General features: G+C 36.9%; 1 protein-coding gene across 1 annotated transcript; it reads left to right on the top strand.

The window, feature by feature from the left end:
- Positions 1–24322: 24322 nt before the first annotated feature.
- Positions 24323–88894, top strand: GNAT3 (G protein subunit alpha transducin 3). The gene is made up of 8 exons (XM_003921142.3): positions 24323–24572; positions 45246–45288; positions 51358–51499; positions 67893–68050; positions 72538–72666; positions 85016–85145; positions 85328–85481; positions 88668–88894. The coding sequence occupies exons 1-8, from the start codon at positions 24455–24457 to the stop codon at positions 88856–88858; spliced, it is 1065 nt and encodes a 354-aa protein (XP_003921191.1). The 5' UTR covers positions 24323–24454; the 3' UTR covers positions 88859–88894.
- Positions 88895–144179: the final 55285 nt, after the last annotated feature.

Here is a 144179-nt window from a genome sequence, read left to right as displayed (position 1 = left end):
ACATGATTATTATCATGTAATTACATTAAATACAGATAATTTTTAATTCACTTTTTAAATATTCCCCAAACTCTATCATCAGCATTCTGTGCTCCTCATTCTATGAATACTCTCCATGTAATTGTATTCATGTATAATGTGTCTTAATCCACTCTAGTTGCTATAACAAACACCCAAAACTGGTAGATTCATAAATAACAAACATTTAATCCTCACAGTTCTGAAAGCTGGGAACCCCAAGATCAAGGCACTGGTGGATTTGGTGTCTGGTAAGGTCAATTCCTCTTAAAAGATCCCTCTTGCTGTGTCTTCATCTGGTAATAAGGGCAAAGAATCACCCCGAGCCTCTTTTGTAAGGGTACTAAGGCCATTCATGAAGACTCCACCCTCATGACCTAAATACCTCCCAGGTTTCCAACTCTAAATACTCTTGACTTTGGGGATTAGGTTTCAACATATAAATTTGGGGGTAAATAAATATTTAGACTATACCAGTGAGCAAGAACTAAATCATTATTTCAAGTCACTGAGTTTTGGCATTGTTTGTTAATGCAAGTATGGCTTGTTTTAGTTTAACAGATGCAGCACCATACAATTTTATTAAATCCATAACTTCAAGAGGAAAACATTCCAAAAACATAATATTCCTATCTTAGAACTATGCTTAACCACATTCAAAGCAACAATTTTATTTTTTCAAGGGAGCAAAAAGAATTCTCAGTTCAACACAGAAAACATTCATTCATTAACAAATTTTGAATTTCCTCTGATATGTCAGGGATTATGTCAAGACTCACCACTACAATGGTGAATAATATTTAACATTCCAGTCCTTTTGGAGCCTAAGTTTGAAGAGCTGAAAATTAAATTACTCAGTTTTATGTATTAATGAATGTTATTAGCAAGGTAAGCCAAGAGTTTTAGGGGAAAACCTAAGAGAATATTTGAAATAGTCTAGGGTAGTAGAGAGGGTTTTAAGTTTTTATTTTAAGAGAGTAAAATGTCAAAGTTGCCACTTGAAAGATTAGAAAGAGCTGTCCAAACAGGGGGAATTTAAGGCAGCAAGGAAGTACAAGGCATAGGAACAGTTTGTGAAGTATCCCAGAGCACAGAGAAAAGTGTCTGTCTGTGAGGTGAAGACGCGTAGTGTGACTACAGAGGGAGTGCGGTATTAGAATTTCCTCCTAGCGTCACAACCGCACACTTACGGAGAATTCTAACAAGTTCTCAGTCAACCCTACAAGAAGCTCAGGGACAGAGCCCTGAAAAGAGACTAGAAGTTATGCAAGAATAGGATAATGCAATACGTAATATGAGGCCAATAGCCACCCTGCTGGTTGAATTGAATAGCCAAGTCAAGCAAGCTTTCAATCTGGCAGGCTGAGTGAATGACTGTATATGTGTATGTTTGTGTGTGTCTCCCCCAGGGCATATGTCTGAACATGGGCAGTTAACTCATGTTGTTCTTTACTTGGGAGTTACTTGGAAAACTCTCAATGCAAGCAAAACCATAGATGTATTTTTCTCCAAGGACACTCAAGGAGTATCATAGTGAAGGAAGATGATAAGAATGTAACAATAAACAAGATCAATTAGTTTCAGAAGAAAATGAGTGGTAGTAAGGCAACTTCTCAGTAAAGTGGACATTCACTGTTGTCAGTTGTGACACCAGTTTATTCTTCTTCCCAATTGCTCCAATTTGGTGTCCTCCTTTCCATATCCTTTACATGCAACTAAGTCCTCATGGTCTTCTGCTCTAGTTTTTAATAAGACCTGCTTTCAGAAAGTGATCTTCAACCCATTCACTGCAAAGTGGAAAGAATAATAACAACACAAATGACTGGTTTCTGGGAGTACAGCATTCATTGGGAAACTTCTCTAAGGTCATTTAAAAGTTTGTATTTCTCAATATCTTAATTTGTGTGTGTGTGGAGGAAATGGTGATCCTTTGAATAGACAATCTAATAATCTTCTGTCCTCAGAATGATTGTAAATCACAAGTGTGTTCATGTGAGCCTCAGTGAAATCTCTGAGTGCTAAATAATCTATGTGAATCTGTAGTAATATATTTGAAACATATTGAACAGGAACTATAAGAAAAATATGAAACCAGTTAATATGTTACTATAGTAAGTCAGGGATGAACTAAGTGTCTGAACAAAAGCAGTAGAAATATGAATGAGAATGAGCCACAGGTTAGAGAGAAATTGTAGAGTTCAAAATCGCAAGACTGTTTTCGTGAATGTGGGAATGAAGTGAGAGTGAATAGGATACACCAGACAATTGAGTCAAAGCTAGTACTATTTAACTCATAAATGAAGTGTGAACAGGTTTGCTGGAGGTGGTAGTGGTGATGGTGGTGGTTGTCTGTTTTGGACATACTTGGCTTAATGTATGTTTCTGATATGGTTCTCTGGGAAGCTGCCTGTAAAATAGGCTAACAGGTCAACACCTATTGGGAAAATGACAGTAGCAGAATTATGCACAGAGAAGCTACAAATGGGCTACAGTACAGTAGTAACAAAGTCTCAGCCAACGCTACAGGAGCTCTGAAATTTGGATAAATCTGAAGGCCCATCCCTGGACCTTCAGGTTTATCCAAATTTGAGACACCAGTCATTGGACGTAGGCTCTTTCTCATAGAAGTGTGTGACCATGGGTAAGGTAGATACTTTTGACTCAGATAAATTTCTGGAGAGAAACGACAGCCCTCTGCTATCAGCATTCTAGCAACTAGGGGAGTAAGTCCAGTCTTGGGTGGCTGGGCACAGCATCCGTAACAGGATACTGATGGGAAAGTCTAATAAACCTGTCATTAGGCTACTCAAAATAAAGAACTGTGTTGGAGATGTAATCATTATTAATTATTTAGGCAGATGTTATCAGAACAAGTCTTTTTGAAACAGGACAAGGAAGAATACAATTCTGATCAACTGCCATGAGTCAGTTCACTCACTTGTGACAACAGATTTTGAAATCGTCATGTGAAGATAAGAAAACCTAAGCCCAGCAAGTTCTGTTTGACTTTCTATCACCTCATGTTGCTTACTAAGAAAGCTTTGAGAACTTCCGTCTTCTATGGGTAGAATAGGTCTGAATTATGGTGTCATGTTTAGTGGAAGAGTTTGGATGAAATGTATTTTGAAAATGGGAAGTTCTGCCAGGTGCAGTGGTTCACATCTGTAATCCCAGCAATTTCAGAGGCTGGGGCAGGTGGATCACCTGAGGTCAGGAGTTCAAGAACAGCCTGGCCAACATGATGAAACCCTGTCTCTACTAAAAATATTAAAAAATTAGGTGGGTGTGGTGGCGGGCACCTGTAATCCCAGTTGCTACATAGGCTGAGGCAAGAGAATGGCTCAAACCCAGGAGGTGGAGGTTGCAGTGAGCCAAGATTGCACCATTACACTCCAGCCTGGGTGACAGGAGTGAAACTCTCTCAGGAAAAAAAGAAAAAAAGGAAGTTCTGGGAGGCCTCTGAGTTTTAAGAAAGAATGTGTCAAGAGAGAGGAGAAGAAACAAATTCTTAAAAGGAAGCATGGTGCAAATAATGATTTTGCTCACTTCACATTAGGGTAACTCTCTCTTAAAAGGGATTAGATTTAGGTAAAATAAAAGTAAGTCAATTATGATGTAGCAATGTCCTAAGCAAACACCATGGAGGATAACAAAGACTTTCTCTACATTCTCCCAACGGTTCATTATTGCCCATCATAGGAAAAGATTGGGTTTGCACTACTTCTTGAAACTAAAACAAAGGAAGGTCAATCTGATTCTTACCTATTTTGCATCTGACTCAAATTGTTTGAATCAACACATAGCACAATATAAATTTAATTGACTGCTAGATCTGTGTACACCTAGAAGGAACGTTCTATTGACTCAACTTGTTTGAGTCATCAAATCATACAATATAAACTTAACTGACTGCTAGATCCCTGTACACCTAGAAGGAATGTTCTGTTTTACCCAGCACAAATTTTCAATTTTAAAATAAATACACTCTGAAATCCTGGAAATGCATGAGATTTATGATGGCATTGCACATTTTAGGACAAAGAATATGTTTCGATAAATAATTCAAAAGTCCTGGGAGATTTTGCCTGGAACAGAAAAGAACATAATGGAAATGAGATAAGACATAGGATGAGAAGGGTCTATTAGATTCATATAGCAGAGAGATGAGAATGTCAACCTCAAAAACCATGGAGGTTTTTAACTGGGACATAGGAAAACATCCTTAGCCATATTATAGAGACTGAATGGGAAAAGTGACAGCCGCTGGCTAGAAAAACTATTACCATGATCTAAATAGAGTTCATCATAGTCTGAACTTGAAGATAAAGCATTACATATTCAAATGCCTCGCAATTTGGTGTCATTCCAGCCCCAAATCCTCTCCCCATACTTCTAAAACATCCTTTGTTTTTAAAATAAAATAATGGCCTCTCCCTTGAGTATTAGTCATAAATTTTTAAATGCCTATTATAAGTTTTCTTATGGAGATCCTGCCATCACATCAAGTCAAACAAATAAACTAGTCTTATTATTTTGTATTTCAAGTGTTTTCCTTTACCCCAATCTTACTCATTTATATTAACACTATCCCAAATTAGAACAAAAAAAACGCCCTACTATTTTATTATATTACAATACTATAGCAAAGTCACTGGCATGATTACTTTTGTTTTACAGATGAGCTGAGTGTATCATTAAAGCCACAAAACTAGGGAAGACAGAATTTGAGCCCAAGATTCTCTGACTTTAAAAATAGTGTTCCTTTCACAGCACCAAATTTTCATTCCATGTTGTTTTCCCATCAAGCATATATTATTATCTTTTTCTTGATAATATTTATGCTATTTACGTATTTTTAAATTACTTTCCCATGTTCAGTTCAGTACCCTAATTCTCATCTTTATTTTCTAATGTTTTAAATATTGTCATCGGATTTTTTTTTTAAGAGGGAGTCTCACTCTGTCACCCAGGCTGGAGTGCAGTGGCACAATCTCAGCTCACTGCAACATCTGCCTCCTGGGTTCAAGCAATTCCCCTGCCTCAGCCTCCCAAGTAGCTGGGACTAAGGGCATGAGCCACCAGGCCTGGTTAATTTTTGTCTTTTAGTAGAGATGGGGTTTCACAATGTTGGCCAGGATGGTCTTGATTTCCTGACCTCGTGATCTGCCCACCTCAGCCTCCCAAAGTACTGGGATTACATGTGTGAGCCACCGCACCTGACCTGTAATAGGATCCTTGCTTAGTTCTTTACTTCTATTTTCTTTTCCGTCAACCTATGTAGTATGGCACTGGTATATTTCTATTCTTAAAATGCTGCTTCCACTTGGCCACTCCCTTACTCAAAAATATCTATTAGCTCCTTCCAACCTATACCATAATCCCTTACCTTGGAATTAGATGCCAACAAAACTCCTATTTGAATCCATTGTTTAAATACATATTTATCTTACATTGCTCTTCTACACACACAATTCTCAAACCAAACTGGTCTGTTCATGGTAATTCACTACACTGTCTCTCAGTCTCACCTGTGTCTGTGGAAATTCCTGCCTCCAGATCTCAGAACATGCAGTTTTCTTCAATTAGAAAAATCATAAATGCTGCTCTATATTGGTTTTCCAGGAACCATATTAGGAGTTTCTAATTTTCAAAAGAGCTTTGTAACTCTCTCATTTTATAATGAAGGAAAATAAAAATCTTGTGAAAAAAAATTTTTTCACAAGATTACAGCTGGGACACAGGACACCAAGTCCCTAGGCTGTCCCCAGAATGGAGACCCTGAGTGCGGCTCCCAAAGCCACAGTTTTTTCCTAGGCCTCCAGATCTATGACAGGAGGGGCTAAGGAGAAGACCTCTGACATGCCCTGAAGACCTTTTCCCTATTGTCTTGGGGATTAACATTTGGCTCTTTGTTCTGTATGCAAATTTCTGCAGTCAGCTTGGATTTCTCCTCAGAAAATGAAATTTTCTTTTCTACTGAATTATCAAGCTACATTTTCCAAACATTAAAGCTATGCTTCCCTTATAGAACTGAATGCCTTTAACAGCACCCAAATCACCTCTTGAGTGCATTGCTGCTTAGAAACTTCTTCTATCAGATACTCTAAATCATTCCTCTCAAGTTCAAAGTTCCACAAGTTTCTAGGGCAATGGCAAAATGCCACTAGTCTCTTTGCTAAGACAAAACAAGAGTTACCTTTGCTCCAGTTCCCAACAAACTTCTCACCTCCATCTGAGACTACCTCAGCCTGGACTTTGTTGTCCATATCACTATTAGCATTTTGGGTAAGCCATTCAACAAGTCTCTAGGAAATTCCAAACTTTCCTAGATTTTCCTGTCTTTTCCTGAGCCCTACAAACTCTTCCAACCTCTGCCTGTTACCAAGTTTCAAAGCTGCTTCCACATTTTTGGGTATGTTTTCAGCAACACCCATTCTACTTGTACCAATTTACTATATTAGTCCATTTTCATACTGCTGATAAAGACATACCTGAGACTTGGCAATTTACAAAAGAAAGAAGTTTGACTGGACTCACAGCGCTACATGGCTTGGAAGGCCTCACAATCATGGTGGAAGACAAGGAAGAACAAGTCACATCTTATGTGGATGACGACAAGCAAAGAAAGAGCTCATTCAGGGAGACTCCCGTTTTTAAAACCATCCAACCTCGTGAGACCCATCAACAATCACAAGAACAGCATGAGAAAGACCCACCCCCATGATTCAGTTATCTCCCACCAGGTCCCTCCCACAACATGGGGAAATTATGGGAGCTACAAGATGAGATTTGGGTGGGGACACTGAGTCAAACCATACCAACTTCATAAAGGGCCTGACTCTTAATACTATCCCGTTGGCCAAACCTGAATTCAGGCAGGAACACATTTGAACTATAGCATGGTGCAAGTATTCACTAGCCACTTATAACTAATGATGTAACCAGGAGTACAATTCAGATTTTTCTGGTTCCAAACTTTATAGTTTATCAATTAGTATGGGTGCTAAATGGATACATACATAATTTAAATAAATTGCAATAAACTGTTACACAGATTTATTGTTGGGTATTGAGTCACTCCATTCTGGAGACTAAGAAGGCCTACAATCTGTTGCCTGCACAGTGGAAACCCAGAAAAGCCAGTGATGTGGTTTGTAGGCATGAGAGCCAAAAAGCTAATGGTGTAGATTCTAGACCGAGTCTGAAGGTCCAAGAACCAGGATTCCTGAGAGCGGGAAAAGATTGCTGTTCCATCTCAAATAGTAGGCCAAGAGCCCCCTTCTCTCATCAATGCTGTGCTTTGCCATGGTGGAACTCTTACACAAGCAAGTTAGCAAACAGCTGCTGTTGGCCATTCCTATAAGGGAAGAATGGGCCAGGATCTTCACAGTTTCACACTTCAGTATAGAACTCTAAAAGCCAAAGAGTGCTAAATTTCAACATGGCTTTTCACAGCATAATGAAATTACTTTTTCTAAATAAGAGGAAAAAATATATTTCATTAATAGCTTGTTTGCTTAATAAATATTTAGGTATGTAGTACATGTTCCTCAAATGATACTCTAGCTGAAAATGTTAGTTATAGGCCTGGTTGGATTCAAAAATTAATTTTCAATACATTTTTTAATTGACCAATCACTAGTATTTGACAGAGTGAATCACTCCCTTCTCTTAAAACCTTTTTGTCACTTGGCTTCTAGAAGACCCATATATTCTCCTGGACTTTTAATTTTCATATTAGCTAGAACTTCTTAAGCTCCTTTAAGTTAACTTGGACAGAGTCTTTGGAATTCTTTTATTTTCTGGGTTAAATAATCTCTTGAGGATCTCAGCTACTTTTGTAGCTTCAAAGGCCATCAACTGCTGATGCCTCCCAAATTATATCCTAGCCATGATTCTGAATTCTAGTCTCATATGTGAAATGGCCTGCTTGAACACTTAATTTGGCTAATAATTTTGTCAAACAAATTAAATTTAAAATTAAGGTCTTGATTTTCTGTCTTAGTCCATTTTCTCTTGCTATAACTGAATACCACAAACCAAGCAATTTATAAAGAAAATACGTTTATTTAGTTCATGATTCTCCAACTGGAAATTCCAAGAGCTTGGCATCAACATCTGCTGCATCATAACATGGCAGTGGGCATCACGTGAAAGAATAAGAGCAAGGGAGCCAGAGAGAGCTCATTTGAAGGCAGAAGGATTAAGTTTCCAGGACATAAACTTTTGGAGGACACACTCAAACCACAGCAAATTTTCTCCTCCAAATCTGCTTGCTACACCCAGTCTTTACCATCTCAATTGTTTTGAATTTCTTTAAGGCAGTTCATAAATATCCACGTGTTTAGGGATAGTTACTGGTGATTTCTTTTGTTCCTTTGTGCCATGTTTTCCTGATTTTTCTTGATCCTTGTGGCTGTGCATTGGTATCTGCACATTTGAAGAAGGAGAGCCTTTTAGTCTTTGCAGACTGGCTTTGTCTGGGAAAATCCTTCACCAGTGAAGCCATCCAGAGATTCTGAGCAAGTCATGTAGTATAGTCTGTGGTCAGGCTTGCTGCTGGAATGCTTAGGCAGACTGGCCTATTGATTGGTTCGGCAGGTGAGTGGGCCTGCCAGGTTCTATGGGGATTGGCCTGAAGCCTGGATTACAGGGGCTGACCTGGCATCAGGATGAGATATGAGCCTGAATCCACAGGGGCTGCCTTGGAGCCTGGCTCCGTAGGGGTGGTCATGGAGGCTCAGTCCATGGGGGCTGGCCTGACCCTAGAATCTAGTGGTGTGGGCCAGATCCTTGGTCTACTGGAGCAGGCCTGGACATTGGATCCAATGGAGCCTGAGGCCAGCCTGGTGCTAAGGCAGGTACACCGTCTGAGTTCCTAGGGGCCAGTCTGGGGCCTGAGATCATGAGTGCCAGCCTGGAGTCCAGGGCCTCGGGGACGTGTCTGGAGCCAGATCTGTGAGGGCCAGATTGGAAGGTGGCTGTGTGGGCACTGGCTTGGAGGCTAGGTTTGTGATAGCTTGCCTGGGTCTGGGGTTGTCAGGGTGGCCTGAAACCTGGGTCCACAGGGATAGTCCTAGAGTCTGACTTCCTGGGAGCCAGTTCAGTGCTAATACCTACAGGAACAGGCCTAAACTCTAGGTTTGCTGGGATGTGGGGCCACAGGGGCTAGCCTAGACAGTGGGGATACAGAAGCTGGTCTGGCACTGGGCAGGTCTGGAGCCTATGTCTGTGAGTGCCAGCCTGGTGACTGAGACCAGAGGTGCCAACTTGGCCCTGAAGTGCGCCTGAAACCTGGAGCTATGTGAGCTGACTTTATCCTGGGTTGGTGTGGAGGCTAAGGTGGGCCCGGAGCTTGAGGTTACAGGGACTGACCTGATGGTAGGGAGGCCTGGAGACTGTGTAGCAGGCTGACTAGGACTGCCAGTACCGGCCTGGTACTGGGGCTAATGGGATCAGCCTGGTGACCAGATGGGCCTGGAGGCTTGCTCTGTGGGTAACAGCCTGGATGGCGGTGGGGAACTGGCCAGTGCTGAATTTTACTGAGGCGAGCCTGATTTAGGGGTCCAAAGCAAAACCTTTTTGCTTTCTTTCCTCATGCAGAAGGTATCTCTCTCTACTCTGTGCAGCCTACGGTTAGGGGAGGGGTGGTGATGGGTAATGTAAAACTGCTTCCTACTCTCTTTGATGCGCCTTTTCTTGTTTCTGTGTTAAACCCAGGTGCTGTCATCTTCCTGGTTTCTCTAGCTTTTGCAAAGGCATTTTCCTCCATGGATAGTTACTGAAATTGATGATTCTGCAGAGGGATGAGCACTGGAAGTCCCACTCCACCATCCTGCTGCTATCCAGCCTCCTTCCACCCCGATATATAGCACATTCTTTCTTACAGTTACTCAGGTTCTTCCCTTTTGCTCAAACCCCGTATTAGATCTTTTAGCAAATCCCGCCAGTTCTACCTGTCAAATGTATCAAAGATCTCACTGTTTCTTAACATTGTGATCATCTATCCTGTATCCTGTTGCCTTCACCTGGATAATTGCAAAATTCTTCTAATTAATTTTTCTACTTCTGCCCAAACCACTTCAGTATATCTTCAACACATTCATATCAGTTTGCTCCCCTCCTTAAGACTCTGCAATGTTTTTCACTCTCTCACAGAGAAAAGCCACAGTCCTAACCTAATCTAAGAGGCTCTCAGCAATCTGGACAGCCCATCCTGTGCCCAGTGCTCCACTTGCCTCACTTTCTCTTTTCTTTTCTTTTTTTTTTCTTTTCTTTTCCTTGAGATGGAGTCTTGCTCTGTTGCCCAGGCTGGAGTGCAGTGGCATGATCTCAGCTCACTGCAACCTCCACCTCTCGGGTTCAAGAGATTCTCCTGCCTCAGCCTTCCAAACGTCTGGGATTATAGGTGCCTACCACCACACCCAGCTAATTTTTTTTTTTTTTAATTTTTAGTAGAAATGAGGTTTCACCATGTTGGCCAAGTTGATCTCAAACTCCTGACCAAGAGATCCGCCCACATCAGCCTCCCAAAGTGATGGAATTCCAGGTGTGAGCCACTGCAGCCAGCCTTCACCCTGCTCATGTACTACACTTCCTACACCCGCCCCACCCCAGCCACCCAGATTCCCTTGCAGTTCACCAAACACACTAGGCAAGTGCCTGCCTCACAGACTTTGCACTTATTATTTTCTTGGCTCAGATTTGTCTTTCTCCTGATGTCTGTGTTCTTTATTTCCTAATTTGTTTAATGTCTTTGCCCAAATGTTACTGGAGTTAATATTCTGCTTTATCACCAGTACTCCTTTCATGACGAAGACACTTATTCTTATAGCTACTAGAAGTTCTGGCAGCTGAGTTCCTCTCCAGAAATTGTCCCTAACCGAAAGGACTTCCCTGGCCAAGGCTACAACTCCTACCTAAGGGCAGCCACATCCAGTGACTCAGATAATGAGAGCATGAGGGTTCACGCTCCTTGCAGTTTCAACTTTGAAGAGTCTTTCCAGCTACAGACTTTCTTTAGACTCAGCAGAGGCCTCTCTTGCACCTCCACTGTAGTTCAACTGTTTCTGCTGCTCACCTTTTTCATTCCATACAGGGTATATCTGCTGATGATGCATCTTAGCCCTCTCCCTCTTCATGCAAATATCTGTCTCAGACTCTGTTTCCAGGAAACCTAATATAAGAGAGTTGGGACCAGTTGCGATCCTAGGATGTGGACCCTAAAAGGAGATAATGAAACCAGATTATCCAGCCCCAACCCCACCCTTCAGATAGCTGGGCAAGTAGGACCCCATTACTACATGTAGGTGTTATTACTTGTAGTTCCTGATTTGGAGCCACAGAGCAAATTTTTTAAACTTTCATTGATAGTGACCTAAAATGGGATCTAAGTAAGAGGCAATGATGGGGCAGATTTCAGAGTTTGAGAGGTACAGGGAAAGTGGAAATGATACGAACTATAGCACCGATGGCTGTTGTGGAGAACTATCAATTCACTAGCGAAAGACAACGGAAGGCCAAGGGTGGTTGATCGCTAATTTAATGCAAAGTATAAAAGCCAGAGGGCCTTTTTGGCTGCATTAAAAACAAACATTTATCTCCTGCCCTGGAGAAGAGGCTTGAAAATATGGTGATCAGGTGCAGGACTTAACAAGAAAGATTGGCAAGTTCCAGAGAGGACTGAATTTTCAAGCTTGTTATATCTACTACAAGATCAAAGTCTTCATTGGGAAGAAGTAGGACCTTGAGATTTCGAATAAGGACGCCTGGGTTGAGGCATCAAAACATCTTGAATTCTTAAATTTCCCTGGTTCCTTTGGGCTGGAAGAAGTGGCATTCTTCCTTTTTAAAGGCTGGCAATCTCTCTTGCATGAAGCCAATGTCAAGGCCCTTCTCTAATAAGATAATATGCACCTTAAACCTTAGTGGGGATCTATGTTTTCTCCTCCTTCTGGAGAACAGGTTAATAATAAGCTACTTATACCATACCTAGCCAGGGAAGCTCTGGGCCTGCGAACAGAAGAAAGAGACCATGCACCACCATATACCAAAAGAGCTGCAGAAGGTAGACAATGCGAAATTTTGGAAAGGGAGGGAAAGGCTGGATTCTAAGAGTGCTGAATTAAAGGAAGGTAGCACATAAAGCTGCATAAAGAAGATATATGAGAGGGAAGCCCTTTCTTGTATCAGACTCAACACCCTGAGAGATAGCATCAATGTTTTCTAGGATGACTCTCGGAAGCCTAAATATATTGTTGTCCTATGACAAATGGCAGAAGAAGGCAGCAAAAGCCTTGGAGTTGACATGTTAGAAAGAATAATATTAATACATAAGGCTGGAAAATCAATCAGACTTCAGCAAGTTGCCAGAAAGCTTTACGTGTACTAAAATTTAAAAGGAATCCATTAGTGAGAGGGATTTCAGCCAGGGCTGGTAATAGAAAAAACAGTAACAGATCTCGTCTCGTAACTGAATGCAGCTTCCACTGCCTGCCACTTGCAAAGCTAAGGAACAAGAAGGAAGCGCAGTGGAAGGAAAGTGATTTTATTCTTGAGCTAGTAGTGGGAAAACGGTGAAGGCTCCTATCTTAAAGAAACCATTCCAAAAGTTTGGGCTGAGGACAGGGATTACGAAAGGGGAAGCTTGATATGGGAGGTGTGCAGGAGTTGTATAGGGTGTAGGTGCTGTCTGTCTTGTTTCAATGCCTGTTTTGGGTTATTGCCCACCTGGAGTGTGGCCTGGCATCATCTCGACAGCAGCCGAGCTGTAGATTATCTAACGTGAGGCAATCTTTACATGGAGGAGAATTCTGCAGCCAGGCCTTCATGCCTGGTTAGTTTTAAATTAGTCCCGGGAATTTCTTAAATATATTGTTAGATGTGTGCATTGAGTAAGTTTAACATACATGCAGTTAGATAAATGTGCATGGGATAAAGGAGCATACATGGAAAAGGGAAGGGAGTGCAGTTTCATGGTACATTTCAAGGCTATATTTTAAGACTAAGGAAGCCTATTTTTTAAACTTTGTTTCAAGGTTACATCTTAAGACTGGGGGAAAGAGGAAAAAGAATTTTAAAAGTGTGCTTGAAGCTATATTGCTTGGTGAGTGTTTCTCAACACCTAAGCATCCTTTCAAAGCATGGTGATAATAAGATCCCCAAACAATAGAGGCCAGGAGCTAGCATTTAATTATGAGAACTGAAGTAAATAATAATGTGGTAATGAGAGTCAAGGTCAGAGCAGCAGCCAGGGGATCCTGACATGTAGAGACCTATGGAAATGATCAGTAGAATTGATCAGTGTTCTTAGAACCAAAATAAATGAGCAGCTTCTATGTGTATTGCTAAATTTAAACCATCAGAAGAGTAATCATTAGAAGGCTAAGGGTGGCCAGTCTATAAAGTGGAAGCCATCTACACATCAGGAAGATAAGTACCCCACCAGTACCTTTGTCTCTGGCTTTTGGTTTCCAGACCTGTGAGAAAACGAACTTTCTGCTCTTTAAGTTACTCAGTGTGTGGTATTTTGTTATGGGAACTTGAGCAGACTGATATGCCATCCAGTAAAATAAATGAAACCTGTGTTGCACCCTAGAGGAAATGGCACACATTGTTGTCAGCATAAATATATGAAGGACTCAGGAATAGCGGACCCCATCGTATCTTATTTAATTTAGGACAATAGTCATACAAGCCAAATGGATCCTGCCAGATGACAAAATTCTGCTACAAGTGGAGCTAAGTGTAACTTTAATTGTGGTTGCTTTGCCCATTGTGGTATCTTTGCTAGACCAAATTAACAAAACTTCAAGTACATAGTATGTGGCCACTGATTTAGTGAAAATCTTTCTTTTCCATTTTGATCTGGAACTAGAAACAGAAATAGTTTGTATTCATGTGAGATAAATGACTGTAAGCATTTATGAACTTGTCCTGACTTGTATTAACGTTCTCATACCCTGTCATAAATATTCCAAAGAGTCCTGAACTGCCTTAACATTCCTCAGCACATTGTATGGATCCACTGTATCGATAACATTATGTTAGACAAGATGAGCAAGAAGTGACAAGTATATTTGTAAGCCTTGGTAAGACCCGTGAACTCTCGAAGATGATCAAAAGCCCTGCAGATATTCAAGACCTTGTCAGATTAGCAGAGTTTCTAGGAGTCCAGTAGTCTGAAACATGCCAAGAATGTTCTCTGACATAAACAACAAATTATTAACTTTTTACCTAATTATGTAACATTGGTAAGTTTCCTTGGGTTATAAAGACAGCCTATTCCAGCTCTGCCTTATTGATAGTGATACAAAGGGCTTCCAGAACAAGAAAGGGATTTCAGCAAGTTTAGGAAGTCGTATGAGAAGTTCTGCTACATGAGCATCTATGTCCCAATAGACTTACAGTACTAGAGCTGGGTTTCTTAACCTCAGTACTATTGATATTTCAGGTCAGATAATTCTTTGCTGTATGTGGCACAGGGGCAAGGGGGTGGAGTAGAGTATCCTGTGCATTGTAGGATACTGAGCAGATGTCACTAGATGCTGATAGCAACCCCTTTTTCCGCTTGTGCCAACCAAAACAGTCTCTAGACGTTCATAAATAAGCTCTGGAAGGAAAAATCACCTGCAGTTGAAAACCATTGTATTATTGTTATCTACAGTGAGAAAAGGTACCTTGTAGAATTAATTGAAAACTCTACTGGAGAATCATAAAACAGACCCATAGAAAGCAAAGTAATGCCACCTATAGCAGAAATATATAGCATTTGAAAGCAGCTATTTTCATACTACTGAGCTTTGGTAGAATTAAACTATTGAAAAATAGGACATCAGGTGACCATGTGATCAGAGCTACTCATCATGAGGTGGGTTTCATAAGACGCACCAAATCACAAACTTGGCTGTGCTTAATAGAAATCCATTGTTCAGTGCCAGTAGTATACCTGGGATTTGGCCCAGGCATGGCCAGATGGCACAAGCAATCTGAACAATCAAGTGGCAAAGTCATCAATGCTTTTCCCTTAGCCGACATTTATAGCCAGGTAATGAAGGAGGAAAAAGGCCAAGCTAAGCTCACAAGTGGCTCAGCTGGATAGACAAGTATAAACCATAAAGAAACAGCTGCTGTGTCATTTGTCTTCTTTGGGTGTAAATGAAAGTCACCTGTGAAAAAGAAATCCTTCCAATGAGTGGAGCTGTGGTAAATACATCTGGTTATCCACTTTGTGTGAAAAGATCAATTACGCTTAAAACAAAATAGGCCTGGGTGCCGGCTCACGCCTGTAATTCCAGCACTTTGGGAAGCCAAGGCAGGAGGATCACTGTGGCCAAGAATTCAAGACCAGCCTGAGTAACAGAGCAAGACACCATCTCTAACAAAAAATTTACAAATTAGCTGAGTGTGATAACGCACACCTTTAGTCCTAGCTCCTTGGGAGGCCAAGGCAGGCAGGTTAACTTGAGCCCGGGAGTTTGAGGCTGCAATAGCTGTGATTGTGCCACTGCAGTCTAGGCCAGGCAACACAGCAAGACCTTGTCTTAAAAAAAAAAAAAAAAAAAAGAATTAAAAAAAGAATACACTATAAAAATGTCTGTATGGATAGCTGCAAATGAATTGTCTGGATGTTCTGGGTCCTAGAAATGAAATGACTAGAAGGCAAGGGACAAAGAGGTCTGAGGAAGAGAGTGAACGAACCTGCTGAAGGTTCGTATGGCATGTTAACACCCAGTCATGAGCATCCAGCATGGAAGAGGCTCAGGGTAACCGGTAGGCAGACACAAAGATCCCCAGTGCTAGACTAATGGGCTTAGGAATGGAGTAGCCATGGTGGCGGGGTGGAGGCTTTGCATGAACCTGACAGCATGACCTCCCACTCACCAAGGCTGACTTAATTACTGCCTCTGCCAGTGTTCTACCTCCCAGCAACAAAAATTAACTGACTTCCGTATGCAGCACAATCCCTTCAGAAGACCAACCATGTGTCAGCCAGTTGCCTGCATTGAACAGACCCTGGAAGGACAGACACCCACTTTGACTGGTTTTAACACTCTCCTGGGGTTTACAGACTATTTGATATACTAAGCCAGAATGCCATATAACATTGCATTGGACCAATGGACTCATTTATAGAAAAGGAGACATAACAGTGAACCTATAACCACGGAATCTACTTGTCCTGCTTCGTGTGGCACCACCCAGAATCTGTCAGCTTGGAAATGAGAGCCATCCTCAGAATACAATATACGTTCTCGATGTATTTTTAAAAAATGATACAGTGCTTGTGTCCCTAAGATCAGAAGGGACACACCTGAGAATTATGGAATGAAAGTAGAAGTGACCTCACTTACCATCTTTCCGAGTGTCCCATGTGGGGAATCTGTGCTTCCTGTGTGTACAAAATTAGACTTTGTGGGGTCTAGTTTTGGTTTCCAGAAGGGCAATCCTTCCATCAGGTACACAATAAGGGTCCTATTAGACTGTAAATTACAGCAGTCTTTTTTTTCCTTCTCTCTTTTTTTAAGTTGTACTTTAGGTTCTGGGGAACATGTGCAGATCATGCAGGATTGTTGCATAGGTACGTACGTGGCAAGGTGGTTTGCTGCCTCCACCCCCCGGTCACCTGTGTCTGGTATTTCTCCCCATGTTAACTCTCCCCAACCTCCCCACCCCCCACTATCCTTCCCCTAGCCACCCCCCTAACAGACCCCAGAAATAACTCTCCTGGTTAACAGGTCACAGTTTAGGCCTTGCTCAGAAATGACCCTTAGAGAAAAGGATCAGTCTTACCCTCTCTCCAGGGCAAATACACATTCAATTTCTGTTTCTTGAAAGAGATACAACAGTCTAGTCTTCTTGTCTCTTTTTGGTATGAATCTGTACCACTATCAGCTTCAGAGCTCCCCACAAGATTGGCTGAGTTATCCGTTGCAACTGCTGTGTATCCAACTTCTCCCTCTTCCGGTATTGCTCCCCTCACTCACTTCTAAGGGTGGTTTCGAAGAACTCTTTCTAATAAAATTCCTGTATGCATTTTTAATCTTACAGTCGATTTTCAGAGAATGTACCCTAATTATTTTTTAGTGAGCTTTTTTTCTGAACACGTTATATGATATTCTAATCTTTCATCTTCCCCTCCATCCCTATGCTCTTTTCCTCTGTTCTCTGCTGGTTTGGTTTTTCATGGCAATTGTCACCATCTTACTGTCTGTGTAAACTCTAACCACACAGACATGTACATACATAGGTACACAAATACCAGAAACTAAGCTCTATGAAAGCATGTGTCTATTTTGTTTACTGACGAAACTCTCATTCCTGACAAATAATAGGAGATTATTATTAGGTAAACAGATGCCTAAAATTCCAGGGCTAAAATTTCCTTCTTGAAATCATTTAGGAAGGAGAATTATGCCATTTTAATACAGAGCAGAGTTCTTTAATATTATATATCTATTAATCTCCCATCATACACCAACGATTTCAATAAACAAAATCTTATTTTATGTACTACCAGCTTAAAGCCCACAAACCAAAGAGAAAAGCTGGAGAGCATGGTCACTGGAAAGCGTACTGTCTGGTTAATGAGGAAGGACAAACTGACTGCAGCAGATTCCTCTATAAATTTGAAAAGTGAAGAATCGCCCAGGCTGGGCCCAGTGGCTCACACCTATAATACCAGCATTTTGGGAGGCCAAGACAGTAGGATCCCAGGAGTTTAAGACCAGCCTAGGCAATACAGTGAGACCATGTCTCTACAAAAAAATTTTAAAATTAGGTAGAGTGTGGTGGCTTATGCCTATAATCCCAGCACTTTGGGAGGCTGAGGTGGGTGGGTTGCTTGAGCTCAGGAGTTTGAGAACAGACTGGGCGGTATGGCAAAACCCCATCTCTACCAAACACACACAAAAAGTAGCCAGGCACTGTGGTACACACCTGTGGTTCCACCTACTTGGGAGGCTGAGGTGGGAGGATCACTGGAGCCTGGGAAGTCAAGGCTGCAGTGAGCTGTGACTGTGCCACTGTACTCCAGTCTGGGTGACAGAGCAGTACCTTGTCTCACAAAAAGATAATAAAAAATTTAAAAATTAGCCAAGTGTGGTGGAATATGCCTGTAGTCCCAGCTACTTGGGAGGTTGGGGTAGGAGGTTCACTTGAGTCTAGGAGGTCAAGGCTATAAATGAGCTGTGACTGTGCCAGCACTATCGCCTGGGTGACAGAGCAAGACCCCGTCTAAAAAAGAAAAGAAAACAAAACAAAACATAAAAGATCACTCAATGGAAGTTAGTAGATGTGAAGTATAACAGTAGGTTCATTCTTAATGAATGAGCACTATGCAGAAAAAAGTCATCTGTGGAAAAGCAAGATATTCCTAGTGAGGAAAAGAAGAATGAGTGAAAACTAAAATGGGACTGCTAGTTAGGAACGAGTAAAAACCCACCTATCATAGAGAATGTTATGAGAAGTACAGGTGTAACTCATCTTATTGTGCTTCACTTATTGCGCTTTGCAAATGTGACTTTTTTAAAAAACCAATTAAAGGTTTTTGGCAGACCTGCTTTGAGCAAGTCTATCACACCATTTTTTCAACAGCATGTACTTATTTTGTGTCTGTGTATCACATTTTGGTAACTCTCTCAACATTTCAAACCTACAATTATTTTTATATCCATTATAGTGCTCTGTGATCGGTGCTCTTTGATATTACTCTAGTCATGGTTTGGGGGCACCACGAACTGTGTCCATATAAGACAACAAATGTAATAAATGTGTGTGTTCTGACTGCTCCACCAACTGGCCGTTCCCCTCTCTCTCCCTCTCCTTCCACACTGACACAAAGCAATGTTGAAATTAGGTCATTTACAATGGCCTGTAGGTGCTCAAGTGAAAGGAAGACTCACGTGTTTCTCACTTTAAATCAAAATCTGGAAATGATTAAGCTTAGTGAAGAAGGCATGTCGAAAGGTGAGATGATAAGCTGAAAGCTAGGCCTCTTGGAACAGTTAGTCAAGTTGTAAATATAAAGGAAAAGTTCTTGAAAGAAATTAAAGGTGCCACTCCAGTGAACGCACAAATGATAAGAAAGTGAAACAGGCTTATTGCTGATATGGAGAAAGTTTGAGTGGCTATGGATAAAAGATCAAAGCGACCGCAACATTCCCTTAAGACAAAGCCTAATCCAGAGTAAGGCTCTAACTCTCTTCAATTCTATGAAGGCTGAAAGGGTGAGGAAGCAGCAGAAGAAAAGTTAGAAGCTAGCAGAGGTTGGTTCATGCTATTGAAGAAAAGAAGCCGTTTCCATAACATAAAAGTGCAAAGTGCAACAAGTGCTGATATAATAATTGTGGCAAATTTCCAGAAGATCTAGCTAAGATCATTGATGAAGGTGGCTACACTAAACACAGATTTTCAAGGTCCTTAAGTAGTCCTATTACAAGAAGATGCCACCTAGGACTTTCAAAGCTAGAGAGGGAAGTTAATGTCTGGCTTCAGAGCTTTGAAGGACAGGCCAACACTCTTGTTTGGGGCTAATGGAGCTGGTGATTTTAAGTTGAAGCCAATGCTAATTCCAAAAATCCTAGGGTCCTTAAAACTGAAACTGCTCTGTGTTCTATAAATGGAAAAACAAAGCTTGGATGACAGCACATTTATTTACAGCCTGATTTATTGAATATACTAAGACTAGTATTGAGACTTACTGCTCAAAAGAGAAGATTCTTCTTGAAATACTGAAATTGACAATGCACCTGGTCACCCAGAGCTCTGATGAAGCTGTACAAAGAGATTACTATTTATATACTACTATATAAATACTCCTAAGAAGTTACAGAACAAGGACAACAAAAAGTAGTAACTATTTTCTTGAAGTCATTAGGTTTCACATAAAAATCACGGTTGTGTTGTTTTCCAAGTAATCGATATTCCTATACTTTAATTTTAAAAAGTATTGAAACCATATTCAATAGCCAATGAAATTATACCTCTTGATGTTTAATATATTATGTTTATCTGTAAACATTTATTGCTTTTTTACAGTGATTTATAAAAGATTATAAATTGCTAAAGGCTCAGATGATTATCAGCATTTTTAACAATAAAGTATTTTTTTGTTAAGGTATGCATATTGCTTTTTAGACACAGGGCTATTGCATACTTAATAGACCACAGTGTAATATAAACATAATTTCTGTATGCCCTGGGAAACTAAAACATTTGCGTGACTCACTTTACTGTGATATTCACTTTATTGCGGTGATCTGAAACAGAATCTGCAGTATCCTTGAGGTCAGCCTGTGCTTGGGAAATACATTTGGATAGTTAGATAGTGCTAACTATATTATTGAGTACAAGGCATCAGGCATCAGGAGTAAAACAGGAGGAAGTAGCAAATACAGAAACATTTGTTTTTTCTAGCCAGAAAAGAATAATTAAACTTGCCTTTGACGGAATTTAGCCTGGCACAATCAGACAGATTGGACTGGGTTAGAGTGGAGCCCAGAAAAAGAAACCTAAGTGAGAGGCTATTGCAATAATCAGGGCTGAAATTGCTGAGAAATATGATTATGAGAGTTAGTAACGGAAATGTGTTAAAGAGCAATATTTTAAAAGTCTTAAAAGAGACAGAATTTGACACAGGAAAAAGCACCCTGGAAACAATTGTGATTCTCATCCAATAATCATATATAAGATTCTGTCCTAATTCATAAAAACATGTGGAAAGGTAGAAATCAACTTCAATGAATAAAAATACACATTTGTGTTACCTATTAATACATAAAAGCTGTTTAATTTGGCAATGTAAACTTACTGCACCATCTGAATGTACTAACTTGAAAGAGTAAGGTTTGCTTTATTCCCTCCAGGTCAAAAGATTGCTCTTAGGAAGCCCCAAAAGGCATGAACTCTGGAAGAAATACTATGCTTGGAGCTCCCTGAAGTGCCCATTTGAGTACCATTAGCAAAGGAGAGATGGTTTGCCTCAACTTTCATGGGAATATACAAGGATAAAGGTCATTGCTAAGGCAGCCATGACTCAAACCACCTAGGGATATAATGCCTGAAATCAACACCTCCTATAAGATTTTAAACAAAATAAAGAGTAACACAGATCACAGCCTGTTTTGGCAATTTCCAGCAGGAGCTGAGCCAATGAGAAATCCCTAAGCTGTAACATCCCCAACTCATTGAAGTGAGCCACATGTAACATCTCCACGAGAAATTCAGCGTGATGATTGTAGAAACATAGGTAATACCGGCAAAAGAGTCATCTCCGAAAACATAGATTAAAATCTGGTTATTAAAAGCAGGTAGCAAATAATTGCATGTCACCTCAAGCTATATGTTTAATCATCAATGTAAAATAGTGATTACTCAAACTTTTTAAAGGCTGCTGTTCCTTCCTGAAGATTCCAGAGATCCTAACCAAAAATAGCAAGAGAAAATTTATTCTCATCGTCCATGCTTGTGGTATTTCATGACTTTTGGAGCTTAATTGTGGTTCACTCTATTTGTTCTCAAATCAATTTTACAGTGATGCAATAAAGAAGCAATGTTCTTGAACACTGTTTATAAACATTATACAAACATTTTTCTAAAAGACCACAGCACTCCAACACAATCTCTTGCTCTTTGTGTGTGTGCATGGGCTTCTGCATGCACATTTTCATGTGTGTCTGTGTGTGCAAGCATGTGTATACAGGACAATTCTCTCTCCTAGCTGGAACATATATTAAGTTAGTGCAAAAGTAATTGCAGTCTTCGTAATTACTTTTAAAATGGCAGGAACCACAATTCCTTTTGTACCGACCTTATATATGTGTGTGTGTGTGTGTGTGTGTGTGTGTATGTGTGTACGTATATGTGCATAAAACTCTAACACGATGTTGGTGTTTTGGCTAGCTTCACGTTTCTTGTTTTCAAGAACAAACAAAATTTATGGTAACAGCACGAAATTTAGTTCTTTTTTTTCTGTTGCCCTCTTCTATTCATTTTCTGTCACCATGGAACAGGGTTTAATGATTGGAAAGAAGCACGCTGCTATTATTTTTAAGACTCGGGAAACAAATGTGATACTGTTGGACTAATAGCTACAACTGTACATCCTGACACTATTTAAAACTAAAATAGGGCTTTTTACTGATTTTTTTTTTAGTGACTCTAAAATTTTAGAAAAGAAATCCTAACCATACTGCCACTAAGCACTAGAAAGAAAAGGCCTCCAGGCCTCTATCAATTTGTTGGAAAGAAATAATTTTGGATTACTACTGTGCCATATATCATGTAGACCATTCAAGCTAGTAAGATATTATCACCATTCTAGTGGAATTCACTATTTTGATTTTCCTCATTTCTTTACATACAGAAAGCTACATGCCTAAGTGAAGCAATATGAACTAATAGCTGTATTAAGCCCAACTCATTAATGATGCTGTGTCCCAGGCACCCAGGGGAGAAGGCTGAGAAAGGAGTCTTTTCTCTCTAGCTCTCCCTCTCTGTAACACAGACATACCTAGAATTTCATGTCAAGAATACTTTAATCACTGATGAAAAAAAATAACATGACAATTTCATAAAGTTGATGAACATTACTGGTTACAACAGAAAAGTAGAAGTTCATCATTTTATACAGGGCAGAAAATACACACTTCTACTCCTGAAAGAGTTTGCCAGTTTTAGTTAGTGATCCAATGAGGAAGCCTTAGTAAAACACATATGTTCTTAAAACCAGGGTACATCTCTGCCAAAAAGCTACGAGGTATATTTATACTTGAATGCAAATTATATGATGTAGCCTGTCAGTTCATTGCTGCTATGGAACATGCAAGAATTCTGTTTATTATTATATTCAATTTCTATATAAAAGCAATAGACAAAAGGAGATTAAATGTGCTAAACACTGCTTTCAGCTTCACAGGTGAGCAGTAGGCAGTGCAAATCTCCTTCCTTTGGGACAGGCCCTTTGCATTGTAAAAGCAATACCACATCATTTGCACAAATCCTTGCCTACCTACCATTGCACAGCTTTATACTATCATAGTATGGCTTTGGAGGAATGGAACTCAGGTGGTTTTGACTATGTTTATGTATCTTTAGCCTAATACTTTTAATGTGGAAAAAGTAAACAAAGCAGGGATATGTATTTAATCTGACAGCCTATTTTCTTGTTGTATGAATATGCAAAAATCCACCTGTTCAAACTTTGCACATGATCCCACAAGAAGAGCAGCACTGACAGGTGGATGGATGGACTGTATTTGAGCATTTTCTTGTTAAACACATTCACAAATCCCAAAATGCACATTAAAAGACTTATCTGCTGCCACAGGCAACCAACTCGATTTATAAGGAAAATATTGATTGACTACCTAACAAGCGCTTTATGCTTCGTATAAATAAAAAATTGTGCCACATCATCTCTGCCCTCAATCCTGAAGATTTTCAAGAAGTACATGGTATCTGTTGGAGTAGTTGAAAGATATGGAACATATTTGGGTGTTATTACTGTTTTTAGTTTGTAGGAAAAATCAAATTGCCTGCTGTTTCAAAGAACATTGGTTTTTATTCCCTTGGTACAAAATCAATAAAAGTCCCTCCAGCACAGCAGCTGTTGCTTAATGGCCCTAAAGAGTTAATGTGCTGCCTAAATTGAACACAGTTCAGTGTCTACACCAAGTGGGCCCTCAATTAGTGTTGATGGATTGACTTTCTCACAGGTGGTAAAAGCTCAATTTATAGAGATGGATCCTATGAGACTAAAATCAATAATTTAAGAAAATTGTGTTGTATTCTTTATTTGTAGCAATATATTATGTACAGATACAAAAACTATATGTATTTGTATCCATTGTTGAAAACAATATTTTTTGTTCACTGACAGATGCTAATAGATGCTCAGTAGCCTTAAATAATAATCTAGGCGATCATAAAAGTTAGATAACTTAATGTATATATTCTGATTGTGATATAGGACTATAAAGAAATCAAAGAGCCAAATATCTGAAGATGAGAAGTAAGCATCGCTGATTAGTAATAACTTTTAATCACAGTAATAAAAATTGCCCTGTAGTGAGAAACATTCTATTTGAATTGCTTATTGTAAATTATCTCTAGTGTATAGACTCTGACAATTTTCTACACTATTTTATACTATTCTTTAAGGCAGATAAGCATGTTTTCGAAGATGTGCCCAAATCACTCATTTAATTTGAAAGTATAATGAACTTCCTCTTTAGCCTCCATGAAGGCGGTATGGTTTTACCACTTGATCAGCTGACAGATGAGAAAGCATCTTCTTAGTCAAAGCAGAATCTTAGAGCCCTAGGGAATGGACTGCTGGGTACTTCAGGAGAGCATTGCTCTTGCATCCTATGTCCAAACCACAGCTGTGCTCAACATCTGAAGTTTGAACAAACTGACAGGTATCTACTACCACAAGATGGGAAGTGGAATTAGTTCAGAGAGCAAGGAGTCAGCCAAAAGATCAAAAGAACTGGAGAAAAAGCTTCAGGAGGATGCTGAGCGAGATGCAAGAACTGTAAAGCTGCTCCTGTTAGGTAATTTATTTTCCCTTTTGCTCTCAAAAACCTGACTTTTTTTCAATTGGGATACATCTACTTTTCTCAAAGCTTAATTTTAAGTGTATAATCATGTGGCAAATTTATTATGAAAATGTATTTGGAAACTTAAGCAGACTTTATTTGCACTTTATCAATATTTAATAATTTTTCTGTTCAGTGTATTATTACATGTTTTTTTGTTAGCAAAGAGGTAAATATTTATCAGCTAATTTCTCTGTCAATAATATGATTTACCATTAAAAGAAAAATCAGATATATTTATCATTTTATTACATTCTAATTATATTCTGAATGTCAGCTTTTTAATACCAAAAGCAATCCTTTAATTAAAAGTTATAAAGAGTTATTTTGTTTAAACAGAAATATGTTGAGCTGTTTGACATTGAAGTTAATGTTAGTTATTTACTTGTGCTGTTAAAATCAATTAGTCAAGTTATTTAGAGAGTAATGAAAAGGTACTTTAAATTATATTGATACTATTACTTAGGCTCCTTAATACTGCCTGTGACATTGCTTGTAGGCTTGAAAAATACTCTATCTAAATCCTTTTAGTGCAATTATATATTCATTGAGGTCAGGATTTATGTCTCTTTTATTTTTTTTCCTTTCCTCAAAACTCAACACAGTGTTTTACCTTAATTCAATGTTCAATTAATTGAAAAAATAACCTGTATGCATATTTTTTCTATAAAGCATAAAACATTTTTTTTTTTAATTTTTTTTGAGACGGAGTTTCGCTCTTGTTACCCAGGCTGGAGTGCAATGGCACGATCTTGGCTCACCACAACCTCCGCCTCCTGGGTTCAGGCAATTCTCCTGCCTCAGCCTCCTGAGTAGCTGGGATTACAGGCACGTGCCACCATGCCCAGCTAATTTTTTGTATTTTCAGTAGAGACGGGGTTTCATCATGTTGACCAAGGATGGTCTCGATCTATTGACCTCGTGATCCACCCGCCTCAGCCTCCCAAAGTGCTGGGATTACAGGCTTGAGCCACCACGCCCGGCAGCATAAAACATTTTATATAAGGCATAAACATTTTACATGCAGTTGTCACTGAAACAGAAATATGGTTTTGAAATAAAATAATGACCTCTATAAAGCAGAATACACATTAAGCGCTTAATTCTGATTGAATTATAGTAAGTTGTACATTCTCTCTGATTTTGGTTATACTTAAAAGGACTTCATTTTATTTCAGAATTGTGCATATTTCACATAACAAATTTCCTCATATTTTAAGTATTTAAACATTTAAATACTTAATAATATAAAATAAATTAAATTCTTAAATGTATTTAAGTATTCCTTCATTGTGTCTAATTTGCTCCCAATAGCAAGAGTGTTTCAGAAGCCAGCTGTGGGATTCCCAGCTCTTGCTCCTTAAAGGAAAGGAAAGGTTCTTGCCCCTTACACACAGGTTCTGTGCCTGAACACAGGCCCACAGCACTTATCAATAACTATCCAGCTATTGGTGACTTAGAAAGATGTGGGCTAAGCGCTTATGACACCAGGAAATATATGCTTCCTAACACATCAGAGAATTCTGTTTCTGATCAGACTGAAAGTAATATTGACATAGGAAAAGGTGAAAAGAGAAAGACAAGCATTCCTACAAATGCATTTTTATATTCCTCTTGTACTAAGATCGATGGCATAAGAATGATAAAATGTATTCAACATCCCCATATTTAAATAACATTTCAATAGATGCGTGTTTTCAATATACCAATTATCTGTTTTTTATATATTCTCTTATTTTGTAAAACTACAAATGGAAAGCCAAAAAAAAAAAAAAAAAAGTGAAAGAGTTAATGCCACAATTAAGATTAAGATACAAACTATTGGCCGGGCGCGGTGGCTCAAGCCTGTAATCCCAGCACTTCGGGAGGCCGAGGCGGTTGGATCACGAGGTCAAGAGATCGAGACCATCCTGGTCAACATGGTGAAACCCCGTCTTTACCAAAAATACAAAAAATTAGCTGGGCATGGTGGTGTGTGCCTGTAATCCCAGTTACTCAGGAGGCTGAGGCAGGAGAATTGCCTGAACCCAGGAGGCGGAGGTTGCGGTGAGCCGAGATCGTGCCATTGCACTCCAGCCTGGGTAACGAGAGCGAAACTCCGTCTCAAAAAAAAAAAAAAAAAAAAAAAAGATAAAAACTATTAAACATGCCAAAAGCAATGACTCTTGAGATAAGCATATCAGAGCAGCCAGTCAACTGGAGATTCAGTTGTAATGGAAAATAACAAGGTAGAGTGGTGGTTTCTAGGGGCTAGGGTGGTTGGGGGAACAAGGGGAAATGAAGTTGTTGGTTAAAGACAAAAAAAAAAATCACAGTTAAATAGGAGGAATAAATTTCAAGAGATCTATTGTACAGCAAGGTGACTGTAGTTAATGATGATATATTGTGTTCTTGAAAAATGTAAAGAGAGTGGGTGTTGTGTGCATTTACCACAAAAATGGTAACTGTGAAGTAATACATTTGTTAATTAGCAAGATTTAACCATTCTACAGTTATTTGTACTTTAACATATCGTGTTGTACACAATAGACGCATGCAATGTTGTCAATTAAAAAAATTAAAAATGTTTAAAAAGAATACATATAGATGACTGAAAATACAATATTGAAAACTGAATAAAAAGGTTTGATGTAGCAATGGACAAAAGGAAGGTTTTGTTTTTTAATTTGGAACTGAAAATCAACAGACTACTGATAAATATGGGCTTCCAGAATTAGTAAATTTCACAACTCCACAGAGCCATTGACTGAGGCGCAACTTACTGTATGCAATGCTATCAAATGAAAAATAAATTATGTCAATTATTTTTAGACTTAAGTGGTGGTTAAATCAAGAAGAAAGAGCAATATCTGTACCAGAAGTATAAAAGAATAATTAGTGGGACTATTATATGTTTTACTTTCCCAAAGTGATCACAATTTTATACATTTAGTTTCATCATTACTAAATAAAATACTTGAATTTATTTGGTTCCAACAGTATGTGCCCTAAACTCCTTTGTCACATTTTATTTATACAAAATAAATTCTCTTAAGTTGTTTGTATTTCAATTACATTACAAACAATTGAGTAAGTTTCCATTCTGGATTTCATCTGAATTCTACATATGATGATACAGTTATCAAATTCCTAACAGTCATATAACTCTACTTCATTCTCATGTTTTTGGATTGAATTCAAATTCTCAAAACTATAATTTTTATATTCAAGTTGACCTCATTAAGACATTATAAAAGAGTTCAGCTGAACTAAACCAAAACTTTCCATTCTCCCACCTCAAATCTCCTCACCAGTGAAATCTATTTAATTTTCCCATCATTGAAATGGTGCTCTCATTCATCAGTGTGGTCTGAACAACAGTTTTAAGTTTGACAATGAGTGCATATCACATGGGGCTAATCAGTTTAACCTTAGTAGTGACCAGACCTGAGTCAATAACTACATTTACAAAAATAAGAAATCTAAAACCACTTTTGACAGATCTTTTTTCTGTATGTTGATCTTCATCTCATGAATTTCTAGAAGCTTAAACTCATAACAGCAACTTGCCAAATTTAACATGTACTGTAAAGCAAATGTAACCATTTGGTATTATCGAACACAAGATTTCACCGAATCTGAAGAGCTATCAAAGAGCTACTTTACAATTAAAGGATCATCTTGCAGACAGATGCCTTTTTTATTACACCTTTCAGACCTTCCTTCAGTAAAATTACAGAACAGATGCCAAATCTGTGTTTTATTTTAGCAGAAAGTAGGCTTTTCGGAAACACGGTGATGACTCATACCTTGCTGAGCACATTCGATAACTGCAATCAAGACAATAATGTCATATGCTTTTAAAAAAAACTCACTTGCAAAGATGTTCCAGAAAGAGCACGTTTTACAAAGAAAAACAAATTCTAATGAATATTCTCATTTTTATCTAAATTCATTTTGAAAGTTTTATTTATAAATGTTTCATTCAAAGGTATTTTATTCAAAATAATACCTATTATTTAATTGTAAACTCAATATGGATCATGTTTCCATTTTTCTTTTCTCTTCTCTTCATGCTTATTGCATCAAATTTCAGTCTGAGTTTATTTTGCTACATCAGTTTCCTTTGTGTTTTTGCAAATTTTCATCACATGGGCTGGTTAGATTTAAAACACCATGGAAAGTATAGGGAAACAACTAGCCTTCCTTTTTCTTCATATTCAAAATACCCTCTGCTATAAATAATTAACATTTATTCTATAATTTTTCACTTTCAGCTAGTGATTTCCAACAATACCATGGAAAATTTATCATAGATGTTCTTTTCTTTCATTTTAAAATCTTTTATTTCTAATTTTTCTTTGTGCTACATTGTAAGCACCACACTGTTATTATTTTAATGATGTCCTCTGAGCTTTAGTGTTTTAAAATATTATTCAGCCTATCTGGCTTTTAGAAACATGAATAGGGATGTAGTCTAGAGATCAAAAACTATCTATTTTCAAATGTAATGTATTTATTATAGTTACCATTTTCAAACTTTTCAAATGGTTTCACTTATTCAACAAATAGATACTTTGGAAGGTATGTAGTAGGAGAATTATAATGATTTTGATGCTATCTAAAGGCTTGGTACAAAATAATTGGTAAAATAAAACTTACACAGCAGAATAAGCTAAATACGTTTAACCACAGAGCAGAATGAGGAAAATACAATTTAATACTAGAACAGAATGTATTTTTAAGCCATCTGAGTCAGAAATTGATTTATTAATAACTTCATCAAGTATAATGTTTTTATGCTTCCCAGAGTGACCATAGGCTAGCCACATAAACCTAGAGAAATAATGGATGCCAAGTGTTTCGTAACTTGTAAAGATCTAGACAAATGTGGTTTATTCTTTGGCATAATAGATTCCCAAATCTAAAAAAATTAAAACTCAATAAATGTGTATCATTATTCTTAGTTTGTCTTTCTTTTACATGTAACTAAGAGAAGTCAGGACTCAAGATTCAGATTAAATTTAAGTGACTATTTTTATTCTACGTGTGCTTTTTAATTGGTCTTTTGTTTGTTTGTTTGTTTGTTTTTTTAATTATCCCTAGATGTGAGTGGGAGAGATTCCAGGAAACTAGAGTTGTTTCTGAGTTACTGATTAGATTACAAGTTCATCAACTCTTAATTTTATTACACTAACATAGCCCATGCCTGTCTATGGATAGGAGCAGATAAACACATTCTTCAGAATAATTACATTAGAATTAACTAGTAAGTCTCCTTCTGATCACTGGTAATAAAAGAAGAATCTTAACATGTAAAATGTATTCCCAATGATATTTTCAACTTTTTGTTTTGTTTTGTTTATTTAAATTAAAACCAGTTTTTCCTTCCTCCAACAAGAGTGCATTTTTATTTTAAACATATTTATAAACATTATAAAATAATTTATTTTTGTATGGCATAATGGTTACAGTTAATGACATTATATTGTATTCTTGAAAAATGCTAAGAGTGAATAAGTGTTCTCACTGCAAAAATAACTAAGCAGGAGATACGTGTGGTGGCTCAAGCCTGTAATCCCAGCACTTTGGGAGGCTGAGGCAGGTGGATCACGAGGTCAAGAGATCGAGACCATCCTTGTTAACAAGGTGAAACCCCGTCTCTACTAAAAATACAAAACATTAGCTGGGCATGGTGGCTCGTGCCTCTAATCCCAGCTACTCAGGAGACTGAGGCAAGAGAATTGCCTGAACCCAGGAGGCGGAGGTTGCAGTGAGTCGAGATCATGCCATTGTACTCCAGCCTGGGTAACAAGAGCGAAACTCTGCCTCAAAAAAAAAAAAAAAAAAAAATTAAAAATAACTAAGCAGGGTAAGACGTATGTTAATTAGCTAGATTAACTATTTCTAAATGTATACGTATTTCAAAACACCACGTTGTACACAACAAATAATATTATTTTCTCTGCTAACTTAAATTATTTATTTATTTATTTCATGTTTGTAGAGGTATCCAACCTTTGGGATATATGAATATTCTTAATGCAAATGTTTAAAACTGCTTCTCAGTGAAGTGGAAAGAAAACTTTAGGCAGAAAAGACCTACTTGGAGAGTTTCAGTTTTTCTCCAAAATGCAACGGACTGTTTCCACTACAACAATTTGAACGTTCTGGATACTTACAATTTATTAAATGGTTGCCAAATAATTACAATGTTTCATTTATCTATAAGAATGGCCCATGGTAGCATCAAATAGCTTTCAATAATGTCCCTCTTTCCCAACAAGCAAAAGCACTCAGACAAATAGTTTGTGTATTATTTGACTGATTGTTTCAGATGTATTCATCTCTATTGATCAGCACTTCTTAAAAACAGGCTCATAAGGCACTCACATAAAAGTAGCAAACCATTTAGCAAAACATTCTACACTTAGCCAAATGATAGTATTTGTAAGGAGATTGAAAATTCTCTCTTGCTGACAATGACTCTTGCTAACTATAGTTTAACAAGCTCTCTAGTAATATCACAGAACATATTTATACTCACATATTTTCATTCAAGCCTGAATTATTGACTCAAGACAAACATTGTACCTTTAAAAATATTTATGTAAGTAACACGAGCAGTTAACAAAACTTACTTCTCCACACTGTTAAAAAGGAAAGGAGGTGAAACATTTGATAGTATAAGGACTCCACGATCTGCTTTATATAAAATAAAATAAATACCTCCATTTAAGGTATTAGACTCAAGTTCAGAATCCATACCCCTAATTTATTAGGTTGGTGCAAAAGTAATTGCGGTTTTTGCCATCACTTTTAATAATTTTCCCCCAAATATTGGTGTGCAAATACATCAATGTGGAATTTGAACCTAAAGAAGTAGGATTCAAGGTGAAACTTGAATAAGATATTTAAAAATCCATTCTATTTATTACAAGATCCACTGCTAATAAAAAAGTGGAAATCATGGGTTTCCTTCCTGCCTCAGTATTTTATACTCCAATAGAATAAATTAACTAGCTAGATTTTTTTGAAGATATCTAGAAATTTCACTCCCTAACTGCAATTTTATACTCTATTATCTCATACTTTTCCATATTTAGTGAATTAGTTGTCTGATTTAATCTACTTCCTTTTAACAGGGCCAGCCATTTCAGCTGTGCTCCTCCTAAAATTCAGGAATATTTCACCTCCTTAATCTTCTACCTTGATTAACATTCAAACCCTCAACCCTGGATAATCCCTCAAAGTTCTCCATTTACCATTGTCATAATACACTTCTTCCAACTGATTTTCTTGAAAGTAGTGCTGTTTAACAGCTTGTTCAGCTCTTAGTGCTGATCTAACCCTGATCCCTCTGTAAATTCTTAATTTCCTTCATTCCCAGATGTTGTAGAATAAAACAATATATAATTTTCAGTCACCTGGCTGACACATATCATGTTTTAAATTTAGCTGGGCCAATAATTATTTTACTTATTCTTCACTTTCTTCTAAAATCCTCCAAAGGCAGCTGCTCCCACATTTCCAACACCATTTTCATCTCCAATCTCCCCTCCACCTCACCCTCGATGACCACTAATACACAACAAAACAATTTCAATCATCATCTGCAAATCTCACTAAACATTCATGTATTCTCATATTTTCACTAGTTTTAAAGAAGCAGTATTCCATTTTCATTTCAGATTAGTTTCAGCCTTTGTGCTATAAATTCTACCACCTTTCAAGCCTCAAAAATTTTGTTCCATCAATAATTTTTCACTTTGTAATCTTCAAAATTATCTACTGGCTCTTTCTTCATGGTAAACACAGATGTTTCTTTCCTTCAGCATAAAAAACTTGTTTTGACTTCAATGCACCCTTGAATTCACCTTATAAAGATACCTTTTCAAGTGTTTTTATATTGAAATACTTCTCAAAGGATGCTGTGCTCACTGCTTCTATTTTCTTATATTCTGTAGTCTCTTTCGTTAATTGCAACATAAATTGTATATGTGCTCTTCTCTACTAAAAAATTATCTGTCACAGAGCACTGATAATGGCCAATTCACAAAATTCGCATCTCAGTAACTTTTTCCTTTTATTTTTTTAAGACACGGTCTTGTCACCCAGGCTGGAGTGCAGTGTTGCAATTACATCTCACTGCAGCCACAACCTCCTGGGCTCAGGTGATCCTCCCGCCTCAGAGTCCACAGTAGCTGGTACTATAGGCACGTGCAACCACACCTGGCTAATTTTTGTATTTTTTGTAGAGACAGAGTTTCACCATGTTGCTCAGGCTGGTCTCAAATTCCTGGGCTCAGGAGATCTGCCTGTCTCTCCCAAAGTGCTGGAATTACAGGCTTGAGGCTCTACCCCCGCAACAGTAACTTAAATCTCTCTTCATCTTTTAAGCTAAGTCTGAACTAAATAGTCCTCATTTTTTATATTCCTGTATTCCTGTCTTCATTGAAGCTTGCTTTTTCTTTCCATCCGTAGGTGGACTCATTTCCCACAGTTTGTACTTGAAACGTTATGGGTTTTAGTCTATACTCTCTTTTGAGGACCTCATACCAGGACTTAACTGATAAGACTTTAAAATTATTCCTTTTGCTCCATTTGTTCACCCCTATTTACAAAATTTTTTGTATCTGTCAATGACCTGATCCCACTCTGGGAGAACTCAAAATAATTTCCCAAGTTTACTTGCTGCCCATTTATCTTTACGTTTTCCACGAGGTGCCTTGTGATATTCTTTTCCATTATATCTACTTGATATTTCAATCCTTCCTAGCCCCTTTCTTTATGACTAGTCCCTCTCCCTTGTCCAAAGGTCAATATTGTCACAAGATTTAATTTTAGTTCTATCTCTATTGTCATAAATCTCATATTTTTGTCTTTATCCATTGCTTCTGTTATTGCTTTAGTCTACAAGAAAATTCTATGAAATAAATGTTACTTTCAAGATATAGATAAGAAGAAAATTACACCTTAAGAATATAGTTTGGTTTCCTAATATCAAATGTTCATTTACAGCCAAGCAAAGCCTTTTATTTTTATGTGTCAGTTTTAAGTTAGTGTCTCCATTCTAATTTCTATGAGAACAGAGAACATATCTGCTTTTGCTTTTGCTCTTTAATTATGACACAAGAAAGGATGGATGCATGATGAATGGAAGAATGACAGAATCAGAATCTAAAATATTCTTGTGATTTGTTCATGGTGGCTAGAACATACATATACATTTGCATGTGGACGTTAGCTAGAAGAAAGTCACTTATATGTTATTGCATTGGAAGTTTATTTTGTATCTGCAGTCAATAGGAAGATATTGATAGGTTTTTAAGTAAGTAACCAAAATGATAATACTTGGCTTTTTTAAAAAAACAAAGACTACCCTGGCTATACTATGGCTCAAAGATTAGGTAGAACAATTAGAAAATTGTTACTAATATGCAAATACTTGATGCAATTCTGAATTAATGCAGGAATTGTAAGTTTGAAAACAAGATTTGAGGGATATCAGGAGACAGAGTGACAGAACTTGGTGGCTGACTGCACATGGATGGTTAATGAGAGGAGTGATTGGGGTGGAATTTGGTATGGTTGATTACATTATTCACAAGTATATGAAATGCAGGACAAATATGAGGGAAAGGGGTCATAATTTGGGAAATTCAAACCTACGTTTTTGGTGGGTTTTTTAAAGCAGTACCAAATGGAGATATCTACGAGATCAACATGTGAGTCTGAAAATGAGGAGGGATAACTCTAGTAAGAACTACACGCTTGATAAATTCAATCCTCCATTTTCCTTATTTTATATTTTCCTTTTTCCACGGATCCAGTGAGTATAGGCAAACCGTGTGATTAACCAAGGCCTGTATGTTTTCCACGAGGTGCCTTGTGATATTCTTTCCCATTATATCCACTTGATATTTCAGTCCTCCTTAGGCCCTTTCTGTATGACTAGTCCCTCTCCATTGTCCGAAGGTCAATGCTGTCACAAAATTTAGTTTTAGTTCTATCTCTATTGGCATAAATCTCATATTTTTGTCTTTATTCATTGCTTCTATTATTGATTTAATCTACAAGAAAATGCTATGAAATAGATATTACTCTCATGATATAGAAAAGAAGATAATGACATCTTAAGAATATAGTTTGGTTTCCTAATATCTTTTGTAAAATCATTGTTGCAATTGTATCCATACTAAAAATAGTATACATGACTATTCCCACAATTAATGAACACTTAGACAAATATCTATGTACAACAGACCTGTGTGGGAAAAATCATGCAATTCTGTACTTTAGTGTTATCATTTTTTAGCCTAAAAGGTATATTAATAAGAGAGGAAAAAGGAAATATCTCTTAAAATGCTTCTCAAAATCCAAGAAAGCTCATAGAACATTTTTAAACCACTTTGTTGTGGTAGGATTGACATGCAAAAGCTATACATATTTAATGTATAGCTTAATGCATAAGCTATATTTATTTAAGGTAACTTGATAAGATTAGAGATAATCACAATCCACACAGTAAACTTCTTTGTCACCTATAAAAGTTGTTTCCTATCTTCTCCTTACTATTATTAGCATATGATAAGAACACTTAACATAAGATCTACCCTCTTAGCAAATTTTTAAGTATACAGTACAGTATTGGTATATTTATATTAGTGCCTACTATAAATATTAACAGACAATTTAAAAATAACCATAAAATTGGAAGTTAGAATATCTAAATAAAAGATCATTAAAAAGAAAAGATAGTAACTAGCCACAATATTTCTTCTCATAAATGAAATATGCTTAGTTTGGCTGATGAGGAATTTTATAGATTCACGATGCTTGTTTTTTCCATCTCACAGAAAATAGGTACTTATAGTCATATAAGTATATCTGACACCATATGTTTACTGATATGACACACTGAAAATCCACAATATTATTTATATAGTATTCATCTAAAATATTTACATTGAATCTAGTTATCAGAGAATACAGATAATTGGATATATTTTGAAAATTGTCTTAGACTAGAAAAATGCCAAGGTCAACAAAACAAAATAACAAAAATATTACAAGGGAAATGTTATAAATTAAAAGAGTTTAAATAGCATAATGACAAAATAGAGTGTGAGACTTGACTAGATCATGAATATAATAAAAAAAAGTATGGGAAACATTTTTTGGACCAAGCAAATAAATTTGAATATGGAGTATATAGTATTAGATAACATTTTGAATTAATATAAATTTTCTTATGCATGGGAATAGCATTTCAGTTTGTAGAAAAAATGCCTTATTCTTAGAAGACACAGTTTGAAATATTTGTGGGTGAAATGTCTCATAAAGATTCAGCAAAACAAAACATAAAAATATGTTTACACATGCATATGTAACTTTACACATGGATATTAGAGAGAAAGCAAACAGGACAAAGCATTAATTCATAAAGGTGAAGGGTATAAAACGCAGGCTTCTATAGTACTATATTCTTGAACCACTATAGGATTTTAAATTAATTATCAAAATTAAAAGTGGGGAAAATAAACAAATGTGTTATTTTTTGGCAAAAGAAAATGTACAAATTGATCTGCAAATGTATTCATAGTGCTTTATAAGAAAATTCTATCAAACAGCCCATGGGCAGAACATTTCAAAATTACATAAACATTTTTAGGAAATTTTTTTCAATTTATTATTTAACAACCTTGACAACAAAATTTGACAAAGACAATGGCAGTTCAATCATCCTCACAGACGTAAATATAAAAACAAAAGCAAAATATTAGCAAACTGATGCCAGCAATATATAAAATGCAAAAAGGAGAAAGGTTGGAGGGAGTTTGGGGGGAAGAGGGATTATCCCAAGAATGCATGTTTGAAATACTGTTAGAACCTCAATTAACATTACTCACTACAAGATCAAATTAAAAGAAAAATCATAACAATGTCAGGAGAAGCCAAAAATAATTCAATAAAATTTTTTTATCAATTCCTGATTTTAAAAACACCAATTAAGGTAGAAATAGAAGAGAATTTCCTTAGTCAGATAAACTGTAGGTACAGAAACCTTCAATAATTATCATACCTATCGGGAAACATTTAGCATTGTTGACTACAGATAGTGAACAAGGACTTGTGCTGATTAACGGGTTTCCTGTTAACAGAACAGACTCTAAAGAATGACATAGTTTCCTGCCCTTGACCTTGTTCTCTTCAATAATCCTATCAGGGATTTGGGTGAAGGTGGATAGAGCAGGCGTTTCAAACTTGAGATTCAGTTTGGAAGGATACAGTGACAAAGCAAAGTCAGAATTCGAAATGACCTCAACTAGCAGAAATGCTTGCTGCAAATAAGCAAAATGGAATTTAATAAATACCTTTATTGAGGTTCAAAATCAATTACATACATGTGGTTTGTGGGAGAATCTGTTTGGTAAGAGCAAATGTGAAAAAAAGGAGAAAAACTTTACAAGCTAAACATAGGCCAAAAATTTAAAAAGCTGATAAAGCTACAAAAAAAAAAAAAAAGAAAAGAAAAAAAAAGAAAGAAAGAAAGGAAGGAAGCAAACTAATCATGATCTCTATTTAAAAAATTACTTATTTATGAACGAGCACCAGAAGTGAGGAAGATCTAGCTGGCAGAATGTCCTTATTGTTCGTAAATCTGATACCTACAGCACAATTTTCAGTACCACATTTCAGAAAGACATTGGCTCTTGTAAGGGGTGTGGTTCAGAAGATAAATACTCTAAAAATCATGTTCCACAAGAAAGAAGTAAAGGAGTGGATCATATTATACTTGGAGTATTTCTTTAAATGGATATGAGCACATTCTTCAAATAATAGAAAGTACTTAGAATTCACTATGTTCACTATACCTAGATTATGTTTTAGGTAATTTATATTTGTAATCTAATCCTCCTATGTCTTAATTCAATTTTATAATGGAGGAAACTGATTTTCAGAGAGACTGAATTTGATCAAGACACTTAGTCACAGTCAGAGATGAGCGCAAGCTCCTATTTAGCTCCAAAACATGACTATGCCCATCCCCTTTTCCTACCATGAATCCAGCTGTGTGAGGAGCGGTCATGTGGACAGGACAGAGAATTTTGGTGTTCCTCCATGAAAAGGAAAATATTAAGTAGAACAAAATTAAGTTGGTTCAAAAGAGACTATCTTAAAAATCTTTTAAGCCAACAGTCTACCTATGAATGACAAGCTGACACAGCAATACCAATATGTCTATGGAAGTACACTGCTTTCAAGGTCAGGTGCAGTGGCTCATGCTTGTAATTCCAGCACTTTGGGAGACTGAGACAGGAGGATTGCTTGAGCCCAGGAGGCCAAGGCTGCAGTGAGCCATGAACATGCTACTGCATTCCAGCCTGGGCAACAGAGCTGGATTCTGTCTCAAAACAAAAAAAGTAGACTGCTATCATATTAATTTACAATAAATACATTTAAAATAATTTCTAAAGCATTGATACCATTTTGCTATTTATCAGTGCCTACTTAAAAAGAAAGTGATAGGACATAGGTTTAGTAAGAGTCAGAATATGTAGTTTCTTTAAGACAGATCTGAAACTCTGGATGATCATCATAATCTCTATTAGATTCATTTATCTCAAGGATAGATTGAAAAGATGTGCATAGCTGGTTGATTTCTAAGGTTTCTTTCTACTGTACAATTATGTGATTTTTAAGACCACCTACAAAAATAATATCTTACATGTGATTTCAAGTCAGAATGTTGTAATCTCATTTTGCCCGTTTGAACAAGTTATCCCAAATGAGCAATTAAGCCTTGCGTGTCCTCAATCGAATTTCAGTTGCAGGTATAGATATTGGGTAGGTTTAAAATTGTTTTTAAAATTTTTCACATTTGAAAATGTGGAAGAAGTTTCCTTATTGTTATTAAAAATTAATTTATGAGTATCTAAGTATGAATTAAGGATATATGTAAATATTTAATTATTTGAAACATTAACTATTTCAAAGAAACAAATGTATATCTTGTTAAAATTCTCTTGGTACCCCTTGACCCAGAAACTAATATTAGTGATGACCACAATTTGGTAGGAAGAGATTATTTCAGGACACCATCAGCATATGTAAACACATTGTTATAATGTCTAAATTTGGCTCTGTAACTTCATCTAATCTTACAAGACTGAAATAGTTATTGTGAACTACGACCTAGAATCATTGTGAGAATAGGGCTTAATAATTTATTTTTGAAATAACTTTGCAATAGAGTTCCAAACAATAAATGAGGTTTTAAGTAGATAGGCTTTTCTTTAGGAATCTTCCTGTTAATGCTGTGGTTGACTATACTGGACCTTTACATAGAAGACTGAAGTCACCACATAGAGCAAGGATAGTACAGATACCTTTTTAAAGACTTTCAAGGGAAAATATTAACTTTCAATACGTAGTTTCATTTAAAAGTACATGCTATTTTTTAAAAAGTGATTGACTACTTTGCTTACCTTAAACACAGCATGAATTACCAGCTAAGTTACAAAGAACTGTTATACAGTTATACACCCTGGAGCCTTAGAAATACTTCTGGAAATGCCACAACTTAATGACATCAGTATGATTACCAAATGGCCATATTTATGAAGTACAGAAGACCATTTTGAATGCACACTAACTCTGACATAATCTAAAAGTCACTTTTTCCACAAATTTATGATAAATTTCCAACTAGTCAATAATACAGAATGAATAAAATAAAATTTGGTTATGATTTTTAAATCTGTCTGAAGGTGGTTTTTAATTGATAAAACATTTATAATACTTATGCTGGTACAATTCTGAAAAATCACTGACACGCTTTTTCTCATTAGGCTCAATATCTCAAGGTAGATAATTCATTTATAAGAGTGGTCCAAATTATTTTCACTTCATTGTGGAAACTGTATATATTATGTCATCATTTATGTAAATTTGACATTCAGAAATGAGACTTTTTTTCTCATGTCTAGTTGAACACTCTGGTTGAACAAAATACAACATTAAATATAACAGCATGAGCAAGTACTGGAGTTCCTACTGAGCCCATTGACTTTTCTTCGACATCTCCATTGCTCTGTAATTTAAGGCAGTGAGAAATGAGACATTCTGTCATTTATATAGGATAATGCTATAATTTCTAATACTTGGTTCTGTTGTTAGAGATCATGAAACAAAACCTATCCAGTACAGTTTTATAGTATTAGATGACTTTTTTTTTTCAAAGTGATGCACTTCCTACAGCATAATAGGGAATTATTTAAAGCCAGTAAACCAGACTATTGTGCAAACCTCATTGATTTACTGTTGCCACTCTCACAAACAAATAACTCTCAGTCATGCAAAATGATACAGTCATTTGTCTTCTGAAAATGGGCAAGGTGATTTTATTTTATTCTCAACTGTTTCATTCTTGGGCATTGCAGCCTTCTATTAAATGAGATTGTTATGATCAATCTGTCACTTTGTGTTTGATTATGTAAAGACATTTAGCAAGTTACTTTAATTTTTTCATCTATCAACTTTATTGTCATATTTCACTACCTATGGTGGAGAGCCGACTAGCATAAAATCATGGAGAGGTGTCTTCTCAAGGTTCACCCAAGGGAAAGAATCTATATATCATCACCAGGCAATGAAACATTATTTCCCATAGCTTTACCACTCCTATTTCCTCACTATCACATAAGGTGGACAGCTGTTTCAGACAACTGCAGAAACTAGATATATTTACATATGTATGTAAATGTATGCTATGGCCAAAAAAAAATTGTCCTAAATAGAATTAAATTTAGATGTAGCTATATCTGTTAATCAAGGCTTAAGAAAAGAAACGTTTCAGTGAGAAAAAAATGATATGTATTGCAAAGGACAAAATCTCATTTCTGAAGCATGAGTCAAAGAATTCATTTGTTTTTTTAAAGATTCTACTACCGAGTTAGGCACTGTTCTAGGTGCTTTGGCTAAATCAGTGAATGAAACTAAGATTCTTCGCAATGTGAAATTAATCTTGCAGTGATGAAAGATGTTCTAAATGATATACAAAATGTTGTAAATGATATTTGTAAGCATGTAAAAGAAGAAAAGAGTTTAGAAAAAAGTAATGGTAGAATAGGAAAATGAAGACCGAATGGGCAAGAGTTGAGTTAGAAATTTCAATAGTTTGGGTCATGTGTGGTGGCTCACACCTATAATCCCAGCACTTTGGGAGCCTGAGGCAGGCAGATCATTTGAGGCCAAAAGTTTAAGACCAGCCTGGGCAACATGGTGAAAACCCATCTCTACTAAAAACACAAAAATTAGTCGGGCGTGGTGGTGCACACCAATCCCACCTGCTCAGGAGGCTGAGGCAGGAGAATTGCTTGAACCCAGGAAGTGGAGGTTGCAATGAGCCGAGATTCTGCCACTGCACTCCAGCATGGGTGACAGAGCGATACTCCATCTCAAAAAACAAATACCAAAACAACAAAGAAATGTGGGGACTTGGGGTTATCAAAAGTGATACAACTTTGGCTTACATAAAATTTTGCTAGTTTTAGTAAAACGAGGCTGTTGACTACAATGAGTAGTCAAGGATATGTCTATGCCTACCAGATTTACTGAATTTAGGATTTTCCTGGGGAATCTCAAAATTGCCTTAATTGCGTTAATTTGAAATCTGTCCAAAATTAACAAATACCTTGAGACGTCAAAGATGTCCTGTGATCTAATTTTTGGAACTGCCAGTAATACATGAAGACCTTTGCTTCTTCTAGAGACATAAAAATTAGTTCTCAAAAACCATTATTTTAGATTAGGCCCTTGGTCCATGTAGGTCAAGATCATATTTCTGCTGATAAATTTTGGTTGTAGCCTGAGGACACATTCTAAAGACGTGATTTCATATCAATTATAAAAAGCTGCATTTTCCTACAATAACACTTCAGATATTTATAACTTATTTTATCGAAAACTGTTATGAACTAACTTTTATTATCAGACCTTATCAACTTTTGGTGAATTCCTGCTTTTCTCCTGCCTGTAAATCCAGAACTTTCAAACTTCAACAAGTTGCCTGAATTTACTCCTCCCTCACATGTCTAAGATTCATAGATAAGTCAAAATTTTAAGATTTGTTTTAATTCTTTCCATACCTTACATATTGCAGTAATTTTCATCCAATTCGCTTTTTAATTCTCAAGAGCCATAGTTATTTTTAGTGTTTTCATATGGCATTTCTGTACTCTTTTTAAAATTATTATTTATTTATTTATTTGTAGACATAGTCTTGCTCTGTCACCCAGGCTGGAGTGCACTGGCACAATCTTGGCTCACTGCAACCTCTGACTCCCTTGTTCAAGCAATTCTCCAGAGTCAGCCTTCCAATAGCTGAGATTATAGGTACATGCCACCACACCCAGCTAATTTTTTGTATTTTTAGTAGAGACAAGCTTTCACCATGTTGACAAGAGAGGTCTTGATCTCATGATCCACCAGCCTCAGCTTCCCCAAGTGCTGGGACAACAGGTGTGAGCCACTGCACCCGGCCATATTCCTGCACTATTAATCATTTGAAACATCTCTATATGAATCCTCCCAAGCCCCACTGCATTCATGCTACTGGATCCCTAGCCTGTGTCTGATAAACACGTTATTTATGTTTTCCCCTCATCAGTGGCTTGCCCTTTTTCATTTTATTTTGATCAAGTCCAATTTGTTATATTTTTACTTTTTGTGGGTTCAGTGTTTTATACATTATCTAAGAGAATTTTGGTAAATTCAAGGTTGCAAAGATATTTCAACTATTTATTTCGGTAGAACTTTCATGGCTTTAGTTTTTATATATGTTTATGAGCCATTTCAAATTAATTTTTAGTATATTGTGATGTGAGTCAGTATTCTTTTTTCGTGTAGATATTCTATTGCTCCAGCATCATTTACTGATACATGTAGCGTATCTACAATAACATTAGATTTCTCTTCATGAAAAAGGGCAAAGTGTTTTGGATGCTTGTATTCTCAATTAACATTCTTTTGTGTTTGATTTTGCACTGTAGTTTGCAAACAATTTTATGCTTATGATATCTAAAGTATTCTAATAATCTTGTGAAGTAGATGTTCTTAGTTGATAGGTAAGGAAATTAAGGAGTTAAAAGATTTACTGAAGATATTACACACACAAACACACACGCGTGCGCGCATGCATGTGCACTCACACACACATACAAGGACAGAAAAAACACTCAAGCCTAGATCATTACACTTTACTTCAGTACTTTATAGTTTTCATTTCCAAAAAAATTTTAAAAATTTAAAAAAATACCTTAATAACAAAGTAGACTCAAGCAATGTCCTGAAAGCAACTTGAGGCATAGCAGGAAGCAACCACTTATTTTTCACCAGAGATTTGTGTTTTATCTTTTATAATGTGCATTTTGTATTCCTGTACAAGTTTGCAAAGCTGACTAGATACCAAAATAAAGTGTTCTATTGTATATCATCAACTAAAATAGCTGTTCTAGATAAATGTAACACGTTTCTCTATAATATTACTGCCAGCTCCTCCTTTGCCCAGGCCCTGCTCCTTCCTAGATATGTATAACCCATTTTTAAATATTCCCATATTGATTCTTACCTGCAGGCTCCTTAGAATTACTTAGTGTTATTAGCAACATTCCTTTGTTAAAATAGAAACAATTATACTATCTATATACCAAGGTAAATGGGATGCTGGAGACAAGTTTCTATCCTCCAATGACAATAGGCTTTGTACTACTCTGAAAAATCAAAGGTTATTACCTAGTTGTTGTGTATTTTTTTCTTGCTATTCAATCAATAGAATAGACATTCTGGGAGAATGAGAGTAATATAGAGACTATGAAGTTGAGGACCATTTTTTTTTTTTTGAGTTGCAAAGCCAGGAGACATAAGCTTCCCAAATTATATTCAAATGCAGTGATATATTTTTTCCCTTGACAGCAAATAATGTTTGCTTTAGAAGCTACGCTAGGAGAGGTATCTGTTAAAGATTTTCCAAAATAAAAAATTAGCCATATACAGAAAAATGAAACTGGACCCCGATCTCTCACCACATACAAAAATTAGCTCAAGATGGATTAAAGACTTAAGACTGGAAATGGTAAAAATCCTAGTAGAAAAACTCTTCTGGATATTGGCCTAGGCAAATAATTTTGACTAAGACTTCAAAAGCAAATGTAACAAACAAAAATAGGCAAATGGGATAAACTAAAAAGCTCTGCACATAAATAATCAACAGAGTAAACAACCTACAGAATGAGAGAAAACATTTGCAAGCTATGCATCATCGAACAAAGGACTAATATCCAGAATCTACAAGGAATTCAAACTCAACGAGAAAAAAGCAAATAACCCCATCAAAAAGTGGGAAAAAAAAACATGAACAGACATTTCTCAAAGAAGACATACCAATCGCTAACAATCACTTAAGAAAATATTCACCACAACTAATCATCAGAGAAATGCACATTAAAACTGCAGTGAGACATCACCTTACACAAAGTCAAAATAGCTATTATTAAAAAGTCAGAAAACAACAGGTACTAGCAGGGATGTAGAGAAAAGGGAATGCTTATACCCTGTTGGTGGCACGTAAGTCAGTACAACCTCTATGAAAAAGCAATATGGATATTTCTCAGGGTTAAAAATAGGACAACCATTTGATCCAGCAACCCCACTACTGGATATCTACTCAAAGGAAAATGTATTGTTATTATTATTTTTTGAAATGGAGTTTCACACTTGTTGCCCAGGCTGGAGTACAATGGTACGATCTCAACCCACCATAACCTCCACCTCCCAGGTTCAAGCAATTCTCCTGCCTCAGCCTCCCTAGTCACTGGGATTACAGGCATGCACCACCACACCCAGCTAATTTTGTATTTTTAGTAGAGACAGGGTGTCTCCATGTTGATCAGGCTGGTCTCAAACTCCTGACCTCAGGTGATCCACCTGCTTTGGCCTCCCAAAGTGCTGGGATTACAAGCATGATCCACCATGTCCAGCCCATATTATTATTAAAAGACACTTGAGCTTGTATGTTTATTGCAGCAATATTTATAATAGCAAAGTCATGGAATCAACCTAAGTGTCTATCAACAGAAAATTGGACAATGAAAATGTGATACACACACACACACACCCACACCCACACACACACCATGGAATACTACTCAGCCATGAAAAAGAACAAAATCATGTCTTTGGCAGCAAATGGATGAAACTGGAGACCACTATCTTAAGTAAAACAGTTCAGAAGCAGAAAGTCAAATATCACACGTTCTCACTTACAAGTGGGAACTAAACAATGCATACACATGGACATACAGAGTAGATTAATAGACACTGGAGACTTGTAAAGGTAGGAGTGTGGGAGGGGGTGAGGAATGAAAATTACCTGTTGGGTACAATGTACAACATTCTGATGATGGGTACATTAAAAGACCAGACTTCACCACTACACAGTACATGCATGTAACAAAACTCCACTTGTACCCCCTAAGCCTCCAAAAAAAATTTTTTTTAGATTCTCCATGAAAAGTGATAGTTAGCTTTTAGTATTTATACAAATTTGGTATATCAGTTAATAATATTCCTCTTTTTATGTTGCAGGAGCAGGAGAATCTGGGAAAAGTACTATTGTTAAACAAATGAAGTAGGTACAGAACTGTCTCAAATGTTTAATATTTGATGTCTGTCCATGTATTTGACCATTCTTAAAATACATGTTTTTGTAAATGCTGATTGACAATCTTTTCTAAATCATGAGTCATAGCAGAGTGGTCATAGTTCCTGTGCAAATATACCTTGTATTCTTTAGCAGAAAATGTTGCAGATGAATAATATTATAATTTCCATTTTTAAAAAATGTGCCTCTCAAGACAAATGTTTAAAGCATTATATTTTAGTTATATTAATCTGGGAATATCAAGGGCTTTATAACATGAGCATCAACTGTAAATATTTAAAAATGTGTCAATCAATGATCCATTTGAATCTTTGAGAAAACATTATTATTATTATTATTTTTTTTTTTTGAGACGAAGTTTCGCTCTTGTTACCCAGGCTTGAGTGCAATGGCGCGACCTCGGCTCACCGCAACCTCCTCCTCCCGGGTTCAGGCAATTATTCTGCCTCAGCCTCCTGAGTAGCTGGGATTACAGGCACGCACCACCATGCCCAGCTAATTTTTTGTATTTTTAGTAGAGATGGGGTTTCACCATGTTGACCAGGATGGTCTTGATCTCTTGACCTCATGATCCACCTGCCTCTGCCTCCCAAAGTGCTGGGATTACAGGCTTGAGCCACCACGCCTGGCAGAGAAAACATTATTTTTAATCTCATTGGCATTTTGCCTAGCTGAGAATAAAATGCTTAATTACTATCATGAATTTTGAAGTATTTTTGCATTTCCTTTCTCTTTCTCCTCTTTAAAATGAAATAACTAGACCTGAATTCCTTAATATGAAAATAATAAAAACAAAAGTGCCATAATTCAAGAATGCAATGTCCACCTGAACAAAATGGTAACTGATAAGTAAAGGTAAATGGGTGAAACCTCCTGGCTCTGTTACTGCTAGAGAATTTTAAAGGATAATTGTTGCTAAAAAGAAGTAAAAGAAGAAGAAACAGAAGCAGCAACAATAGCAGCAGAAGGAGAAGGAAGAAAGGGAAGGAGGGAAGAGAAGGAGATGGAAGAGGAGGAGGAGGGAAAAGGAGGAGGAGGGAGGAGGAGGAGGGAAGAGGAGGAGGAAAAAGGAGGATGAAGAGGAGAAGGACCATTTTTGAGTATATTTTTAATTTACGTATTAAAGGATCTTGTTCTTTGGGACATACTTTATGAGGGACATACTTTATGTCTGCCAGTCAATAATGGAACTAGTTTCAGTCTAAGCCACTGTTTTTCTTTTATGTAATAATGTCATGTAAGTTTCCTATCAACCAATATTTAAGCTTCACTTATCTACAACCAAACGTTTCATCTTTCCTACTGTCTCTGAAGAATAGAGCTCCTTTATTCTCTTTCCTGGGATTGTACTATTTTTGAGATGTCAGGTCCATCCTTGCAACTAAGTCATCTGGCATTCATTTATAACATTATCACAGTGTCTGCCTGCTCTTGTCTCCCAGGCTACGACCATGCTTGAACCTCTCTTATCTTTTTTCATTTCTCCATTCTCTGCCAGCTTAAGTGAAGTTAAAAAAAAAAAAAAGACCCATTATTTAGCTATGCAAAAATTAAAAGTTTTAAATATAGTAAACCATAAAAAAATTAAACCAAAATTACAAAACTAGAAAAAAATTATAATAAATATGATAAATAATTGGTGACTAATATACAAAATTCCATAGATTGCTAAGTAAAACAATAAGCTTCCCAATATACATAAATGGGGATAGGTTATTAATACAGAGTTCACAAATGACAAAATTCAATAGATAATGTATTTTAGGATAACCTCCTTAATTATAAAGTTAAAAATCAATCAGTGAGGTAATTTTTCATTGTAGTAAATTGACAAACAATAATTTTAAAATAATATTTCCTATTAAGAATGGGGTTTTAAGAACTGGATATTTTTAATTGTTACTTATAAAATTATGTTACTGAAAATTTATAAAAATAGTTTTAATATACATAGTAAGCTGGGAAAATTGCAATTATTGATCTTCTAAATATGGTTCTGATAATTCTCAAAAATAACAAAATATGCAAAAGTGTGAAAATTAAGTAATTCAAAAATATAAAATATAAAAGCCTGTATAAAGACTTATATCACTATATAAGATATGGAAACATGGGATAGAATAAATTAAATGAAATTTAATTAAAATGAAACATAAGCAATTAGGTTGCAAAGTTATAGGACTATTCATTCTTCAATTGCCATATTATATAGCTATTACAAATCATGTATTAATCTCATGTATATGAGAAGGTTTTAATATGAGAAAATGCTACGATACTAAAAAACTAGGATACAAAATTGCATGAACATTTTATTTTTTATTTTATTTATTTAAGAAATGGTCTTGATCTGTCACCCAGACTGCAGTGCAGTAACACAGTCTTGGCTCACTACAACCTCCACCTCTCAGATTCAAGCAATTCTCCTGCCTCAGCCTACCAAGTAGCTGGGATTACAGGAGCCTGCCATTATGCCCAGCTAATTTTTTTGTTTGATTTTTGTATTTTTAGTAGAGATGGGGTTTCACCATGTTGTCCAGGGTGGTCTCAAACTCCTGACTTCAAGTGTTCCACCTGCCTCAGCCTCCCAAAGTGCTGGGATTATAGCTGTGAGCCACTGCACCTGGTACGTGAACATCTTAATCTCAAGTATGATCGAATAGTTTTTAAGTGAAAGAACAAACACCAGTGTTCAAATAATTTTTCTCTCAATAGTGGAATTTACAGTTTAAAGCACCTTTGCTTTTAATATTGTTAGGCTTTTCACATTTTCTACAATGAGCACTTTCTTTTATTATGTAAAAAGAGCAAGTCTCCTCATTCTGCCTTATCTTTCCTTTTCTCAGTAGAATTTCTGCAAAGAATCATCAAAGTTAGCTCTCTTTACTTATTTGCCTCACACTTTTGCTTCTGGTAAGTTGCCCTTACAAAGATTATTTATTACATCATCTCTGAATAGCCATTTTATATGAAGTCTTGTTAAGTCCTTATATTAATTCCACATGACATCACTTTTCCCTATGAAACCTTTTCTTCAGCTTCTAGAACTCTTTCCCAGTTTGTCTAACTCTATCTCCTTTATTCTTCTATCTCTGACTACATTTAAAATGTTCGTGTATCTGACGTACCAGGAGACACTGGTACTTCTCTTACTCTGTACCTTCATCAAATGAAAACTACTGGATTTCTATGATTTTCACTAGAATCTTCAAGCCGACTGTTTCAGAATATTTCTTTCAAACTCACACATTTTGTCTAAACTAGAGAGGCAGATACATCTACTGCTTATTATCTGGCTAGGTCCAAATCAGAATAAACAAACTTATCTCTCATCTGGCCTCTATTGCCCTAACATTAATTACACCACCACCAGCCCACAATGCAATAAATCTCAATGTAGTTACGCTAACCCTTCACCCTTTCACTAAGTCATGCCACATCTACATAATTTCTCTCTGACATGCCAATTATCTCCACTGCTTTACGTCAAAACCTCATCATTTCTGACCTAGATAATTTCAGTATCTTCCTAAGGAGCTTCTACCTCCCTTCCCTTCATTTCATTGCATTATCCACACTGCCACGAACTGATTCATTTAAAGCTGATTGTATCTCCTGAATTCAACTCACTGATCCATTTAAAGCTGATTTTATCTCCTGAATTCAACTCACTAATCCATTTAAAGCTGATTGTATCTCCTGAATTCAACTCTTCACCCGTGCTATCAGTATCAATTTCCTTGTCCTGGCACACAAGACACTGGAGTCCAATTCTTGCTGATGTCTTTATTCTACTGTCCTGCAATTTCTTCCCTCCTACTTCCTGCTTCACTGATGCTGACCTTTTATAAGTCTGTAGACTAGCACACTATAGAAGGCTGAGCTTCAGGGCTAAGATCATGGCCTGAAATCAGATTGTGTTTGTGACCCAGCTGTAACACACAATAACTGAATAAGTTGGGGGTATTGCTGACATTTCTTATTTATAAAATGTAGATCATAATTACTAAGACGACAGATGAGGCACATACAACAGTGCTTGGCACATATTGAACGTTTGATAATTGTAAGCATCTCTTTGCTCATACTGATCTTTCCGCCTAGCATGATTCTCTCTCCTTTTGACCATCTAGGAATAACTCTCCTTGAGCAATCAGCTGATTAGCACTGTTTCCAGGATGTCTTCTCTGATCTTTATACCCACTTCTAATACAGTTTATCACTTTTTCTTTTCTACCTGCAGAGTTTCTTCCTATACATTATCATAATGTACAAAAATCTCTTTATATGCTCTGCCTTCTTATGACCAGTACTCTTCAACAGAACTTTGTGTGGTGATAGGAAAGTTCTCTATCTTGCCTTGAAATATGGCTACTGCTAGCCACATGTGGCTTTAATAGCCACTTGAAATGTTGACAGTGTGATTGAGAAACTAAATTTTTAATTTTATTTAATTTTAATTAATCAGCCAGTGACTAATATATTATACAGTGGAGCTCCAGTCTATGGTTTTGGAAAGAAGGGACTTATATGATGTATTCTCTTTAACACATAGCATAGTATGGCACAGAAAATGCCCAGTAAAAGCCTATTAATTTCAACAGATCTAGGAAGCATCTTTGGAGTTGGAGTGCTCTATCTCACAGAAATTTACATATGCAGCTCCTGGAAAAAAATGATGTTTGTTTAAAGTCCCACTTCAACTGGACATCTTTACATCTGTTTTTATTATTTTGCTTTGTCATAAGTGCTTCCTCATCTTCTGATAACAGTCAGAACTTGTTTCATGAAGAAAACCAATGTCCATGTTTACTCACAGTTGCCATTTTAATAATTAAAATAATTTTCCAAGTTCAATTTGACAGAAAACTGGGATTTCTTTAATAAGCTTATTCCTGATCTATCCATAAAGATATTTTACTGCATTTTTTTCTACAGCCTTTGTCTGTTTTATTTATTTACTTATTTAAGTTACTCAATGGTTTAAGGCCGCAGGACAAACATAACCATGTTTAAAGTAGAAATTCAGAAATGACTGGTAATCAAATATAAAAAATATACATATAATAAATACAGGCCCTGCCTTTACTCCTTCCAGTTCAGATTTCTTGAATATGAAGGTTCTAATAACTTCAAAGACATTAAAGATGCGATTGCGTTCTTCCCCCCATGCTAAAGCCTTTATACGTGTAGACACAATGTAAATCTTTAGTAAGATGACATCCAAAAAGATGCCTAATTAATACAAAGCACTTCAAAACATTAAGAAAAAACAGAAAGGAACAAAAACATATTCTGCAATAAAAATGCAAAAATACGTAAGTGGTACATGTAATGAGTTTAGCTTTTGATAGGTAAATCTATTTTAAGCAATTATTCCAAAACTACTAGTAAAATCTTGATTCTGACTCAATGAGTGGAAGGTAGAGAAGAGTTCAGCCAAATAAAATGTCGAGCGTTACAACTTTTATAACTCAGTGGCACGTACACAGATGGAGAACTGTCAAGAGATTTCGCAGAGGGCAATTACCTCTACTAAAAAAATGCCTTTGTTAATGCTGTAAATAGAAAGCAGGCACTCCTATTTTCCAGAATGATAGGAAAAGACATGAATGATCTAAATGACTTCACTTCCTCTAGACATCAGGTTGTAAACACAAGGTCAACTTTCAGAACCCTGTATATATCTTTGTCCTGGGAATCTAGAAATATTTCTCTTTAAAAAAAAGGGGGGGGGGGGTACTTTCAAAGTATAATGCTTATGATTTATCCATTTTTAAAAAGTATTTTTAAATAACAAATCCTATGCCCTTTTATATTTATCATGGGTAGCCAAGAAAGAAAATATTGAATAAATGACAATGATAATAGAAGTCCAAAGGCATAAAATTGTTCAGATTTAGCATACACATAATATGGTCAAAATTCCTTTTTAATGAATATATACTATAATTTTATTCAAGCAATTTATTTTGATGTGCTTTAGTGTTACAAGCAATTATTCAACTCACAAAACTTTTCATGTTTAAATTATAGGATCATCCATAAGAATGGTTACAGTGAGCAAGAATGCATGGAGTTCAAAGCCATAATTTACAGTAATACGTTGCAATCCATCCTAGCTATTGTGAAAGCCATGACTACCCTTGGGATTGATTATGTAAATCCCAGAAGTGCAGTAAGTATGCAAATAATGGCAGCTTTAAGTCCTGCAATAGAAGTTGGGCCATAAAATAATAGGACTTGATAAGTTCATAGTATTAATCTATATCTAAAATTTTAAAATATGAAATATGAATTTTGAAGCATTAATTCTATTTAGTATAAGATTTCTCATTTTCCTTGAAGTGAAACTTTTTTACTGAATAATATAATATTCAACATTAGTTGTTTTCCTGAGGATTAAACTTAATATCAAATAATACACTATAACAAAAGTATTGCTTGTGCTTGCTAAATACAAAAGGGTTATGGCATAAACACAATTTGCAATATCTCTAGATTAATTTTTTTAGTTATGAGTCATTTGAAAGAGACTAGTTGTTGCTTAATAACACAACAATTATGATTAATGTTTGATGATGATTACAAAGTCTGTGGCAACAGGGAAATGCTTGTTTTATAATGCTAAGTGTTTTTAAAAAATGAATTCAAATTGTAGGAGTAAGCAAATGTTTGTATATTAAGTATATTCAAAGTACTCAAAGTTCTGTTTGTAAGGTAGAAACAAAATAATTTTATTTTCTCCCTACTTTATATTTTGCTATATATTTTACATTAAAATATATTTGAAATCCACTTATTTTGAAAGTTTATATCCAAACATATAAAATCACTTGGCAAATGAAACTGACAGTATTATCCAAAGAACCATAGTTGACCCCACACAAAAAAAGAGTAACTGAGTAGAATCCACAAGAAGAACTCACCCATTTCCATATGTCTCCTCCAGGAGCAGCTGGGCCTCTGGTTACCTCCAGAGGATGAGAGTTGAATTCCTACCAGTATAATTCCTGGAAACCTTGCTATAGGAACAATAAAAATAGAGAGCAAAAGCATAGTAAGGATAAAGGAAGAGGAGTCGTTTGAACTCCCTCACCCAGTTTAGTGGACCTGGTAAAAGGCCACTGGACTTTGTAAATGACCACTGGAAATCATTACAATGAAAACAACAACAACAACAAAAAAGCATTTTCCATGAGCTTAACGTTAAAGGAAGGGGTAAATCCCCTTTTCTCCTGTCACTTTTCTTCAAAGAACAAGGAAATGCTAAGTATGGCCTTCCGGCGGATAGTTTATAAAGCAAGGAGTCAGGTATTCCACTGATTGCCATTTCTAGCTTTCTCCCGTTTGCTCCAACCTATTTCTCTGGCTACAGTTTCCCTCTCATGTGTAAAAGGGGAACTTAGAGGAGCTGAACTCCAAGATCCTTTTATTCTTTATCTCTGTCACTTAGTGATAATGTTCTTATTTAAGTGTAGTTCTGACCTCAGCTTTTCCTAAGAACCTAGGATTTTAAATTGGCTCTTAAGAAACAGCATAGTATAACCACCTTAATTAAAAAAAAAAAAAAAGGCTCAAAGAAGATTAGTTGGTTTACATTAAGTAGCTAGAGTTTATGGTAAAAATCCACTTCTGGATTCCATGATGGTGGCTTTTCGCTATTAAAGGATTTAATGATTATAAATACTTATTTTACTTTTTTCTCTTAGGCAATAATAGTTACTAAAACAGATATACCTTCTGAATTCCTTTGAGAATGATTTAATGATGCTTAAATTTGTAGATACAATATGATATTCCGTGCATTTGTACCAGACAAGTTGGAAATCACAACCTTGCCTATTGTTACGTATTTAAATATACTGCGTCCTTCATATGGCCCAGAGTTTGTAAAACAGTGATACCCTAATCACTAAAGACCTGAGATGTGACTGGATGTGGTGGCTCATGCCTGTAATCTCAACATTTTGGGAGGCTGAGGCAAGAGGATCACTTGAGTCCAGGAGTTTCAGACCAGTCTGAACAATATAACTAACCCTGTGTCAAAGAACAAAAGAAAGAAGAAGAAAGGAAGAAGAAAAGAAGAAGGAAGAAGGAGGAAGAAGGAGGAAGGAGGAAGAAGGAGAAGAAGAAGGAAGAAGAAGAGAAGGAAGAAGAAGAAAAAAGAAGAAAGGAGAAGAAAGAAGAAGAAGGAAGAAGAAGAAGAAAGAAGAAGAAAGAAGAAGAAGAAGAGGAGGAAGAAGAAGAGGAGGAAGAGGAGGAAGAGGAGGAGGAGAAGAAGGAGAAGAGGAAGGAGAAGAGGAAGAAGAAGAAGAAGAAGAAGAGGAAGAGGAAGAAGAAGAAGAAGAGGAAGAGGAGGAAAGAAGAAGAAGAAGAAGAAAGATTAGCTAGGCATGGTGGCATATACCTGTAGTCCCAGCTACATGGGAGGCTGAGTTGTGAGGCTCCCTTGAGCCTGGGAGGTTGAGGTTGCAGTGAACTGTGATGGTGCCACTGAACTCCAGCCTGTGCAACAGAGCAAGACCCTGTCTTGGGAAAAAAAAAAAAAACAAACCATGAAATTTATTAGTAAAAGTCTTAATGATTTGACATATTGGGAAACAAAAATAATACACTGTATACATTGCTGCCATCATGCTAATTAGAAAATAAAAGTACAGTTTATTCAAACTGTACATTGAATGCTGTAAATAGTGCAATGTAAGCAGCACTTAGCCACTGTCATAACTTCTCAGGAGTAACTATGTCCTCAACTATCAGAACATCACAGTTGTCAGGGACAACATCGTTCCTATTTTGATTTCAACTGATAAAAACTCGAGCAGTTTCAACTGCATTCTAGTATTTGATTTTGAGATTAATATACTCTCTATCTGTTTAAAATTGTTTATTTAACAGATTGCTGACCACTACCAACATGTGACTTTCAGAGTTCTGATTAGCTCTCTATTTATTTATACAAGGGCATAACCTTTTACATAACCATTTCCACATGATCGCACAGATTGCCAAAGAGAGAAAGCTCTGATAGAAAAATTACATGAGCTTTATTAGTAACTGAGTCTGTAAGTTTGGACAAGTTAACCTCTCTAAACTTTAGTGTCTGCTTCCACAGGATATTATGGCTTTCCTCCTTGAGTTACCATGACCTTTAAAGGAGGAAGCAAAAACATAAGAAATCCACTATAGGCTGGACACAGTGGCTCACACCTGTAATCCCAGAACTTTGGGGGACCGCGGTAGATGGATCATGAGGTCAGGAGTTTGAGACCAGACTGATCAACATGGTGAAACCCCACGTCAACTAAAAATACAAAAATTAGCCGGGCGTAGTGATGCGTGCCTATAATCCCAGCTACTCAGGAGGTTATGGCAGGAGAGTCACTTGAAACCAGGAGGCAGAGGTTGCAGTAAACTGAGATTGCACCATTGCACTCCAGCCTCGGCAACAGAGTGAGACTCCATCTCCAAAAAAAAAAAGAAGAAAGAAAGAAAGAAATCCTCTATAATATAGGGTATTATAGAATACGTTTCCAGTAAACATTAGGCATTTTTATTTTTCAATAGCTATTTTGAATATAGGATCATTAAAATTTATGTATTAAAATCTACACATCCAACTTCATTTGAAAAGAATTATTTTTTATTAAAGTATTATTTATGTGGTAGATATTTAGTTGGATACTGGGATTGTAGAGAGGGCTCAGCAGTAACTGAGATGGAATAATATTGTCATCAGGAGAGGAGAGCTAGATGTTTAACAAATAACTACAAATAATATGCAATTTCAAAAGGGCAGTGTAGCTAAATGTGGAGCTTGATCCTTGCTTGTAGAAAGAATTACTAAGAAGAGGAACACTAACATTAAATGAGGATGGAAAGAACTAATTGATTTGGTTTTAGAAATTCATTTGTAAGTTCTATGGGATATGTACATATGTAAGCAATTACAAATGTGCATTTGAAGCCCAAAATGGATACTTTGTCTAGAGATCTAAATCTAGGTGTTACTGGCATGCCATTACATTATGGCATATAATTCATACTAAGAAAGTAGAATGGGGGGAGGGACTTTCAAGATGGCCGCCTAAGAACAGCTCAGGACTTCAGCTCCCAGTGAAAGTGCAGAGGGTGAGTGGACGCCGCATTTCCAGACGAACTCTTATTGCCCACAGACCAGGAGATACCCAGGCAGAGGGGTCGCCAGCGTCGCAGTCCCAGCCGGTGCGGCTGTTTTGGCCCCCGCGGGGCTGATTCCGCCCGCGCGGCTGCTGTGACCACTCCCTGTTGCTGCCGTTCTCCGTAAAAAAGCCACTGGTCTGGGAGCCCTCTTAGCTGGCGAGCAGAGCCTTGAGACGGCAGAATAGCCCATTCATCTGAAATAGCGAGTCAGGCCAGGGGATTCCTAGGCAAAAAATCCGCCAGGAGCCGGCGCCGCGGTTCGAGCCGACTCCGTGAGTCGCAGCACGGGAGATCCCGGCGCCTTTTCAACAAGCGACCAGAACGCGGGGTCGTTCAACTTAAAAGAAAAGACTCTGAGTCAGGGAGCCAGGTGATCAGGCTCGGTTGGTCCCACCCCTCCACCCCCAACAACAACGAAAACAAAAACAGTAATTGGAAACCCTCTGGGTTGAGCCCTTCAAACCAAGCACAGCTGAACCGGGACGGTCCGGCTCCGTGGGGGAGGGGCTTCCGCCATTACTGAGACTCTCCACCACTACGGAGGCAGGCTGCTGTTGCCGAGGCAACCCGCCGTTGCCGAGGCAACCTGCCACAACAGAGAGAGTCCGCCATAACAGAGGCGGGGCCACCATTGCCCAGACAGTTCTAACTACGCCCATATAAAAAGGACTACAGGGAAGAGCTCAGGGCAGCTGGGCGGAGCCCACAGCAGCTCAGCAAAGCCCCTGCGGGCAGGCAGAGGCTAGGCCTGCTGCTAGCTGGGCGGGTCCGACCTGAAAAAAAAAAAAAATCAAAAAAGGCAGTAGTGCAACGGAAACTCATAAAGCTCCAACTCCCTGGGACAGAGACAGACAACAGGTGGATAAACCCACAAAAATGGGTAGAAACCAGCGTAAAAAGGATGAAAACTCCCGAAACCAGAACACCTCTCCTCATAAAAGTGATCACAACTCCTCACCAGCAAGGGAACCAGACCGGATGGAGAAGGAGGGTGATGAAATGACAGAATCAGACTTCAGAAGATGGGTAGTAAGAAACTACAATGAGCTAAAAGAACATGTTCTAACCCATCGCAAAGAAAATAGGAACCTTGAAAAAAGATTGGACGAACTGCTGACGAGAATGGACAGCATAGAGAGGAGAATAAGTGAATTGATGGAGCTGAAAAACGCAACACGAGAACTTCGTGAAGCATGCACAAGCTTCAACAGCCGAATTGACCAAGCAGAAGAAAGGATATCAGAGGTCGAAGACCAACTCAATGAAATAAAAAGAGAAGGCAAGAACAGAGAAAAAAGCGCAAAAAGGAATGAACAAAATCTTCAAGAAATGTGGGACTATGTGAAAAGACCTAATCTACGTCTGATAGGTGTACCTGAATGTGATGAAGAGAATGAATCCAAGCTGGAAAATACTCTTCAGGATATTATCCAGGAAAACTTCCCCAACCTAGCAAGGCAGACCAATATTCAAATCCAGGAAATACAGAGAACACCACAGAGATATTCCTCAAGAAGAGCAACCCCAAGGCACATAATCGTCAGATTCACCAGGGTTGAAATGAAAGAGAAAATGCTAAGGGCAGCCAGAGAGAAAGGTCGGGTTACCCACAAAGGGAAGCCCATTAGACTCACAGCAGATCTCTCAGCAGAAACCCTACAAGCCAGAAGAGACTGGGGGCCAATATTCAACATCCTTAAAGAAAAGAACTTTCAACCCAGAATCTCCTATCCAGCCAAACTCAGCTTCATAAGTGAAGGAAAAATAAAATCCTTTGTGAACAAGCAAGCACTCAGAGATTTCATCACCACCAAACCTGCTCTACAAGAACTCCTGAAAGAGGCTCTACACATATAAAGGAACAACCAGTACCAGCCACTCCAAAAACACACCAAATGGTAAAAAAGCAGCAACACAATCAAGAATCTGCATCAACTAACCAACAAAACAGCCAGGTAGCATCAAAATGACAGCATCAAATTCACACATAACAATACTATCCCTAAATGTTAATGGACTAAATGCCCCAATCAAAAGACACAGACTGGCAAATTGGATAAAAAGCCAAAACCCATCAGTGTGCTGTATCCAGGAAACCCATCTTACATGCAAGGATACACAAAGGCTCAAAATAAAGGGATGGAGGAAGATCTACCAAGCAAATGGAGAGCAAAAAAAGGCAGGAGTTGCAATTCTCATCTCTGATAAAATAGACTTTAAAGCAACAAAGATCAAAAGAGACAAAGAAGGACATTACATAATGGTAAAAGGATCACTGCAACAAGAAGAGCTAACGATCCTAACTATATATGCACCCAATACAGGAGCACCCAGATACATAAGGCAAGTTCTTAATGACTTACAAAGAGACTTAGACTCCCACACAATAATAGTGGGAGACTTTAACACCCCATTGTCAATATTAGACAGATCAACCAGACAGAAAATCAACAAGGATATCCAGGACCTGAACACAGACCTGGAACGAGCAAACCTAATAGACATTTACAGAACTCTCCACCCCAAATCCACAGAATATACATTCTTCTCAGCACCACATCACACCTACTCTAAAATTGACCACATAATTGGCAATAAATCACTCCTCAGCAAATGCAAAAGAACAGAAATCATAACAAACAGTCTCTCAGACCACAGTGCAATCGAGTTAGAACTCAGAATGCAGAAACTAACTCAGAACCGCACAGCTTCATGGAAACTGAACAACTTGCTCTTGAATGTTGACTGGATAAACAATGAAATGAAGGCAGAAATAAAGATGTTCTTCGAAACCAATGAGAACGAAGACACAACATACCAGAATCTCTGGGACACATTTAAAGCAGTCTCTAGAGGAAAATATATAGCAATGAGTGCCCACATGAGAAGAAAGGAGAGATCGAAAATTGACACCCTATCATCAAAATTGAAAGAGCTAGAGGAGCAAGATCAAAAAAACTCAAAACCTAGCAGAAGACAGGAAATAACTAAGATCAGAGCAGAACTGAAGGAAATAGAGACACAAAAAACTCTTCAAAAAATCAATAAATCCAGGAGCTGGTTTTTTGAAAAGATCAACAAAATAGACAGACCACTAGCCAGATTAATAAAAAAGAAAAGAGAGAATAACCAAATTGATGCAATAAAAAACGATAAAGGGGATATCACCACAGATTCCACAGAAATCCAAACCATCATCAGAGATTATTACAAACAACTCTATGCACATAAACTAGTAAACCTGGAAGAAATGGATAAATTCCTGGACACCTGCAACCTCCCAAGCCTAAACCTGGAAGAAGCCGAAACCCTGAATAGACCAATAACATGGTCTGAAGTCGAGGCAGCAATAAAGAGCCTACCACCCAAAAAAAGCCCAGGTCCAGATGGGTTCACAGCTGAATTCTACCAGACATACAAGGAGGAGCTGATACCATTCCTTCTGAAACTATTCCAGACAATCCAAAAAGAGGGAATCCTTCCCAAATCATTTTACGAGACAAACATCATCCTGATACCAAAACCTGGCAGAGACTCAACAAGAAAAGAAAATTTCAGGCCAATATCCATGATGAACATAGATGCAAAAATCTTCAATAAAATACTGGCAAACCGATTGCAACAGCATATCAAAAAGCTCATCCACCATGATCAAGTAGGATTCATCCCGGGGATGCAAGGCTGGTTCAACATACGCAAGTCCATAAACGTAATTCACCACATAAACAGAACCAAAGACAAAAACCACATGATTATCTCGATTGATGCAGAGAAGGCTTTTGACAAAATTCAACAACCCTTTATGCTAAAAACCCTCAATAAACTAGGTATTGACGGAACGTATCTCAAAACAATAAAAGCTATTTACGACAAACCAACAGCCAATATCATACTGAATGGGCAAAAACTGGAAGCATTCCCTTTGAAATCTGGCACTAGACAAGGGTGCCCTCTCTCACCACTCCTATTCAATATAGTACTGGAAGTTCTAGCCAGAGCAATCAGGCAAGAAAAAGAAATAAAGGGTATCCAAATTGGAAAGGAGGAAATCAAATTGTCTCTATTTGCAGATGACATGATTGTATATCTGGAAGACCCCATCATCTCAGCCCAAAATCTCCTGAAACTGATAAACAACTTCAGCAAAGTCTCAGGATACAAAATCAACGTGCAAAAATCACAAGCATTCCTATACACCAGTAATAGACTTCAAGAGAGCCAAATCAAGAACGAACTGCCATTCACAATTGCTACAAAGAGAATAAAGTACCTAGGAATACAACTAACAAGGAACGTAAAGGACCTCTTCAAGGAGAACTACAAGCCATTGCTCAACGAAATAAGAGAGGATACAAACAGATGGAGAAACATTCCATGTTCATGGTTAGGAAGAATCAACATCGTGAAAATGGCCATACTGCCCAAAGTAATTTACAGATTCAACGCTATTCCCATCAAGCTACCAATGACCTTCTTCACAGAACTGGAAAAAAACACCTTAAACTTCATATGGAACCAAAAGAGAGCCCGCATAGCCAAGTCAATTCTAAGCAAAAAGAACAAAGCGGGAGGCATCACACTACCGGACTTCAAACTATACTACAAGGCTACAGTAATCAAAACAGCATGGTACTGGTACCAAAACAGAGATATAGACCAATGGAACAGAACAGAGGCCTCACAGGAAATACAACATACCCACAACCATCTGATCTTCGACAAACCTGACAAAAACAAGCAATGGGGAAAGGACTCCCTGTTTAATAAATGGCGTTGGGAAAACTGGCTAGCCATGTGCAGAAAGCAGAAACAGGACCCCTTCCTGACACCTTACACCAAAATTAACTCCAGATGGATTAAAGACTTAAACATCAGACCTATTACCATAAAAACCTTAGAAGAAAATCTAGGCAAAACCATTCAGGACATAGGTGTAGGCAAGGACTTCATGACCAAAACGCCAAAAGCAATGGCAACAAAAGCCAAAATAGACAAATGGGACCTAATCAAACTCCACAGCTTCTGCACGGCAAAAGAAACAGTCAGTAGAGTGAATCGGCAACCAACAGAATGGGAAAAAATTTTTGCAGTCTACCCATCTGACAAGGGGCTGATATCCAGAATTTACAAAGAACTAAAGCAGATCTACAAGAAAAAAACAAACAAGCCCATTCAAAAATGGGCAAAGGATATGAACAGATACTTTACAAAAGAAGACATACAGGAGGCCAACAAACATATGAAAAAATGCTCATCATCACTGGTCATCATAGAAATGCAAATCAAAACCACATTGAGATACCACCTCACACCAGTTAGAATGGCCATCATTAAAAAATCGGGAAACAACAGATGCTGGAGAGGATGTGGAGAAATAGGAACACTTTTACACTGTTGGTGGGAATGTAAATTAATTCAACCATTGTGGAAGACAGTGTGGCGATTCCTCAAGGACCTAAAAATAGAAATCCCATTTGACCCAGCAATCCCATTACTGGGTATATATCCAAAGGATTATAAATCATTCTACTACAAGGACACGTGCACACGAATGTTCATTGCAGCACTGTTTACAATAGCAAAGACCTGGAACCAACCCAAATGCCCAACGATGATAGACTGGATAGGGAAAATGTGGTACATATACACCATGGAATATTATGCAGCCATCAAAAACGATGAGTTCACGTCCTTTATAGGGACATGGATGAACCTGGAAACCATCATTCTCAGCAAACTGACACAAGAGCAGAAAATCAAACACCGTATATTCTCGCTCATAGGCGGGTGTTGAACAATGAGAACACATGGACACAGGGAGGGGAGCACTACACACTGGGGTCCGTTGGGGGGAAATGGGGGAGGGGCGGGGGGTGGGGAGGTGGGAAGAGATAGCATGGGGAGAAATGACAGATACAGGTGAGGGGACGGAAGGCAGCAAAGCACACTGCCATGTGTGTACCTATGCAACAATCTTGCATGTTCATCACATGTACCCCAAAACCTAAAATGCAATAAAAAAAAAAAAAAAAAAAAAAAAAAAGAAAGTAGAATGGAACAGGTGAAGCCCTTAGATTAAGAAGAGAGGGGTATCAGGGATAACAGAGTCTAGGGAAGAGTGTTAAAAAAACAAACAATATTTTCTGCTCATTTGTTAGGAAAAGGAAACTTCAGGGGAGAGGATAGAAGAGTAAAAGGAAAATCAGAAGCATATGAAATCACAGAATTCAAGAGAAGTGTTCCAAAGGGAGCTATCCACATTGAAAGATCTTGCCAGGTAAAGAAAGGAGAATATTAAATAGAATCTATTGGATTAAGAAACATGGAGCCATTGGGAATATAGTGAGAGAGGTTTCAGAAGACTGGTGAACTCATACTCCAGCGGAGTATGTGGAGAAATGAGAATAGGCTGTTAGTACAGTTAAGGACAATATTTTCAGGACCTATAGCCAAGGAGTAGGAGAGACATGGGATCTGTACTCAGAGGGGAAACAGCTAAATGGGGCTTGTTCTTAGTGGTTGTGGTTTAGTATTTGATAGGCTTATAATTTCATAAGCATAGAACTTGAAAAGAGGGTTAAACTTCAGAAACAGGAAAGGAGAAATTATGATGATATTTAGTAAGCTTCTACTTATCCTTTTAAATATTATATCCTATTTTAGAGCATATAGAATCCACTCAACCAACATAAAAGAATGCTGAAAATTATAACACTTTTACTACATGATTTGAGCGCTGTTGTAACCATCTAGGGCATTGAACCCTACAAAGTAAACTCTACAATATGAACCAAAAAGCCCTGATTCCTCAAGATGTTCTACAATTAAAGTTCCGTGATCAAATCTGTTTGGTATATATGCATACAATAACAACTTGGAAATTTTCAACCAATATTAATACTCAAAGATTCTGAAAACCCAGTAGCAACAAAACGTGGCATTTTTAACTTAGCATTTCTCACCATTTCTAGCTACACTATACTGTAGCCTTCCTTCCTCTGGATTTATTTTCATGATCTTTGGAAATATGACTCTAGGGTTCAAAATGAGTTCCACAAAGCCCTAAGACCACCTGGGATCCCTAATATTAATGATGAAGGTTTGAGTAATCTGTAGAGAAAATACTTATTTTCTATACAATGTATTCCCAAAGTTACACCATCTTTAGAGAATGACGACGGCTTCGTAGCTGCAGCAAACCACCAATGCACATGTATACCTCTGTAACAAACCGGCACATTCTGCACATGTATCCTAGAACTTAAAGTAAAATAAAAAATGAATAAATAAAAGAAATATGCTTTAAAAAGAGAGAGACAGAGAGAGAGAATGAGCCATTCCAGGACCACTGTAATTCCCAAGCTTTTCCAAAAACCTCATGGGGAAATAAAACCTCTTTGGGATGCCACTCCAGTTCACAGGGTGATATTTGAAAAATGTGGCAGAAAGGATGATCAGAGAAGGCTTTACTGAGGAGGTGGCACTGGGAAGAGACTTGAGTGAAAAAGTAAACCACAGGAAGGACACGGCGGGAACAACCCCTATGAGCTGAACTGGGGCTTGGTGAATTCAAGGAGCAGCAAGTTGTTAGCTGCATCTTGAGTCTTGGGGGCAGGGAGAGAAAGAAAGAGAGAGGGAAAGAGCGGGTCAAAACATGTAGAGCTTTGTGAGTCACAGTAAGGGATAAGGGATTTGGGTTTTATTTTCAGTTTTGAGTTTGGTGAGAAATTACTAGAGTTTTTAAAATATGACGATAAAATAGTAGAAGTTAAGTGTTCAATCAGGCTGCTATAAGGAAGATAACTTTTCATATTATCTATACATTTTGGTGTTATATATTTTTTAAAAAATCACATTTGATGGGTAGGCTCAATCTCTTAAAAACATTAAAGAATTTTAAATTTAAAAAATTTATTTCTAAAAATTTAAAGTTTTTAATTCTTTAAATTACATTAGCTTTTCAATAAGCACAGAAAAACATCAAGAACTGAAATACACTATGTTCAATGAAGTGTTATTTATAGTTAAAAAAAAAAATAACAACTGTGTATTGCCAGAGTTTCTCAACAGTTGTGCCACCTTGAAGCTTTTAAAAAATATCTTTGCAGGGCCTGACATGCAGAGATTCTGATTCATTTTGTTTGGGTGACAGTTTTGCTATCAGTATATTTAAGGGTACCCCATATGCTTACAATGTGCAGCCTGGATTGAAAATCATCACTATGTGCTCCACCTATGCATGCACAAATTTAAAAAGTGAAAGGTCTAGAGACACAAAAACCCACCAGATAGGATAATTTGACTTTGTGGGAGGTAGCAGGACTGAAGTGGTCAAGGAAGACTGTAACATTTAAGTGTTTAAAGTAAAACTAGACTCATGATACCTCTACAAATAAAGTATATTTAAATGATAAATGGAATATTTTAAAAGAAACGAAACAGTTTATTTATTTGGTTTATAAAGATATGCTGACAAGATGTATAACTTTTTCTCCTTAGTTATAAAACTGTGTAGTGGTTGTTTCATTGCATCATTCATTCTCAGTAGCACTTTAATAGCGGAAGGAACAAATAGGATGATGCTAGCAAAAGTCACCAGAGCACATTTTGCTGGACTTGCAGTTCTCTTTCACATCCATTTAATAGAGAAATGACGTTGTAAAAATCTATCCTGTGATGATGCTAGAAAATAAGAGGAGGCTTGATTTGGCCATTTGTTGACCAAAAAAAGCCAAAATAAATAATACTGGAAGAGATTTATTTTGAGCCAAATGTGAGGACCGTGACCCATGGCACAGCCTCAGAAGGTCATGAGAACATATGCCCAAAGTAGTTATTACTTGATTTTATACATTCTATGGGGACAAAAGTTACAGGAATACAGTTACTGTCAATACATGCAAGGTCCAGAAACACAGGACAGCTTGAAGTAGGACCTTCCAGTAGGACCTTCAACATTTTGTTGAAATTCAAACATTTTCAAACATTTTCTGATTGCTAATTGGTTGAAAGAGTTAAGTTATTGTCTAAAGGCCTAGAATAAATAGGAATCTCTGGGTTAAGATAAAAGGCTGTGGAGATTAAGGTTCTCATTATGTAGATAAAGTCTCGTATTGCACCCTTGGAGGCAATAGATGGCAAATATTTCCTATTTTCACCTTTAAAAAGTGCTAGACTCTCAGCTAATATCACCAGGATCAGAAAAGGGCTTGAAAAGGGAAGGGGATTCATTACACAATGTAAATTTCCCCCACAAAAGACAGCTTTTCAGGGCCATTTCAATATATGTCAAAAAATACATATTTGGGGATAAAATAATTTCTTTCAGTGCCTGCTCTATCCTGGAGTCAGGTTGGAATTTGGAATCTTATTGCTCTAGTCTTTTTTTAATCGGTCCTAAGATCTCTGGGTTTTTTTGTGGTTTGTTTTTTGGTTTTTGTTGTTGTTGTTGTTGTTGTTTTTTGTATTTTTAGTAGACATGGGGTTTCACCATGTTAGCCAGGATGCTCTCTATCTCTTGACCTTGTGATCCGCCCACCCAAGCCTCCCAAAGTGCTGGGATTACAGGCAGGAGCCACTAAGATCTCTTGTTTAAATGTTAATGCTGGTGAGTTGTGTCTGAATTCCAAAGGGAGGAGAGCATAATAAGGCATGTCTGACCCCACCCTTCCTATCATGGCCTGAACTAGTTTTTCAGGTTTACTTTGGAATTCCCTTGGCCAAGAGGGATTTCTGTTGGTTGGGGGCTTAGAATTATGTTGCTTGGGGGACTTAGAAACTTGTTTTTGGTTTACACATTGAATACTTGAACCAGTGATCATCTGATCATTTCAGTTTTTTATTTTATTTTATTTTATTTTATTTATTTATTTATTTTGAGACGGAGTTTCGCTCTTATTACCCAGGCTGGAGTGCAATGGTGCGATCTCGGCTCACCGCAACCTCTGCCTCCTGGGCTCAGGCAATTCTCCTGCCTCAGCCTCCTGAGTAGCTGGGATTACAGGCATGCGCCACCATGCCCAGCTAATTTTCTGTATTTTTAGTAGAGATGGGGTTTCACCCATGTTGACCAGGATGGTCTCGATCTCTTGACCTCGTGATCCACCCACCTCGGCCTCCCAAAGTGCTGGGATTACAGGCATGAGCCACCGCGCCCGGCCTCATTTTAGTTTTTAACAATAAAATCTGATTGTGAAGAAAGACGGAATAAGGTTTTATTGTGGGGGTGTGTGTGTGTGTGTGGCCTTAACAGTGTCTCTCTTTTAAGTTAGTGACATACCCTTATTTTTTGTACAAAGAGCAAATTTTTGATAAAATAGTAGAAAAAACTGTAGTCAATTCAAAATAATAATAATAAGCTGAATTATATCAGAAAAGCAGCAAGTTCTTATTGAACATACTTCATTGTTAGTGTCAGAGGCATTTGAACCAGAGCAACTTCATCTTAAATAGCAGCTGAGGAAAATGAGGCTGAGACCCACTGGGCTGCATTCCCAGAGAGTTCAGACATCCTAAGTTACAGGGTGAGATGGGAGGTCAGTACAAGATACAAATTGTGACAACTTTGCTGATAAAACAGGTTGCAGTAAAGAAGCTGGCTCAAACCTGTCAAAATCAAGATAGCCATGAGAGTGACCTCTGCTCATTCTCACTGCTGTACTCCTACTAGCACCATGACAGTTTACAAAGGCCATGAACATCAGGAAGTTACCCTATATGCTTGAACAAGGGGGAGGCATGAATAATCCAGCCCGTTTGGCGTCAAGTCAAGAAATAACCATAAAAATGAGCAACCTGCAGCCCTCAGGGCTGCTCTGTATATGGAGTAGCCATTCTTTTACTCCTTTGCTTCCTGAATAAGCTTGCTTTCACTTTCCTCTCCGGACTTGCCCTGAATTCTTTCTTGTGTGAGATCCAAGAATCATCTCTTGGGATCTGGAGCGGGACCCCTTTCCTGTAACAGTAACAGCCTGACACGGCACAAAATGTGCTTGTGTTTCATTCCTCTTCTGATGCTTATGGTATTTACTGGTTTACTGGTTTCCAGAACTCAAGAGTTTCAGATTCCTCACATGTAAAATGGAGAAAATACAGCGTCTATCTCACAGTTGTGAGGAATATGTGAGCTATTATATGTGCAGTTTTGTAAATTGTAATAATATGCACTAGGAGGATTCTGAGCTGAAAAGGATATTGGATTTGGAAGCTCACAACAAGGTTGAACTCGGATTTCTCCATTTGCCTGGACTATCACTACAGTCAATTTAATTATTCTTAAACTCGAACTCTTAAAAAAAAAATTTATCATAAAACTGTTTTGATTATTAGTTTAAATAAATTGCAGACTATAGTATTTACTCAATAAACTTCTATTTCCTTCTTCCCTGGTAACCTCCAAATCTCATCCCAACAGGACTAAGATCATAATTCCTTGCTTTGCATAAAAAATTCTCACCTCTGGCCTACTGATTCATTCCAAAGGCATGCAATCAACGGTACTTACAGGGATGTTCCAAAATATTATGTGGACCCAAATGTTCACCATTTTTTCTTTATATGATTATGAAGAGGTACCGATAACAAAAAAAAATTATATACTAATTTTTTGAAAAAATATGATTTTAGAATAATGATTTATTTCCCATGTTTACTTTTTTTTTTTTTTTTTTTTTTTTTTTTTTTTGAGACAGGGTCTGGTCCTGTCACCTAGGCTGGAGTGCAGTGGTGCAATCTCTGCTCATTGCAACCTCTGCCTCCCAGGATCAAGCAATTCTCTCACCTTAGCCTCCCAGGTAGCTGAGACTACAGACATGCACTATCATCTCTGACTAATTTTTTTGTAAAGAATTTTGCTATGTTGCCTAGGCTGGTCTCAAACGCCTGGATTTAAGTGACCCACCACCTAAGCCTCCCAAAGTGCTGGGATTACAGGCATGAGCCACCATGTCCAGCCTACTCTAATTTTTATTTTTATTTTTCTAGAAAAATTCATGGCAAATGATTAAAAAAGAAAATACCAGATTAGATCAGGTTAATTTTTCTTTTACCTTAGTAGAACATGTAGAACTTCTACAAACTCAATATGAGTACAACAAAGTATTATTATCATTCTCGATACCATATTCAGAAGTCAGCGATAAATTCCAAAATACGCTAATGGCTTCACATAATATTTTATAGTTTTTGCAAAGGAGAACTCTTCTGGACATCATTCAGCCGTGAGAAACTTTAGTTCTATTTATCTCAATATAGTTTGAAAAGATGTTTGGTGGAATTATTAGCTAAAGGAATAAGATAAAAATCATCCCATTAAAATATTCTGTTAGAAAAACAGAATATGTGATTCCAAATAATACATTCTTGTTCTAACCAAAACACTGTTCTAGGAGGACCAACGACAACTTTATGCAATGGCAAGTTCCCTGGAAGATGGCGGCATGACTCCTCAACTGGCTGAGATAATAAAACGACTGTGGAGCGATCCGGGAATTCAGGCCTGCTTTGAAAGGGCATCTGAATACCAGCTCAATGACTCGGCAGCTTAGTAAGTGAATTCACTTTAAGGGGAATCGGAGGCAAAACATTTAAAATTAAGAAATATAATTCCACTTACTTTGTATTTGTAAATGCAAATGAGGAAAGCAAATGGTGTTACATTTTATTATAGTAAAATAAAAAGGAATTGAAGAGAAATAAAAATGAACAAGGTGACATAATGAGATGTAAAAATATATAACCAGGGGAGCATTTTAAATAACTAAGTTTGAAACTCTGCCTGAGAAGATACATATGGTGTAAATATCTTCTCTTGATTAAAAAGAATTCACCATTATGCATAGCATTCCACATTAACACAGACTGGTGACGGGTACACTGATATTTTGGGCTATTCACTTCATCTCTATTCATATTAGTGAAATCATCTCCTGGATTAATTTTATTAATGACACATGCCTTGGCTCATTGGGTTGATGACCATGATACAAAATTCTAGAAAAAAATAATGAATTAATTTCTAAAACACTTGTATACCAGGGGATTCATTTGGAGTCTGAAAAAAAAATTATATAAATTTCACTGCTTATATCACCCATTTAGCACTAATTAACCATAAGGAAATTAGGAGCTTGTGACACTATTTATAATTTTGTTGTCAAAGTGATATAAAATTTTCTTTTACTGTGAGGCACAGAGGCTCATGCCTGTAATCCTGCACTTTGGGAGGCCAGGGCAGGAAGATTGCTTGAGCTCAAGAATTTGAGACCAGCCTGGGCAACATGGCAAAGCCAAGTTGCTACAAAAAAAACACAAAAATCAGCCAGGTATGGTGGCATGTGCCTGTAGTCCCAGCAACTTGGGAAGCTGAGATGGAGAATTGCTTAAGCCCAGGAGGTCAAGGCTGCAGTGAGCAGAGATTGCACTACTGCACTCCAGCTGGGGCAACAGAGCAAGACCCTGTCACCAAACCAAACAAAACAAAACAAAACAAAACAAAACAAAACAAAACAAAACCCAAAAACAATTCTTTTAGCAAGTGGTTCCTATCATAGCCTGCCACTATATGCCTGCAAGATGTGTGCATATGCAAATACAATCTATTTACTTATTTTCTATTTCTGTTCATACATGTGTGTAAAAAAGTGTAACTATAGTTCTTCTGATGAATCGTCCCCCCAACAGAACCTGCTAGCATTATTTAATTAAACAAAAACAAAACAGTAACATAAAAGTGAAGCAAATGGAAAAGATCAGTTAAGGACAGAACAATGAAACTTGCATGACCCTTCAGATTTATAATCACTGATGGACAAAATGATTATGGAGAGAAAATAAGCTATATAAATTCTAGGGAAAAAAATCTTCTGTAATTACAGAAGATTCATTCGTCTTTATTTTAGACCTCAATTTCAAAGGGCACATTGCTTTTGGAGGAAAGAGTTGCTCCTAGCTCTCTGATGAAGGAGAGAATGAGTCTTGTTTTGTGATTATATTAACTTGAATAACTTCATAAGTGTCTCAGCACCTACCACATTTTAATAGTAAAAGGGGTCTCTGCAGTGTAGCAAAACATGGCTTTTCTATACTATTCATTGGTAAGTGAAGTCACAATGAGTAAGAAGCTGAACTGAAGAATATTCCCATAAAATCTTGCTTAGTAAAGCTCTGGGGAGAGAGCCAGAGAGAAAGATAGATTAAAGTGGGCGCTCATTAATATATTTAGTCTTGTACAAACCACATAGTTAAAATGGGCAAATAAGTGACAGTTTATTGTACTTTCTAGTCTTTAATTTTAGCTTTTCCCTTAATTTAAACACTTAAAATATGTTTCACACCAGGAGTAGCTACTCCCTTATAGAGTCATTGTAAATTTTTAAATCTGTTCTTCAAGTTAAAAACAATTAAACAATATCAATTTGCATTTATTTTGGAAATGTTGCCCATATTGTAATAGTTTTTGACTACCCAGATTATTGCAGGTGCAATATAATAACAGAAAAGCTGATTTTCCCTGTGTCTCAGAGAAATTTCATGCATAAACCTAAATAAATAAATAATTAAATAAAGTGGTTTTTTTTTTTTTTTTCCTGCTCCTTAGGTGTCCTTAAAAGGAAAGCTTGCTGAGAAAGGTAGCTGAATGGTCATTGCTTTCTTCCAGAAATTAAGAGCAGAATTTTTTTTTCAAACACTGAATTACATTGTAAAATAAAATATAAAATGAGATTGGTACTACAATGTGTGTCTATTTCATATACATTATATAGAGCAAGGTCTCTAACAATTTTTTATCTTTTATTTTTTTGGTGACAGTAAGATATTTCTTGTTTTCTCAAATCTAGAGATCCTTCAAGTTAAGACTAACAAAAAAGTGAATATAATCAGAATAAGGGGAAAGAATATCATAGTTGGCAACATAACAACCTCATCAGTTCTAGCAAATTGAAGGAAGAGGGGTATGGCAGGAACAATCAGAGGAAACATTTTAGTTGACTGTTAACTAATTGCAGCCATCTAGTGTGCTTTTAAATTCCACGTGCTTTAAGAATTACCATGGACTTCACCAGGAAAAATACTAGTTTAAATGACTGGAAAATAACTGAGTACTTTTAAATGATTAGAGTCATATATATTAAGGGTCTCTATTTGGTCTAAGCTTTAGATCATAAGCTTTAACACCCACTTCTTTATTTGTTTATTTAAACAAGTATTTTAAATGCAAATTTGTCAGTTTGCTAATACTTCTGCTTTGCTTGAAATCATTTATACATGCAAATAAATGCGTCCTTACCAAGGTTTTCACTTAGCTATCATGAAATGAATTTAATCTTTATTTTGGCAGGTATGCTTTTGGTTTTTTTGTTTTCTTTTTACTCTTGCGTGAACTAACCAACAATATACCTACCGCATATGTAGCCTTAGCTAATAAAAAGTTTGCAAAGGGATTTGCTTGCCAAAATAGAAAATAAATACATTAGCAAATTCTGGCAGGACTTTCTCCAATACATTCACATCTTGATGTGTCATTCTTTTCTTAAAAAGAAAACTTAAACCTTTTTTAGACTAAAACAATAGTGATACATTTTCATATTATATGTTATGTGTTTCTTGAGGTGCGATTTTACTTTTGGCCGAAATCCATTTGGGACACTTGTCTACTCTTAATTTGTTTCAGCTTAAAAGGGAAAAGATCCTCCAAAAATAAATTACCTATATTAACAATGAATTTTTGTAAAATAAATTTTTGTTTTTTAAAATCTTTGTGCTAGGTGCTAAGGCATAACAGCTTCTCAACTTAATCACTGAACAAACAATTTTTAACACTGACAAACATTTAGCTGGATTCTACCTCACAAATTCTGCCTCGAGGGAAGCACTCCAGTCTTATCTTTCTATAATGTGATTCAGTGTAATGGTGAAATTCATCATAAAAGCATTTCCATGCTCTTACTATTTGTATTTAAAATTTTTAAATACAATAGAAATAGTGATATTGCTAAACCACTAAAGCCTTAGTATCATAAGCGTAGAACAGTGGTTTTCAAATTATTTTTATAGCAATAAAATACTTTGTTTTAGTATAAAGACATCTGGTTTCAAGGATTAGGAAGCTGAAAGCCGGTGTTTTTTTCCTCTAATTTAACAGACTAATGAATAGTTATAGCATACACAGCTTAATTAGACTTATTCCTGTTCATCACCACACCTAGATCCTGTGAGAAGAAAAAACACAACATTCAGCCTGATAATACTAGGAATTTCTAACATAGCTTTCTGGAAGGGGTAAAGATACAACCATGCACTGATGGAAGAGGAGGTGGGAGTGGGGACAGGGGGTGAGTTCAGCCTTCTCTCCCCAGGAGAGCCAGGTCAGAGTGGGTCTGCAAATTCACGAGTCACTTCCAGCATAGACCAGGAAGAGAGACAAACTGTACTTCTCTTATTGTGCTAACTAGATGTTGCAACAGCATTTAATGGAAATGGCTGAGCCCTGATGAGGCAAATGCATGCAAAAATAACAAGCAACCTTCAAATAAGGACATTAAAACCAATCACTCTCATAAAACCCAAATGCCTAAATTCAAACTAGAGAATTTTGAGGATAATCTAGCAACTAGCACTGTAAGGCAGCTTTTGGTTTTGTAATGATCCAGGCCCTACAGAGACAATTTTATTTCATACTCCTATCCATATGCAGGAAGATTTATGACACAAATCTCATAAAATACAGTTTAAGGCAGTGTTGATTTAGGTGCCTTTAGGGGAGGACACTGGGGGTTCAGCTGTGTGTCACATTCAGTACTCTGCAATTCTGCAGCATTCCAGCTACCCAACTTTTAATTCTAATGAGCAGAGTTTGGAAAGCACCAGTCTAGAATTTATCATTTTTAATAAACCCTACACTAAAAATTCAACTGTACTGAATCCTGGTCTCTTCAAATGCAAAGTTTACACACACACACACACACACACACACACACACACACACACACACATATTATATACACATATATAATTTTGTTTTGTCTTTCGTAGCTACCTTAATGATTTGGATAGAATAACAGCATCTGGGTATGTGCCAAATGAACAAGATGTTCTTCACTCTCGAGTGAAAACGACTGGAATCATTGAAACTCAATTCTCCTTTAAAGACTTGCACTTCAGGTATGATCAAATGTCTTTTCTAACTGTGGACAGAAGTATGCATCAGGCTTACTGTTTCCTTGTGGAGAAAAGCTCTAGCCCATAATCCTTGGATGTCCTCACTAGCTCTTGTTTACCTTCAGAACCACTGCCCTTTCCCGTCCTCCTACAGCCTCTCACTCCACCTCTCATCCTGAGCCTCATCCCTCCTTCCAGGCTAAAATGCTTCTGGCTTGAGCAGGTAGGGTTAGATTTTACTTTCTTCATGTTTAAATCTGTCACCGTACTTTGCAGAAAAAAAAAAAAGAAGAAAATATATTTAAATAATATACAAGAAATGGGTGCCAGGAATCCTATTTCCTTTGCCTTTCTATTTTCTTATTTGCTTGAAATATTCCTGTTACACCTGTTTTCCTAATTTAGAAAAATGCAAATTACTAAAAAGAGAATTATTTGAATACGATACTATTTACTGCAATAACAAAGCATATTTTATAGCCATGTTTTGAGTATGAAAGCAAATCATTATTTTCATTGCTGTTACATTATCGAGAGCTTCCTAGAAAGTCTACTGCAAAATCACTCATTTACGGTACCAAAAAATGGAAACCCATACTATAATGTTATAAAATACCCATTAATATTTAAATACTTTTTGTATGGATTGTGGACAATATGGAATATCAAACATTAATATCAGGTTCTAGCTGTGTTGTTTAGTAATAAAAAAATCAATAAAAATATAAGATTATTCATTCGTCCAATAATGAGGATAATCTTAAAGAATAAAAAATGGAAATAAAGTGTTATGAATTATTCATATCCACTTGTGAGAGAAATGTAAGAAAATGGTTATTAATTGGCCAGGCTCGGTGGCTCACACCTGTAATCTCAGCACTTTGGGAGGCCGAGGCGGGTGGATCATGAAGTCAAGAGATCGAGACCACCCTGGCTAACATGGTTAAACCCCGTTTCTACTAAAAAATATAAAAATTAGCTGGGTGTAGTGGCATGTGCCTGTAGTCCCAGCTACTAGAGAGGCTAAGGCAGGAGAATTGCTTTAACCTGGAAGGTAGAGGTTGCAGTGAGCCGAGACAGCTCCACTGTACTCCAGCCTGGTGCCTGGTGACAGAGCAAGACTCTCTCTCAAAAAAAAAAAAAAAATGGTAATTAACATCATAAATTTATTATAGTGAGATAAAAGCCTCAAAGTTTTGAAAGTATGTGTTATATATAATATCTAAGTAGCAGTATATTTTCAACTAATATGGAAAGAAAACTCTTCAAAATTCATACCTCAATTTTAGGCCCATAAATAGTTAATTTTCTGAAAGATGAGCCAAAGATTAAACCAGGGCAAAGGGACTGTACAGATTGGGATCAACATCCTCTCTTGGCAAATGTAGGAGAAGTTTGTCGTCAGTCCTGGTTCCACTATTGTATAGTTCTTTTTGGCAACTACAGTACTTTCTTCAGACTCCTCATCTTTGATCCAGTTTCTGGGTTTTCCTTTGGGACCCTGAGTCCAGCTGTTTCTCCTCCTCTGCCCTTGCCACCCCAGTGAAAGCATTTTTAACACTGTCCCTTTTCTGTCCGACTCTCCTTTCTCTTCTCCAAATGTCTCACTGAAACAGACTAGAACTGAATGTGGGCCTTGAGGCTGCCCAGACCAAAGTTCCAATTCCAGGCTATCTAATAATTAGTAGTAGGAGTTAAGAAACACAGGTAACCTTTTCTTTACTTGCCTAATAAGTTTGTCGTAAAGATTAGATGAAGCAAAGTCCTAAGCAGAGAGTTATAATTTGATGTAGCTTACTTTACGTAAGCCAGTAGAACTCTCTGGGTCCTAGATTGTCTGGACCAAAAGCCAGTTTTGACAATTAATGTTACCTGTTGAATACCTAAAAGCTCAAGACCCCAGTCACTCCCTGCAACACCAACCAATTTGGTATTGTCTCAAAAATTATGACTCTCAAAAATTATTTTGTTTATATATCAGTTCTGTTTATATATCAGTTTTGTTTATATATCAATTTATATATCATTTCAAGCCTTTGTGTTTGCTAGTCTATTTGCCTAAAGTGCTCTGCCCTGAATCTGCAAGAAACTTCTCCTCTTATCACTAAGTTCTCATACCAAATGTGTCTCCTCATGGAGGCGTAATAGTCTTATCTATGTACCATCCAGGCTTATCCCTGTCACATACACCCTGCAGCATGCTGGTAAATGTTTAACAGCAGGCTTTCTGGGGCAGTAAGGCAATGGAGAGCTGGCTGATTTGTAGCCCTGGATGATTTTTCTGGTGCAAATAACCCCACCATGGCCAATTTCAGTCAATCAAGGTGACATCACTAAACGCAGAGTTGAGGAGAAATGCAAATAAACAGCCCTCATTAGCCAAGCCAGGGTGATCCATCTCCACTGCAACATTGATACATCACACTGCTTAATTACTAATATATAATGATTGCCTTGCTTCTTTGTTAGTGTGCTCTTTTTGTTTCTGTTTCTATCTCATATGCCCCTGAGCTCCTGGAGGCCAGGGGCCACCTCTGTTTATAGCTCCACCTCAGTGCTTATCATAGTGGCTAGCAGAGTAAGAAAGCAGGTAATTTTGGCTGAATGAGTAAATGCACTCTGCCAGGCACTCTACGTACAGTCTTTACACTGGGACGCCAGCATCGTGAGCTGAGTATTGCTGTCCATACTCAGGATAAGCAATCTTGGTTATCTGGAGGCTAAGTGGATAGCCTCAAAAACTGGCCCCTATACTGAGACAAAAGCTTTCCCCCAAGGACTTTCACAGACATGCTAGAGATGGAATTAAAACGTATATCTTTCTGTCTTCAAAGACCACACTCCTTGCACTGTATGGCACTAAGCGTTGTTAGATAAACTGGGATGAAAACAATTTTTTTTCTGTAGAGTGTGTGGTTTTTTTTACGTTGTTGGCCATTTATAATTCCTTTCAGAGAGAAGGCGGAAGGCAGGATAAAAGACAGCCTTTTGGGGAAATATCTTTAAGTGGGAGGATCCTGTGGTCCGTTATAAGTCAGTGCTTTTAAAACCAGGGTACAAGACAACTGCCAGTGAACGCACAAACCCTCAGAAAATCATGGTCATCTTATGGAACATTTATTTCACTCTGAACCAAGTAGTATAAACAATCATAAAGTTTTGAAACTTAAATTATGAGTATGTGATGGTTAATACTATCAACTTAATTGGCCTGAAGGATACAAAGTACTGATCCCGGGTGTGTCTGAGAGGACGTAACCAAAGGAGATTACCATTTGAGTCAGTGGGCTGAGAAGGCAGAGCCACCCTTAATCTGGGTGGGTGCGATCTAATCAGCTGCCAGCACAGCTAGAACATAAGCAAGCAGCAAAGAGAAACTGGCCTAGCCTCCCAGCCTACATCTTTCTCCTGCCTCAGCGCCCCTCAGCTGGCACTGCCACCGCCTTAGCCGCCCACCCCGAGAGAGAAAGTTGTAGGCTGGGAGGCTAGGCCAGTTTCTCATTTTACATTTTTCTGCTTGCTTATATTCTAGCTGTGCTGGCAGCTGATTAGACTGTGCCCACCCAGACTCAGGGTGGGGCTGCGTTTCCCAGCCCACTGACTCAAATGGTAATCTCCTTTGGGGACACCCTCACAGACACACCCAGGATCAATACTTTGTATCCTTCAATCCAATCCAGTTGATACTCAGTATTAACCATCACAGAGTAGACTATAACATTTGCCTTAATTTTTAAAATAAAATATTAATTTTAAAATACATTTTTCTTACAATAGGACTCCAGCTTAGGTCTCCAGACCCCCTTCAGTACACAGGCATTTTCCTCTGTCCCTTTGTAGTTTTGTGGTTGATTTTGTGAAGCACTATCTTAAGTCACATAGGAAGGTGATCTATCCTGCTTTCACATATTGTTGATCCTTATGAAGCAATGAGGAAGGTTTTTGCTAATTCTCTATTACAGTATTGATGCTAAAATGTAAGGGGTTTGTGAATTGGATTGTGAAGCCCAGCTAGAAATTATTTCGATATAACATTCTCTTGGCCTGGCACAGTAGCTCACACCTGTAATCCCAGCACTTTGGGAGGCCAAGGAGGGTGGATCACTTGAAGTCAGGAGTTCAGACCAGCTTGGCCAACATGGTGAAAACCTATCTCTACTAAAAATACAAAAATTAGCCAGCATGGTGGCCTGCCCCAGTTATCCCAGTTACACAGGAGGCTGAGGCAGGAGAATCACTTGAACCCAAAAGGCAGAGGTTGTAGTGAGCCAAGTTTGTGTCACTGCACTCCAACCTGGGTGACAGAGCAAGACTGTCTTGAAAAAAAAAAAAAAAAAAAGAGAGAGAGAGAGAAAAGAACACTCTCTTTACTGTGTACCTACCACGTCCTTGCTGTTTACTAAAACAGGTTTCAAGCTTTACTGTTTTCTTAAGAGCCTTTGCTTTTCCTCTGACTCAAGACAATGTTATTAAAGGCATTTTCAGTGAGGAAGCGGATGGAAGACACAGTACCTCCTTACTCCAATGCAAGGAATTTTTCTAAAAACAAGTCTATTTAAGCAAGAAAATTTGGAAAATATTTAAATTTTGTTAAAAAATAGTTTAAAATACATTTTTCTTGAGGAGAAATTTAAAATCATTTAAATGTGGTTCTAAATTTTCCTCCGTCCTTTTGTAGTTTTGTGGTTGATTTTGTGAAGCACTGTCTTAAGTCTTATAGGAGGGTGATCAATTAAGACATATTAATCCTTCAGTAACTTCTTACTGTTAAATAGCTTTTCTTTCATGTGCTAAATACGATAGGCCAAAAGTGCACAGGGTTTTGGAGTAAGTACACAATTCTGTAGTATTTCAAAATAGGAAGTATAAAAATAATGTACCTGCCAACTTTATTTCAGCAAGTGCCCAGGTATTAAAACATATTACATTAGCATTGATTCGTATTCACATCACATAAGTCATCCTATGACTATTTAAAACCAACAGCTCAATTTACATTTTAAATTAGAGAACTCTAAAATTTTAAATAGAAACACCAAAATGAAAAATTATTTCTGCCAATGTACTATATCATTATTGTGTATCATGTAATTCAATGGAAATTACTGTAGAGTTCTTATCAAACCAGAACTGCAACTGTCAAATTGATAAATTATCTTTATAGACAATAAAGTACTATGTACTATGAAAAAAATACAGTGCAAATGTGAGCCCTTCTATTGTTACAGAATAATTCCTCAGAACAAATAACTTAGAAATAGATTTACAGGGAGTTAGCAAACAAATATAGAGAAAAAAAAACTTCCTCCCTAATTCTTCTGTGATGGCAAACAGAATTGAAAGAACTTAAAACTATATGGGAGCCAAGGAAAAAAGGTTAGCAACTATTACAACACAGAGCTTTAGAGTTCATAAATGACCATAACTGTTTATAGAATGTTTGAGCGGATCTATGATATAAAAGAAACTATAGTTTTCCTGAGATACGACATTGAATTATATACATTGTGGTCATTTGTGTGGCATATGCATCATCTCAGATTAGGAATGACTCTGGTTGTCCAACCAGCAGCTACATCTCAATTTAGCTTTGCTAGTCTCTCTATAAGATCTCATAGAGCAATAACTCAAGTATACTATATATTTGTTTCAGGCATGTCCATGATTAGTATTACCAAAATAATAAATTATAAAATACCATAGTCTAATTGATTCCAGTAACAGAATTTATTTTAATGGCTTTATGAATTACATTATTAAATAATCAGAGAGTTATCTAGTGGGCATCTGAAGTTTCAAATGCATACATTCAGTAGAAAGTATATAGTGGTATTATGATTCCAATGATTTGGAGACCTGGCTTCCTTATAGCTATAAATCCTTTTGATTCTCCTTTATAATCCTGAGGATTTAAGAGATTTATTAAGACGTCTGTGCATATCCTTCCTGTCTGCAAGTATCTACCCTTCTCTATCTTTAGGAGCAGACACAAGGGAACGATTGGTGACACCATTTTCTATGGCTGTGTAGTAAAGACACAAAGCCACCTGGTCTCCTATGTAGCCATCATGAGAAATTCTAACAGCTGTGATATATACTAACATGTTGAATAAATCCCATTCACTAGAATATGTTTAAATTCCTACTCAGATTGGATTTTATTTTTGTGTAATCAAATACATAGTGGAGAATGTCAGAAACTGATTTTTCAGAGGTAAGTACAGGCTTATAGGATAAGCAAAGACATCTAACAAATAAATTAGCTGCAGCAGCCTTGTTGATTTTTAGCTACCCTAGATGATATAATAATTTTACAAGATTTATAAGAGGAATATTATTTTATAATAATCTATTCTGATATGAAATGTGAATAATCTCACATGATCCACTATTAGCCAACTGTTTAACATAAATCATAAAGCTCAAAGCTTTGCCAACTACTTACTAGAACTATAAAACACAAGGGTTTACTTTACTCAATTGTTTAATATAAAGCCATAAAACTCTGGTGGTTCGCCCTATATTAATGCCTTGGACAATTTAATAATCGGTGTTCAGCTGTCACTTAAAAGCCTGGCCTAAGATTGGGTGCCGGGCGCAGGCCTGTAATCCCTGTACTTTGGGACTCTGAGGTGGGTGGATCGCGAGGTCAGGAGTTCAAGACCATTTGGCCAAGATGCCGAAACCCTGTCTCTACTAAAAATACAAAAATTAGCAGGGCGTGATGTGGGCGCCTGAAATCCCAGCTACTCAGGAGGCTGAGGCAGGAGACTAGCTTGAACCCAGGAGGCAGAGGTTGCAATGAGCCAAGATGGTGCCACTGCTCTAGCCTGGGTGACAGAGCATGACTCCATCTCAAAAAAAAAAAAAAAAAAAGAGGCTGGCCTGTCAATTTTTATTTAGTTACATCATAAATTTTAGTTATTTAAATTTTTTTAACTTTAAGAATTCCAACAAATGTCAGACTTAACAACCAAATACATATTATCCCTCCTTAAAAACTCGAAATAAACAAGACCAAAAAAACCCACACAAAATCCCAAATAAGGCCTGTAAGTTCCTTGTAATATCAGTAAGGCTCCAGTTACTTTAATTCTTTGGGGAATTAAGAGTATTCAAGCATGTCCATTTCCCTCATTAATAATCTATTATATTTGACCAATCCAAAACTCCAGGCAGCAAATATACATGTTTTCACTGATTTTAATTTTGTCTCTCTCAGAATGGTCACGATAAAGCTATTTGTTTTGTTTTGATTTTTATGTATAAGAGAGAATATTTCTTCAGCCCCAAATAAAAGCAATTACTTCCCTTTGGGGATCTCCAAATTGTTTTCATAGGTAGTAATACTTTACAACTCCATAAAATAAGGACTAAATTAAAATTTAGGGGAAAAGCTAAAACTGAAAAGAGATGCATGAAAAATAAATGATTACGATATTAGCAAAACAAATGTAACTCATTCTTAGAGCTAAAACAGTTTCCAAGAGAATCAATACAGAAACAAAACTGACTGTTGGTCTGATTTGCTAATGAGCATTTCAGTTCAATAATAGCAGATGGCATTAGAGAAATGTTCAATGCTCCCTGGACCTATGGCTCCTACGTCAATCTGCACACACACACAAATATTGTTTATCAAATGAGTCATAAAATGAGAAGATTATAAGCGTTCAACCTAAGATAGACTTTCAGAATCCATTTTATTGATATAAACAGAATGCTAAGACTGAGCAATCTTTGTCCTCTCTTCCTCGGGAGAAAGCTAAACCAATTAAAACATGTTTATTAGAAGCTGCATGACATGCCGAAAGAGCACAGGGCTGTGGGTCATATTACATAAATTCTATCATTTACTAACTGTGAGTTTAGGAACAAACCACCTTAGCTTCTCAAAGGCCAATTTCTTCACTTTGGTCAAGAAATGGGTAAATACTATTTTCCCTTCAAAGAATTGTTACAAGGAACAAATAGAACTATGGATTTGAATTCATTTTTCAGGGAGAGCACACAATTCCAATATGAATTTAATTCAACTGTTAAGTATTACTCCCATGATTGTCATTTATCACAGTTGTACGTGTTTATCTGAAGAGGAGACTAGCTATCTCTTACACCTGTTAACACATTGTTAGTAGGCTGCAAAGCAGCTGAATCAGCAGAGAAAGTTAAGACACAGCCAGTGAGTTTGCTGTTACTCTGATTTTCATCTCAGAGATTCTTCAAATGTTTCAGATTTGGGAAACACCCATTTGAAAACATTATGTTGTAGAAAATAAATATGTAGGAAGTATACAAGTTTCCTTTTTTCCCCTCGTCCTGGGGAGTTTATGTCCCCCATAGAACCCACAAGTTAGAGTTCCCATATCTTAATAATTCCTATTACTGTTTTTATCATTAACCCCACACACACCAAAAAACAAAAAATGAAACCATTAACATGAGAGAAATAAGACGGTTTTCTCTGAGGTAAAATACTTGGTCACTATGCAGGAAATCTGAGCAATTGCCAAGTCACCTTAAAAAGATGAGTGTTCCAGACTTTTAAGATGTGAATAGAATCTAACTGAATATATAATGGAATTGAAAATGTGACTAAAAGAATAGAATATCAATCAGAAAGAAAGAAAATGGCATAATTTGGCATAAAAGCCGAGAAAAAGAGACTACAAACAAAGGTTGGCAGGATGAACGCCAGCTCTGCTGAGTGGAGAAGGCTTACCCGAGGCATCCCACAATTGGATTCCTACAGCACTGCCGTCACTGCCGTGGCAATTGCACAGTGGGCTCCGTTAGCACAAACATTCCATTAGCTTTTGTCCTGGCTCCATGACCGGTTTTCCGTTAAGCAATGGAAAGGGGATTTTTCCCCTGAGGTGGGGATTAAGAGTGAAAGAAATTAGGACTACAGAAATCCTGACTAATGAAAAATCCAATGGGTGGGGTTAAGAAGGGTGGTTTCAGTGTGAAAAGTCCACCAGGAGTTTAAACCTAGGAATGTACACTCCACCTTCACGTTGCCAAAATCCACAAGTCAAGCATCACTGTTCAATCACAGCATCACATTTCTTTGCTAACAAATGATCCACAATATACTCATATATGACCAAATGGAGCATTTATGTACATCTGAAAGGTGATAGATGATTATTTTCATTAAAAGAAAAGAACAAAACCTCCCAGAAGAAGAGAGATTAAAACTTTTGCTCAGTGACCTGTTTGACAACATAAAAGTACTGCCTGACCTGGGAGGAGAAGGATAAACTCCACAGCAAAGACACTTTCAGTCCACTAGTGAGGGTTTTAAAGCTAACTGCAGGCATCAGCGCTAGCTGTGCACCTGCTGTAAGTAAAGGACTTATATTTAGCAAGTTAACAACTTTCAGGGCATAACTATCATACCCACAGAACTTATGGAACCAATCATGGTGCCAGGTACATAGCAGCTCAACAAATATTAGTTGAAATAATAAGTCGCAGCCAGTTTGCTTAAGGGCTCATCTGAAAAAGTAAGAATGCTAAATGTACCTACCTTGAAAGTTCCTGAAGAGGTTTAAATGAGTGAATCACTGTAAGGTGCTTATATGCCCAGCAAATAGTAAACTCTTATTGGGTGTGTTAAATTAAGATTAATCCATTACAACTGGTGATGTGGAAAACTAAGGAGAACATGAAAGTCATGATCTCAACTATTTCCATTTCCATCACATTTTATAGTTTAAATGTGATTTATACTTTAAAAGTAATTTCAACAAAGAAATAGATAAAACTCCAGTTTATGAAGTCTGAAAAAAACTAAGGTTTTTTTTATGGATCAACAAAACAGTTGTTGAACAATTTAAATGTATGAATACATATTTATAATCCTTGTTTCCGTGAGAATGTTGTTTAATTTTTTTAAATTAAATGTACTGGTTAATTTTCACATAATATAACATTAAAGCCAAAATTTGGTCCCCTTCCTCCATTTATTTTGCAAGCCTGAAACTGCAATTTGCTAATTAGTAGCACATATAATATTCTTTATAAACACCAAATTTCAATTTTCACACCATTAACTACTGAACTCTTAACCATTATCTTCAATATTGTGAGAATCTTCTCTTTTAATCTACTGCTTAATGGAGTGATTTTGCATTGGTACATTATTTGAGGAATATTAGTTCTATATATCTTTACTTCGTTCATATGTGAAATCTGAGGTATAATATACTGTACTTTTGATTATTTTCAATAAGCAGACCGGCTGACATTTATTACTCCAAGTAAAACTATTACCCTTGAAGTCTGTAAAACCTGGATGCTTTTTGGTACTTAATACCTTGGGTTTAAACTATTATGATGGCCCTATAATTTATTTCTTTGCTTCTAATCTCTTCCTCATTAAGTCCATCTTTTGGACTCATATCAAAGTGATCTGTCACAACAACAGACATACAAAAAATGTCAATTCCCTATCTAAAAATCACCCATAGTCCTCTATTGTCTGCAATATGAAATCTGTATTTCTCATGTAACATGAAAGGACCAGTAAATCCACTGCTGGCTGACCATGTGCAGCTCACAGCTGAAGTCCTTTGCTCTTGCTGATTCCTCTGTCACCTGTGCCTATAATATTGTTTGCTCCAGATATCCAGTTGCCTCAACCCCTCATCTCCTTAGGTTTTTACAAATCTGTCATCTTCTACAGTTTCTGATCACTTCATTTCAAATTACAGCCCACCCCCTACACTTCCTATATCGATATTTGAAGTCTATTTTCATGAAGATATTTCATATTAAGTCTATTTCCAGGTATCTACATAGGATATCTGAATCCATATCAGATTCCTATATGGATATCTAAAGTCTCTTTTAGGTATCTATATAGGATATCTGAATCCATATGAGATATTCTATAAGGATATCTAAAGTCTATTTCAAACACACACACCAATCACTACCACCACCATCAGTTTAAAAGCTTCTTCTGAATCCTTGGTGTCTGGCATATAATAAGTATGTAGTAAATATTTGTGGAATAAAGGATGAATGAGTGAATAAATGGATAGTTGTTAGGCCATATAGCTCAATGTTTTTACCTTACTTTTTATTTTTGCAAAACTAAATTACTTGCTTACATGCTTTTTATAAACATGTGTAAGTTACCAAGGCATGAGAGAACATAGCATGTATGCTGTGTTTCCTGCCTCTCTACTCACTTAACATGGAATCTATTCATCTATTTAACAAATATTTTTTGTTTGCCTGTTATATGTTGGGCATGGTGCCAGGAATTAGGAATACAGCAGTTACTAATACAGAAAATGTTCCTGACCTCACGAGGCTGTTATTGTATTAGGGAGATGATAGATATTGCACATATAAAAACTAAATAACTAAACCTGGAATTATCGATTGTGATGATTACCATAAAGGAAAGAAAATGATATTATAGAAAATAAATGGAGTATGGAGAGAGGTGCAATTTACATGGATGCTCCAGGAGACTTCTTTTTATTGATGCTGACTGCAGAGTTGAGAAAAAAGCAGTCATCTTTGTCACAGGAAAAGGAAAGAGACAGTGCAAAAGCCCTGAGGCGGCAAACATTAAACAGTTTCTTTGATATAAACCTAAATTTTTGCCGCCCAACTCCTAGTTTTTAAAATTGAGTTCTCTGTCCACAATGATCTCTTTTACCAAAATACAGAAGTAGAAGAAAGGCTGAGTTTTCAAATACCTTCTCTAAGTGTCATGATCCCTCAGGCTGACGTAAAGCTTCCTGTAGGCTCATATTTTCCCTGCGTATTAGAATATTTTTTACATAATGTTATTGTAACTTACTTGTTTTTTCTGTATAAGACAGAAAGTCCTTTGAAGATAGGGACCATACCTTTTCATCTCTGTGCCAGTAGACCTAGCGCAGTGTCTAGTACATAGAACACAAACAATAATCGTTTGAGTAAACGAATGTAGGAAAATCTAAAAAAATATAGGCCAGAACCATAGCATCAGAACTACAGCAACTTCCAATCTTCTTCCAGTTTCTTTTCATTCAAGAGAATAGGTCTAAATTTTGACCAAAATCTTCTATGGCTAATGAATGTTTTACTAAAACTCTAAACTCTCTTACATTTCCTAGTTTCTCAAAGTGTGTAAATTATTTCATTCTAGTTTGCGTGGAGACAATTTTCTCTCTATAGTCCTTGAACAGGCATTTGACCAAATAAATTTTATTTTATAATCAAGAAAAGTCAAAGGAATACCTTTTGAAGATATGGGATCACCCATTTATAACTCTAAATGTTAACCTCAAGGAACATTTTGCAAGATACTGATAAGATTTATTATTTATTTGATGTTTTCTTAAAGGATGTTTGATGTAGGTGGACAGAGATCTGAGAGAAAGAAGTGGATTCACTGCTTTGAAGGAGTTACGTGCATTATATTCTGTGCCGCGCTTAGTGCCTATGACATGGTTCTCGTGGAAGATGAAGAAGTGGTAAGTCTAAACAAAGCCAGGGTTAAAAATAATCTTAGCGCTTTTCAGAAACACTATCACATTGCCCAACTCATGAGGGTTTTCCAAAGATTGGTGTTAGTTCTAAATCCTTGTTCATGATGCCCAATATTCACATTTTGCAGATAATAATCCTACCCATTCTCATTTCTGATACCTAACAGAATAGAATGCATGAAAGCCTTCACCTGTTCAACAGTATCTGTAATCACAAGTATTTTTCAACAACTTCCATTGTCCTGTTCCTCAACAAAAAAGATCTCTTTCAAGAAAAAGTAACCAAGGTGCATCTTAGTATCTGCTTTCCAGAATACACTGGTAAGATTCTTTTCTTTTGGTTCCGTAGTAATAAATTTCTGTATAAACACATATTTCCTATCTGGATCATGGCATTTAATACTTACAAGGATGAGGCTTATGATCATTTTTGAGTCATGTTTAAGATCCAAACTGAAAAAAAACTGACAAATAAAGAAGAACCCTCTCTACATTGTCTACATTAAAGCCAGGCCCTAATGAAATAAACCTGAAGGGGTTAGATGGACCAGGGTTGCTACTCCGTAGAATGTGTCAAATGACATTGCAAACTGAACTGTCTTCAAAATTATAACAGGAATGCAAATCTTATTACAAATTGGCATTTTTAATGTATTTCCCACTGAACTCTTCTAATGCTATAGTAGATCTCAAAGGTTCTTCAATGTCTGAGGTGTTTCTAGAGACATAGCACGAATGAATTTGGGAATGAATAATGACATCATTTTTTTCTGGTTTTCTTGGATCTTGGATTTTAGTGTTGCTCCTGTTAGTCAGAGACTGTAAATGTGACATTCCACAGGAGGACTGTTTCTCCTTCAGAAAGAATTTTTTTCTGTTGTTGTGGTTGTTGTTGTTTTGTAAATAGTTGGATGCTCTGTTGGTAATAAAATTACCTAAGAAAAAAATATTTATTTTACTTTTTTGACATGGAGCTCCCTCTGTTGCCCAGGCTGCAGCCTTTGCCTCCCGGGTTCAAACGATTCTACTGTCTCAGCCTCCCAAGTAGCTGGAACCACTGGCACATGCCACCACACCCAGTTAATTTTTGTATTTTCAGTTGCAGTGGGGTTTCACTATGTTTGCCAAGCTGGTCTCGAATTCCCAACCTCAAGTGATCTGTCCACCTTGGCCTCCCAAAGTGCTGGGATTACAAGTGTGAGCCATTTCACCCAGCCATATTTATGATTTAAACAAAAATACAAATCCAGTTTCACCACTTAGGTATGTTAGGTTACCCAGATGTTACTAGGAGCAAGGCATTCTGTCAAAACAGATATGTATGTTGGTCAATCTACAATCAGGGCTTGTATCTTTTTTCTGTAATTATAAATATCTATAATATATTCACACATTTATCGTGTGACTAATTATATTTTGCATATAACAAATAATATTCACATATATTGAATATTACTAATTAAATATAAACTCAAAATTAAAGATTTTATATTTTATATATATAATAGGATTTATATCTTAGAGCAGTTTTTAGTTTATAGAGAAATGAAATGTTTCAACAGAAAGTACAAAGAGTTCCCATATACTTTCTTTTTTGTTTGTTTGTTTGTTTGTTTGTTTTTTGAGGAGTCTAACTTTGTCGCCTAGGCTGGAGTACAGTGGCACAATCTTGGCTCACTGCAGCCTTCACCTACTGAGTTCAAGCTATTCTCCTGTCTCAGCCTCCTGAGTAGCTGGGATTACAGGCCTGCGCCACCACAAGCAGCTGATTTTTGTATTTTTAGTAGAGACGGGGTTTCGCCGTGTTGGTCACGCTGGTCTTGAACTCCTGACCTCAGGTGATCCACCCTCCTTGGGATTACAGGTATAGCTGGGATTATAGGCATGAACTGCTGCACCCTGCCAAGCCCATCATTTAATTAGGGTTCACTCTTTATGTCACATAGTTCTATGTGTTTTGACAAATGCAGGTCATGTATCCACCATTACAGTATTATATAGAGCAGCTTCACTGCCCTAAAAATCCCGTGTCCCCTATTCATGCCTCCTCCCTCCCCACACTCCTGGCAACCACTGATCTTTTTACTGTTTCTATCCTTTTGCCTTTTCCAGAATGCAGTATAACTGGAATTAGATGACATGTAGCATTTTCTTACTGTCTTCTTTCACTTAGCAGTATGTATTTTTAAGTTTCCTCCATGTCTTTTTATGGATTGATAGCTAATTTTTTTATTTCTAAATTAATATTCTATTCCTTAAATGCACCACAGTTTAACCTTTCAGCTACAGAAGGACATCTTGGTTGCTCCCAATTTTTGACAATTATGGAAAAACATGCTGTAAACATCCATGTGCAGGCTTCTGTGTAGACATAAGTTTCTAGGTAAATGCCTGAAAGTGTGATTGCTAGATTGTATGGTAAGACTATCTTTAGCTTTGTAAGAAACTGCCAAATTGCCTTTCAAAGTGACGGTACCATTTCGCATTTCCACAAGCAATTAACTCCTGTAAGTCCATACCCTCACCAGCATTTGGTACTGCCAGTGTTTTGGATTATAGCCAGGTTATATGGCTTTAAAGCTTGTCCCTTATGGAGTTTTGCTTCTAGTAACAATAAAGTAGGAAACAAAGACTTATTTCTTTAGAAAATCTTTATGCTACTGCTCCATCCCTTGTCAAGTCCCCACAAAGCATATTGTTATAAAGCCATCAACAGATCATTTTTAGTTGTCCTGTATTTTTTAGCCTACTTATAGTATTTCTGCCTTGTCTCAATTGATTCATTGTGCTTCCTGCTATTGGACTAAACTTTCTCAAGCAGAGCCTTCATTGTGTTAGTGCTTATAACACATCAGTCAAGACCACCTCTCTATAGCCTTTTATGTCTCATCCTAACTCCTTTGTCTTGTAAGTAACATAGTCTATAATCTAGCCCATAGCATCTCTTCTACTTGATTTCCTACAATTCCTCTACAAAAATCTTTCATTTCTATCCAACTAGATTCTTCAAAGCTCAATCTGTTTCCCTTCTCTTCCCTCAGGTCTGGCGGTATCATTCTCACTTTTACTATTTGCTTTCACTTACTTTTCTCTGTTGCAGCTGCCTCTCAACGTCCAGCCCAAATACCACCTCCTCTGCACCATAGTCATCTCGCTTATCCATTCTTTTTCTCTTTTAGCTTGTATAAACATTCACACCCATACTCACAAACATGCACACGGTATTTGATGTTTATGTAAGTTTGTATCAGTCACTCTTTTTTTATTAATATTTTGGCATTTCTACTGTATTGTGAGCTTTCTGATGCAGAGTTTACCTTGTAGCCTCTGGGAGCTCCCACCAGGGTAAGCACAGTTCCCAGCACCCTCACAATTGACCCTTGCCTTTATGATTTTGCAATACTTAGTATATCAAAGTAAAATCCTAAAACTTACTGTTACTATTTATAGTCTGTTCTTTTTAACATGCGATTAATCTTTACCTCTTAAAATATTTTGTTTAACAAGGGCCAAATACATTTGAAGATGCAGGAAACTACATCAAGAACCAGTTTCTAGACCTGAATTTAAAAAAAGAAGATAAGGAAATTTATTCCCACATGACCTGTGCTACTGATACCCAAAATGTCAAGTTTGTGTTTGATGCAGTTACAGATATAATCATCAAAGAGAATCTGAAAGACTGTGGGCTTTTCTAATCAACCGTTTTCTCTTCCACTTTTGCTCATGTATGCTTTTCAAGATATAAAAGAAAATGTGCTGTGTAATGTGTTTAGTTTGAATAGACATTAACTTATCTAGACACATAAGTAGCATTGTAAAGCAAAAAGGTTTTCTCACAAAAATATTTATGTATTATCATCTGTATCTGGATAAGTTTAAATTTCTTTGGGTCATGGGGAATGGGAGTGCCATTGATATCCTTATATCTAAAAACTGATATATTTTGGTAACAGTTCCAGTACATATCAATGACACTGAATTTTTTTGGAAATAAACTTCTGCTTGTGAACTATTTTTAGTAATAAGATAATGAAAAAATATGAAACAATATTATTTCATTGGCCGGATTTTGAGAAGCATTCATTTTTGATGATAATGTAACCATGCCAGTACCGCAGAGGCTTTTGGTTTTTTTGTTTTTGTTTTTGTTTTAAGAGACAGGGTCTCATTGCATTGCCCAGACTGGAGTAGGTGGCACAGTTGTAGCTCACTATGGCCTCAAACTTCTCAACTCGAGTGATCCTGTCGCCACAACCTCCTGAGTAGCGAGGTCTACAGGTGCATGCCACCATGCCCAGAACACCTGGCCTCGAGTGATCCTCTCTTCTGGGCCTCCCAAAGCCCTGGAATTACAGGCATGAGCCACTGGGCCTGGCCTAGAAAGACTATTTTAAAATAAAGAGCATGAGGCGTTTATTAGTCAATTACCCCTCTGTTAGGCAGCTGCAAATGAAACATTCTCTATATATTTCTTTGTTAATGGGGAATTACATTTGCAAAATAAATATATTCAGTTTTATCTCCTATATTGTTTTCTTTAAAAAAAATCATTAATGCTGAATTTCTCTTGGAATTGAAAATTTCATAATTTATTTTTTTTATACTCCTCTGGTTGAAGAGAGGGGGAATTGTATGGTCAAATATGTAATGTAAGACTTTACAAGTAAATAATCATTTTTAATGGAATGCCCATTCGCCACATTTTATTCCAGATTGGCATGGAACATTATGACAACTGATGACCACATGGGCTTTGGGATGAGAACTCTGGACTTCAAGAGAGAAAAATAATTTAATGTTTTAGCACTAGTACATTTTGTGTTTTGTGAGTAAGAAGTGGGAAGGAAAAACAAGCAGATTTTTAGAAGATAAATGTTGAGCTCCTCCACTGGTACTGTATAGTCCATTCTATCATATTTGCTTGTAACGGTCAACGTCTACTTTTTAAAAAACCGAGTTGGTGCTTGACAAACGAAATCATGTTAATTATCAAGAATAAAGGTGATTTTTTTTTTCTTTTTAAAATTGTCTACCATTTGCAAACATACTTTTAAAGCATGTCTTGGCCAGGTGTGGTGGCTCATATCTGTAATCTCAACACTTTGAGAGGCCCAGACAGGCAGATCATGAGATCAGAAGATTGAGACCAAGTTGGCCAACATGGTGAAACCCCGTCTCTACTAAAAATACAAAAATTAGCTGGGCATGGTGGTGGGCAACTGTAGTCCCAGCTACTTGGAAGGTTGAGGCAGGAGAATCGCTTGAACCAGGGAGGCAGAGGTTGCAGTGAGCCAAGATCACACCACTGCACTCCAGCCTGGTCATAGAGTAAGACTTTGTCTCAAAAAAGAAAAAAGAAAAAAATAATCATGTCTGAATATCATTTATCCTTCTATACTTCTGAAAAGTGATACACACTCACAATATTAGGTCCGCATATTAGATTTATAATGACTCTTTTAAAAATATTTAATTAAGGTTCTATAAGTTAGGTGAGTTGTAGGGAACATAAACAATTTGCCAGTTTAGGTGGATTTAGGTAACTCTATCTCTCAGTGTTGTTACTTCATTTATCTGTGACATGTTTTACTTCTAAGCACATAAAGATAATCAGAACTCAATAAATAATCTTCACTAAAATGCCTGTGGCCTTTTTTCCCCAAACACAAAGCAATTATCAACAAATACTGTCAAATTTTAAAAATTATATTAAAAAAGTAATTTGAAATTCCAAGATATCAAGCACACAGGAAAGAAAGCATGAGCAATCATTTAGTTGAGGCATTCCATAAAGTTTTCTGGCTGAGAACCACTAACTGTACGACGACCATTCAACATTTTGCTAGGAAACATTCAATACGAGATTTTAAATAAATATTACAAATCCTGTATTTCATCCATTGCTTTGTCTTTCCTCCCTTCCCAACCTACTTTAACCTGTTTTCTTCCCTAGGTGTGAAGAGAGACTCTCATAAAGGAAAATATATCATTTGAAATGTTACTGACTTAAGTTTAAGATTCATTTTTTTAGACAATGTAGGTGGAAAGGGTGGGGTCGTAAATGGTTCAATTTGCCTTTCAAAAGTGCATAACTCATTTTGACCTGTGCAAAGTGACAGGCATCCATATTTATTTCTGAAAGATTGTTCTCTGAGAACATTAAACCGTACGTTAAATGACCAAAATGAAAATGGAAGTTATCCTGAATTATTTTAAAAAAGAAAACTCCTCCCAAAAGTATGTTTTTACTTAAAGAAGTGTTTTTTTTTATCATCACAAATATTGTCATGCTAAACATGATTTCAAATTAAGGAAAGAGAATTTTTAGTAAAGAAAAAAATTAAATATGTGTTAGTATTAATTCTTCAGTGATCGCAGCCTTTGAAATTTAATTATTTCAGATTTCACTTTTAAAAGTTTAATATAAAAAGAGCAGAAGCACAGCATTTGGGGCTAATTTTTTAAAATAACAAAATAAAATATGAAAAAAATTTGCGTTTACCCTGAGACCCGTAATGCTGGTTAAAATGTAAACACCCATTTCAAGCTGAAGCTCGGGCTTCTACCGGTGCAGTCAGCGCCCTTGCTTGGCAGCTGCTGGTCAGTCACACACTCAAATAGCAAAAAAAGAATGCCACTGAAACTCGGTCAAACATGATTATAATGCCAACACACTGCAATACCTCAGAGACAAGATGTGGGCTTAGATATAATAGGGTCATTAACAACCAATCCTCACAGCAATCTTCTAGAAGCATCAACTGGCCAATAGGTTAGACTTTGGATCCTGGGACTAGTGACTAGAGAGTTGAATAAAGATATACTCCTGTGTCAAAATATTATGGCCGTGGCTGGGAGCGGTGGTTCACACCTGTAATCCCAGCACTCTGGGATTACAGCACTCTGGGAGGTGGAGGCGGGTAGATCACCCGAGGTCAGGAGTTCCAGACCAGCCTGGCCAACATGGTGAAACCCCGTCTTCTCTAAACATACAAAATTTAGCTGGGCATAGTGAGGCACACCTGTAATTCCAGCTACTCAGGAGGCTAAGGCTGGAAAATCATTTAAAGCCAGAAGGTAGAGGTTGCAGTGAGCTGAGATTGTGCCACTGCACTCCATCCTGAGCAATAGAGTGAGACTCTGTCTTTAAAAAAAAAAGAAATAATACACACACACACACACACACACACAGTATGGAAGCACAGAACTCCACAAAGATGCTGTATGGAAAAGGGGTTTCAAATTATGTGGAATCGCCAACATTTACTATGAATATCCAATATCCTATTGGTTAAAAAAAATTATGAACAAATAATACTCAATAATAGACTTAATATTAGTCTTAAAATATTACTTAAATAGGCAAACTATTTTCTCAGGCTGAAAGCCTGTCCTAATACAAATTTCCTACCAGATACCATCCTATTCAATTACAAAATGTGTTTTTAAACACTTGCAGAGAATGACTTAGGATTGACTCAACCAAACACTTTAGACATGAGAAAAAATACATCTTTTATGATGATTTATGTGTCTTTACTACATTATGCACTTCAGAATTAGAAGTAGACACATTAGTTAAAATGTATGAGTACTAAAAATAAAATGTTTGCAAGAATTATGGAAGAAACTGAGAATCCTCTATCTTAGAAAACCTTTAAAACAGGAAAACAATTCTCTGCTTGGGATGAAGTAAATATTAACAAGATAATATTAATATAACCAATTTAAGCCCTATTTCCATTAATGCTTTCTGACGTTCTTAAAACCAATCTACAGCCACATGGGGGCACACTTACATCACAGCTTTTTCCCTACAACTATTAAAAATAATACATCTAGATGACCAATAACTTTAATGAAACAAATAATAAAATCTTGTTATGAATCATACTACATTTTTTGCTTTTAACTCAGTAATATATGATAACATTCTGAAAATCATAATATGTAACATTTTAGTCAAGCTTATAATTAACAAAGCTACTGAAGTTGCTCCAAATTTGCAGGGGTACAAAGACACATAGTTCTTTTCAGGGTCTTGTTACTTTTCTGGTCATTTTCGAACTGCTGTTTTAATCTAAGTAACTATTTATTTTGTAAATGTGTTTTTCAATTGATCTATATTGTGTTTAAAATCTTGATTTGCTCACAGTGACTAGTAGGAGAAATATAATTTGATGCCTGACAACTACTGTGTTTTGTGAGTTCTAATCAATTGATTGCATATTAATGTATATCTTTTTAGCAAATTATAGTAAAATCCCATTCTGCTAAAACATTCCATTATTCTGTTTATTACAACTTTTTCCCAACAACCACTTCACCAAATCAAGAAGAAAATAAGTGCTTTGTGACATTTTTCTTTATCACCACTGCTGCAGCCACACATTTTTCATTAATAATAGCACCATCTTTATTTTAAGCCACATTTGTCACACTAGTTAAGTAATAAATAGAGCCAAATGAAAGAAAAAGGAAATAAAAAGACCCTAATTTACTTCATGGGGGAGAGTAATGGCCTTCTAATTATTACACCTTTCAGACAAGGAATAATATATGAGACACTGGCAAAGCCAGTATTTTATGTGAAAGACATTTATATTTTGTTCCAATATTTGTCAGATTGGAACAAAACCAAGCACACATATGTGATTGAAAATAACTTTTTTTTTCAAAGTACACTGCTGTGAGTTTTCTCCTCTGAAAAAGAAAAATGATCAAGTATTAATTGCAGTACAATATCAAAATTGATGGAGAATATTTATATTTAATACATTAAAAGCCTTAGCTGGGAGAAAAGAAGTAGATGATTCATTTAGAGTTAGCATTAGAAAGTTCATCATATAAACCACTCCATCCTAAATGCCAAAGAAAAAGATGATCTGGACCATGATTATCTTATTCATTAAAAGTCTGAATATTTTATTACACTTAAAATATTGGTATACAAGCATAAATTTATATAAAGCACAAGGTAGGTGAGATAATTTACCAGCAAAAGAAACAATCTTACTTCCCTGGAAATCAGAGGTCCGTGAATTTGACACTCCACCTGAAACCATAAATGCTTAGCCTCTATTCAAGAAATAATCACTTACATTTTTATTCTCACACATGGTGTGCGCTTCAATGATACATGTGGCAGAATAACATAATCATCTACACTTTTGGAAACAAAAGGTAGAGAATTTTATAATAAAAACATACATAGGCCAGGTGCAATGGCACACACTTGTAATCCCAGAACTTTGTGAGGCTGAGGTGGGAATATTGCCTAGGCCCAGGAGTTCAAGACCAGCCTGGGAAGCATAGCAAGACACTGTCTCTATTAAAAATACAGAAACTTAGCAGAGCATGTTGGAATGTGACTGTTGTCTCCAGCTACTTGGGAGGCTGAGGCAGGATATCATGAGCCCAGCAGTTTGAGGTTGCGGTAAGCTATGATCATGCCACTGCACTCCAGACAAGGCAACAGAGTGAGACCCTGTCTTTAAAAAACAAAAAAGTATATCAAAAACAGACACAAATCCTTATTTTATTTTCACAATTGTGTTCTTTTTTAGACATAAAAGGAACACTGTGACAGGGTTCAGTACAGGTACCCCAAAATGTAGCACTTTGGCTTTTGAGAAGACAGCTTAAATAGGAAGGTCTCTCTGACTTTCTCTCACCATTCCCCAGAAGCAGGTCATGAAATGATTCTCTGACCTTCCTTTAAAGTAGGTCAGAAAGCCTTCGTTCCAAAGGGATACTTCATATACCAAAAGGAAAGAAAGAAAGACATAGGGACACCAGGAATAATTTGAACAGGCCTTGCTAACATCCCCTCAGCTTATTACCATTAGATCATGCCCTCTCTCGTTCAATCGTCCTTGCACATGGCTGTTGTACTCGTCCATGTCCATTTTTCATACTGCTATGAAGAAATGCCCAAGACTGGGTAATTTATAAGGGAAAGAGGTTTAATGGACTCACAGTTCCACATAGCTGGGGAGCCCTCACGATCATGGAAGAAGGTGAAGGAGGAGCAAACGGAATGTCTTCCATCGGGGCAGGCAAAAGAGCGTGGGCAGGGGAACTGCCCTTTATAAAACCATCAGATCTCATGAGACTTGTTTACTATCAGAAGAACAGCACGGGAAAACCCCACCCCCATGATTCAATTACCTCCTACTGGCTCCCTCCCATGACACAGTAGGGATTATGGGGGCTATAATTCATGATGGGATTTGGGTGGGGACACAGCCAAACCATATCAACTCCAACCTTCATTCAATGTAGGAATTAAAACACACAGCTTTCTCTGCTTCTTTGGGTTTTAATTTCTGAGGACTCCTGTGTCACATACATCTTGTACTGAACTCTCATGCCCTTCTTTTGTTAGCTTTTCTTTTGTTATGGGGGTTTCAGCCTTGGACCTAGCCACAGATCAGGAAAAGATATTGCTTTTCTCCCCTACAGCTGCTTGATGATCTAAAGCCACAGCCAGGCTGCTTTGCTATGTTTTTCCAGGATGTTTTTACCTTGAAATAGGGGTGGACGTATCTACACGGTTATATTTTGGACTCTGGACTCCCAGAAGGCTTCATTAAACTTAGATTCCAACAGCAATCACTAATCTGGTATTTCACTGTAAATCTGTGGCAAAGACTTCTCCTGAACTGTATTTTCCCTTCTGGGACAGGTGACACAGTCACTGTAGGGAAGCCTGGGCTATGTTTAGGACTTAATTTTAAATCCCAGTTTGAGCGCCAACCTGCTGTGAGACATTGAACAGTTGTTTATCTTAGGTGATCACTTTTCTTACCCATGAATAAGCGGAGTAGATTAAACAACCACCACAGACCAACATAAACTCAGCTTCTGAGTCAGAAATTTCTTTCGAAAACGGATACCAGAGTAAGCTTGTCTTAATAGTTACTAAAAGAAAACAAAAACAGAAGAGGAAAGGCATGCAAAAGATTCTCAATGAACATTTAAAATATGACTTTTATGTTTAAAAATTGTGATTCCCTTTCCATTTTAGGTTTAAACTGAAGGCATAAAAGTGTTATTTATTTCTAAGGAAAAGAACCAGATATCTAATATTGCTCCTAGTAAAGATTTCACAGGCCAACATTTCATTGTTAAGCCTGGTAGATCGTCTCTTGTCATCCAAGGCAGGGACAATAAATTAATGTATAAAAATTTTATTAAAGAAAAATATGAAAACTTGGTAAGTTACCAAACATCACCAACCTGAACACATAAAATGAGCCAATGTATGTTAGCCCTAAAAAATCATAATGAAAATAATAAAGGGGATTTTTAAAGGAATAATATGGTATTCATTTATAACTATAACGTCTCACCTATGTAAGAGAATTAAAAAGTATTTGATAAATTAATAAATGATGAGTCCATATTTCCCATAGTGACCTCTCAGCCTGAAATGGAAATGTTCCAAACTTCAATATCCCTGTCAATATAGGTCTACACTCCCTGCATAGCTGGTTGCCTGAAAGTAATAGTTAAGTTTTACTTTTTAAAACTCGTAGAAGCTGAGATCACTCCTAGGTTAAAATAAAGTTTCAGGAGTGCAGGTACTCAGAGAAAATGGCCTTGATTTCACATGTTGAGACCTTTGCAGGATCAAAGTCCACTTGCAAGATTATCTGCCAGGACTGCCCTCTCCTCCACAAGCCCTGCTGGCGCCTACTCATTCTTCAAGTCTTAGGTTAGAGTTCACTTCTTAAGCTAGGATTCTCAAACTTCATGGAATAGAAGTTCATTCACCTGTATGTACGTCTACACGTCTTCATAATTTTTCTTTTCTTTTTGTTTTTTAAGACAGAGTCTTTCTCTGTCACTCAGGTTGGAGTGCAGTTTTCTGACCTTGGCTCATTGCAACCTCTACGTCCTGGATTCAGTGATTCTCACACCTCAGTCTCCCAAGTAGCTGGGACCACAGGCATGCACCACCATGCCTGGCCAATTTCAGTATTTTTAGTAGAGATGAGGTTTTGCCATATTGACCAGGCTGGTCTCAAACTCCTGGCCTCAAGTGATCCACCCCTCTAGGCCTCCCAAAAGGCTGGGATTATAGAAATGAGCCACCGAATCTGGCCAATAATTTTACTTTTTACCACTTACTAAAGCTTGAGAAATATTTATGTGTGTAATTTTTCAACATATTTATTTCTCCATTTTACTACATACTTCCTGAGAGCAGAGACCAGATATGGGTTTTTCCCAACTGCTCTTTACACAAAGTAGAAATGTATGAATATGAATGAATATGAATTAATAAACCAATAAGCCAAAGATTATTTACCAGGTTCTCCTGGAGAGTTCCTTATTACTCTTTGCTTCCAGAATGCCATATTTTCTTGTTTTTTCTCCTGTCTCTCATGTTTCTTCTCCTCCAGCCTCCCTGATCATCATGTAAATATTAGTATTACTAAAAATATTCAAATTCATTAGACCATCTTCTCTTCTCATTCCATATATTCTGAGAAATCTTAAGTCTTTCATGGCTTCTTTTTTTTTTTTTTTTTTTTTTTTTTTTTTGGCAAGATTAGTCTCTTGATCCCTACATGCCTATCTTAAGTAGCTCTCCAAACATAGGCAGACAAATAAAACTCAATATTTCCAAAACAAAAACAAAAACAAAAGAAAACATGACTTATTAGCTCCACCAAGGCTATCCCTCCTCTCAGTTATTCAAGCTGGATTAGCTTTGATCCTTCTTCATTTTTTTCAAAAATTGAGATGGTTTCACTCCTGTTGCCCAGGCTGGAGTTCAGTTGCACAGTCACTGCTCACTGCAGTCTTGACAGTCTCTACTTCTCAGGTTCAGGGGATTCACCTCAGTCTCCCAAACAGCTGGGACTATAGGTATGCACCACCACGCCTGGCTATTTTTTTTTTTTTTTTTTTTTTTTTGTATTTTTAGTAGAGACGGTGTTTCAGACTGGTCTTGAACTCCTGGCCTCCCGAAGTGCTGGGATTACAGGCATGAGCCACTGAGCCTCACCTATTCTTTTCTTTCGCATCTCAAATTATTCAACATGTTTTGTTCATTCTACATTCTCATTCTAACTATTTTAAAAATTATCTGCTTTTCTCCATCATCATTGCCCCTTGCCTTGCTCGCCTCTCTTGCAGAGATTCCTGAAACACCTTCTTTTTTTTTTTTTTTTTTGAATTTATTTTTATTTTTATTTTTTTTTTTAATTGCATTTTAGGTTTTGGGGTACATGTGAAGAACATGCAAGATTGTTGCATAGGTACACACATGGCAGTGTGGTTTGCTGTCTTCCATCCCCTCACCTGTATCTGTCATTTCTCCCCATGCTATCTCTTCCCACCTCCCCACCCCCCATCCCTCCCCCATTTCCTTCCAACGGACCCCAGTGTGTAGTGCTCCCCTCCCTGTGTCCATGTGTTCTCATTGTTCAACACCCACCTATGAGTGAGAATATACAGTGTTTGATTTTCTGCTCTTGTGTCAGTTTGCTGAGAATGATGGTTTCCAGGTTCATCCATGTCCCTACAAAGGACATGAACTCATCGTTTTTGATGGCTGCATAATATTCCATGGTGTATATGTACCACATTTTCCCTATCCAGTCTATCATCGCTGAAACACCTTCTTAAACTGGTGGCCTCCACTCTTGCCATTTCCATTGTTTTCACCCAACTGCCAGATGCCCTTTCTAAAATGCAGAACGATTACAAGACACAATTTCAAATGCTTCCATGGTTCTCTAATGCCTATAAGAACAACGTCCAGCTGCCATAATGTTTAAATGTCCTTAATGACCTGGCATCTTTTTACCTTGCTAGCCCAATCTTTTATCTTTATAAATACAATGGGAAACACCCTCTCTCCCAGAACATTCTTCTCCCTGTTGGCTGACTAACTCACTCAACCTTTAGGTTTTTACATTTTTAAGGAGTGCTCCCTTCACCTGCCAGTTCTTGGCTACCTGGCTGTCCTATGTGATCTCTGACCAACTTGTACTTCCTTCTTCAGAAGTCTTATCACTATAACAGAGTCAAGTAAATCCCTGTGAATAGTACACAAAATAGACAATCCACATTTAAATAAGCACACTTATGCATATGCTCTGTTACTGTGTGTGTAACAGGGCATTTGTATGTATATAGGTGTTAAGTTTTCCAGTTCTGTATTAATGCTCCTGGTGGGAAAGGGAGAAATAATAAAACTATCTAAAGAAAATGATGTATTATGAGTAAAAAGCCATCATTTTTTTTCTACCCAATTCAGACTTTTAAACAGTCTTGAGTGCATTTAGTAAAATTTCCAATTGGTAAGCTTTACACATTTATTTTATATTCCAAATAAAGCTACATAAATGTTAGCAATATCTGTAATCCCAAAACCATTTACCAATTTCATTAATGTAAGAGTTATACGTGTTTCTAGAGAGGAAACCAGACCCTTCACTATTCAAAGAAATAATGATAGAATCCTAAAGCCATGTTAGAGAAAGCAACACAACCTTTGTCTTTGCCACCTGATAGATGTTTCTGTAAACAGAGATCCATCTCAGTGTCTCAGAAGGGTTGAGGTAAGATTGCTGAACTGAGAGCAGACTTGCAAATCAAATGGATTTTGAGTCTTTTGATAACAAAGCACAGCACATTAGAAAGGTCTGTAACTATTTATCTGTCCATTATATAAGAAACACGATTCCTGAAATATGTTTAGGAGCATTCTTTCAGACTAACTGCTTGCAAAAGCAGAATTAGGACACATGAAACACTGTGCTTATAGCAACAAAACACAATAGTAAAGGAATCAACCTTCAAAATCCTTAACATTTTTGTTGTATAATTTTTAAATGTTAGTTTTACAATAAGTACAGTGTAATCTATTTAAATATACTACTTTATTTTTAATAGTCTTTTTCCCTTACTATCTCTGAGCCTTCCAAGGACAGCCTTTGCCTCTTTAACGACAGGACAGATTCTGAACTGTTTACCCAACCACTTTACAAACCTAAAACGTATTTTCACGAAAGTATTAGTACTAAATCAGAGCTAGTAACAACCTCTACTATAAATGACAACTGTCTGTAACATTCCAAGAGATAACAAGGCATATATCTGATTAAAGTTCTATCACAGAGCTTTGTAAAATGCTTACACTTCAAATCTTGCAATATAACTTGGATAACTAATAAATAGGTTAATGACTTTCTAATGTCTACAGTTTTAAGTAGATAATAGGGGAACTCTTATTTGTAGCTTTTAATAATATGAATGTATTTTGTTTTCCTTTGAATTTCTCACATTTATATTATATATAACATGTAACATATGTATAATATATATTACATAATATACATTTATATACATACATAACAAATATACACATTTATATAATACATTTTATACATATATTGTACATTTTTTTTTAGACAGAGCTTCACTCTGTCACCCAGGCTGGAGTGCAGTGGTGTGATCTAGGCTCACTGCAACCTCTACCTCCCAGGTTCAAACAAATCTCCGGCCTCAGCCTCACAAGTAACTAGGACTATAGGTGTGCGCCACCATGCCTGGCTAATTTTTGTATTTTTTTCTTTTTAGTAGAGACATTTCACCATTTCAGCTAGACTGGTCTCAAACTGCTGACCTCAAGTGATCCACCCACCTCAGCCTCCCAAACTGCTGGGATTACAGACAGGCATGAGCCACCATGCCTGGCCTAAAAGATTTTTATATAAAAGAGTTTCCCTCAATGAAATGTACAAGAATATATTTAGCCATTTACGAGAGATTTCTGTTGAGATTCAATAGACTCTGGAGGAAGTTTAACAACTGTGATTTTAATACTAAAATTATGAATGAATATTCATGGATTCATGCTAAGAGAAGTAAAAAATATCCAGTTCAATAAGAATTTCTTGTGCATCAATTTTTAGATGTATGTATCTGAAGAATATGATCATTTTTGTTATTGAAACCATTATATATATGTACATAGATGTAGATATATGTATGTATGAGTGCACACCATGCATGTGTGTGTAACTAAGGTAAGTCATCGTAAAATTTTCAAGTTTCTTCTATTATCCTTCCTTAAATTTATAAACTCATTAAGCCTAGTGACTTTAAGGGTTTTGTCTTCTAGCTGTAAAGCATCAAGTTGCTGAATATAGTCAACTACGTCATCTGATGCTTCCAGAAAATCTAAAACACTTTTGCCAAATATAGTTATAGAAGTGTTTTTTAAAAAATTAACTAGCGAAACCTACCATTTACTTAGTCCTTCTCAAGCTCACAAATTTAAGTTCAATTGGTGAGGATTGTACCTTTTTGTACACAATTCATGGAGTTTCATTACTGAAAAATTGAATTTAAAACTTCTGACAGAATCAATAAATTTTGACTGTTTCTATACTCCATCTGTGCTATCTCTTAGTTGTATTTGAATTCTAAATATATAGACAGTATCACTTTCTATTTTAAAAGAGGTTTGAGAGGCAAATTTTTACCCATGCATAATGACCAGACCAAATTGCAACCAGCTTGCAATTTATTAAAAACATGCAGAACATGAATGTCAAATGTACACAATTTGAATTTCTGATGATCATTTAATAGTCTAAAAAAAGTATTGTGATGTTTACCTGCTGAAATAATGTTTCCACTTTGAAAGGCTTTTTTTTTTTAAGCCTAAATAAAATCTTACTCCATGAGAGGCCTATCTTCAAACTGTCTCAGCAGAGGCCTAGAAGATGTCTGTTTGTATTACTTTGTGATCTATGATAACAAAACACCCAGCTGAGCTCATAGCATTTTACGAGTGTTCCAAATACAGGAGGTTGAAATATTAAATACCCACATGCTAATTGTGACATTAATCTCTAACCATCAACTGATGAAGGATGTTAGGGTTACACAGGAAAGATGTTTTAGTTCAAATCACTTCATCAAGTAGCTCATGTAGGGCCATATTTTATTAAGGTTCCAACAGGAGATGTCATGAAGCGAGGAAGTACAATTGAGTATAAATTCTGACAGTAAAAACTCTGTGTAGACATGCAAGCTGTGTAAGCAGACTATAATAAAACTGGTATCCAGAACTCAAACATTATTTCTTATTTAACATCTAGCTGAATGTGGGTTTTTTGCTAAATAGGGTGTTTTCAGACTGTAAGGGGATTTGTTCCTTTTAAACCCTGGTATCTTAAAGCATAATGAATAGTTCAACTGTATTATAGACTATTCGGTCTTCTGAGGCAGAATATTTTCAACACAGTTTATTCCTTTCTTTTTTTTTTTTTTTTTTTGAGACGGAGTTTCGCTCTTGTTACCCAGGCTGGAGTGCAATGGCGCGATCTCGGCTCACCGCAACCTCCGCCTCCTGGGTTCAGGCAATTCTCCTGCCTCAGCCTCCTGAGTAGCTGGGATTACAGGCACGCGCCACCATGCCCAGCTAATTTTTTGTATTTTTAGTAGTGACGGGGTTTCACCATGTTGATCAGGATGGTCTCGATCTTTTGACCTCGTGATCCACCCGCCTCGGCCTCCCAAAGTGCTGGGATTACAGGCTTGAGCCACCGCGCCCGGCCTTATTCCTTTCTTAATGTCTTGTAATCATTGTGATGAACAATAATTACTATGCAAGGCAATGGCAGTCTGAGTTTCAATTTAGGCATGTGGGTTTCATTTTATTCATTGCTATAGAACTTATGTATATGAAGAGCTAATATTAGTTAACAGGAGCAGAAAAGCCCTTGGCTTTGAAGACAAAAAAATAAGAGAAGTATCCTTTCCAGTGTGGAGAGAATATAAATAGAGAAGAGCAGCACCAGGTAAGGAGTCTTCAGTTACACATCTGCAATGATACCTCGGCTGTCTCACTTATTCGCTGTGCAGCCTGGAGTGAGGCCCTTAACTCCTCAGTATCTGCATCTATAAAATGAGGAAAATAGTAACAGCTACAGCTCAGAATATAGAAAGAAATGAGATAATATGGGTGGAATGCTTAGAGGAGTGCCTGATACATGATAGAGATTAATAATTATTAATGTAAGGGGCAGTTAACATGTAATTATAACATATATGATAAAAATGTAAAGAGTTTTGTGGGGTTTTTTTAATTTTTTTTTTTTTTTTGAGATGGAGTCTCACTCTGTTGCCCAAGCTAGAGCACTGTGTTGTGATCTCAGCTCACTGCAACCTCTGCTTCCCAGGTTCAAGCAATTCTTGTGCTTCAGCCTCCTGAGTGGCTGGGATTACAGGTGCACACCACCACACCCAGCTAATGTTTTGTATTTTTAGTAGAGATGGGGTTCCTCCGTGTTGTCCAGGCTGGTCTCAAACTCCTGAACGCAGGTTATCTGCCCATCTTGGCCTCCCAAAGTGCTGGGATTACAGGCATGGGCTGTCACTCCCAGCCAAAATATAAAGAAGTTTTGTAGTATTCGGTTGACCTGGCTGGGGAAGGGGAAAGGCTTTGAAGAAAATAGAGGTAAAATGGAAAGAGATTCGGAAGAAGCATCCTCTAAAAGTTAACATATTGATTAAAAGGATGATCTGACAGAATTTTTTTGTATCTATTGCAAATATTGATTCATTTTACCAGTAACATCTGGCTTTAGCAACTCTTATTACATCTTTGCCATAATTATATGTAATAATTATATTCATTGTGTTAGGCCTATGGATTATTTTTATTAATTTATTTGTTCACCTATCCTCTACCCATCCACCCATCCACTAATCTATTCATTTATTCATTCAATTTTTCAACAAATATGAATGGGCACCTTAAAAGTTACTATGCAATGATTAAGATTCAATGTGAGGCATCTGTCCTCTCATACTGAGACAACAAACACTCAATCTAACATGCTGTAGACTGAGTGCTTGTGTTCCCCAGAAATTCATATGCTGAAGCCAAATCCCCACTGAGATAGTATTTGGAGGTGAGGTCTTTAGGAATTGATTAGGTCATGAGGGTGGAGCCTGCGTGAATGGGATTAATGCTACCATAAAAGAGGCCCCAGAGAGATTCCTCATCCCTTCCACCATATGAGGACATGGAGGGCAGGCAGCCTAGTATAAACCAGGAAGTGGGCCCTTACCAGACACCAAATCTGCCACTACCTTGATCTTGGACTTCCCAGCCTCCAAAGCTATAAGAAATCAACTTCTGCTCCTTATAAACCAGCCATTCTGTGGTAATTTGCAAGGGATTAATTTCCTCAAGCAAGTTTTTGACATACAAAGTTAAATAAAGTTCAACATATTTCTTTACTGCTATGCATCTTCAAGAAAAGAATACACAGTACAAGAACTCCTTCCTTTCTGAACTCATATTTATACAACTCTTATTTTAGAAAATTTGATTTGGGAAATATTACAGATGTTAACATCAATAACATTATTGCATGGACTTTGTGAGTGCTTTTTGGAAAAGAACTTTTCTACTTCATTTTCAATTCTGTTCAGCATAAAGTGGTCCCAAACTAAATTTCAGTGAAATAAGGGGACCATTTGTATACCTGTAGATAGATCACATACATGGGAAACAGACTTTCTCACAGTAAAGGGCAGCTTTGATGACTGACGAAGGCCAGTTCACAGAGAAAGAGTATTGTCCTGAACCTGGTAAGGCCACCTTGTGGATAATAGGTTTAGCTGCTGGTAAGCAGCTAAACCTTTTCTTTCCTAAATAGAACTTAGATAATATAGGAAGAGATTTTGTACTGCCATTTTCTTTATGGAAATATAAAAAGCCCTTGGAGTTCTTCAGGGACTTGACTTTTATCTTGACTCTACGTGGTAAATTGAGCATGAAATAAAGATAGCTATCTTTAAGTTATAAAAGATAAAGATGGCTATGTTTAAAATATGAAATTGTAATGTTTAAACCCAAATTCTATAGTCAGAAATCTTGACTGTTCCAAAATTGGAGCCATTAGAATGTTCTTAATCTGATTTATGATCATTTTAACATGACAAACAAAATACAAGATTCTCTCTCCCTTTCTCTAGGAAACCACTTGTCTCTTTGTAAAAAAATCAATAGGAGGTTATTCATCTGAGCAAATTTCTTCCTTGACACTCTAATTTTTCACTAAAATGCTGTTGTAATAATCTTAACATGGCTTCCTCAGCCTAGCTACTTTCCAGACAATTTAGCCCACATAGTTGAACCTAGAAAGATGTTAGCATTTAGATTAAGATTTCCCAAAACAATGTGCGGCGAAATGTATGAGACATAATTGCACCATTGTGGATAAGAATAAATCATATATTATTAGGTACAACCACACCATCAACATTCATCCTTAACTAGTGTCTCTCCTAACTCGAGACATAAGTAACAATTCCCTTATCACATAGGAGGACAAACACGTCTCTGCCCTTAGTAAAAAATTGGTCAGATAAAATACAAAACGTACATATGAACCAGGGAATAAGAAGAGAACAGTTGTATGTCTATCATAAATAAACTTGATTTTTGGACTGAATCAATATAAACTAACGGATAAGAGAAAGAAAGGAAGGTAAGAAAGAAAAGAACACAGCTTCCTTAAGACATGTGTGGGCAATGTCATTTTTTTCTGATCAATATGTCTAGTATTAATATAAATACATTCGCAGTATTAGACTGCTGTTTCTCAAATTTACAGATTCAAAATCACTGGGTTTCTACTCTGATTCTATTGCTCTGAAGAACACTCAAGAATTTGTGATTCTCATGATTAGGCAGTAGGGGAGACATTGCTTTAAACATTAAACATCTAAACAAAATGCTGATTTGTGTTGTTTTATTGCCACTTATATTTTTTCAGTTCACCTGTGAACAAAGCACTTACTATATTCAAACTTAGTTGCAGGAAATGTGAGTGGATCACATTAGTGTCTGTTTTTAAAATAGTTACTGTAGTAAAGGGTATACACTATATATCTCAAGCTGAATTGTAGGATAAAGGTTATGTTTCCAACTTTGACTAGGTTAAGCCATTCAATTATTCATTCAGAGACTTAATATACATTACACACCTATTATAAAATAGGCACTGTGCCAAATTACAGGGCTGCAATGATGAGCAAAAACACATATGAGTTCTACCTTCATGGAACTTCTAGTCCAGGAGGGAGAAAGCCATTACATAAATTAATTACATAATACATATAAAATGTACAAGTTATGAAAGCAATAGATATTATCCTACATGTGCATAGCATATAAATGATGATCTAGTCAGAAGAGTTAGGAAATTTTAAGTAAATTTGAATTGAGAATGAGGATTCAGTTATGACATCGAAGAGAACTCTTCAAGGGTGTAAGAAATGCATGAGCGAAGGCCCTAATGTGAGAAAAATCACAGAGCATGTAAAAATCAGAAGCGGCTGCAGCTAGAAGAGGAAGAGCGAGAATGGAGCGAGGTGAAGTTGGAAAGATTAGACTATGTGGGGTCTTTTAGACACATTAGAAATGTTGTCTTTATTTTTTATTTTATTTTATTTTTTTTTGAGACAGAGTTTTGCTGTTGTTACCCAGGCTGGAGTGCAATGGCGCGATCTCGGCTCACCACAACTTCCGCCTCCTGGGTTCAGGCAATTCTCCTGCCTCAGCCTCCTGAGTAGCTGGGATTACAGGCACGCACCACCATGCCCGGCTAATTTTTTGTATTTTTAGTAGAGACGGGGTTTCACCATGTTGACCAGGATGGTCTCGATCTCTCAACCTTGTGATCCACCCGTCTCTTCTTGGCCTCCCAAAGTGCTGGGATTACAGGCTTGAGCCACCGCGCCCGGCATGTTGTCTTTATTTTAAAAACAAGCGGTCAGTGGATAGCATAATAAAATCTGAAATTGGAGAAGTTAACTTGGTGCTGCGGAAAAATGACTAAAGGGAGAAAGAGTGTGGTTGTCCATAACTATTCAAAATGCTCCTAAAGGACATAACAACTTGAATGAGGGCACTAAGGGAGGAGAATAAGAAAAGCAGACAGAAGTATGATGTATTCTGGAGGCCAAATTAACATATCTCATTGATAATTCATTACCATAAAATCTGGTAAGGGATGGTCGGCTGTTTCAGAGATGGTTGTAATATGCAAAGGTAGGAAACAGTAGAAAAGGATCAGGTTTGAGGAAGAGAGAAGAGCGTACGAGAGTAGTTTCGAACATGATTAATTTGAGAGTCCTTCAACATATCCCAGCACAGTTGAGCAGGCCATTGGAAATTCTGGTTTGGAGCTCAGAGGAGAAATCTGGACTGGAGACAGACATTTGTGAATCATCAAGGGAGGAGAGTAATAGAAACTAGTGCAAATAAAGTTGTCTAAGGATATGGAATAGAAAGCAAAAAGAGCATGGGCTATAACCTTGAAGAACTGTAATAGTTATTTGGCAAAGAGGAGGATATTGCAAAGGAAACTGAAAAGGAAAGAGCAATAACAAAGGAAGATTCGAACTAGGGAATGTGAAATGATACAACATGGGAGAATTTTTCAAAAGAAGAGCAATTTATTATAGCAAATATGGGAAAAGGTCAGTTCAGATAAGGTCTGGAAAATATCCATTGGAATTAATAATGCAGGTGTCACAGACAAAGCTTTGACAAAGCAATGCAGCTGAGAGTCATGGCAAAATAATAGTCATGATTTAATTAAGTTAAGAAACAAGAGGATAATGGCGGCAGTGAGTGGCACCTTTTCTTTTTTAGATGAGAAAGCTAAAGGGAGTGTTGATTTCAAACAACATTCAACATTTCAACTATTCTATGTCCCAAATTTAAAATAGTGATCATTCCTACTTTCCTACTTTTCCTTTTATATTTCTTTTACATTTATATATTTTCAGTTAAATGAACCCTGAGCTTCTCTGTCAATGAAGCTAGTGGCTCTGCTCTAACACTCCTCTCTACCAAGACTTCAGAAGTCCTGTCCATCCTCACAGGGTGTTGAAAGTTGTCTCTCCTTCCCCTTCTGTTCAATAAGTATGCGACTTAATATCACCGGATGATTCACCCTGGTGAATTCCTATCATTATTTACTGAAAGGTTGATTGTACTGGCTTTAAAATCATCTCTGTATTAAATTAGTTTACAATATTTTCCATTTAAGAAGGGTTTAAAAATAATTTTTCAAGGGGAGATGCAAAACAATCCAAGTTTATAATCATTTAGTTATAAACTTAACCTCCAATAAATAATTTAACTTTTTTTAAAAAAAACAAAATTTGCTCAACTAAAATTGAAGAGTATACCTTCCTTCATGGATTTCCATGAAAGTTGAATGAAATAGTGAATCCAAAGTGCTCATTAGAGTTCCTGAACATCACAATTATCAATGATTATCAAATAAATTTCAGTGTGACTTATCCGAGCATAATGGCTTTCTACTCCAACTCTACATGTAAAAATTAATAAGAATGACATAAAATTCAGGAGAGAAAATTAACATTTGAATTGAAATTCAGATTAGCTCAAAATCATGAAGATACAGTGCTCTAAACTTTATAATCATCCCCATCAGATTACTATGAAAAGATACATGGTGTGCTATTTTAACCCAAGTAAAAGTACACTAGTTCAAGTAATGTGCGATAACATTCCTATCATTATTTACTGAAAGGTTGAGTGTACTGGCTTTAAAATAATCTGTGTTAAATTAGTTTATAATATTTTTCATCTAAGAAGGGTTTAAAAATAATTTTTCAAGGAGAGATGCAAAACAATCCATGTTTATAATTTGCCTTTATCACTTTTACTTTTTATATTAAGGACGAACAAAAATATTCTACACATAGAAAAGGAGATAAAATTGTGACTCACTTCTTTGGGTTTGCTAATCAAAAGAGAAAAGCAAGCATATAGCTGGAGGAAGAGATGAATGACAGAAGATAAATATCCAAGAGCCATTATACCAAAGGAGGGTGAAGACTTAGTAATGAATTTTAAAGCCCCGTGTCTACCTTTTGCATTGTTGTGAGTGATGTCTTTGATATCTCAAACAGAACTAAATAAGAAGGAGGTGACCTGTCAAAGTAAATAGAATGAAAGGAACATCTCTTTATATGTTCATACATTTTTTGCTGTAAATTTGTAAGTCTTCTAAGATGGAAGCAATGATTCCAGAAAAAAGTGTTGCCAGGCGTGGTGGTGCATGCCTGTAGTCCCAGCTACTTGGGAGGCTGAGGCTGGAGGATCTCTTGAGTCCAGGGGTTCTGGGCTGTAGTGTGCTATGCTGATCTGGTGTCTGCACTAAGTTCCGCATCAGTATGGTGACCTCTTGAGAGCGGGGGACCACCAGGTTGCCTAAGGAGGGGTGAACCCGCCCAGGTCAGAAACGGAGCAGGTCAAAACTCCCATGCTGATCGGTAGTGGGATCGTACCTGTGAATAGCCACTGCACTCCAGCCTGGACAACATAGCAAGACCCTATCTCTTTAACCAAAAAAATGTAAAAAAAAAGTTAAAAAAAAAGAAAAAAGAAAAAAAGAGTTGAGGCAGGAGTAATAAATGAAGGTAATTTCAATATTCTACAGATTAGTACAACATGATATAAATAAGAATAAGGATAAAAAAATTATAAGATTCTGCTTATGATGAATAAACTGCAACTTTCTATAAGAGAGGTGCCCTTATTCAGTGAAATCCTGAGAGGAATCACAGACACGAAGTGAGAGAAATCCTATTATTTACTCCTCCCTTCTTCTCTCACCTGCTGCCTTTGAAAGAAGTACTATTGTGTGATACGAATCAACTCAGCCTATTCTTCAGGAAGGTAAAATCTGAAGCCAGACTCCCTGGGTTCAAACCCAAGCTCTACTACTTGCTAACTCTGTGACTTAAATGCTGAGCTTCAGTTTCCTTATTGTTTGTTTGTTTGTTTGTTTGAGACAGGGTCTCAACTCTTTCACTCATGCTGTAGTGCAGTGGTAAAAACATGGCTCACTGCAGCCTTGACCTTATAGACTCAAGCGATCCTCCTGCCTCAGCCTCCTGAGTAGCTGGGACCATAAGCACATACCACTATGCCCAGCTAATGTTTTAATATTTTGTAAAGAGGATGTCTCATTATGTTGCCCAGGCTGGTCTCAATCTCCCAGGCTCAAGCAATCCTCCTGCCTTGGCCTCCTAAAGCAGCTGGGATTACAGGTGTGAGCCACCACACCTGACCCAGTTTCCTCACTGTTAATATGACCATAATAATGGTTTTCTAACCTATTGATTTATTGGAAGTAGTATACTAATGTATATAAAGTACATAGCACAATGTTTGGTACATATTAAACATCAAATGGGTACTAGCTGTTATTTTTGTGATTGCAGCCTTTTTACAAATACAGAAGTGGCAAAAACTACACTGAAAAGCCTCTGAAAGACTCCCAGTTTCCAGTCTCACATTGAAGGAGCTTAGATGAGTTCACTCTCTCCTAAGGAGTAAAGTTTCAGTTGGCTATTCTGAGACTTTTTCCCCTCCAGATACATTTTAGAATCTGTTGTTACCCACAAAATAACTTACTCGAGTTTTTATTGGCATTGTGTTTAGTCCACAAAGCAAGCTAGAAAGAACTGAATCTTGATCGTATTGAGTCCTTCTATCCATGAACATGCAATGTCTTATTATTTATTTAGTTATTTGGTTTTTCATCAGCGTTCTTATGTGTGGACATAAGTACATGTACACAAATGTACTTCTAAGTGAGGGCATAAGTTACCATCGACAAGTGTTTGTAGCAGCTTTATTCATAATTGCCAAAACTTGAAAGCGACCAAGATGTCCTTCAGTAGATGAATAAATAAGCAAACTGAGGTACAACAGAGTATTATTCAACTCTTAAAAATAAAGCCATAAAGCTATGATAGGTCATGGAGGAAACTTAAATCCATATTACTAAGTAAAACAAGCCAATCTAAGAAGATTATACTCAGTATGATCCCAAGTATATGGCATTCTGGAAAAAGCAAAACTCTGGAACCAGAAAAGAATCCATGGTTGCCAGGTTGAGGGGAGGCAAGAACAACCAGACAAAACACAGATTTTTAGGGCGGTGGAACTGACTCTGTATATTATAATCACGGATACAAGTCATTCATTTGTCAAAACACATAGAATGTACAACACCAAGAATTCAGCCAGCCCTGAATGAATTAGACTTTTTCTCCATTGCAATTTCTCTGTCTTAATAAATCAGGGCAGTGGGCAAAATTAATCCATTGGGTGGCTACACAAATTTATGTTACCTTTTCTCCCTATCTTGACAGTGGGTAAAAGGAACCCATTGGTTGATTACAAAAATGTATGCTACCTTTTCTCCCTCTCTGTCTCTTTCTCTTTCTTTTTCCTCTACTTCCTCCTTCCTCTCTTGTTTTATTTTGTTCTCTTATGCTTCATGGTATACCTACCCTTCTTGTAACATCTGAAAACTAGCAATAACCTCAGTATCACCCAAGCTGGTCTTTCTATCTCCTAATACTCCAAAGTCCTGCAACTAGCCCTGCTAAATGATCAGAACTAGTACCTTGAGCCTATTATATGTTTTCAAGGGTAAGTCTCAGATAACCGAAATGATGTTAGGTCATGCTTGCATTGCTATAAAGAAGTACCTGAGACTAGGTCATTTATAAAGAAAAGAGGTTTAACTGGCTCACGGTTCTGCACCTTTACAGGAAGCATGGTGCTGGCATCTGCTCAGCTTCTAGGGAGACATCATGAAGCTTATAATCATAGCGGAAGGCAAAGTGGGAGGGAACAGACTCACATGGCAAAAGCAAAACAAGAAAGAAAGGAGGTAGGGGTGGAGGAAGCCACATACTTTTCAACAACCAGATCTCAAGTGAACTCAGAGCAAGAGCTCACTAAGGGGATGGCCCAAGCCATCATGAGGTATCTGCCTGCATGACCCAAACACCCCCTACACAGCCCTGCCTCCAACACTGGAGAGATTTCAACATGAGATTTGGTTGGGGACAAATATCCAAACTATATCACAAACTCTAATAACGTTCTTAATTTTCTGAACTTAGTCACCTTTACAGATACATTGAGGATTGTCCAGTTACTTTTTGTTGGGAGACAATTCTCAATGAGACTCTTGTTTTTCCACATTCAGGCATAACAGCCAATTTGCTCCACAACTATCTTTTTAGGAAGGCTTTTATAAACAGAGATCCAGGGAAAGATGGAGATAGAATTCCTCTGAAGAAAATTTATATACTTTCATTTACTTCCATGGATAGAGACATCTTTCTTCCCAAAAATGCTCCAGAACAGTAGGTTAGAGACATTTCTCTCTTCTTCTGGGAGGGGATAAGCATTGTTATGCATTCAATTGCATAAGAATACTCTCACATTGAATTTTTGTTGTTGTTTTACCTTGTGCATATTTTGCAATTTACCTTTTCTGAGCTTCAGTCTCCTATGTGCAGAATTCTAATAATACTAGAATCTGTATTTTTGGATTCTGTGAAAGATTATTTTGAGACATTATGGCTACTAATGGCAATTAATTAATTATTATAATTGATATATATTAATTCAATACATAAAAAATCACCTTTTTGCATTATTGCGTTTGATTACAGATATTTAAAAACTTAATTTGTAACTCTAAATTATAAACTCCTGATAGCATGTTTTACAGAAATCAACACTTCAATAAGATTAAAATGCTTCCTGTATTTTAAAAAATGAAAAATATAATTATCTTCTTATTTGTTGCGAAGTTTATGGAACTGTTTGTTTTCCCTCTACTTTTCTTCAAATTTCTACAATTATTAACATGTCTTTCAGTTTGTGATATGTATAAGCTGATCATGATTTTCCCCAAAATCTGCCTTCTCCAAGTTTGGAGGAAGATTCCGGTCCTATTATTATCTAAGAGGTTTTGCTTGTGATACGTTGGTCTAGCTGATCCAAGCGGAAGATTGCTTTTAATACTATTATGGGGGATCTTCTTTTGTAAGAGAGACAATGGAAGCAATTATAAAACATCTGGAGAAAACAAAAATATAGGAACAAGACACAGGGAATGCATGCAAATGTGGAAGGTCAGCTTGAAGGACAGGGGCCCTTGTCCAGGTCATACATAGAGATATGGGATTCACAGAATATGAGCCATATTATCAACTCGATAAATAAGATTAGCAGATTTCTTTACTGGAACAATGAAAGATAAAAAGGGAAAAGGAAAAGTGTAAAGAAAAGCATGGGTTTTATAACGGCTCTAACTACAAACCTGAGATGAGTGGGGGATTGCTATTTGGGAGAAAAGATAAAGGTCACAGTCGTCATGAGCCAGACAAACATACCACATCGAAATCCATACTGAAGAACTTTCAATAAAAGGGAGAACAGCAATCATTTCATTCAGAATGAATAACAAAAAAAGTTATGACTGAATATATAGTGAGAGGATATCTGAAATTGGAAGAGCTTTATGAAAGGATTGATGCAGGATTTTTCTCAGTCCCTTTGCTGGACTCATGGCAGGGGCATCTCCTCTACTCGGCCTGCTGCACTTAGCCCCTTGTGGGAGGGAGCATGAGACAGAGTGAGTGCAGGGCCAGGGTGGCTGCGCAGGGTGGGGACGCAGATGCAAGCTCTGTGCAGGGCCTGTGGCTAGGCTAGGCATGTTGCCTCAAGGGGAATGCGGCAGCACCTAGGTGAAGGTGCCTGTGACCCCAAAGCCCCAGAAACGGGTGTTCCAGTGCTCCTTTAGTTCTGCTGTCCACGGACGGTGGTGTGTTAGCAGCTCAGTGGGCCCTTTGCCTTGTCACATGGGGCAGCTGCCCTCCAGCAATGAGGGCAAAGGGCTGGTGTGACAGCCTTTCTGGATACTCGCACTTTGTGGGCCCTGAGCTCTGGTCCAGCATCCAAGAAGATTGAAGTGACATGGACGGTTGAAAGTTGGTGAAGGCAGAGAATTTTGCTGACCAATGCCAATGGCTCTCAGAGGAAGGGGGCTGGAGAAGCGACAGGAAGGGTATTTCGGTCATCTTCCCAAAATCAGGTTGTCTTTTCCCGAAGTCAGTTCATTTCTCCTGCTACTGACTAAGTCTGGGGTCTTTATAGGCACAGGATGGGGAGTGTGTGCTGATTGGTTTGTGGTATATAAAAAAGGGTAAAGTGAAACCACCACTCAAAGGTGGGCACAAGAGCATAGAAAGCCAATCAGGAAAGGGTAGGTATAGGCAAAACAGGTGAAGGCTGGGGATCAATCAGAGGAAAGCACACCAAACAGGAGGACAAATTTTCAAGCTGGTCCCAGGATTTAACTTGTGTCTTGGCTTTCAGGCTCTAAACTGTCTTCAGCTTAGAGGTGGGTTTCACCGGGTACCTGCCCCTATCTGCCTAGGCATTTGGTTCCTTCCTGTCACTAACAGGATGACCAATTAATAAAGAAATTAGGCTATGAGGAAGTAAAAGTCTTAATAAAAAGACTAGAGTGATTTTGTTATCCCTTAGATAGCTCATATTTTGCATTAACTCATGACGTGCTTCTTTTTTCTTTTGGGTGCTATTACTTCCTAGAACAATTACAAAGTAATAGTACCCAAAAGAAAATGTTCTGTGGCTCTCAGGTTTGCTTGGTCTCTATTTGGGCCTGGAAATTCCAGTAGCTCTATTTGCTCTAATGCTGCATTCCCCTTGAGGCAACATGCCTAGCCTGGCCGCAGGCCCTGCACAGAGCTTGCATCTGTGTCCCCACCCTGCGCAGCCACCCAGGCCTTGCACTCACTCTGTCTCATGCTCCCTCCCACAAGGGGCTAAGTGCAGCAGGCCGAGTAGAGGAGATGCCCCTGCCATGAGTCCAGCAAAGGGACTGAGAAAAATCCTGCATCAATCCTTTCATAAAGCTCTTCCAATTTCAGATATCCTCTCACTATATATTCAGTCATAACTTTTTTTGTTATTCATTCTGAATGAAATGATTGCTGTTCTTCTTTTTATTGAAAGTTCTTCAGTATGGATTTCGATTTCCTATCTGTCATTCACCATAGGTCTCTCCTACTCTGGAGAAATACTTAAAAATCATGGATGTTTTCATGCTGTCAATATCTAGGCTTCATTTGGTCTAAGAAACGCCGAGACCTGTGTAGTTTGACAAAGGACGTGCCAAGAAAGTTAAATATATCTAGTTCTCCTTTTCCCATGTTTGACATTTGCATGGAGGAAGGCAGACAGGGAAAGAAGTTGCAAATATATTAGCATTCTTTTTGTTTTTCTATGACTGATATACCCCATGTGTATCATTTAGGGAATGTGTGTACATTTAGGGAAAAAGTCTTTACATGATTACAATAAGCCCAGATCTCCCTTCTTCCTTTTTTGCCTCTGATTTAAAGGCAGGGATGTGTCTTTAAAAATGTACACGCTTTAGGATTCAGCCCTGTTGCTGCATGTGTTAATAGTTCATTCTTTCTATCACTGTGTAATATTCTATAGTACTGATATACCATAATTTGTTTATCCATGCACATAGTGATGGACATTTTAGTTGTTTCAAGTTTGGGGCTATTACAAATAAAGCTGCTATGAATATCCATGAACAAGACATGTTTCCACTTCTCTAGAGTAAATACCCTGGAGCAGAGTGACTGGGTTATATGACAGGTGTATCTAAGTTCTGAACAAATGGTCAAACTGTTTTCCAAAGTGTCTGTACCATTTTACATTCCCACATCCATGTAGAAAAATTTCAGTTGCTTCACCCTGCCGGCACATGGTTTGGTGTCAACCTTTTAAATTTTATTAATTCAAATATGTTATATATTAGTATCATTGCAGTTTTAATTTTCATTTCCCTGATAACTATAATCATTGAACTTTTCATCTGCTTATTCACCATCCTTATACCTCCTACAAATTGTATGAGTTCACTTAAAAAGTCTTGTAAAGAAAGTAGTACAATGAGATACTATCTCACATCAGTTAGAATGGTAATCATTAAAAAGTCAGAAGACAACAGATACTGGAGAGGATGTGGAAGAATAGGAACACTTTTACACTGTTGGTGGGAATGTAAATTAGTTCAACCATTGTGGGAGACAGTGTGGCAATTCCTCAAGGATCTAGAACCAGAAATATCATTTGACCCAGCAATCCCATTACTGGGTATATACCCAAAGGATTATAAATTATTCTATTATAAAGACACATGCACACATGTTTATTGCAGCACTGTTCACAATGGCAAAGACTTGAAACCAACTCAAATGCCCATCAATGATAGACTGGATAAAGAAAATGTGGTACATATATACCATGGAATACTATGCAGCCGTAAAAAATTGAGTTCATATCCTTTCCAGGGACATGGAAGAAGCTGGAAATCATCATTCTCAGCAAACTAATACAAGAACATAAAACCAAACACCACATGTTCTCATTTATAAGTGGGAGTTGAACAATGAAAACTCACAGACACAGGGAGGGGAACATTATACAAAGGGCTTGTTGGGGGTTGTGGAGCTAGGGGAGGGATAGCATTAGGAGAAATACCTAATGCAGATGACAGGATGATGGATGAAGCAAACCACCGTGGCACATGTATAACTAAGTAAAAAACCTTCACGTTCTGCACACATACCACAGAACTTAAAGTATAATAAAATAACATAATTTTTTTTAAAAAAGAAAGAAAGTGGTAATGACTGAAATCAAGTTACTGATTGCCTTGGGATAAAGTGGAAGATGGGATGAGTTTCAAGGGGCACAATGCAACTTTTCAGAGTTATGGACATTTTCGTTATCCTCATTAAGGTGAGTGTTATACAGATATATAAAAAGGTCACAACAAATTAAATTGTATACTTTAAATATATGCAGCTTATTGTATTTCAATTATACCTCAACTAAATTATAAAAAAATCCAAAAACTGTATTATAAGTAAACTAAAAATAAAATTCTAGGCCTTCCAACCAACTGAACAGGCTCCTCCTCATAGCCAAAGGCATTCTAAAGTTAATTTGAAAAACTAGTTCAGGCCATGATGGGAAGTGATGATCTGACATGACTCATTATACCCTACTCCCTTTGAAATTGAAGCACAGTTGACCAACATTAACATGAAAACAGAGACCTTAAGACTGATAGAACAGTCTCTTTAAGAAAGAAACATTCCCTGGTAAGAAACATTCCCTTCTACAGATTCTAGCTGCATAATGGGAACCTCAGTCTCCATAACCTCTTATCTTAACCCAGACATTCCTTCCTATTGACTTTAGACAATAACCTAACGCTTTCATCCAATTGCCAATTAGAAAATTCTTGAATCCACCTGTGACCTGGAAGCCCTTGATTTGAATTGTCTTGCCTTTCTGGACTGAATCAATATACATCTTACATGTATTACTTGATCTCTCATATTTCCCTAAAAATGTATAAAACCAAGCTCTGCCCAGTCACCTTGAGCACATGTCAGAACCTCCTGAGGCTGTGTCACTGGTGCCAGGCCAGGCGTCAAAGCCTCAGCAACGGAAAGTGGTTAACTCACAGGTAGTAAGAAGTATTTACCAACAGTTACCAGCAGTGAATCCATGCAGGTCTGCAGCAACCTCAGTTCCTGCCTTCTCAGGAGAAAGAATTTGACTGAGAGCCATAGGCAGAAGAAAAGACTGAGGCAAGTTTTAGAATAGGAGTGAAAGTTTATTAAAATGTTTAAAGCAGGGACAAAAGGACTGACATTATACTGGAAAGAGAGCGAGCAGGTGATTGGAGAGAGTCAAGGGCCCTGTATGACCTCTGACCTGGAGTTTTGTATGTTGGCATACATCTCGGGTCATGGGTCCCTTCTCCCCTAATTCTTCCCTTTGGGTGGGCTGTCCACATGCACAGTGGCCTGCCAGCACTTGGGAGAGGAGCATACATAGTGTCTTTAGTGAAGCTACATGCATGCCCATTTGAGACATTCCTCCCTTACCACCTGAATATCCCTAGAAGGCCACATACCAGTTAAACTCCACCATTTTGCCTCTGACTGTGCATGCTTGAGCCCACTCATCGAACTCCTAAGGTCTTACTGGGAAGATGCTGATCAGAAGTTTCAGGTTTTTTTGTATTAATTGGGAGACTGCCTTTTCCTGGTGCTGTCTGTGACCAATTATTATTTTAGAGAGAGAGTTAACAACCACTTCACCATCACCTGATGGTCACCTGACATTCCTGGTTGGGGACGGGGGGTGGGGGGGATCCCTCTCCTGCTGTGTTCTAGCTACCTCCTATAATAGTAATATACATAAAACTCATGTTTGGCTGCTGAACTGAAGGAAGTCATACTTTGTTACCCCAAAATATATTTATTTTGACATATTTTGAAATGGCTGCCACAGGACAATCAGACTGACGTGGCCCTGCAAAGCAATCTTTTGTGGCAGAAATTTGCATCTGCGGAGAATCTCCATTAACACAGCTAATCTTTCCTAGATCCCTTTCTAGGCATTTCCTGGATCTAGTAAAGATTAGCCGAGAGAGTCTGATACTTCTAATGTTCCAAAAAGAGACACCACCTAATCTCTCTGAGGGCTGCTACCTCTGAGGCATGTGAACCAGAGCAACTCCATCTTGAATGGGAGCTGGGTAAAATGAAGCTGAAACCGATTGGGTTGCATTCCCAGGCAGTTAAGGCATTCTAAGTCACAGGATGACATAGGAGGTCAGCACTACATACTGGTCAAAAAGACCTTGAAGATAAAACAGGTTGCAGTGAAGAAGCCGGCTAACACCTGCCAAAACCCAGATGGCCAGGAGAGTGACCTCTGGTTGTCCTTACTGCTGCACTTCCAACAGCACAATGACAGTTTACGAACGCCATGGCAACGTCAAGAAGTTACTCTATATGGTCTAAAAAAGGGAAGCATGAATAATCTACCCCTTGTTTAGTATGTCATCAAGAAATAACCATAAAAATGGGCAACCAGCAGCCTTCAGGGCTGCTTTGTCTATGGAGTAGCCATTCTTTTATTTCTTTACTTTCTTAATCAACTTCCTTTCACTTTACAGACTTGCCCTGATTTCTTTCTTTTGTGAGAGCCAAGAACCCTCTTTTGGGGTCTGGATTCGGACCCCTTTCCTGTAACAGTTTCATCTACATAACAAGACCACCTTTACTGGGCAAGCCTTTTATTCTGCCCCTCCTGTCACCTATCTTGCCACAAAAAACCTGATTTAACAGCATAAACTGTTTCTTCTCATGCTCTGAGCCAACTGTCTTTCTACAACCTCAAAATGGTATGTGAGCTTCAGTACCTTACTTGGGGGTTGAGTCTTCCTTCTGAGGGTTCCTGTGTATACATGCCAAATAAATGTGTGTGCTTTTTCTCCTGTCAATCTGCCACATGTCAGGGATTTCTGAACTTCATAAGGCCAAAGACCTTATCACCTACACAACAAAGCTTATTTCTTAAGGGTAATTTTGAATGTTCTAAAGCTAGAACTAGTGTATTGAATTTTAAAATGTTATGCTTACTTAGTGAAAAAATTTAACACTGTCCAGAAACAATATTTATCTTTAACCAAAAAGCTTAGTCACTAGAAGATGTGAATTTCTCTTCCATTTTTACATTTCTGGTTTGTGTGAAATGAAAACAACCATAATTTTTCTTCTGTTTGCTAATACTTACACGTTCAACACCCCCAAAATAATTTTTGAAACAAAGCATTTAATGTAATAGCAGTGTTATGAACCAAATTCATAAAATCACAAACAAAGGATGTGTTATATTTATAACAAAAATGTGGCATGGCCCAGGGGCCTTCTAACAAACAAAAGAAAATCTTCATTTTATACTATCATTATGTCCTCTTTCGTTTAGTCAATGACAAATAGTACTTTCTTATTTATACTCCAAAGTTTTAAATGCTAAAATACCTTTTATGTGTCAACTTCCAAGCATTGGTTTTGCAATATTTTTCTCATTACTCTGAATTTGAAGAATTACATTTTAAGAATATTAAATACAATTTATTTGCTCTTTACATCAATCTACATTCAAGAGCATTTCTAAGAAACTCTCTTATGCTCCTTAAATTGAATCGATAAAATAGCTCTTTTAACTAATGCATATATAATAGGGAGAAAAACTATAATCTACATATTTCATTAAATGCTTTCTGAAGGCAGGATTCAATTATCAGAGGTTCTGTTTCTTTACTACTCAGAGTCTTCAAAAGGTTTTCTTCGTCTTGCTTTATTGGCGATAGAGTAGATGGTTGCATAGGTGGTTAAGTGCTGCTCCCTACTGGAGGATGACACAGCCATAAATTCGTGAGTAAGGCAACAACGAGCCTTCGCATCATTGTTTACCCAGCTCCGTTCAAGACAGAAATTCAGCACTCAGACATATTTAAGCTTTTATATTTTATGTCCCCCCCCAGACTATGGTTCTAAGTATTAAAATAGGTTACAAATCTAGTCCACGAACATATGTCACACTCACTCTAAATGTCAGCAAATGATGTTCTCTTTTATTTATTTATTCATTTTGAGACAGGCTCTCACTGCCCTCCCGGGTTGCAATGCAATGGCATGATCTTGGCTTGCTGTAGGCTCGATCCCCTGGGCTCAAGCAATTCTCCCATCTTAGCCTCCCTCATAGCTGAACTACAAGCACATGCCATTGTGCCTAGCTATTGTTTATCATTTTTGTAGGGTTAAGTTTTTGCCAAAGTTGACCAGGCTGGTCTCAAACTCTTAGGTTCAAGTGATCCTCTCACCTTAGCCTCCCAAAATGCCGGGGTTACAGGCATGAGCCACCACACCCAGCTGATGTTCCCTTTCAATTTATGGAAAAGATTCAGGCCAACATAGCAAAAGGACAGAGTATGATTTAAAGTTTAAGGTATGAGTTAAAGTCTGATCTGTCTAACTCTGTTCTTAACATATCCATATCCATCATTCTCAGCCACATTTCAGCATGTGTTCTAAAGCCTCATGGCCATTTTATTTAGAGAGCTCAATGACATCTTTTCCCCAAATGGTCTCCTTAACAGAGCTAGACAGGTGTGGCTTTAAAAAATACCTTCAACTTTACCTTTTGTGATCTGGGTTCTATCAAACTCTCCACACATGGTGTTCTGTTCTTAACAGAGTTAGACAGGTCTGGCTTTAACGCATACCTTGATTGTTCTGTGATATTAGGTAAGTTGCCTAAACATTAAGCCTTACATTTTGTCATCTATAAATGTGAGTTATACCATGTAATGTTGGTTATCTCATAAGATTACTGTGAAAATTAAATTCCATGCAGAAAGCACTTATCATGGTTCCTGGAATATAATATATGCTTAATGGGTGACAAAATAATAATAATAATTCAATTAGCTACTCAATATTTTCTGCAACCGAAACCAAAATTTCTCCAAAAGCAACTTCCCTCCCTTCCTCAGGATGTACCTATGAGAATGGTGTCAGTTTCTCTGGAACGCTCCACTCACATGTGTGTTCTTTGTCTCAAGCTCTATCACATCACCTGCTACTTCTCTCTATTAATGATTCCCTCTTTTAAACTTCTTTTTCTATATACTGACTTTTCCTCCCTGAGCACAAACAGCCTTTTCTGTTTTGAGATATAGCCCTATCACAGCCTTTTTTTTTTTTTTTTTTTTTCAAAACCAAAATTTCTAAATACTAGTCTGCATTTTGGCCTCTTGCCTTCTCTTACTCCTTGTTACATAGGACTACTTTTCTCACCCTACTGGAACGCTTATTTTCAAGGTCACTGACGTTTGGTCTCCTCTTTGCCATATTTAATATCCATGTCTCTATTCTTGCTCTCCATGAGCTATTTGCAGCCTTGACATGGTTTTCTTCAGTTTCAGAACACAGCTACCTTTTCCTCCCTTCTTAAATTTCCCCTTCACATTGACTGCTTAAATATGGAGGTACCCTTGAATCATCATTTCGCCTCTTTCCATTTTGTTCTGTACTGTTGTTTCTGATCTTATCTTTATTTTTATCTCATCACTCACTGCCCCTCTATGAATAAGTCTCACATCTCAGCCACATTTCAGCATGTGTTCTAAAGCCCGATGGCCAACTTTTTTAAAGAGCTCAATGATATCTCTTCCTCAAACTGTCTCCTGCTCTTAATATCCTTATTTTTGACGTTTTGTACCTTAGGCTCACGTTCCTAGATTGATCTTGATTTATTTCACCTTCCTCTTCCCTATCATCAAGCCTGTCAAAAGTCTTAAATCTCCAAAAATGTTTTCTTTTCAAAATCCACCCTTCTTTTGTTTCTATTCCCAGAGCTTCAGTTCTAGTTAGGGTTCTTATCACATGATCCCAAACAATAATTGTCTCCTACCTGAACTCCCTGAAGCTACATCCTCTTCATTCAAAGTGGTTCAAACACTTTTCTAAGTCCTGTCTTTCTAACCCAGTGCTTTCTATATTCCTCTTTTGCTCAAGAACTTCCACACTGATGTCATTTCAGAGTTTTAAAGAGTCAAAAGGAAATTAAGTTTGGAAAGTAAGTTAGGAATCACATATTCAAACCTACTCGTTTTATTAATGAGAAAATTTAAATCTAGGCAATTTAAGTAGTTTACCAGAGGTTGCAAAGTTAGCAGCAAACTGGGATTTAGGCCTCAGATGGCATCAATTGATTTTTCTGCCCAATTGGATAATTTGCTGTCAAAAGATTAATACTAATTCCTCAGACTAGTACATAAGATCTTTCATAATCTGGGTTCTATTAAACTCTCCACACATTGTGTTCAGTTCAGACAATTGGGTTTATTCATTGTCTCTTAAACACACCTGCACAAGGCTGTATCTGTGTCTTTGCTCAGGATGTATATATACATATATTTGGTCTGAAACTATCTCTCTCCTAACTCTTACCATTACTGTAACAGTTTCGCATACGTCTTCCATTAAGACTTCTCATTAATTCCATCTGTTAATTATTTTCTCTGAGCTACTGTAGTAATAACTGTGTTTTCTTTCTTAAATTTGGCACAGGATTTGTGCTTTTATATTTATTAAGAAAATTGATGCTTTTTCCATAGTAACTCATTCTTCTCCCTTTTTATTGCATAGCAACCTTGTGGTTTCAGGGATTGTCTTTAGTTTCAGGGACAGGTACTATCCAAGACTCTGACTTGGAAGGCTACCACTTGGAATTATCAGGTTCTCCTTCTTTAAAAAGCATAAACTTTGGATATAAGGTCCATACCACTGCCACCTAAGAACAAGCAAAGTCAAGAGCATCAAGGGAAGCAGAGGTAGGGCTTGCTGATTAAGGTATCCTGTCCTCCCTACCTGAGGATGTGACATTGTGATATATTTATTTTTTATTTAACTCAAAGTAATTTGGATGTGTGGCTACCTGTAGAGTAAAGCATACTAACTGAAACGATGCTTCTGTTGTCGGTTCCAACAAGACTTTGCATCTGTGGGCAATGTCATCAGTCTCACGTACCTTTTTATCCTAAGTGCCAAGTACAGTGTTGCCCATAATGGAAATTTAATAACATTTATTGTCATTGGCATAGGTTTATATGCTATGCTTTATTATTCCTATGATATTTTCATATTTCTTGGTATCTTCTAGAAATGCTTCTGAACATGTTCACCTAGCACTTGCCAGGTCCCACTAGACTCAGATCCAATGTGTGTATGTGTTTCTGTATATGTATATATACTGTTACTTAGTAGACAAACTCCTAGTAATTTTTAGAGGATAATTATTGCAATGTCTAATAAATTCAAATCCTGGGATTCCTTGGGAATCTGTACAACTATAAAATAGATGAAAACCTTTGTGAGATTGGCATTAGAAAAGTATTTGACTGCTCCTTGTAGGATTCTCTCTGTATGCCTATATTTACTTTCCACCCCAGACTTCCTGTTCTGGGCATTTTCTATGAAGTGGTTATACCCAAACTCATAGACCTGACATATACCATAATCATTTTATACATTAAAACATTGGTTCTATACTGTCCAATGACTGTGTTTCTTCAGAAATTTCAAGAAGGAAAATAATTAATAGATGCTAATATCTTAATAGAGCAGAGAAAGAAACACAATATATTCATCAGAGCTCTCCTCCACCTTTGAAAAAATATTTGTGTTGACCAGGCATGGTGGCTCACGCCTGCAATCCCAGCACTTTGGGAGGCCAAGTTGGGCGGATCACCAGAGGTCAGGAATTTGAGACCAGCCTGGCCAACGTGACAAAACTTCGCCTCTACTAAAAATACAAATGTTAGTTGTGCGTGGTGGCAGATGTCTGTAATCCCAGCTACGAGAGAGGCTGAGGTAGGAGAATCACTTGAACCCAGGAAACAGAGGTTGCTGTGAGCCTAGATCATACCACTGCATTCCAGCCTGGGTGACAGAGTGAGACCCTATCTCAAAACAAAAACAAAAACAAAAAAACTTGCATTATTATTTTGTGTATTAATCCAGCAAGTGGTACTGCAAGTGAACATTTTGGAGCAAGTCGAATATTACATTAAAACATTAGAAGATTTTTATCAGTATCCACATTGATTTCCTTATCTAATGTACATTCTGTACCTCTTGCCTTTTGACCAGAGCCTTGCTGTCTTGTGTGAGATCACATCTCCCTCAATCTTAAATCATGTGTTATATTAGATAGGACTCTTCAGAGAAACAGGTCAAGAGGATGGATATATATCTAGAGATATTTAAGAAATTGGTTCACATGAGTGTGGGGCCTGTCAAGTTGAAAATCTGAGAGTAGACTGGCAGGCTGAGAAGTCTGAGAGTCAGTGTTGCAGTCTTGAGTCCAAAGGCTGGAAACTCATGCAGAATTCCTTTCTGTTTGGGCAACTTCCGTCTTTGCTCTTAAAGCCCTCAACTGATTAGACAAGACCCATTCACAGTATGAAGGGCAATCTGCTTTACTCAAAGTCTACTGACTAAAATGCTGAATGCATCTTAGAAGTACCACATCAATACACTTAGACTGTTTGACCACAGCCTAGCCAGGTTGACAGATAAAACTAACCATCATGTGAGCTTAGTATAGAATGGACTCACCATTTGATTCCAATAGTCAGTTTGTGACTTGGTCCTATAACAGAAATGTCACCACATCCTTCTAGCTATAGGAATTGGTTTAGGGGTGACTATTAAACCCAATCCAAGTCATAAACAAGCACAGAAATTTTGTTAAAAATGTTAATGAAAATAAAGTTTACTTATCAAATGGATTAGGAACACTGAAGTGTAGCATACAGCTCATGGTAGCATTTGCCAGACTGGAAATTGACCTTGCACAGGGAACAGAATTGAGAGAGAAGAAGAGTAAGGCATGATGACATTACTGTGCTTGTGGATTCAGCTGTAATTGAAGCAAGACCTACCTGTGGACACTCCACTGATATGAATCAACATACTTACTTTTGCTTACATCAGTTTGGATTTTTTTTTTTTTTTTTTTTTTTTTTTTGGTAACTTGAAAACTGGATTAGGCTTTCTCATGAGGTAAAATGTTTCACTTATGCTAACTAGAAAGGAAATCAACCAATTCTAAGACATACTTTGGCTTACTCATGACTATTCTCAAGCATACATTTTTCAAATAATCATATTTGTTTTTGATTGTACTTACCATGCAAATACATGTAGCTAAGTGTATTTAATTGTCCTGACACAGACGTTTTATGACATTTATTATTCTGTTTATATTTGCATACTCATGAAGTAGAACTTTTTTTCTTTTACTTCACAGTTGCCAAATACTAGTTTATTAACAGTTGAATGATAAACTATCTCTTACAAATAAGATTTATAAACTATTTAAAATAGAAAATAGGAGCATGGCTAGGTGACTTCAAGAAGTAAAAAATGTTAAGGCTACTGAAGAAAGCTTTCAGATTTTTAATTAAATATTAATAAGAGAAATGGATATCAACATGCAAAAATAACATTGTCCTCCTAACTCAGATCATACATAAAAATTATCTGACAATAAATCATAGACCAAAATTGAAGAGCTGAAACTATTAAACCCTTAGAAAAACATACATGTAATCTTCATGACCTTGGCTTAGGCGATAACTTCTCAGATATGACACCGAATGCAAACTTAACAACAATAACAGCAAAATAGATAAATTAGACAAAATCAATATTTTATGTTTATATGTCAAAGGACACTATCGAGAAAGACAAAAGACAACATACAGAATGGAAGAAAGTGTTTGCAAATCATTTATCTGATAAGAGACTTGTATTCAGAATAGGCCGGGCGCGGTAGCTCAAGCCTGTAATCCCAGCACTTTAGGAGGCCAAGGCAGGTGGATCACGAGGTCAAGAAATCGAGACCATCCTGGTCAACATGGTGAAACCCCGTCTCTACTAAAAATACAAAAAATCAGCTGGACATGGTAGCGCGTGCCTGTAATCCCAGCTACTCTGGAGGCTGAGGCAGGAGAATTGCCTGAACCCAGGAGGCGGAGGTTGCAGTGAGCCGAGATCATGCCATTGCACTCCAGCCTGGGTAACAAGAGCGAAACTCCGTTTCAAAAAAAAAAAAAAGAGACTTGTATTCAGAATAAAGAACATTTAAAACTCAATAGAAAAAAGATAACCCAATTTAAAAATGAGCAAAAAATTTGGATATTTTTCCAAAGACATACAAATGATCAATAAGCAGCACATGAAAAAATACTCAACATCACTAATCATTACAGAAATAAAAATCAAAACCATTTTGAGATGGCACTTCACTAGACCGGCTATAATAAAAAACACAAAGAATAACTCGTTTTAGTGAGGAAGTGTAGAAACTGGAACCCTCATTCCCTGCTAGTGGGAATGTAAAACAGTGTAACCACTATGGAAAATGGTTTGGTAGTCCTTGGGAATTAAACATAGAGTTACTATGTGATGTAACAATTCCACTCCTATTACATACTCAAGAGCATAGCAAACACAAAAACTTGTGCATAAATGTTTACAGCAGCATCACAATTTAATATTAGAATATTTTCTCTTCCCTGCTTAAAGAAACCCTGCACTGATTAGCAGTCAGTCAGCATTATCACCCTCTCCCATCTTCCAGCAGGATCAATTGTTTTATTTTTTTATTTTTATTTTTTGGAGACGGAGTTTCGCTCTTGTTACCCAGTCTGGAGTGCAATGGCGCGATCTCGGCTCACCGCAACCTCCGCCTCCTGGGTTCAAGCAGTTCTCCTGCCTCAGCCTCCTGAGTAGCTGGGATTACAGGCACGCACCACCATGCCCAGCTAATTTTTTGTATTTTTAGTAGAGACGGGGTTTCACCTTGTTGACCAGGATGGTCTTGATCTCTTGACCTTGTGATCCACCTGCCTCGGCCTCCCAAAGTGCTGGGATTACAGGCTTGAGCCACCGCGCCCGGCCGGACCAATTGTTAATCTGCATTCTATCTCCATAGATTTGCCTATTGTGGATATAGGCAGCTGTTTACAGCAGCATTATTCTCAATAGCTAAAAAGTAGAAAAAATGCCAATGTTCGTCAACTGATGAATGGATCAGTAAAGGATGGCACATCCTTTTAGCAGGAAAGAAGATGTTCTAAAATTAAATTGTGATGATGGTTGTGAAAGCATTAATATATGTCAAAATACTGAATTGTACCCTTTTTCGTTTTAATTTTTGTTTTTTTTAAGACAGGGTCTCATTCTGTCACCCAGGCTGGAGTGCAGTGGCATGAACTTGGCTCACTGCAGCCTCAGCCTCCTGGGTTCAAGCTATCCTCCCACCTCAGCTTACTGAGTATCTGCGAGCATAAGTAGACAACACCAGATCTGGCTAATTTTTAAATTTTTTTTAGGGTTTCACTATGTTGCCCAGGCTGGTCTTGAACTCCTGGCCTCAGATGATTCTTGTGCCTCAGGCTCCCTAAGTGTTGGGATTATAAGCATGAGCCACCAGGGTTGGCCTGATGTGGTGCACTTTAAATGGGTGAATTTTCTGGTATGTGAATTATATCACAATACAAATATCAAAATAAAATTAAACAAATGAATCCACTAAGCATTCAAATAATCTTTCAGAAAATTGATTTTTCTTAAAATAAAGCATTCTTATTTTGAAAGTATAACTAGTCTGGTTTAATTTTATTTTTATTTCTAAATTATTAATTTAGACATTCACATCTTCCTGTGTATTATATATTTACTTTTTATCTAGTTAATCTGGTACTCTCAGTTAATCTAGAATATAGAGAACTTAGAGAGAATTCTGCCCTTATTTACTTTCTTCTAAAAGAAATATAGACTAAAGAAATGTCATAGAATACCAGATCAACTTTATACTTTAATGTGAAACAGTGCATACTTCTTTTTAAATCTGCAGGCCAGGTGCTTTCCCTCATACCTGTAATCCCAGCACTTTGGGAGGCCAAGGCCAGCAGATCACTTAAGGTCAGGAGTTTGAGATGAGCCTGGCCAACATGGTGAAACACCGTCTCTACTAAAAATACAAAAATTAGTCAGGCATGGTGGTGCATGCCTGTAATCCCAGTTGTTTGGTAGGCTGAGGCATGAAAATCACTTGAACCCGGGAGGCAGAGGTTGCAGTGAGCTGAGATCACACCACTGCACTCCAGCCTGGAGTCTCCAGGGAGAGAGTCCATCTCAGACAAACAAATTAAAAAAAAAAAACTGGAATGACAATCAAAGCCTGTAGCATTAAATTTTGTTTACTGGAAAGTTTCTATTCTTCGAATCCACAAATGGAAAATATGAAGTGTTAGATGTTTGTGATCATTTACATATGAGTATACATATGAGTATCCATAGATCTTCTAACAAGGTGATGTATTTATTTGTTGAGGAAAAGATGACACCAAAGACTTATTTTTAACTGTGATTGCCAGTCATTCCATAGAAAACTTGTCCTCTAGGATAACAATGTCAGATTTTTTTAAATGTCATACTATATATGACCTTTGTTTCACCAAGCTTTTTACTCCCACAATACAGTGAAGGTAAGTGACAGGAAAATGGTACTACTTTTTACAAAGTGAATGATCTGTCAAATACACAGTGAAGCCGCTCAACGTCAAGCTTAGCTTGTTTTTAATATCTTACTGCAGACACTGCTAAAGTTAATTCAGCATCAATCAAGGTAGCAGACAGAAATGAGTCATTTGTTTGTTTTTAATAGCATATGTTATTTTTCACAGGAAAATTCGGAGTATTGTTTTTGGTCAATAGATCTTCCTGAACTATTGAAAGCGATGAAAAAACACAGACCTTGAATTAGTCTAGTCTGATCAGAGCTAAGTTAACTCTCTCAATTTTCTGAAATACGCATTCAAAGACAGAAATGCAAACAAATTGGAAAGAAGAAAAAAGATAAGCTTAACAGAGAGAGAATATCAGAATAATGCTTAAAAAAAAAAAGATCAGAACTTTATCATTGGAAATATGTGACATCTCAGAATAATAGGCTGGTTCTCTGTGTTCCCAGACATGGTTAGCAATATTAACAATTTCATTTTCACTCCTTTTCATATGGATGAATAACATTTTCAAAAGCATCTTTGTGTATTGCTAGCTAGTTCTTAATGTTCTCATGTCTAAAGCTTTTTTTTTCTCTTTCTTATTCGGAAATGTTTCCTTCAGAAATTTAATGACTAGCATATTTATGATAAGTTATGAAAAGTACTCCCATGTTTTTTAAAATCTTTCTTATGCTTTATCTCTTACAAAATTTCCTCACAAAATTTGCAGACCTTGGGTATGGCAAATATCATTATATATAATTTACAGATGAAGGGATTGAGGTTTAGGAAACTTGAGTTTTTGCCTATATAGTTTTTAAGTAAAATGATCTAGAAAAATATCAGTCATTTGACTATAAACTTAAATGTTCTAAGATTTTATTATTTCTTTCATAAATAAAAGTATCTTTTCTTTTTTCTTTTTTAAATCAGAAGAGTATTACATGCACATTAAAAATATTACTATAATACACAAATGTATAGTGTAAAAATGTGAAGAGCCCTGAATTCTTAAATTCTAATGCTAACCATTTTTAGGAGATTGAGGTCTATTCTTCTATCTTACTGTGTGCTCACATGACTTCCTTTTGAATGTACAGAGAGAGAAAGAAAGAGAGCAAGCTCTCTGTTGTCTCTTCTTGTAAAGGCATATCGATCATGAGAGCCCTACCCTCATGAGTTTATCTAAACCTAATTACCTACCAGAGACCCCATCTCCACATACAACTGTTTTGGAGGTTAGGGCTTCAACATATAAATTGGAGTTGGGAGAACAAACATTCAGTCCATAACAATAACACATAATTTCCTGCAAATTATTAAACCATATTTGTAAAATATTCTCTGTTTAGTACAAAAGCAATGTATCACTCATTGAATATCCGCATACTAGTTCAACATACAGACTCAGTAAAACAGTTTATTTATTGAGATATTGATGGGCTGGGCACGGTGGCACATGCCTGTAATCCCAGCACTTTGGGAGGCTGAGGCGGGTGAATTGCCTGAGCTCAGGAGTTCAACACCACCCTGGGCAACATAGTGAAACCTCATTTCTACTAAAACACAAAAAATTAGCTGGGCATGGTGGCAGGCACCGGTAGTCCCAGCTACTCAGAAGGCTGAGGCAGGAGAATCACTTGAACCTAGAAGGTGGAGGTTGCAGTGAGCAAGATCGTGCTGCTGCACTCCAGCCTGGGTGACAGAGGGAGACCTGTCTCCAAAAACAAAAATATTGATTTTAAAAAACCCAAATATTCTTATTTATATCATTGTTCACCTGACTTGGCAGTTCTTATAGACATAAATGAACACACTAGCAGATATAAATATTTAACAATTAAGATAGTACTGCTATGAATATTTGTTTCTTCAGAGAAATTCTATGAAGGAATGTCAATCTTGGACTTAAATTTAAGTTAATAGTATAAATAACTTTTTCATCCAACATGGTGGTTGTCAAAGAAAAAAAAGAACTTTTATATCTATCATCTTAATTTGATTCTTTCAAGGACTATGTAAATTAATCAGAGGAAACATATTTAAAATTATTTTTACGTATTAGAAAATTAAAGCAGAGTTAAAAATACTTGTCTAAAGTCATATTCCAGTAAGAAACAGAGTTAAAATTCAGTTCATGGGTAATATACTTTATTTTCTTTGATGTACTTACAAAAGCAGGAAAGAAATAGGCAGGCTTGTAAAGTAGAAACTTATTTATTCACTTGCAACCTAGAGCTTTTACTCCCAGAATTATTTTCCGACTGCTTCTATACCTGTTTGCCCAGTGTCACCTTTTCTTTCCAGGGCGTCTTTCCCAATGCACTTTAAATTCAGATATAGTAACTTTCCAAGTTTGTGGCCATTTCTTTGGACTTGACACTCTAGACTATGCCTTTATTCCTAGCAAAAGACTAACTTGGAAAACCAGAGATATCAGCAGAAAGCAACTGACCTCTGCTGCACACTAGAGTTTCTTCATAATTTAGTGGAGGACGTTCAAAGTTATGGAAAAGATTAGAGATAAATATGTGTATTAGAGATCTGCATATTGTAACCTTCATTCAATTAAAGGTATACAAGCATATGTCTTTCTTAGGAGGGGGATAGTTCTGTTGATAGCTTCATTTGTTTGTTACATCTAAAGAGGTCATTTAACCCTTGTTTATAACTATTCATTTAACTAAATAGAACTTTTTCTATCAAAAAGTAAAAAACAACCAATAGCTCTAACGAGCAGGAATTCAATTCTATGACTTAGAAAGAAACTGGAGCAGGACAAGGATTATCCTCAGAATTTGTGTTGTCAAAAAGCACTAAAACTTTAATCAAGGCAGTAACCAAGATGGATCTCGTGCCTAAAACATTATACTAACTAATACATAGAAAGGTGGAAAAATCACAGACCACATTTGGCCAGGAACTAAAAAGTACATCCCAAGATTCAAGAATAGAATTTAGAAATAAAGTGTATAAACACTTAGAAGTCATTCAATATGCTCCCTCTCTCCACAATTTTTTTCACAATCCCTGACATTTTATTATCTTTTTTTTTCACTTTCTCATATTGACTGAACTATTAATTGAATATTTATTAGAATTAACATGTCTTATTCTACAATGCAAATTTTTCTCAGAGTGATTGGAAGTGGGTGGGGTTATCAGTTACTTACATGTCTGGTATGAATTAGTATAATCTGATTGCTTTACTTTTCAATCCAGTTGACATCAGATTCAGTTTAAAAGTGGGAATCTGAGCCGAGATCAAAAATTGAGCACATGGTACTTGGAAGGGAACAGAGAAGGTGGTCGTGTGTGGGTTCGTGGTGTATCAGGAGGCTTTGCACAGTAAAAAGACACGGAGCACCTAGCAGGGGAAAGGAGAGTGCTGTAATCAGACCTCAGCTACTGAAAAGCAGGATGAAGCCAAAGTCACTCTGTACTGTCGTGAAGTCTCTCTAGGGCAAAGGTCCTGAGGGGACAAGTGAGGCGTAAAATAAGCATTTTCATCTACAATTCTTCATTTTCTAGAGAGCAACATTGAAGTTTCCTGATGACCAGTTCCTGGATCCACACATCTCATCCTTCAGACATCCGTTCATTTTGTGTCCCCAGCTATATCCCAAAGCCTTTCCCTTATGATTCAACCTACTACTCCTTCCTCTGTCTCTTTGGGTTTGACTTCTGCATAGACAAAATAATATAGGTATTAATAGCGCACACAGACTCATTATACTACCTTCCCAAGGCTGTTTGCCATATCATTCTCCTCTGTTGAGCTAAAAACAAAAGGAAGGCTAAATTTGGCATTCAGAAATTACTGAGCTGACCTATTTATTCTTTATCTAGAAAAGGACATCACATCAGTATCAGGACCAAATAGACTAAAAGGTCATATCATAATAAAAACGCTCATTTTGTTTGACTCACAGAGTTCATTATTTTAGTTCATGAAGACTATTCTTAGTTTCTAAAACAGAATCATAAAAAAATTTTTCCAAACTGAGATAGTTTATCTTGACATGGGTAATCATGTGTTTATACTTCACTTTATTCTAAAATGGAAATAATGTTTTTCTTTCCACTCTACTGCAAGAGTTTACAAAGTATTTTTTCCAAGTAGTTCAAAATGTTAATCTTTGAAATATAGACAGATAAGTGTATTCAGATAAATATAAACTAGTAGCTTCTTTCTTGGAATTAGCAATTTCTACTATAAAGAATTATTTTGATCACCATACTAAGGTCACCCCATTGACACTGACTTTGCTGACCCATGTCAGAACTTTGTCAAGGTTTCACACATGTTGGCAATATCCAAATTCATATCTTGATAAATTTTTTTAAAGTTTTAAAAATTGTCTTGCTTTTTGACATCTTACCTTTTTTTTTTTTTTTTTTTTTTTTTTAGGTGGAGTCTAGCTCTGTCACCCAGGCTGGAGTGCAGTGGCACGATCTCAGTTCACTGAAATGTCCACCTTCTGGAATCAAACCATTCTCCTGCCTCAGCCTCTCAAGTAGTTGGACTACAGGCTCACATCACTATGCCTGGCTAATTTTTTTGTATTTTTAGTAGAGACAAGGTTTTACCATGTTGGCCAGGCTAGTCTCAACTCCTGACCTCAGGTGATCTGCCCGCCTTGGCCTCCCAAAGTGTTGGGATTACAGGTGTGAATCAACACGCCTAGCCATATAGCTTTTTAATTTTACTAACTAGTTGTCTAATAATTATTACTTTTTTTTTTTTTTTTTTTTTTTGAGACGGAGTTTCGCTCTTGTTACCCAGGCTGGAGTGCAATGGCGCGATCTCGGCTCACTGCAACCTCCGCCTCCTGGGTTCAGGCAATTCTCCTGCCTTAGCCTCCTGAGTAGCTGGGATTACAGGCACACACCACCATGCCCAGCTGATTTTTTTTTTTTGTATATTTAGTAGAGACGGGGTTTCACCATGTTGACCAGGATGGTCTCGATCTCTTGACCTCGTGATCCACCCGCCTCGGCCTCCCAAAGTGCTGGGATTACAGGCTTGAGCCACCGCGCCCGGCCCTTACTTTCATTTTGTATTTTTATTGGTCTTCTTTCCATCATTTTGTATTATAATCTGTACTCAATATTTTTTAATCCTTAATTCTTATTCTCATTATACAATCTACCTGCTTTTATGAATGCAGCATGTATGGGATATATTTTATGCAGGTTTTTACATGTTACAAACTTTTCACTTTTAGCATTTTATCTCTTTTATCTTATATGTAATTTTATCTCTATTTTTTTACTCCTAAGTATTTATTTTTCTGATTTCCAATTCTCTCATTTTTTTAAAAAAAATGTCACTTCTTTTAAAGTACACTAATTTATTTTGAACTATTTTATTTTTTCTCATTGTAATCCTTTCTTAACTGTCTGCTTTCCATGTATTAATTTGTATCAATTTTTCACATTTTTGCCTATCTTAGTTTATTTTATAGATTGTTTTATGATGGTCACAATAATGATGGCCATGTGTTAGTCATATGGACAAAATCCGCAAAACGAATCAGTCTTGGGAAGCCTTCTCTGATTCAGCTGTCCCCGTAGCCACTTGTTTGACAATCTCGATAGATTTCCTGTGTTTTTAAGGAATGTTTAACCAACGAAGTTCTTAACCAACTCTTAAGAACAAGAGGTTACTTCTCATAGAGAAAAGTATTCCCTCAATGCAGTCATTAGTAACATTTGGTATGATATAAAATAGCAATATTTTTAATATATTAAATATATGATACCAAATCGCAATATTTTAAAATACATCCATTTCACTACATAATGAGCTTGTGCTTGTTAGTGTTTGTTTAATGCCTCTTCTGTGATGTAATAAGCACTGGCTTTGGGGAAAATTCGGTAACAATCTGCTTTGGCTAAGAAAGTCATATCTAGTTGATGAGGGACCAGGTGGTACTGATCCTCCCAACAGACATTCACAGCAGGAAACACAGAAAGTACATGCATTTGCTGCCTACTGATGTATCTATTAGCACTTTCACTCTCTCCCCTTTCCATAGTTTCATGAGAGAATTCTCCTGGTGAATATGTGCCCCCTTCCTCTCTCATTTTAATGGTCTAGGGGAAGCAGGAGAAACAGGACGTTATTTTGAAAAGGATCACTGGTTTACTTATTTGGTGGCTCTCAAAATTTTTGAGAAACTTTTACTGGACCTGGACCCACTACAAAAGATAGAATCGAAGAAAAGGGGAGACAGTTTATTTACTCTGAAAATGTCTTGGGCTCCAAAGAGACAGATAGCTTTCTCTCTTTCCATTCTCTTTTTTACTTTTTCTCTGTAAGTAGGGGTATAAATAAGACATTTCAAAACTGAAATTATGATTATTCTCAGAGAATAAATTTAAAAAGCCTCCAAATGTAAGGAATAAGTTTAGCTCTTTGAAAGAGATGTCATAAGTGTTTGAGAATACCTCAAATTCAATCAAACTAATCCTGAGTATAAGCTTAAGGATGCAAAACTGGAAAGTGAGGGTAAATGAGAAAGCTCTTATCTAGGTAAATTTTTCTCTCTGTCTAAAGTAAAATATGGGCTCGTGAGAAAAAAAAATGGTCTAAACATCATCTGCAAAAAGGGAGACAAGAGTGAAAAAACTGGCAACTTATCTCCAGAGTTATTTAGGGCAGCCTTGTCCCCTGGATACCAGCTTATGATTTATGTTGCAGACATATTTTCCTGGCCAAGGTGCAGCCCTGGGCACTGTGGTTTAATGAGACATTGAGACTCTCTAATGAAATTCTTGTGTTCCCATTGTTTGAATGTCTGTGGTCAATTTCATCATCTGTGAAATGGGAAAAATAACAGTATCTACTTCGTAGTGTTAAGTTTAAAACATCATGTAATTATGTCTCTTAGAACATAGTAAGAACTCAGCAAATATGACATATTTTTAACATTATTATACAATTGTTGAACTTAGGGATTTGTAACTGCTCTTACAGATATTCCAAGATTCCTGCAGACATACATATAATTACCATAGTATTTTAGAACTTTTGTTAAATACAGCAGTGATATTATAAGATTTTTTTATCCTTTAACTATAAGCAAAAGTGCTGTTTCTATGTTTAGCAGTTGTCTAATTCATTATAATTTATAATTAATCAGTTTGTTTTTAAATAAGTAAGGCATCTTGCTCAATGTGACAGCAGACCTTCTACGAAAGTACCCTAATTGTAAACCGTTGTATTAGTCAGCTCGGGCTGCTATACAAAATATCATATGTGGGGTGGCTCAACAAAAAATAATTTTATCACATTTTCAGAGGCTGGGGAGTTCAAATCAAAGTTTAGCAGGGTTCTTTTTCTGGTAAGGGCCCTCTTCCTGGCTTGCAGATGGCCAGTTTATGGCGGTGTCCAATAAGGCAGAAACGGAGAGAACCACAAACATACTTTGAGAGAGAGAGAGAAAGCACTCTCGTGAGAGAGACAGAGCGAGAAAGAGAGAGGGAGAGAGAGAGAGAATCTTTTCTTATAAGGGACCAGTCCTATCAGATTAGGACCCTACCCTTGACCTCATTTAACCTTAATTATTCCCTAAAGACCTTATGTCCAGATGTAGACACATTGTGGGGTAAAGCTTCAACATAGGAGTTTTATGGTGACACCATTCAGTCCATAGTCACTGCCAATCCCAATTAGATAGAATTGTCACTATATTTTGATAAAAAGGCAGCATGCTTCCAGAGTACTCAACTGAGCAGAAGTACAGGAATAATAATACATTCAGCATGCTCTTTTCTTTAACGAGATCAGTGAGATCCTTATATTAGCATGAGAAAACATTCATCTGCATAGACCAAGATAATTTGTTTTCAAGTTATAACGAAACACACAGGAGGAGTGGGGCTATCTGTTATGTTGCAATGTTTAACATTAAGGATCTATTTAATATTTAAAACTTTATAGAGAAAGTTTTTCAATCCCAGGCTACATTTGTATATAAATACTATGCACCAAAATGAATTAAATATATTTCATCATAGAAGGATGATGCTAACTAATCCCTTCTAAAATAATCTCATCTGCACTTTAGTTGGGGCCTTTATGCTTAAATGAAATGTGTTAATTGAAATTAAGTTTCCAGTTGATGAGTAATTTGCAAAAGGCATGCTAAATTTTATAATTCATTTGCTGATCAATATTAGTCACCACAGGTATCCACTTATGTGTTAATCCTCATTTATCAACAAAGAAGCCAATATGAAAGTTAACTCACCTATAAACTAGCCATTTCACATGCATGGAACAATCTGTCAACTCAAAACATCCAATATATAGTCAATTGCACATACTTCGTGTGAGCATGTGCATGAACATATATAAAAATTAATGGTTCTCTGGATAAATGTAAGCAGAAATCTCTTTATAGGAAATCCAGAACTTTCCAGTAATAATGTCTGTATAAGAGATTTTATGTTAACATATAATGGAAAGATTTAATGATAATATAGAACTTGGATAGAATTAGAGGAAAATTATATTCACATTATCTCTAAACTCTGGGGTTTCTGAGAAGGGTGAAAGTCCCAAAGAGTGAGGATCTGCACTTCATAAGATGAAAGATGTGCTGTGAAATGATGGCTCCAGTTCAGCTAAATACATCATCAAAATGAAGCACAAATCAAATAGAAAACACCTTCCCCTTAGGCACTGGAAAATGTTGCTGGGTTTTGTTCTTTGATATCACCTTCTCTAAAGTGTTACAAGGATTAATTCAAAGGCCAATTGATTTTATTTCTAGTTTACACATATAAATACTTAAAAGTATACCTCAAAAGGGAACAATCATATTTCTTCTGAGACTGTGGTTTATATTGTTACTAATGGTTTGCTTTTCTTACCTTTTTTTTTTCTTAACAAATTCTGACTTCAATCATACTGTATTTGTTGTACTTTAACCCTCCCTTTTCAAATTTTTGGGAACAATTTATAAAGCAATAATTTCTCTTAAATGACTTACTTAAATAATGACCCAAGTCATAATTATTTGTGAAATTTTATAGACAGGTCCATAGCTTATTTCCACTGAAAGCATCAAAACATGGCTGGCCATGAGAATAATAAAATGATTTTCTGCTAGGTGTAATTTTTGGCTACCTAGAAAATAGTAATTTTTAAAAAATCTTTAACACTCAATCCTTTTTGGAACAATGTACTTTTCTGTTTTACAAGTGGAAAATAAGCAAAACTGACATATTACTTGGTTATTTTCTTGAAGTAGTTTTGATGACTTAAAAATAATTCACCAAACTACAGAAGTCTAGTACAATTGGATCTTTATATAATAAAACCAGATAAAGCTATATCCCACCAGTTTTTCAGGAAGTGAGTGGAACACTACTGAGTCAGTCTTGTGGCACAGTTTGAACTAATAACCGACACTTAGGATTATCCAAGAAACTCATCTGGGACTGAGACAAGCACTTCCTAATGCTGGTCTCCTGGGCCATCATTCAAATGTATTATTATTCAAGTAGCTAATGAGACAAGAAGAGCTCAAACCATAATTGACTTGTATCCTCTTGGGAGGTCAGCTCTGAGAGTAGATTTAAGTAAATTCCCCAAGTGTACAGTAGACGGAAAGTATTGTAATTAATTTATCAGTCAAAACCAAGCATTCTGAGTAAAAAAATTGCACAATTCCTCTTTATCAAGTCCCAGACTCCAATATCTCTAGGAAAAATTTAAAAAACCAAAAAAACTACTTCTACGTATTCTAAAATACAAACACATAGGTAATTGGAAACATACACTGTGGTGTATGTTTACATAAAGTATGTATATATATATTTTTTTCAAAGAATATAATGCAAAGAAAACAAATGTTCTTCTATATAGTATAGTGTAATCTTAGATATCATAGCTTAGTTATATTAAATATTGTGATATCATTACTTAAACAAATATAATCCTATTATTCCCATTATGTTGCATGTGCTGTGTCCTAAAAACTGAGGTACAGCCATTTTATGGGAATCCTGTCATATACAACAATGTGCATGATTCTGGAAGACACTGTGTTACGTGAAAGAAGCCAGACACAGCAAGACAAATACCTGATGATCTCACTCAGGTAGCGCCTCAGAATGATGACCTCATAGAAATAGACAAAAGAATGGTGGTTACCAGAGGCTAGGTTAGTTGGGGAGCAGGTAGGGAGTTGGGGAATGTTAGTCAAAGGATACAAAGTTACAGTTAGATAAGAGAAAAAATTTGGCGCCGGGCGCGGTGGCTCAAGGCTGTAATCCCAGCACTTTGGGAGGCCGAGGCAGGTGGATCACGAGGTCAAGAGATGGAGACCATCCTGGTCAACATAGTGAAACCCTGTCTCTACTAAAAATACGAAAAATTAGCTGGGCATGGTGGCGCGTCCCTGTAATCCCAGCTACTCAGGAGGCTGAGGCAGGAGAATTACCCGAACCCAGGAGGCGGAGGTTGCAGTGAGCCGAGATCGCCCCATTGCACTCCAGCCTGGGTAACAAGAGCGAAGCTCCGTCTCAAAAAAAAAAAAAAAAAAAAATTAGGGGATCTATTATACAGCATGGTGACTGTAGCTAATGATGACATACTGTGTTCTTAAAAATGTTAAGACTGTGAATAAGTGCGCTCACCACACAGGTGATAACTATATGGGGTAATACATATATCAATTAGACAGATGGATCCATGTTAATTAGACAGATGTAACACTGTGTATATACCTTAAATATTATGTTGTATACAAGAAATACACACAATTTTATCAGTCAATTTAAACAAATAAATTTGAAAAAATAAATAACTGAAACGAAGATATTCCTTCATAAAAACTGATAATTTACTTGCAGAGTTTTTAAAACTAATTGTAAAATATTAGTTCAGCGTGGCTAAAACTATTTTTCCCAAACTCCACTAAAGTAACAGAAAGTATTTTTTAAAGAAAGATAAAGCCACAATCACAAAGCGGAAAGAAAAAGGAGATAAGAGCAGATAAAATATTGCAATATGTTTTTGGAAGACTGAAAACAAACAGATGAGCGGTGCCTGACCTTTGGGAGCAAAGAAGATTACAATCAGAGTACTATTCTGATGAAAAACAAAACCATAATCTCTTGAGAATTTAAAGTCTTGGAGAAGGCAACTTCAAATACAGAGCAGACTCTAGGAGATTTATGAGGGGCTATGTTAACAGTAGTTAGCTTCCAGATTTGCTGCCCGAATCATTACATTCCTCCTGGCCCCCAAAGAGCCTAAGGTTTCATTGTTTGGAATAAGTGAGTCAGAGTGGTTTAAGACTAGTATAGGAGAAGCAGGAGAGTAGCAGGGGGCAAGAGGCTAAGATTGGAGAATTAAACGAATGTTGAAACTCTAAGGGCCTGCCCCCATTCCAGTTCTAGTATGAACTACAGCCAAGTGAACATTACCTAATTGTTTCCACAGGCAAGAGATCATAGATTCTTCCCCAGGAAAATGAAATGGCCTCACAAAATACAACTTTTAAGCCTTGGGATTAGGTAGTAAACAAATAAAAACTTTATTTCACATGAAGCCTTGAAGTCAGCAAATACTTACCACGCATGTGTAGCTACAAATTTACTCAAATGTGAACAGATAGCCAAGGATCACTGGGTATTTAAGGAATGCCTCCAAGATAGAAAAAACTAAGGCAAAGGAAGCAACAGAAGAAAAGAAACTAGAAGAGCCAGAGAAAATATAATACATAAACTTCAAAATTAATATCTTCAGGGAAGGAGCATATGATATTGTGTACATGTCAAAAAAGTAAGATACATAGAAAGTAGCAGAACACTAGAATAAAAATGATTATAAGTTAATACTGGGATAAAAATTCTAAAATTTAACAAAAGAATCTGGAAAAATTCAGCAAAATCTTTCTCCTACACACACACACACACACACACACACACACGCACACACACACACAGATACATACAGACACAGAAAACAACAACAAAAAGACAAAGTAAGAGGTCATGGAGAACAAAAGGTAAGACCATCAGAGAATCATTCTAGGTAGACCAACATCCAACTAAAAGGAGTTTCAGAAAAAGAGAAGGGAGGGAGGAAATTATTATTGTCCAAAATTGAAAGACTGGTGCCCTGGTCACAATTGCCAAGTAACAAGATACTCTAAAATCTAGCTCTTTAAACATTCATTTTATCATGCTCATGGTTAAAGGAGTTGAGAATTTGGACAGGTACCAGGAAGAATGGCCTGTTTCTGCTACAGTTTCAGGACTCTCAGCTGGAAACACTCAATGGCTATAGGTTACTCAATGACAGGGTACTGAAATCATCTAGAGTCATCCTCACTCATCTACCTGGAGATTGATGCTTAGTTGTTTTTTGTTTTTTGTTTTTTGTTTCCAAGACAAGGTCTTACTGTATCACCCAGGCTAGAATGCAGTGGTGAGATCACAGCTCACTGCAACCTCCACTTCCCAGGCTCAAGTGATCCACCCACTTCAGCCTGCCATGACTGGTGTGCACTACTATGCCTGGCTAATTTTTTTGTAGAGACAGCGTTGTGCTTGTTGCCCAGGCTGTTCTCAAACTCCTGAGCTCAAGTGAGTTGGCCTACCAAAGTGTTGTTATTACAGTTGTGAGCCACTGCACCTGGCCATTGTTGACTTTCATCTGTGACCTTAGCTAAAGCCATATGAATTGTGTCTGAAATCTTCATGTGACCTGGGCACACAAAATGGAGATTATAAGGTAGGCAAATTTCTTACATGGAAGCTCAAGCAGCCAGTGTGAATGTCCCAGCCATGCAACATGGAAGCTTCATTATATTTAATGACCCAGCCTTGGAAGGTCACATCATATTCTCACCAATTAATCTTCTTAGTTATAAAGAAGTTGTTATATTCAGCTGAGATTTAAGCAGACGAAACATAGATCCCACCTGTTGAGTGGAGGAGTGTCAAAGGTTTTCAGACATGTTTCAAAACTGCTGCAGTTTGAATGTGAGAATAAAGGTCTAGCATAGAGAATTTGAAAATTTCCTACATCAATGAATGGATAGTAAAATATCAAAATATTTAGAATTAATAGACATTTCTAAATAAGTTTCTAGAAAGGAAAAATGAAATCAAATATAAAAGATAAAGAATAAAAGTGATAAGGAATTTCTGAAGTTTTTTACTAGAATCTAAGATACTAAATCAGTACCTCTAATTTTATACAGAATCAATTAATTTTTGACAATGGGGTCAAGAAAATTAAATGGAGGAAAACAGTCTTTTCAACAAATGGTGCTAAGATGACTAGTTAGGCATGAACTAAAGGATAAAGTTGTACCCCCGTTTATATCACGTATAAAAATTAACTCAAAATGAATCAAATGCTTTAATGTAAGGGCTAAAACTTAAACTCTTAGCAAAAAACAGGTGTAAATGTTTATGAGCTTGAATTAAACAAAAGTTTCTGAAATATGGCACCTAAAGCACATGCAACAAAGAAAAAATAAATTATACTTCATCAAAATTTTAAAATTTCATACATCAACGAACACTATCAAGAAAGATAAAAAAACTGGCTAGCCATATGCAGAAAACAGAAACTGGACCCCTTCCTTACATGTAATACAAAAATTAACTCAAGACGGGTTAAATACTTACATGTAAAACGCAAATCATAAAAACCCTGGAAGAAACCCTAGGCAATACCACTCAGGACATACGCACGGGCAAAGATTTCATGACTAAAACATCAAAAACAACAGCAACAGAAGCCAAAATAGACAAATGGGGTCTAATTAAACTAAAGAGCTTCTGTACAGCAAAAGAAACTATCAGAGTGAACAACCACCTTACAGAATGGGACATATGTTTGCAATCTATTCATTCAACAAAAGTCTAATATCCAGAATCTACAGAGAACTTAAAAAAAATTTGTAAGAAAAAAACAAACCATCCCACCTGAAAGTGGGCAAAGGATGTGAACAGACGCTTCCTAAAAGAGGACATTTATGCGGCCTCTAACATATGGAAAAAAGCTTATCATCACTGGTCATTAGAGAAATGCAAATCAAAACCACAATGAGATACCATCTCATGCCAGTTAAAATGGTGATCATTAAAAAGTCTGGAAACAACAAATACTGGAGAGGATGTGAAGAAATAGGAATGCTTTTACACTGTTGGTGGGAATGTAAATTAGTTCAACCATTATGGAAGACAATGTGGTGATTCCTCAAGGATCTAGAGCTAGAAATACCATTTGACCCAGCAATCCCTTTACTGGGCATATACCCAAAGGATTATAAATCATTCTACTATAAAGGTACATGTACATGTATGTTTATTGCAGCACTATTTATAATACCTAAGACTTGGAACCAATCCAAATGCCCATCAATGATAGACTGGATTAAGAAAATGTGACATATATATACCATGGAATACTATGCAGCCATAAAAAAGAAGGAAATCATGGCCTTTACAGGAACATGGATGAAGCTGGTAGCCATTATTCTCAGCAAACTAACACAGGAACAGAAAACCAAACACTGCATGTTCTTACTCATAAGTGGGAGTTGAACAGTGAAAACACATGGACACAAGAAGGGAAACATCACATGTGGGGGCCTGTCAGCGGGTTAGAGGCAAGGAGAGGGAGAGCATTAGGACAAATACCTAATGCATGTGGGGCTTAAAACCTAGATAATGGGTTGATAATTGGAGCAAACCACCATGGCACCTATATACCTATGTAAACCTGCTCATTCTGTACATGTATCCCAGAATATTTTTGTTCAGGTAGGAAGAGATGACTGCTTAATAAGTATGTGATTTTTTTTTTTTAGTGGGTGGGGTAGGTGGTTAAAGTGTCCTGAAATTAGATAATGGTGATTGTTGAACTATGTGATAGACTTACAAACAGACTAAAAATCCTGAATTGTACACTTTAGGTTGGTTAGTTTTGTGGTATGTGAATTCTATCTATCTCATTAAAAAAGAATATGCCTATATGTGTTTTAGGATAAAAAAAACTTAATGTACATCTGTATTA

The sequence above is a fragment of the Saimiri boliviensis genome, chromosome 10, assembly GCF_048565385.1.
Source record: "Saimiri boliviensis isolate mSaiBol1 chromosome 10, mSaiBol1.pri, whole genome shotgun sequence".
NCBI lineage: Eukaryota > Metazoa > Chordata > Mammalia > Primates > Cebidae > Saimiri > Saimiri boliviensis.
The sequence above is the reverse complement of the archived record's forward strand: the minus strand, read 5'-3'. Positions and strand labels throughout refer to the sequence as shown.

What these genes read in the sequence shown, in the direction of transcription:
- GNAT3 (XM_003921142.3), top strand. Translation starts at nt 24,455, where the DNA reads ATGGGAAGTGGAATTAGTTCAGAGAGCAAGGAGTCAGCCAAAAGATCA. An exon ending in ACTATTGTTAAACAAATGAA is followed by an intron (nt 45,289 to 51,357) that starts GTAGGTACAGAA and finishes TTTAAATTATAG; the next exon opens with GATCATCCATAAGAATGGTT. An exon ending in ATGTAAATCCCAGAAGTGCA is followed by an intron (nt 51,500 to 67,892) that starts GTAAGTATGCAA and finishes ACACTGTTCTAG; the next exon opens with GAGGACCAACGACAACTTTA.